This window comes from Peromyscus maniculatus, chromosome 22 (genome assembly GCF_049852395.1).
Source record: "Peromyscus maniculatus bairdii isolate BWxNUB_F1_BW_parent chromosome 22, HU_Pman_BW_mat_3.1, whole genome shotgun sequence".
NCBI lineage: Eukaryota > Metazoa > Chordata > Mammalia > Rodentia > Cricetidae > Peromyscus > Peromyscus maniculatus.
The window spans coordinates 56,081,641-56,209,042 of NC_134873.1; the positions used below are offsets into that span (position 1 = coordinate 56,081,641).

Consider the following 127,402-nt stretch of genomic DNA (forward strand, 5'->3'; position numbering starts at 1 on the left):
AGGAAAAGATAACCTTACAAATTCATGATTGACACAGGTACAGTACCACCAATAAAATCATCACCCTCCACTTCCCCACAGCACCCAACTCAGATGCTGCTGTGAGGCCCCGGAGCGTTACAATTATCATGTGCATTGCTTTTCTTGGTGTCTCTTTAGATAAAACAAAACGAACAGCAACAACACCACTTCTATTTTTCTCCTCCAGAAGAAACCAACATTGTATATGGGTTTCTGAGCCTTGCAGTTCACTGAGGTAGTACCCTTTTCCTATGTGCCCAACCAAGAACCCAAGGGCCATAAAGTTCTCTGGGACTCTACTCTTATTCAGTATGTGGATGACCCTTTCTTGTATCCTGCAGAGGAGGTGAACTGTAAGACTGATTTATCCCTCCACTTCCTTCGTTAGCTCAGAGAGGACCTAAGAGTGTCACACACAGGTTAATTTGTAAGGAAATGTTGGGGAATATTATTTTAAGGTGTGATACTTTTGTTCATGTTGCATTTGTCTAACTCTGTGAAGCTGTGTTACTGTGCCTGTCTAAAACACCTGATGGTCTAATAAAGAACTGGCCAATAGCAAGGCAGGAGAGAGGATAGGCAGGGCTGGCAGGCAGAAGGGGTATATAGAAGGATAGACCTAGATTGAAGAGGATCTAGGAGCCAGAGAAGAAGGACTCCAGGGCCCAGCCACCCAGCTACACAGCAAGCCACAGAGAAAGAGTGAGATTTACGGAAGTAAGAGAACAGGAAAAACCCAGAGGCAGAGGTGGATGGGATAAGTTAAGTTAAGGAAAGCTGGTTAGAAAGAAGCCAAGCTAAGGCTCGGCATTCATAAGTAATAATAAGCCTCTGTGTGTAAGTTTATTTGGGAGCTGGGTGGCGGGTCCCCCAAAAGAGTAAAAACCCCCAACAACAACAAGGAAAGGCAAGATTTATTCCGTAGAGGTAAACCCATCATTCTAGAAAAACCAGGCGCTGCAAATGTTCCTAGACAAACCAGAAAAAAAGACAATTATGAGGGTGCTTGGCTCCTCCTGACCTTTGCAGGCAACTTTTGGATCCCAACTTTTCAGAAATTTCTGTATTGTTAATTTGACTTAACCAAGTCCCTAGTAACCATTCTCCCGTGGATCCAAGCATGAATAGGTTTTCCGAGAGTCAGGATTAGCTCTCGATACTGTGTGTTTCCGGGGCCTACCTAAGTATCACAAACCTTTCAAGGTCGAAACCCTTACCTTCAAAAATACCCTCAGTGTCCTGTTCCAGCCTTTCTTGAAGTTCAGGGGCAAACCCTTTCCCTGGTCTAGAGACAGCAATTAAGTTTGCAGTCCGATTGGCTTTCAGGTCTGCTTTAAGCCGTGTGTCATAGAGGGTCTGTCGCTCACTAAAACCACACACCTTTGCCCCCCATTGTGGTGGTGCACAGCTTTCATTCTCAGCACCCAGGATGAACTCTCTGTGAGTTCAAGGCCAGCTTGGTCTCTACAGTGAGTTCCAGGCCAGACAGGGCAGCACAGTGAGACCTGTCTCAAACGAAACACCAGCCCCTGCCCCACTTCCATTTTCTTTCTCTCTCTTTTTCTTCCTTCCTTCCTTCCTTCCTTCCTTCCTTCCTTCCTTCCTTCCTTCCTTCCTTCCTTCCTTCCTTCCTTCCTTCCTTCCTTCCTTCTTTTCTTTTAATTTTTTGAGACAGGGTTTCTCTGTGTAACAGCTCTTGGCTATCCTGGAACTCGTTCTGTAGACCAGGTTGGCCTTGAACTCACAGAGATCTGCCTGCCTCTGCCTCTGCTGGGATTTTTTTTTTTTAAGGACTTTGCAATGTATCCCTGGCTGGCCTAGAACACATTGCTGTAGTCCAGGCTGGCCTTGAATTCTCTGCATCCCCTCTGCCGCTGGCTTTCTTCCGAAAGCTAGGATAGCAGGTGTGCACCGTTCCATCCAACGAACACCACTTTGCTCTTTGCCTCTTTTCTCGGCAGATGTTACTAACACAGTCACAGCTGCTCCTTCTTCTTTTTCCTATAGGTTTTCACTCTCTTAAAAAATGTTGATCATTAGAGGATCGGGGCCTTGGCTCTGCCCGAGAATGGCCGAGAAAGGGCCAGGCACGTGGAGGAACACGTGCGATAAATCTGAAACATGAACTCCACGTCCTCTCCCACGCCTGCACACAAACCCACGACAGAGTCAGACAAGCCACGGTGCTCTCCGCATCCAGTCCCCTAGGATTTGCCGTGGGGGTTGACAAAGGAGTGGGAAGGAAAGAGGGGGTTCCCTTGTTTCTGGCAGACCACTCCCCATTCTGTCAACCCCGCCGTTCACTCCTGCCCCCCCCGGGGGGGGGCTCCCAGGAACAATTTGGCTAGCACAAATTGACAGTGTATTCTCAGGCCACCCGAGTCAGTCTTTCACTCCCTCTGCCTCCTCCCCAGTTCTGCGGAACCCCAGTTACTCAGGGCAGCACACAGGGGCGGGCAACCTTCCCTTCCAGGGAGGAAGGGGGCGGCATGTAGCTCCCAGGGAAGATATCCACGGAGAAGCTGGATGTGATGGACGCCAGGAGCCTGGGCTCTGATAAACCCGAAGACCTTCCAGCCCTTATATCTGTTCTAATTTGAAGCAGTGAATTTCCCGACAGTGAAAGGCAGGGAGTGGGAAGACCTCTGGGAGAGGTAGGAAGCGATCAGTTTCGAGCTGGTCCGGCGAGTCTACTGAAAAGTTGGCCTTCACCTCGGAAATCTTCGGACTGGGCCACACCACTAACTAGTGATTTAAGTGCGGGTCTTGGGGGTGTTCCGTGTTGGCTGTGGTTTGAGTGACATCCTCAATTCCCCGTCTCACAGAGGACGAGGTGACGAAGCCAGCCATCTGGCCTGCAGAGTCTTGGCCCCTCCCTCCAAGCCCCGCCCCGAGTCCTTTGAACTTCTGGGCACCGCTCGCCTTGGAGTCAAGCTGAGCGCTCGCTGCAGCTCTGATCAGCCTTTAAGACCCCAAAAAGAAGTAGCAGTAAGTGGAAAAGCTGCTGGGATCGTCTTTAAGAACCCAGAGCAACAGAGTAAACCCAGCCACCCAGAGTAGGGAGTCCAGTGGAAAGAGGAGTCCCGCAGTTAAAACAAACATAAGCCTTCTCCAAGTCGGGGGCGTCCGAATAGCCTAGGGACGTGGCCCGCCCGGTTTGTCCCCAGCCCCGCGGGCGCGGCGCGGTGCATCAGGCCGGGATCCCCAGGAGCTTGGGGCTGGGGCTGTCCTGTCGGTCGCTCCTCGGATTTGTGACGTGCGGCAGGCAGCGGCGGTGACGGGGCCACCACACAAAGCCGGGCGGTCCGGGCGGAGGATCCCGGGCCGAGAGTCCCGACGGGAAGGGGAGGGAACGGGGAGCAAGGCGCCCCCGGGCGCCCGGGCTCCCCGCAGCATTAAAGTGAGCACCCAGACATCGGCGGGGGTCCGGCGGAGGGCGGTCCGCGATCGCCCGGCGCGCGCCTGGCTGCTGTGGCCTCGCTGGCCGCCGGCGCGCCCGGCCCGGCGGGCGATCGCCACGCCCACTCGGGGGTGGAGCCGCAGCCCCGGGTGGCTCCGCAGCTGGCGACGCCCCGGCTCCAGGCGGGGGCTGTGGCAGCAGCTGCAGCAGCGGCAGCGGCGGCAGCGGCAGGAGCTGCTGCAGCAGCGGCGGAGGCTGCTTCTGGACTCTTTGGGGTCGCGCAGTCGCAGCCCCAGTCCGGAGGCTCCGGGCGGTGCGTTGGGCGCTGCCGCCGCCGCCGCCGCCGCTGCTGTTGCGGACCACCAGGCGCCACCCGGACCCCCGCTGCCACCGGGGCCCCGGATGCCATCTGCACTCCGGGCGACCCTGCTGGCGAGTGTGCCCCAGCCTGGACGCCGTCCCCGGCCTGGTCTCCACTCCTCCGCCACACCTCCCATGACAGCTCCCGCACGAAGATGGCTGCGAAGGGCGCGCACGGCTCCCACCTGAAGGTGGAGAGCGAGATGGAGCGCTGCCGCGCTGAGGGCCACTGGGACCGCATGTTCGAGCTGGTCCGGCATCTGCAGACGTTGGGCATTTCCGGCGGCGGCAGTAGCAACCGGCGAAACAGCCCGGGCGGCAGGTTCATCTCTCTGGACACCGGTGAGTGAAGGAAGGGCAGGTTCGCCGGCCGCGAGTGCGCAAAAAAGCACCGCCTCCTCCAGGAAGCACGGCTCGACCCTGCGTCCCGAGCTGGCGCTGGGTGCTACCCTCCCGCAGCCGAGGCGGTTAGGAAAGTCTTTCTGCCCAAGAGAAAAATCACATGCAGATTGGGGGTTTGGAGAGAAGAAGAGAGGGAACTTGCGCCTCCTGCCCCTTAAGGTCATGTAGGTAACCCTACGGTGAAATGGAGGTTTCTGTGGGTATCAGAGGAGTGCATTGGACGGGGCTCTTGCCTCTCTGACTGCCTAAACTCCCTCAGGCTGAGTTTGTTCCTCCGTGTCTTCTCTTATTTCCCCTTCAGTAAAAGTAGAGAACCGAGCTCTGTCCCCCAGCAGACTTCGACCGAGGCTTGCTGGGCGCCTGGGTAGGTCGGAGAAGAGGCCGGCGAGCCTCAGTTTCTTCTCCAGTGGCGGACACTGGCCCCATCCAGCCCTGGCAGTGGCTTTGGCAGTAGGGCTGGTTTAGCTGGGCTGGGCTCTCGTGCTGGGGCGGGAAAGCGCCCTAATGGGGCGGAGAGAGAACCCCGCCCAGTCTCCAGCCCCAGATCCTGTTTCGGGTGGGTGCCTTGCTTCTGCCTTGAGAGCGGTTCAGAGCCCCCCTCCTCCCCGCGTGTACACACCCACTTTTTCCGAGAAAGAGGCAGAGTAAGGCTGGATATAAAGAGTTTCCCCAAACCACCCTGCCCAGGACGCCTCTGTGGGGAAGGTGGAATGATTATAATAACAGTAATAGCCTATGCCTTTGCTTGCTGTGTGTCAGACAAGTCCTCAGGACTTTAATCAGGCCATCACTCCTCACAGCTGTTCCTATTTGCTGAATATTATAGGTAAATAACTTCATCACCCAGCCAGTAAGTTGCGAAATCTGAACCCAGGATCCTGAGTACACCTTTTCATCTCTGCTCTTTCTCAAAGATGCGTAGAACAGAATGCCCACCCTTGCGGAGAGTCCGGAGTGGATAGGAGGCAGGACGGTGTGCAGTTACGCCGACCTTGCAGCGGTCCTGCCTGACGTTTGGAAAGGGGGTGCTGTGTGCAGGGATCCCGGGGTCTGAGCATGGCCTGGGGGGCTCCTGTCAGCTCTTCCCTCTTCCGGGCACAGCAGAAAAACTGTAGCAATCCCTTGTGGTGGGGCTGGTGAGGGTGGGACTGAGAACTGACGCCCACGGTGGTTGTTCTGGGTAAGTTGTGGGAATCTTGAGTGAGGTTGGCCCCACAGACCAAGGAAGCAGGGCCTCCTTCCATTCCCCCGGGAGTTGCTTTTCCTAAGTTGTTCTTTAAGAGATTCTAGGGAGGCTCAGCGCTTGGCTAACCAGTATCCCCGGGAGGAAAAGGCTAGAGCCAAAAAGGGAAGAGAAGAATGGATTCAAAGATGGACTTTAAAATCCGAGTCTGTAGTCCTAACCACCTGCGAGGCAAAGGCAGAGGGCACTTTCGAGTTTGAGGCCAGTCTGCTGAAATACAAACTGAAATACACAGTTTGAGGCTGTGTATTGGTGAAATTCTTTCTCAAAAAAAAAAAAAAAAAAAAAAAGCCCAAAACTAAGAGGATGGAGCAGAGTGGTGGAGTCCCTGGGTTTGATGCCCAGCACCAATGGTAACCATGAGCAACAGAAACTTTTAGGACTTTTTTTTTAACGTGCTTGCCCAATGTGAGGTGAAGGCAAGGTATACCACGTTTTCCAAATCTGACGGGACCACCTTCTACATAGGCACAGCATCAGTTAAATTCTTACTCGTAACCCCGTGAGGAAGTGAGGAGTTTTCTCCTCGTCTTTGATGTGGGGGACACTGAAGTGAAGAGGTCACGTCATGGGCACTTTGCTAGGGCCTGTGTTCCTTCATGCACGAGGCCTTGCCGGCAGGCTGGCACCAGTGGTCGAGTCGGGGCCCGAGGCTTGAGCTGTCTTTTACCTGAGAACTGACCAATTAAACGGGGAGACTGACCAGGGAAAAACAGGTGGCCTCTCCTGGGCTCTGTGGGTAATATTTCCCTCATTAAATCTAGATACGCTATCCCAATGTTCACACACACACACACACACACACACACACACACACACACACACACGCTTACACCAACAAGAGGAAGGAATCAGATAGCCAGAACATTTTCCACTCTCTTTCTCTGGATTCCTTAGTTACTCAAGAGAAAGGGAATTATTTTTTTGTGGATGTGATGGCACACGTCTTTATTTTCCTTCTCTCTCTCTCTCTCTCTCTCTCTCTCTCTCTCTCTCTCTCTCTCTCTTTTTAAAGATTATCTTTATTTCATGTGCATTGGTGTTTTGTCTGCATGCATGTCTGTGTGAGGGTGTCAGGTTCCCTGGAACTGGAGTTACAGACAGTTGCGAGCTGCCATGTGGGTGCTGGGAATTGAACCCGGGTCCTCTGGAAGAGCAGTCAGTGTGCTCTCATCCACTGAGCCGTCTCTCCAGCCCAGCACACATCTTTAATCTCAGCACTGGGAAGAGGGCAGAGGCAGAGGGATCTCTGTGAGTTTCGGGGCAGCCTGGGCTACATACTGAGACCCCCAACAAAAGAAAAAAAAGGATGTACATTTTTAATTTTGTGTATTTTAATTATGTGTGCATGCAAATGTGTTGGAGGCCCACCCAAAGAAGGTTTTGAATTGCCTAGAGCTAGAGTTATGGGGGTTTGCAAGCTGCCTGATGTGGGTCCTGGGAGCCAAGGTTGGGTTCCCTGCAACCACTGAGCAATCTCTCCAGCCTAGAAGATTATTAAAACCTCGCCTGTTGAGCCAGGCGATGGTGGCACACGCCTGTAATCCCAGCACTCGGGAGGCAGAGGCAGGTGGATCGTTGTGAGTTCGAGGCCAGCCTGATCTACAGAGTGAGTTCTTGGACAGCCAGGGCTACCCAGGGAAACCTTGTCTCAAAAAAACAAAAACCAACCAACCAACCAAACACCCCCTCACCTGTCCTGTCGGATTCTGAGTTGGTGACCGACCGATGGTGACATGATGTGGAGAAGGGCGGAAGGGACTAAGGGATGGGTGGCTGAACCATAGGTCCCCGTTTCACCGAGGTCCTGCTGTGTGAGAGCTTCCTGTAGAGACTTAGTGTGGCATCGTGGCATCAGAACCTAGATGCCAGGCGGGGAGGAGGGGGAGGAGCCGGCTCCTGGGCTGGTTGGCTGAAGCAGAGCAGCCGCAGGCCTTTTTCCTGTCTGAGGCGGCTGCTCCCACCACGGGGGAGGCAGTTGCTACCTCTGTGTGTGTTCTTCAAGCTCACATCCGGTGGTTGGTGAGCCTGGGAGAGGGAACCATGGAGCACCCACTGCCTGTGGCGATGAGGTCTGGTCATGTGAAAACAAAACCGTTGCAGTTATTTTGATTTGTTTTTAAACGACTTTTTTCCTTACTTTTCTTTATTTTATTTGAGGGGCAGGTGTGGAAGTCAGACCAACGTGCAGTTCTCTCCTCCACCCTTTAGGTTCTGGGGAACTAGCTCAGGTCCCCAGGCGTGGTGACAAGTTGGAGTTGCGCTGTCTTGCAGCCATCCAGTGTTTTAATTTTGTTAACACTTTGTTATGAAACATTTACAAAATACTTTCAGGAAAAAGAAGGAAGCTTATTCTATTACCAACCAGCTTCAGGGGTTATGAACTCATGAACACTCTTTTAAAATGTTAACACACAGCCGGGCAGTGGTGGCGCACGCCTTTAATCCCAGCACTCGGGAGGCAGAGCCAGGCAGATCTCTGTGGGTTTGAGGCCAGCCTGGTCTACAGAGTGAGTTCTAGGACAGCCAGGGCTACACAGAGAAACTCTGTCTCGAAAAAAAAAAAATAATAACAAAAAATTAACATACAGCTTAATTTGGTGCATGCACACGTGTATGTGTATTGTGTGTGCAGTGTGTGGGGGTGTGTTGTGTGTGTGCATGTGTGTGTGTGCATGCATGTGGGTGTGTGTCAGAGGACAGCTTGCAGGAGGCAGTCTTCTCCTCCCGCCATGTGGGTCCTGGGAACCAAACACAGCTTTTCAGGCTTGGTCACAAGCACCTCTACTTACCGAGTCCTCTCGATCCATGCTCCTGACGCACTGGCGTTCCTCAGCACATTGCTGTCCCACGCTTTGCTAACTAAGTATGCATTTGTGAGCTAAGAACCCGTTAAAATGTCACCAAGATACCGTTATCGTCTCTCAAAGCCCCCCAGCTTTTGGTTTTGGGTTTTAGCCGAATGACTTGTGTCTTCAAGTGGGAAGATGGTTTTAAACACAGCCGCCCTTTAAATGTCAAATCAGGTGTTCTCGCTCACCTTCCCCTCCGAGGCCGGGCGCGGAGGACCTCATCGCTGCCAGCCTTTGGGATGGAAGCCACAGAAACTCCTTTGCCAGTGGAGGAGAGAGAGGGCTGACTTGACCCACACTTCCTAGCGGCCAATGGGCGTGTGTGTTTTCCAACCGTGAGGGCCGGGAAGGAGGTAGGAGCTTCAAGGGAAGCGCTGGCACCTGCCCCTGAGAGCTCTAGGGGCCTGAGAAGAGAGTAGCTACCACAGGCGTTCAGGACAGGTCAGGGGAGGAGACGATGTGGCTGCCCAGGGAGGCCTGCTGGCCTCTGCTGAGGGCTTCCAGCATAGAGTGGAGTCGCCATGGGTCTGTCAGGAAGGCTTCTTCATAACCCTGACGGGAGAAGCCGGATCCTCTGACCCAGGCCTGAACAGGGAGCAGGTTTGGCCTTTGGAGGACAGGGGTGTGCTTATCCACCAAACTTGACGATGACAATTCAGGCCTGGGGATCCCCAGGTGCCCTTTAGTTTCGTAGCTTTATCAGTGAAGAACTTCAGGATAGGACGAAGGGGAGGAAGGAGGAGGAGAATTGAGCAAAGGAAATAAAAACGAATTCTGATACCTGCTGAGGGAGGGTCTGCTAAGCCAACAGATGAGGTAGAGGAGGGTGGAGATGAGTAGACAGCCAGAGGGGCTGGAGGTGTGGCTCTGGTGGACACCCCTTCAGTGTAACCCACCCCTAGCAGCACACACAATCACAAGGCCGACTCTGCCCGGGGCAGATAGAGTGAGAGCCGCTTACCGCTGCTGTGGGATTCACTGGCAGCTTCCCTCTTGATCATACATCGGAGACTGCGGACTCTTCTTTATGTTTAAACTATCAGAGGCCTGCAAGGTAGCTCGGGGGGGGGGGGGGGGGCTAAAGGTGCTTGTGGTCAAGCCTGACAGCCTGGGTCCTCTCCTGGTACCCACCCATGTGGTGAAAAGTGGGACTCAACAGACTCCTTACAGGTTGACCTCTGACCTCCACAAGCCAGACATGGCCAGTGGGCACCCCAGCCTCTGTGTGCCACCCCTCACGTATGTTAAGTAGATGTTTGTTCCTTTGTTTGTTTATCAAGATCTCTGCTCTGAGAGGCAGGAGAGACATTCTATATTTGTTTGTTTGTTTGTTTGTTTATCAAGATCTCTGCTCTGAGGGGCAGGAGAGACATTCTTGTTGGTCTGCGTTGTGTGGTTGGCTAGAACCCTAACGAATCGCTAGACTTCATGAACTACGTAGGACCTGTTATTTAACCTGCACAGACCTGTTATGTCTGTGCAGGTAAAATAAACTTAAACGATAAAAATGCCTGGCACTTAGCAGGCTCACGACAAATATTAGTGTCCCTGTCACAGTCCTGTTCCCTCAGAATTTAGAGCAGTGCTCATCCAACACTTTGGAGAGGGGAGAGATTTTGGTTAAGCCCCATCTGCTCTGATCTCCCCCCAACCCCCCCAAAAATGAGGCCCTGTGAAAACAAAAGAAAAAAATAGTTTTTCACCTTCTTTCTGATTTTTTTAAAAAATCATTCAATTCAGTCAATTCAACAGCGCTTTGTCTGGTTTCTACATGTGCACTCAAGTTTTGGCACACGTGGAGGGGTGTCACAAGCCGAGACCTGCGTTGGTGCATGCCACCCTGGGCAGCATGGCTTCAGAGGGCCCTCCCATTTGTGGAGAGGGACGCGTTCTGGGAGCAAAGGAAGTTTCTTTTGGCCTGAAAGGTATCTAGATGAGGGGCCAGGAGCTCTGGGAGGGCTAGGTGAACAGCAGAGGTGGCTGACACTGTGACAAGGTGGCCAGTGAGGCTTCAGGGGGTGGAGAGGCTCCTGGGGCTAAGGGGCGGGACCCTCTCACAGAAGGAGCCCAGGGAGGGACACGATTCCCTGGAGCTGGCTTGGAACCCCGCTGCAGGGCAGGGCAGAGCCCTGAGCCACAACGTGCATCCAAGCTAGACATCTGCCACTTTCCGGGCTGAGATTTGGAAGTGAAGCTCTCCTTTTTCAGCCCTGGGTTGATTTAAATTTTACTTTTGAGTAGGTAGAATATTCACATAGTTCAAACCTACCAAAGGTGTCACTGGAGTGGAAAGTCCCACTGCGACTCCAGCCTGTTCCCAAGGTTTTCTGACACAGGTGCTCGAGTGTGTGTGCGTGTGTGTGTATTTGTGTGTGCGTGTGCGTGTGTGTGTTCTGTCACTTGCACGGACAAACCCACAGTGGCTTATGACTGCCAGGCACACTGTCGTGCACACTGCTTTTTTTCTTCCTTCCTTTTTTTTTCTCTTGTGGGGTGGGGTCTCATAAAGCTGGCTTGGGACTCGCTCTTTAGACTAGGTTAGACTAGGCTAGCCTGGAACTTGCGGAGAGCTGATGCTGCTCTGTCACTACCAGGATCTGCTCACCCTACCTGCTTCCTTCCTTACAGGGTCTCACCATGTCACTCCGGCTGGTCTTGAGTTCACTATGTAGACCAGGGTGACCTCAAGCTCAGAGAGAGCTGCCCGCCTCTTCCTCGCTCTGCTTTAAGTTGACGTTCCTCCCACAGTTCCACATACAAAGCATCCTCAGCCTTTTTTTTTTTTCTTGTGGCTTTAGGGTGTCCCTTTTTATGGACGTACAGAATTTTAATTAGCCTCCCATTGATGGACATACAGCCTGTTTATTTATTTATTTTTTTGCTAGTGTAAATGCTGCTGAGTGAGGAATTAGGAATAGGTGGTTTTACATGTGCAAACGCATCTGTAGGATGTTGCCAGGCAGCCCCTTGTAGAAGTTTCTTCAGCTTATGCTCCGTTATCACCGGATGGTAGTTTGAAAGGAGTACTTTCATAGACAAGTCTTCAAAATGTTAATTTTTAAAATCTTGAGGTTGGTAGCAAAGGGTCTGATGGTGTCTCCCTGGGGCAAACCCCTCAAGGGACTGTGTGGCGGAGATTCAGGTCAGGGTGCTCCGTGCTTTAGAGAGGGAGACTGAGCAAAGGCGGTGATTCTCAGGGTGGAGCAGTGTGGCAGCTGAAAGCGTCTTGAAAAGGTGAGACGAGCGAGCGGCTGTTCCTAGAGACACTACAGAGTTGACATACCCCCCTGCATCTGCTGGCTTCCTCCCCCCAGAGCCAGGGGTCTGAGTCATCAGACAGGCATTTATTAGGCACTTCCATTGAATAGTTCCTCATCCGGGTGATGGGCAGGCAGTGAGCCGAGCCACCCGAGAGGCTGTTGGACTTTAAGCTTTGCACACCAGACATCTGGCTCCCCTGTGGGGAGTGTGTGTGTGTGTGTGTGTCCGTCCCTCTGTCACAGGTAGCAGGAATGTAGTGGTGACAAGATTGGGATTTCATTGTGGTCGGGGGAAGCACAATCATGTAGTCTAAAGCTACATACCAGGTAATGGGATATGCAAATGAGCTCTATATATGAGAGGACTCTTGAACATAAACATGCTGGACATGTTCAATGACCTGTCTTGTTACGCAAGAAACCGTACATGCCACATTCACTCTTTGCTCTGGCTGCTGGGTCATCCCAAGCCACACTAAAGTCACTAAAGATGGAGCAAATCAATTGCACTCAACCTCAGAAACTGGAGAGTGAAATGTGCTGTTAAGCCACACCCTACAGGTTCCCTCTTCCACAGTTTGGCTGGGTCCTTTTCTTTTTCAGATGAGTTCTTGCTCTGTTACCCAGGCTGGCTCAGCACTCCCTGCAGTTTATGGGAAATGCATCTTTTATTTCCCCGACCTGAGCCGTTCGTGTGCTGGGTAAGGGCAGTTAGCTGCCCAGGATGTCTATCTACCATGCATGTTCAAGGATTCAGGGATCCTTGCCCTGTCTTTCAGATGACTTTGCGAAATTGCTGCTAGCGGAGGCCCTTCTGGAGCAGTGTTTGAAGGATAACCATGACAAAATAAAAGACTCCATCCCTCTGCTGGAGAAGAATGAGAGCAGGCTAACTGAAGCCAAAGATCGTCTGAGCAGCGTCCTGAACAATGGGAAGCTGCCGGTGAGTTTCCGGGTTATCTTGCTCCTAAGGTCGGGGAGAGGCTGGGGTCTCTAGGCAGCAGGTGTGCTCAGGTGGATTCCTCTGTATCCAAGTTGCTCTGATGGGGAACAGTTGGGGAGGGTAGCCCCGGGGTGCCTTCTCCTGTTATCTTGACTGTCCACTATGATCTGGGTGGTCCTGGAAGCCCTGGCTAGCCCACTTTTGTGGAGATGAGTGAAAATTAACCACTGTGCTAACTCCTGCCACCCAGTGGGCTCGGGAATTGCAGCATTTCATGAAGGCTTCCCGGGGACCTTTTACAATGGAATGCTGTTAGCCCCACTTCTGTGACCTGGCAGAGGCAGTCACTTAGCCAATACGGCTCCACCTGCTGTGACAACTCAGGCTCTGATGCTCCCCGATACTTTTTGGTGCTGTCTCCCCAAAAAAACTAGAATAGAAATAAGATGACCAAGAGACTTGGACTGATGAAGGATGGCTTCTACAGGCTGCACTTGGAGAGTGAAATGCTTTCTCGTCTGTTCCTTTTTGTGGGGCGTCTTTTCGAGGGTACAGGGACATGAGGCAGAGAAGGAGAGGTGACTAGGATCTACTTAGCAGGGGAATCTTTACCCTAACCTGAGGAAGTCCTACAGGAATCCTTCTACTTGGCCAGGTCGTGCGATTCGGGTCGACAGACCAAGAGCACTTCAAATTCAGAGTCAGGGCAATTGATGTTTTAATGTTGTCAAGTGAAGACATTAGGGGAAAAAAAAATCACATTATAGCAGGAGAACTCTATGGTTACCCTTGCTTCATCAGAGACAACAAAGATCAGGATGGCTATACTTCATGGCACCCAGAGCAGCTTTTAAAACAGTGAACATTTCATTTTAGGAAAACTTCACTGTATTGCTGTCCCCCCACAACTTAGTGGATGCCAGCGCTGTAAGCTGTCCTTAGTCTGCAGGGGTCTACCCGCAGCCACGCGTGTTCATCGTGCCCTGAATGTGTCCTCCTGAGTCTCGAGGGCCTTCCTCCCATGTGCACCATCCCAATCGCTGCCCATGGCCTGTGTTTATCTTGCTCTTCTCTCAGGGGCCGTTCAAAGCTGGGTTCTAGACTTTGCCCTGTTAATGTCCTTAGCTTCCTGGGATGGGAAGCAAGGGGTGGGTGTTGCTATCTTTCCCTCAAGGAAGATGGGGCTGAGCAGAGAGGATGTGAGACCTCTCCAGGGAATGGCAAAGACACCCCACAGCTCAAAAGCACTGTGGGGTGGATCCCACCGGGGATGTGCCACCTGTGACCATGACTGAGGACGTGGGTGGCCTCTTTAGGGAAACAAATGACTTAAAAAAAAAATCAGCCTTTGAGCATTCACAGTAGTCAGACAGAACAGGATAGATGTGTAGGGGCACCTCAAAGGCATGTGTGAGGATTGTGGGAACTTAACAGAAGAGAGCTTCCTGGGAGCTGGGGAGGCTTCCAGGAGGAGGTGGGGCTGAGGGAACAGATGACAGTCTGGACAGGCATGGGAAAGGTTTTGAGTGAGGGAAGGCAATGAACGAATGGGAACTCTCCAAAATCAGAGAGATCAGCGGGAGTGGAGAATGTGGCTTCCGTAGGGCTTGGCTTTGCCTCACCCCATGTCTCTTGCTTGGCCTCTCTGAGGGAGGAGGATGAGAATGTGGAGGCTCACCCCGGGATCAAGATGCCTTGACCGACCTACCCACTTGCAGACCGGGAAATCACCCTCCTGCCAGCGGGAGAGGTTAGGGCGTGGGACCAGAACTCCATCTCCAGAGTGCCCTTGTGCCAAGGGCAACGGCCAGAGCCTGGGCTAAAAGGCCGGTTGTGCACAGGACTGTAGTAAGTCCTCTTAAGCTCTCTTCAGAGTAGACTAGACTCACATCTGAGGCTAGCGTTCAGAGTTCAAGACTGCGGCCCAGCCAGACCAGCTCAGCCTCTCCCAGTCAGCAGGACTGGCTGAATTGACAGTGAACACCTTCCCTGCTGGGGTGGCTTGGCCAGGGCCAAGCAGAGCAGCTGAGTCCCTAAGGAGGCCCGGAGAGTCCTCTGAGAGGGTGGAGATTTGCATATAAACAGCTCTACAGAGAGCAGGGTTTGGACTGGGTATTTGGGGCCTCCCAGGCTCTGCACTTAACCCTACTTAGGATAAGATGTGAATGGTGACCCAGCAGGCCTTCACCTCTTGTCCTCTGTCCCATGCAGTTAATGCAGCTGGTCCCCCTTCTAAAAGTTGTTCTGCAGGCTTAGACGTGCCAACTTCAGGGTCCTCGTGGGCTCTTTCTAAAGCCTTTCACCTAATTCTCTAATTTCACCCAACACACACACACACACACACACACACACATACACACACACACTCGCACTCACGTATGCACGCATGAATGCACGCATAAACTTTGGCTCACTTCCTGTCCTCAAGTATTCAGAATAAGTGCTGAATTCCTGAGGAGCCAGCCTAGATCGGAGCCTTGTGGGGGGCTCAAGAGAGAGAAGACAGGATCCAGTTCTGCAGCTGCCTGAAGTTAAGACACACACACACACACACACACACACACACACACACACACACACACACACGAAGCAATTGGGGACATGTCATAGCATGAAGAGCCACAGTGGAGGCAGTGGACTCAGTCAGGTGTGGAGGCAGTGGGACACAGGCATCATGGAAGACTTCCTGGAGGAGGAAGGAGAGTTCTGAGCGGGGGGTCTTGGGCTCAGTAGGGGAGGAGTAGGACAGACATGGTGGAAGCTTTGGAGCAGGAACCTGCTAACCTGTCTCTGTCCTTTCAGCCACAGTACATGTGCGAGGCCATGCTGATCCTGGGCAAGCTGCATTATGTGGAGGGCTCGTACCGGGACGCCATCAGCATGTACGCACGGGCCGGGATCGATGACATGTCCGTGGAGAACAAGCCCCTGTATCAGATGCGGCTGCTGGCAGAGGCGTTCGTCATCAAAGGTAGGTCGTGCACAGCTGTTTGCCCCCCCCCTCCGCCCCCCACCGCCCAGCTGCTCCACTCCGGTCTCAGGTGTCTAGAGCAGGCCGCAGCACAGGGCAGTGGGCACTGATGAGGGTGGGTCTGCAAGGTAGTGTCCAGATGGTAACCAGGCCACGGCTACCCACCGCTAGTCAGGGAACGGCAGCCGGGTGCTCCAGGGACTCTGAGGAGGACTCAGGTTCTCACCTGGGCCTTGTTGACAACTAGTTACCAAACTGGGCGCCCTCGGGCAGACCGCCTCTTCACCTTTCCTGGCTTCTGTTGACTTATTTGTAAAAGGAGGTTGCGAGACCAGCCCTCCCCGCGTTCCCGTGGCCAGATGAGTTGTATAACCAGGTCAAGAAAAACCTTAAAAGGCATGCCGGTGCTTGTCAGGGCAGCCCTATCTAGTGATCAGCACTTCGAGGATCTGTCACTCTCCAGGTGTGGGGCCCCTGCTGTGAGCAGAGAGGGGAAGAACAGAGGGGGGCTGCAGAGATCCAGAGATAAAGACTTCCTGTCCTGGAGGAGATCTCCACCCTCACAGGGCAAAGAACACTCTAGAAAAACACAGGGACACAGGATCAGTGAGAGGGATTTCACAAAGGGGACTGGTTCCCGGTTGTGTTGATATCACACACACACACACACACACACACACACACACACACACACACACACACACTCACTCACGTGGCACACTTTCTGCCCTGGGTCTTAGGGGTGGTGAAATCCTCTCCTCCCAGACTATTACTGAAATTCTGGGATGTTTGAACATCTCTCTATTCCAGTAAAATCAACCCTCAGAGAAAAGTCTAGAAAAGTCACCTGTACTCCTATTGGGATTTAGCTCTGGTAGAGTATGTGGTACCCTCTTCCTACGTGGGGAAATTGAGGCCTAGAGAGGAAATGCACCTTGCCCAAAGTTACCCAGATGGAGTGAGGCCCAGAACCTTCCGTCTGTGATGCTGGCATGGGAAAATGAGTGTTTGCTCCCTGTCCTGATACATTCCTCTGTGGGCTTTGGGTCCTCCTAGGAGTAACTGTAACATCTATGGATGACCTGGACTCTGGCTGGAGGGGCCTGAGGTCCCTGAGTCCTTTCCCTATTGGGTCCCCATCATCCTAGGAAGCGTACCGCATTGGTCTCCCTGGGCAGGTGGCCTGGAGAGCAAGTACCCACATGGTAAGGGCCAGTCTGGAAGGGCCTTCCTCCTCAGCTTGCTCCCCTCACTCTGTGCCTGTGGCACTGGCCGGTAGCGGGAAGTGAACAGTTTTTGGTGCTCAGGTCTTTGGGGGGGGTCTCTTGGGAACCACTTCAGCTGTGGGTGTCCTGAACTGAACATCCGCCCTTGGGGCTCTTCTCAGTCCTTTCTCCTATCAGCCTGGCTCAGTACATATTGCTCTCTGTGTCCTGCTCTCCACTCTCTCCAGCATGCCTCCAGCTTCTTGGGGGAACACAGTCCTGGTGGTCAGAGGTCCTGCCAGGGAGGTAAGGATCCGGCATTGCTCGCGTGGGCCGCTCAGCTGCAGACTGCTCTGGCTCCCCGTCCCTCGGTGACTGCATGTGCCCACCCCTGCCCCTGGCCTGACCGCTCTCCGCTTATCCCCCCCCCCCCTGTCCTGTAGCACTGACCGCACCTGCTGCTTGGCATGTTGGGGTTTGCCTGAGCCCCTGTGTGCTCCAGACCATGCAACAAGGTCATCAGTGTATTCATGTGTGACTTAACCGAACCTGTGGGGGGTCTGGGGGGGTCTCTTCACCCAGAGGGCACCAAAGGAGATGGGAAGGGCTGGTTGTTGGACTGACTTCATTTGAGGGCACCGGCAGTGACGGCAGGAGCCCCGAGCTCACTGGGTCATATACTAATAGCCATTACATCCTCCCTCCAAGTCAGTGTGACCTCACCTGAATCCGTACACCCCCGAGTCGTGTTCTCGTCTTCCCGTGCTTACACATGAGGAGCTGAGGTTGGAGCAGGTGGCTTCCGCCAGAGCACCCAGCCCAGGATTGGAACCTGGGCAGCCAGACCTCATAGATAGCCTCTGATGTCGCGCTCGGAATTCTAGGCGGAAAAGAGTCAGACCAAATCCTTGTGTTCTAAAGAGACAGGGTGATGGAAGGGAAGCCATTCCCCCACTACATCAGTTAGCCTCTATTGAGACCGGCATCCTCCATGCCCCGGAAGCCTGTCAGCTTTGGCTCTTTCTGATTCTGGGTGGTCTCTGAAGGAGCCAGCTTGACCCAGTTCCAGCACCTCCGGCTCTCAGACTAATGCTCTCTATCTCCTTTACCATTTTTGCATGCTCATGTTTGTGTGTGTTACGTGCATGCATGTGTGGATACGTGTGTGTGTGTGTGTGTGTGTGTGTGTGTGTGTGTGTGTGTGGGTCCTCGTGCCTGTGTGTCCATGCATGTATGTGGGGCTCTGGAGTTGATGTCAGGACTCATCCTCAATTGCTCTTCTGCCGTATTCACAGAGGCCAGGTCGGTCTCTCAGTTCAACTCAGAGCTTGCCCTGAGGATCCTGTCTCTGCCTCCTGAGATTGGGACTACAGGCAGGCTCACCCAGCATTTCTGTGGGTTCTGGAGGTCCAGACTTCGGTCTTTATGTTTGTACAGCAAGTCCTTTAACCACGGCGGAGTCATCTCCACAGCCCTAGACGGCAGCTTTCCGACGCTTTTGTTGGGGGGTCCCATGTGGTGCCACCCAGTGCACACCTGGCTAAGAGGGAGAGCTTTTGGGTTAGAGGGGAGCCTGAACTCGCCAGCCTGGGAGGGAGACTTGATGGGGCCAACTGTGAGCTGCTACTCTTCTTCTGGGGTTCGGGACAGGCTTCTGATCTCCCCATCCCGTCCTCAAAGCTGTGCAAGCACACCCAGCTCATCATCTTCCCCTTCAGAGCAGAGGGACTTGGTGGTGTGGCCCTCAGAGCATCTAGAAGGACCTGAGGTACACCTCCTTATCAGACCGGGGCTCTTGTTCCCAGGGAGGCAGAGATGATGACCCTAAACCTCGCCGGGGACCTTGAAAGAGGGCTGGCTGTAGTAGTCTTGGGTTTCTGTTGTTTAAAGAACAGCATGTCTATAGGATGGGGAATATATGACCATTCAGTTTCTCTAAGGGTAAAAAGAGGTATGGTCCATGTCAGGTTGGTTCAGAAACAACAGGGGACTGGCAGAGTGGCCCCCTTGTTTGGTGGCATTCCCAGTGGGTGAGGGCTTTTGTCAAGTAAGATGTCTTTGTCACTTTGCTCTTGCTGCAAAATGTGAAGAGACACCATGACCAGGGCAATTCTTTTTGTTTGTTTGTTTGTTTTTTCAAGACAGGGTTTCTCTTTGTAATATTGGTGCCTGTCCTGGATCTCACTCTGTAGACCAGGCTGGCCTCGAACTCACAGAGATCCACTTGGCTCTGCCTGTGGGACTAAAGGTGTGCACCACCGCTGCCCGACGACCAGGGCAATTCTTATAAAAGAAAGCGTTTAATTGGGGGGCTTGATTACAGTTGTCACCATGATCGGAAGCATGGCAGCAGGCAGGTGTGGTGCTGGAGAAGGAGCTGAAGGGAGACCAGCATGGGCATTTGAAACCTCCAAGTCCACCTCCAGTGACACACTTCCCCCAACAAGGCCACACCTCCTAATGCTAATCCTGTAAGAGTTCCTCCCCCTGGTGACTAGGCTTTCAGATGTGGGAGCCTAAGGGGGCCATTTCCATCCAAACCACCTCACCTGATGACCTAAGTTCAGTCCCTGGGACTCACGGGGTGAAAGGAGAGAACTTACTTCTGAACCTTGTCCTCTGATTCCCATGCTGTGTGCACCTAGACGAATAAATGTATAGAGAAGCCGAAAACAATACAAACATACATTTCCTCCACTAAAGTAGCAAGATACTTTGATGAAAAGACCTTCCATCTCTGAAATTCTGTCCTCTTTCTTTCTCCCGAGTCATTGTCCTTGCTGGTCATAGCCTTCTTTTCACTGTATGCATGAATCCCGACGTCGCGTTTGGATAGTTTAAGTGCCCCTGCGCAGGAGTTTCCTAGGTTATTCAGCCTATCGCCTCTCCTCCGCCAGGCTTACTTGGAACCTTTTGCCATGTGTTTACCCTTCTGTCAGTTCAGTGGGCTCCTTCGTCGGGGTCTGGCCTCTAGTGGTGTTTCTTGAGGTCTCTGGTCCACATCCCACTAACAGTATCACTTGCCAGCAGTCGATTAAGCAGGCCCCTGTTAGAGATGCCAAGGGTGAACAGCTGGGTCCGATCCCTTGTGGGAACGGTGGGCAGGTGTGACGGGGCTCCAAGGGAAGCAGCATTCTGTGAGGAGGAAAGTATTGTCAGAACTGGTGGCGTGAGCTCCCTGGTGCCACTCCGTGTCCTTAGCTTACTTAGGTGGTCTTAACATCAGTGGACTCTGCCAACTCTAGAGAGCAGGAATTAGAAACCCCCAGAGGAGGCGTGGCCGTGGATTCTGCGTGGCCATGATGTCTTGGCCACATCCGCCCCGGCCTATTTCATGAGAGGATCTGTCCTGATGCTCAGCTTTCTGGACGTTTAAGGGGACGGTTTATGAAGAATGGGGCTGTTGCTTCTGCTCCAGCGGCTTCCCTTCTAGTATGAGTGAGTGGAGAGGCCTTGTCTGCAACTTTGGGACTCTGTCTGGTTTTGTGACTCCCTAGAACTCTTGGTTGGCCTTTGGCAACTGGCACAGGATCCATGGATGAGGAAACCAAGCCACCGACTGTTTCTCAAAGTCCTTGGATCTGTTTCGGGCCGTGAGGGGACCGTCCTCAGCAGCAGGCTTCGGGGCTTCTCTCTGCCCTCAGCCCTGGTTGAATAGAGAAGCTATGGGCAGGGCCAGGGGCACATGCCCTGTTACCAGGCCCCATGGCCTCAAGCTCTCACCTACAGGTTGTAGGGGCTGCATTTCAACCCGTGGTGCCGAGGCTGTGTATCTGGAATTTCAGTTTTTCCGCTGAGAGATGGTAACATCCTCACGGCTCCTCCATTACTTTGGCTCAGCCAAGCCGACCGACCTTTCAGGGATTGTCGCCTCTGACACCATGTTTCTGGGGGCCAGTTTCTACACCACCAGCCTCAGGTTTATAGAGATAGAAATGCTAGAAGAATACTCAGAAAACGGAGGAGGAAGCCGGGGCGGTGGTGGCGCACGCCTTTAGTCCCAGCACTCAGGAGGCAGAGGCAGGCGGATCTCTGTGAGTTCAAGGCCAGCCTGGTCTACAGAGCGAGTTCCAGGAAAGGCTCCAAAGCTACACAGAGAAACCCTGTCTCGAAAAACAAAAACAAAAACAAAAAAAAAAAAAAAGGAGGAGGAACTGAGTGTGGAATGGTATCAGGCATACCTGGATCTGGGGCCTCACAGCGATGATGAAAGTCTCCAAGCTTACGGGTCTTTGCAGACCAGCACACTCTCAACCTTGGAGGGAAAAACGTGCCTGAGCAAGGTTCCCATCCATCTGGTTTGGTGATGCCTGACCTCGAGGCCGTTATGGTGAGCTACACCTAGAAAACTGGCATGGTCCAGGGGTGGGATTCCCTATCTGATCTTATGGCCTGTTTGATAGGGATGACCTCTCAGGAGGAGATCAGAGTGCTGGAACCAAAGTGGATAAAAGGCCAAGAGGGCAGGGCTCTGGAGCCCAGGCTGCAGTGACTCCTCTCCTCAGGCCACACCATGAGCAGCAGGAGCAGGATGTGAGCCCAGCTCTCTCAGACTGCAGCTTTGGGCTCATCCCATATGTTCAAGGAGTACCAGTTCAGTCGTGCCACTGTGGGAGAGGGAGGTGACAGGCACTATCTGATCGTAGAGCCTTTCCCAGTGAGCTAGGAAAGTGACCTGAGCCTGGAGCGAACCATTGCTGGCCAAGTGGAAGAATAAAGCCCCAGAAGTGGGGAGGACCATATCTTTTTTTTTTTTTTTTTTTGGTTTTTCGAGACAGGGTTTCTCTGTGTAGCTTTGCGCCTTTCCTGGAACTCGCTTTGGAGACCAGGCTGGCCTCGAACTCACAGAGATCCGCCTGCCTCTGCCTCCCAAGTGCTGGGATTAAAGGCGTGTGCCGCCGCCACCCTGCTGAGGACCCTATCTTAACTCAGTGGGTGAGTATAGGAGAGATGAGACGTATGAGTTGGGGGCCAGGGGTCCCCCTGAGAGGGCATTGGGAGCTGAGAGCTGGCAGAGAGGCTCAGGTATCTTGGTTGGTGTCCTAGAGTTTTGGCCCTGGGTTGTACCACCATAAAGTGTCCCATAGCCTGTTCCGTCTTCAAAGCTCAGGGTCCTAGACCTCTGTGGGCCCAGGGTCACAAGCTGCCCTCTTTTCTGTGGGTCTTAGCCCTGAGGTTTTGACCAGTGCCAAGATGCTTTAAGGCCTGTTCTCAACATCTTGGGCCTGCAGTAGTTTGGCACCAGAAGGCCACCGTCATTTAGCTCAGAGGGCCGTAGTGTTGCAGACAGCTTCCTTCTCCTCCTGCCTGCCCCTTCCATTTCTCTGGTACATTCATTGTGCTGATGACACAGAGACTCCTGTGTCTACAGACGTACACCTTGAGCTTCCTAATTTGGAGTCACTGTGGCTCCATCTGTGATGGAATTGGGGTGGGGGAGGGGTCCTTCAGCACCAGCGCTGCCCTGTGTTTTCAGCCAAGCTGGCTTCATTTCTCCTGTCTAGCCTGGAGCAGACCAGCTTGTGGGCTCTGAAGGAACGTGACCTTTGTTCACATCCAGTTAACTCGGAGGGAGGGAGGAGGAAAATGAACTATCTCTGATGGCCCTGGTGCCAGAGCCCTTTACCCGCGCCGGGTTTTAGGTGTGGCCATGGTGGTTTCTATTTGCTTTCTGCCAGTACAATCCTAGAATATTCTGGTCTCACCAAGGACTTCTTTACGGCTTATTAAGCTTTTTAAAAATAAAAGCACCCGCCGCTCCCGGGCCAGGATATAGTAGCATATCTGGTTTTTTGTTTTGCTGTATTTTGCCCTGGTATGGCAGGAATTAGGTGTTGGCTTTGGCTTCTGTCCCAAGGTGTAGGCTGTCTGGCTTGTGGGGAAGGGATGTACCCCGTGTGCTGCAGCCTGGGCCCCGGGCTGTAGGCCCCAGAGTGAGAGTCTGGCTTCCAGCTAGAGAGGAGGCATCTCGGGAGAAGGTTCGGTGTGTTCGCTCTCGGTTCAACCAAGCATGCACCAAACGCCCCCTGGGCTGACAGAACACAGACAGGGTAAAGGTGCCATCTTCTACTGTCTGTGGCCGTTAAGGCAAGATAGCCCCCACAGAAGGGAGGCCAGGGGCTGGGGAGGCAGAAGGGAGGTGGTTTTCCTGCATTGCATCCTGGCAGCCCCCACAGAAGCCACCTAAGGGAGGAGAGGTGTGCTTTGGCTCCTGGCGTGAGAGGGCGCAGCCTGTCACGGTAGGGATAGTATGGTGGAGCAGCCTGGTTCACGGCAGCAGGGCTTGCTTGCTCACACTGTAGCTGGACTAAAATTGGGGCTAGGCTAGAATCCTGAAGGCCCAGCCCTAGTGGTCTGTGTCTGGCAGCTAGACCCCCTTTTGTAAAGGTTCCACAACCTCCGGATGGCACCAACAGCTGTAGCTAAAAGTTTCCTCCGGTCCCGCCCAGCCCCACGGACCCCACAGCCACTTATAAAATAATCGCTCAGAAGCTTATATTAATTAAAACCGCTCAGCCATTAGCTCAGGCCTACCACTGACCAGCTCTTACACTTAAACTCAGCCCATTTCTGTTAATCTATATGTTGCCACATGTTCCGTGGCTTTACCTGTGTGTCATTACATGCTGCTCCTTGGGCAGCTCACTGACATCTCTCCCTGCCTTCTTCCTGTCTTTCTCTTTGAATTTCCCGCCTGCCTCTAAGCTGCCTTGCCATAGGCCAAAACTTTCTTTATCAACCAATCAGAGCAACAAATATTCACAGCATACAGAAAGACATTCCCTCATCAACCAGCTATTGAAAGTATTCAAACACATGAACCCATGGGGGGGACATTTCACATCCGATCCATAGCCCCTTTCCTCTGTTACGGAAGCCTTCCCTTGGAAGTAGTTAGGGGTGTGGGTGTAGATAGAGTTTAGGGAGTGCATTTGAGAAGTCAACATGCATCCTTGGACCTACCCTACCAGCAGGGTACACAGCTGTAATTCAGCCATCAGGCGCTCAAGTGATAGGTGAGAGAAGAGCCGGGGATTTGGAGAGCCTTGGTGGATGCCAAGGACAAGCCTGAGAGTCTGAATGTTAAAGCCAGAGGGCCGACATCTGGTCTCATTTCTAGTACTTGTACCCAAGGGGTGTTGGAATGAATCTGTTCTCCCTGAGTTAGGTCTTTCACCTGTGGGCCTGGAGAAAAGTGTGCTTACTAGGAGGATATTGTGAGCATCATAGCACAGCCCTTTATGATATTTCATTTGTTTACTTCACATGGCTTCCCTGTGAGCCAGGCTTTGTTGGTAATCCCATTTTCTTTGTTTGTTTGTTTGGATAAACTAGGATTCCGGTCTCTGTAAACATTTTGAGATATATCCTTCCAGTCTCTTTTCCTTACAGATTTATATGGACAAGTCCATAAGCTATGCATTGACATCTACTGTTAAGAGTTAAGGTTGCAAGGTACAGTGGTGTTTGCCTGCAATCCCAGCTGCCGGAGAGGCTACGGCAGGAGATTTGCAAATTTGGGCAACCCTGTCTGAAAATTATTTTTAAAATATTTTGTGAGAGGCTGGAGAGATGGCTCAGTGGTTGAGAGCACTTGCTGCTCCTGTGGAGAACCTTGAGTCTGTTCCAAGTACTCACATGGTGGCTCACGACCACCCGTAACTCCAGTGCCAGGGGACCTGATGGCCTCTTCTAGTGTCCACAGGCACCAGGCATGCACCTACTCTGTGCAGGCAAAGCATTCATATACAAAAAAATAAAAAGAAATAAATCCTTTAAAGAATGATGTTAAAGCTGGGAAGGCAGCTCTGTTGGTAGACTGCTTCCCTAGTGTATACAAAGGTTCGGGTTTGTTCCCCAGAGTGTGTTTCTTGTAAGGCAAGCTAGTGTTCAATTCCCCTTCCTAAACGGAGTTGAATCACATGCAGTTTCTTGTCCTATGAGCAACAGTTCTACTTTATTGGTCTTAAGCATGTTGAAAGTTATCTTACAAGGGCTGGAGGAAGATGGCTTAGTGGTTAAGAGCATTGACTGCTCTTCCAGAGGACCCAGGTTCAATTCCCAGCACCCACATGGTGGTTCTCAACTCCAGTCCCAGGGGATTCAATACCCTCTTCTGGTGTCCCTGGATACCAGGCACACACATGGTATACAGACATACATGCTGGCAAAATGCCCATACACATAAAATACAAATAAATATTTTAAAAAAAAAAAAAGAAAGGAAGAATCCTACAGAACTCAATATCCTCACTGAACATATCTGCTTGACTTCTTTTATTTCTTTTAAATATTTTTCATATAAAATTTCATATTTGTGAGCTCCTATAGAACCACATAAGTCTAGGCATGGTGGCACATGCTGTAGTCCCACACTTGCAAGATGGAGCCAGGAGGACCAGAAGTTTATGGTCACCCCTGAGGCTAGCCTGGGCTACCTGAGACCAAAAGACAATATAAAAATTATGTTAAAACATAAGCGCGCACACACACACACACACACACACACACACACACACACACACACACACACGGTAGTTTATATATTCAGTGGCTGAGTCATGCTTAGTTCATTCCCCAGTATCAGAGATACATAGGTTCATATATATCATAAAAATTCCAAGAGCTGAGCATGGTGTGCACGCTTGTAATGTGGCATTTGGGTTTTAGAGGCAAGAGGATCAGGGGCTTAAGGCCATCCTCAGCTGCATAGCAAGATCAAGTTTGGGGTACCGAGGCCCTGTCTCAAACAAACAATGAAAACACGAAGCATGCGAAAGAAGCATGCCTTTTCTCATTGGTCACACAGTGCTGTGCAATCAGTCTCCAGACCTCTTTTTCTTGTAAAACTGAAACTCTGTGTTCGTTAAACAATACTTCCTCTTTTCTCTCCTACCCCCAGTGACCATCCTTTACTTTTTTATTCTATGAATTTGAATTCACTTAGTTATAATCGCATAGTATTTATCTTGTTTGTTTCTCTCTGTGTAGCTGGAACTCACTCTTGTAGCCCAGGCTGGCCTCAAACTCCCAAGTGCTGGGATTAAAGGTGTGCACCACCACCGCCTGGAAGTTGCCCACTTTTGGATGTGATGTGATCTGTGACAACCATTGACCACCTGACCTTTAAGTTAAAGAAGAAATAGGGTTCCTTTTCTTCTGTCCCACCACTCAGGGTGCCCATGCTTGGTAAACCCAAGATTAAACATCTTCTGTACATGCTGTGGGTGCTCTTCCGCTGGCAGAGTGGGTGAATGGAAAGGGAGTCTCTTAGCAAAGGAGGCCTCCTTTGCTCTGCACTTCTGTATCCAGGGCTTCAAGGATCCCAGGGCGGGCCTTGTTGGAAGGCCTGCTGCAGGGATGTGATGAATCATCTCAGACTGAAGGAGCTACGACCAGCCTGGTGCTAAGACCAGGCTGGACCTGAAAAATAGAGAGCTCCCGAGTTCCTTTCCAAGGGGCCTTTCCCTTGGCTTGATGTTGTTAGCACAGAAAGTCCCCAGTGGGCACAGGAAGCAGTGCCAGGGAGCTGTTGGCTTCCTGCCCAGACCACAGGGTTGGTCCACAACCACCAGGAACCTTTGAGGTGGGCTCCAGAGCTGCGTGTCTCCACTGGGACCTGGTGCTGTGCTACCCTTGGCCACTTGTGCAGAAGGACTCACCAGGAGGAGAGGAGATCTCGCAGGGCTGGGGTAGGTTTCCAAACACTGTGGGCAGGAAATTGGCCTCCTTAGCGGTTAGATCCAAGGATTTCTGGCTCTGGGAACTTTATTGGTCTTAAGCATGTTGAAAGTTATCTTACAGGGGCTGGAGGAAGATGGCTTAGTGGTTAAGAGCACTGACTGCTCTTCCAGAGGACCCAGGTTCAATTCCCAGCAGCCACATGGTGGTTTTCAGCCATCTGGAACTCCAGTCCCAGGGGATTCAACACCCTCTTCTGGTGTCCCTGGATACCAGGCACACACATGGTATACAGACATACATGCTGGCAAAATGCCCATACACATAAAATACAAATAAATTTTTTAAAAAAAAGAAAGGAAGTATCCTACAGAACTCAGTATCCTCACTGAACATATCTGCTCGACTTCTTTTATTTCTTTTAAATATTTTTCATGTAAAATTTCATATTTGTGAGCTCATATAGATCGAAGTGTATAATTTGATGATTTGCACTATTGTGAATACCTACATAGCCAACACCCTAGAAATAGAACATCCCCTCCACCCTAGAAGGTTTCCTAGCACCCCCTCCCAGCTGACCCGCACCACTATCCCCCAGGTGACCACTAATATAGTGAATGCCGTATAAGTGAAATCATATCATATGCACTTTTTGATGGCTTGCTTCATTTGACTATTATAATTTATAAGAAACTAATCTGTGTATGTATGTGTCTGTTCATGAGTGTCTATGTTTGTATGCATGTGTATTTCATGGCTGCGCGTACGTGTTCTGTAGATGCAGGTGCATGCCAGAGGACAGTCTTTTTTTTTTTTTTTTCGAGACAGGGTTTCTCTGTGTAGCTTTGTGCCTTTTCTGGATCTCACTCTATAGACCAGGCTGGCCTGGAACTCACAAAGATCCACCTGGCTCTGCCTCCTAAGTGCTGGGATTAAAGGCGTGCACCACAACCGCCCGGCCAGAGGACAGTCTTAAGTCTTATTTCTTAGAGGCCCGTTTACCTTTCTCTGAGACAGGACAGCCTCAGGGATCTGTCACAGTTTGGTAGGGAGTTCTTCAAGATGTGTTTTTTAGATGGAGGGTGGAGCCAATCCCTGCTGGGCACTACACTCGCCTGCCTGCCTTTGCTCATCTGGGTTAGCTCATTTCCGGGGACTTTCTAAACAGCAGGCTTCGAGCTGTCACTGGGCTGGAAAGATCCATCAGAAATAGCGTGGTGACAAGCCAGGGTAAAGGGATATGAACAGGAGATGGATACTAAGGCTGGATGGAGAGCGGCGGCGGAGCTCCTGCCTGGAGTGTGCCCGTCTGGGTTCCAAGCCCTGAGCCACCCAAATGAAATCAAAAAACACCAAGTGGGAAATGCAGTTAACATTCGCTGCTGAGTCAGAGGGAGGGAAAATAAACACCCCGGAGAGGGGATGAGTTACTTTCCTCCCGGCTGAGACATGAGACAGATCCTTGAAGAGAGAGGGTATTAGTTACTTTCCTCCTGGCTGAGACAGATCCTTGACCAAAGCACCCCAGGGAAGGAAGAGTTTATTCCAGCTTCAGGTTTGAGTAGAAATTCGTGATGGCAAGGGCAGGCAGGCTTTGTTGGTCACGTGATACCCCAGTCTGTTCTGTAACACCAGCCCACAGAATGGTCCTGCCAACATTTGGGGTGGGTCTCCCTACCTCAATTTACCCAGTCCAGAAAATCCTTTTGACAGACATGCTCAGAGGCATGGATAGTATCATCAACTTGTCCATCAATACTAAACATCACAGAGGGTCTCACGGAGGAGGTAGTTTTGCTTTGAGCTTACTAGAAACAGTGGGCTTAGAATTCTTGGAGAGGCATGGTGGCAGCTTTGCTTGGAAGCAGGGTGGGGGTGGGAGGTGCGGAGGATGGGGGAGGATGCGATGGGGACAGATGTAGCACAGGGGGGAAGGTGGAGGCCCACACCAGTGTCTCAATTCACCTTTGGAAGAACCAGACCATGGCAGACTTGAGCCAGCAGCCTGACTGAGAAGCGTGCGGAAGGGAGTCCACTGTAGCTCATCTCTGGGCAGCCCAGGACTGCTGCCTTGGAGCAGATCCACTCTGTGTCTCTCGGAGTTGGCCGTGTCCTGTCCCCTGGTGTTAGTGTTCTGGGCTGGTCCTCTTCAGCAACTTTGTGCTTGTCCCACATTCTTGCAGGATGACAAGCAGCACACCTCGGGAGGGAGGTCTGGGCCAGCTCTGGAAGAGGTCATGGAGCCTGCCTCCTGCCTCTTTCGGTTCCTCCTCCCTGGCCCTGCAGAGTGGAGAGCTTTCTGCTGCTCTCCACAGTGAGTCACTTGGCAGACGCCACGTTGACACTCAGTGACCTGGGTAACTCTGTGTTGAGCAATGGCCTTCATATTCTGTGCCTACCTTGCCCTAGGCTGAGGCTCCTGGCCTTTGGACGTGGTCACACCCCAGCCTGGCAAGAGAGCAAGGTCACTGAATCTGTATGTGTTGATACTGGAGCCAAGAAAAACAATGCCAAGTCCTTTCCATGTATTTGCAGAGCACTTTGTACTCTGTCGGCCATGATTGGGCTTCTTTTTCCACCCAGACAGCCTGTGCTTGTCTGGTACCTACTGTGTGCCAGGTGGGGGACAGTGAACCCCATTAAGCTGGTGCTAGAGGGGCTGGAGAGATGGCTCAGAGGTTAAGAGCACTGGCTGCTCTTCCAGAGGACCCAGGTTCAATTCCCAGCACCCACATGGCAGCTCACAACAGTCTGTAACTCTAGTTCCAGGGGATCTGACACGTTCACACCAATGCACATAAAATAAATTTATTTATTTTTAAAGATTTATTATTATGTATACAGTATTCTGCCTGCATGTGTCCCTGCAGGCCAGAAGAGGGCACCAGATCTCATTACAAATGGTTGTGAGCCACCATGTGGTTGCTAGGAATTGAACTCAGGGCCTCTGGAAGAGCAGTCAGTGCTCTTAACTACTGAGCCATCTCTCCAGCCCAATAAATTAAATTTAAATAAATTATTTTTTTAAAAGCTGGTACTAGAAAGAGCCTACCAATCTATTTTGGAGAGCAATGAAAAATGAGTTAAGTGAGACCTGAGAAGTATAAGCCAGGACCGAGAGGAGAGAATAGTTGGTTTGTCTGGAAGAACCTCAGAGAGGAGGTGGCATTCAGTAGATCAGAAGGTGATCAGTAACTCCGTGGACTTGGTGAGGCGGTGAAATCCAGGCGGGGAGAACCACACGGGCAAGCCAGGATGGCATCCCCGGCAGGTGGGAGCAGGCAGTTGAGATGGGTGAAGCAGGTGGGGTAAGAAGACTCAGAAAGATGATCAGGATAGATCGTGGTGGGCCTGGGGTGAAGCAACCCTAGTTTAGACCTTCTCTGTAGCAGGAAGCACCCCTGGGGACTTTGGGAAGGTCCCTTTGGAAACAGTGTGCAGTTCTGGTTAGAGCGAAGCGAGACCTCAGGTAGAGCAGGCTGCTGAGGCCGCCCACTGGAGAGATGCAGCCTGGAGAAGGGGCAGGAGGACCAGCTGGTTGAGGCTTAGAGGACTGTGTTCTTTTTTTCTTTTCTTTTTTCTTTATTTTATTTTATTTTATTTTACAATACCATTCAGTTCTACACATCAGCCACGGGTTCCCCTATTCTCCCCCCTCCCACCCCCTCCCCTTACCCCCAGCCTACCCCCCATTCCCACCTCCTCCAGGACAAGTCCTCCCCCGAGGACTGCGATCAACCTGGTAGACTCAGTCCAGGCAGGTCCAGTCCCTTCCTCCCAGACTGAGCCAAGTGTCCCTGCATAAGCCCCAGGTTTCAAACAGCCAACTCATGCAATGAGCACAGGACTTGGTCCCACTGCCTAGTTGCCTCCCAAACTGATCAAGCCAATCAACTGTCTCACCTATTCAGAGGGCCTGATCCAGCTGGGGGCCCCTCAGCCTTTGGTTCATAGTTCATGTGTTTCCATTCGTTTGGCTATTTTTTTCAATAATTGAGTAAAACCTAAATTTATTATAAGCCACAGTTGTCCTAGGGACCTCCATGCTATATATATATAGCCTCCATGGTTCTATGGGTTGTGGTCTGATTGTTCTTTATTTTATATCTAGAATCCACTTATGAATGAGTACATACCATGACTGTCTTTCTGGGTTTGGGTTACCTCACTCATGATGATTTTTTTCTAGTTTCATCCATTTGCCTGCAAATTTCATGCTTTCATTGTTTTTCTCTGCTGAGTAGTACTCCATTGTGTATATGTACCACATTTTTTTCATCCATTCTTCCATTGACGGGCATCTAGGTTGTTTCCAGGTTCTGGATATTACAAATAGTGCTGTTATGAACATAGCTGAGCATGTATCTTTATGGTATGAATCAGCATTTCTTGGGTATATGCCCAAGAGTGGGATGGCTGGGTCTTGAGGTAGTTTGATTCCTAATTTTCTGAGAAACCGCCATACTGATTTCCACAGTGGTTGTACAAGTTTACATTCCCACCAACAGTGGAGGAGTGTTCCCTTTGCTCCACATCCTCTCCAACATTGACTGTCATTGGTGTTTTTGATCGTAGCCATTCTGACAGGTGTAAGGTGGTATCTGAGTCGTTTTGATTTGCATTTCTCTGATGATTAAGGATGTTGAGCATTTCTTTAAATGTCTTTCAGCCATTTGTGATTGTTTTGTGAATTCTCTATTTAGTTCTTTAGCCCATTTTTTAATTGGACTGTTCAGTATTTTGATGTCTAGTTTCTTGAGTTCTTTATATACTGTGGAGATCAATCCTCTTTCAGATGTGGGGTTAGTGAAGATCTTTTCCCATTCTGCAGGGCTGTCTTTTTGTCTTATTGACTGTGTCTTTTGCCCTGCAAAAGCTTCTCAGTTTTGAGAGGTCCCATTTATTAATTGTTGTGCTCAGGGCCTGTGCTGTTGGTGTTTTATTTAGGAAATGGTCTCCGGTGCCAATGCGTTCAAGAGTGCTTCCTACTTTCTTTTCTGTTAAGTTTAGTGTAACTGGATTTATGTTCAGGTCTTTGATCCACTTAGACTTGAGTTTTGTGCATGGTGACAGATATGGATCTATTTGTAATCTTTTACATATTGAGATCCAGTTATGCCAGCACCATTTGTTGAAGATACTTTCTTTTTTGACTGTGTTCTTAACCCTTTCTGTGAATAAATTATCAGTGTCTGTCACACACAAGGCAATGTGAGGTGCAAAGGTGGGGGACACAGTGGTTCTGCCTATGGGGAAACCCTAGTCCCAAGGGGCAACGTTCTCTAGTCAGGTCTCTGTTAGCTGCAAGCCACAGAAATAGTTCAATAAACTGACTGACAAAGCAAAGTAAGAAGGAAAAAGAATGTAAGTGGGTGGGTAGGTGGATGTTGGCTCCGACGTGGACATTTCTAGGAGGTGGAGCTGAGATGGTAGCGTCCTGGCAGTCCAACACTGTATTTTGGAATCTGCACTTTTCCTATCATTATTCTTTTTTTTTTTTTTTTTTTTTTTTTTTTTTTTTTTTTTTTTTGGTTTTTCGAGACAGGGTTTCTCTGCGTAGCTTTGCGCCTTTCCTGGAGCTCACTTGGTAGCCCAGGCTGGCCTCGAACTCACAGAGATCCGCCTGGCTCTGCCTCCCGAGTGCTGGGATTAAAGGCGTGCGCCACCACCGCCCGGCTTCCTATCATTATTCTATGTGGACTTTCTCTCTCCCCAAACCCCAATATGTTTAATAATACTTTTCCTCCTTTGTCTTTTGCAGATTGGTTTAGTAACTTTTGTCTGGCCCTTGGAGCTATATGCTTATTAATTGAAGGACATTTTTAGCTGCGGTAAAGAGAATGACATGGCATAAAATTAATCATTTTAATGTATGCATTTGAATAGTGTCATTTAAATTTACTCTGTGTGGATATTATTTTGTTTGTTTGGTCTGTTTTTGTTTTGTTTTGTTTTGTTTTTTTGTTTTTGTTTTCTTGATATGAGGTCCTAGTAAGTTGTCTCAGGTAGCCGTCAAACTCATGATCCCCCTGTCTCAGCCTCCCAAGTGCTAACATCATAAGCATGTGTCACCAAGTCTGGCTAGATATTAAAAGTTTTTTTTATAGATTAATTTTTTTTATGATTTTATGTGTATGGATGTTTGCCTGCATGTATGTCTGTGTACTATGTGCATGCCTGGTGCCCACTGAGGTAAGAAGAGGGCATTGGCTCCCCTGGGACTGGAGTTACAGAAGCTTGTGAGATGCCATACAGGTGCTGGGAATCGAACCTCGGGCTTTTGGAAGAGCAGCAAATGCTCTTAACTGCCGAGCCAACTCTCCAGCCCTGGAACACTTTTTAAGGCAGATTTTCTCTAGCATTTCCAGGTGAGCCTCTGGCACCAGCTTAACAATGCCGGTGAAATGAGTAGCACTCATGAGACCATTTCTGTTGGCCCGTATTGGGCCATGATGCTACCCTTAGCTTGTCACCATGCTGAGACAATGGCCGTGGTCAGAGGAAAAGCCGGATGCTGCTGCCGAAAGACAAGGCCAGAGCAGCAGGTGTCCACTGCAAGCAGATAGCTGGTCACACAGATAACTCCCCGGAGGTGAACGGTCGGCTCCTGGGGCTGACCTTGTTTGTATTGCAGGGCTGGGCAGGGCTGGCACAGTGGACCCCGCCATGTGGGGCCCCGGTGCCTTCTCTGGGCTGTTGCTTGCTCCCTCCCGGCTGCTGCTAACACCACTGTTGCTTCAGCTTCTCCCCTCCCCTCCGTGGACCTCAGTCTCCCACTGCTGCTCCATACCATGCATCCCCTCAGATGCGCCTACCCTGTGCCCCTGGGAAGGGCCTGGAGTACGGGGCCCAAGCAGGGCAGGTCTGAGGCTCTCTGTTTCTCCCTGCAGGCCTCTCCCTGGAACGTCTGCCCAACTCCATCGCCTCCCACATCCGCCTGACTGAGCGGGAGGAGGAAGTGGTCGCCTGTTTTGAGAGGGCCTCCTGGGTGGCTCAGGTCTTCCTGCAGGAGCTGGAGAAGGTGAGCTGGGGATGGGGTACTGTGCAAATAGCTGCTCCCTCTTGAGCACAAACCTCCTTGGTCCTCCTGGATGTTAGAAGAAGGCGCCTCCTCTCCAGACTCTCTCCTTTGGTTGGAGAACCCATTACGGTACAGCGGTTCTGTTAGGAACTCTACCACAGGAGGAGACCTTTAATAAATAAGTGGGTCCGTGTCACACTCAAGGGAGCAGGAACCCCAGGGTGAGCTGAAGGTGCAGGGTCAGATGTGACAACGCCTGTTTGTATCTATTCACTTGATCACCCCCGACAACAGCCCTGGGTCAAAGGTGTCACGCCTCTGCGGCCCTGTAGTAAATGAAGTTTAGTGAGATCAAACCACTGGTCTCCTGGACATAACACAGGATCAGGCTGATTTTTCCATCCTTCATCCTTCCCTGCTTTCCGGCACCTCGGGAGAGCTCTGCTGAGCTTCCAGGGAAGAGGGGCTGTGGTCCCCATTCTCCAAGCCTTTCAGAGGTGGACAGAGGCAGCCAGCAGGATTTGAACAAGTTCCCAGGGCCACAGCCCACCCTCCCGGGGCGGGCCTGTCTTAACGGTACACAGGGCATCAACCCCCAGTGTGCCTCTCGGAGGAGCTCAGCTCCTCCCCGCAAGGAGGACCTATTGTTACGTCATGCAGTGCTCTGAGGGGTTTATATACATTCTGTCACTTAACCCTCTCCATGGGGGGGATGAAACAGGTGCTGCTACGATGCCCACTTTACAGATAAAGAGGGTCAAAATTAGAGAGACGTTATACAGCCTCCCGAGTTCGTGCAGCCAATGAGTAGTGTTGGCAGGAACGCCAGGGCATAATCTCTAACACCTGTGTACGTCTCTGTGGCGCACAAGTAGAAATTATGCTTTGTAGATATTTAGTCGAGGCGAGATGGAAGGTTCTATTTTGCTTGTTTATTTTTTTTGGTTTTGGTTTGGTTCCCCTCACCCCTTTGAGACAGGGTTTCTCTGTGCAGCCCTGGCTGTCCTGGAACTCACTCTGTAGACCAGGCTGGCCTCGAACTCACAGAGATCCACCTGCCTGTGCCTCCCTAGTGCTGGGATTAAAGGCGGGCCCCACCACTGTCTGGCAGGTGGAAGGTTCTTTAGCAGAGTGAGTTAGAATTAGTTTGCAAAGGAAGGGGTAAATGGGAGCTGAGAGCCATAATAGTCCAGACATCCTTTGCTGTGTAAATCGGCTGCCACCTGTTCTCATCATGGGTCCTTCCACCTTGGGCCATCAAGTCATTAATCAAGGGATTTTTTTTTAACCTCGTTGCTTTTGACTTTTGGGTCTGGAATCTTCTTTGCTATGAGGGCCACCCTAATATTATATGATGTTAGCAGCTCACACCTCGAAGTGCAGCATCCAGATGTTCTCTGAGGGCCAAATCGCCCCGGCCCTGGAGCCTCTGGCTTGATTGGCTATCAAGAAAAGAGGAGGAGATTACAATCAGCACCCATTTTCTGACAGAGGCTGCTTAGAGATTTGGTTGAGTTGACTCTCCCCAAGGTCCTTCGGGTCATTGGTGGACAGTTATGTCAGGAGCTCTTTACATTTCTCCTTTTCATAGAAGTCTGCTCCGAGCCACGTGCTTTTCAGATGTAATCTTTTACACCTGATGTCCTGTCCGGCCGCCTCTGAACTCTTAGATGACCACTGTACCTTTACTCTTCCTCCTCAGACCTCAAACAACAGCACATCGAGGCACCTAAAAGGCAGTCCCTCAGTTGACTATGAGCTCACTTATTTCTTGGAAGCCGCCCTCCAGAGTGCATATGTGAAGAACCTGAAGAAAGGGTAGGTGGCTGTTGGCCCAGGAAGCCCTGGATGCGCCTCTCTGGGCCTGGGCTTTCCACACCGGCCTCACTCTGTTTTGGCTGGGCCTGTGCGTGCATATGTGTGCGTGCGTGCGTGCGTGCATGCACACTCTTCTAGAGAATTTCATAGAGCTGGCTCGCTTGGGTCGTGCCCATGTCAGATGGAGTGTTCAGAGGACCACGTTGTAGGAGCAATTGAAGCAATAAAGCCTGGGTGCACACAGGAGGAGCCCAGGCAGGCGTGGAGGGAGAGCCAGGAGCGCTTCTCTTCAGAGGGACCAGTGGCAGCCCAAGGCCTCAGAGCTGGTGCTGAAGGGCACGGGGCCCACCAGCCAGCACTGGCCTGGCGGTGCTCACTGGGAAGTTATAGGCAAAGCCATTTCCTTTTCCTTCGCCTGGTTCTTGCCCGCTTCAGTTTTCAGTGGTCCATGAGGCAGGAAAGATGGTGAAAGTAAAACCTCTCATCCTTTTGGGGAGCCATCGTCAGAGGGAGCAGGAAGCTTGCGTTCCTGTGCATTACCTTGGGGCCCCAGAATGTCAGTCTTCGTCATCTGTTTCTATGATCAGTGAGGTGGTGGCGGCGTTCTATGCCAAGCCGGGGAGTGGTGGCTTCTGGTGTGCGGTGGGTGATCCTTGTAAGGGAGGGAGCGATGGCATCGGAGGGTGCCCTGCAAGCAGGCATGTCTCAGAGGTGGCCCTGCAGGCTGCCATCCAGGCGGAGCTGGGGGTTCCTGGCTGCCTCCACAGCAGAGGTTTGGGGCTCCCTCGGCTCCTTCCTTTGCCCCATCACAGTCCCCTCTGGACACTGTGGATTGGGGCTGGAGGATGTCACTGGGAGCAGCCTGTCCCCATGGAAGAGGGGCATGTCGTGTGTCTCCCCTCCCCTCACTCATCCTCACAGCCAGCCAGTCGATGGGGTTAGGAAGATACTACTTCCTTCTCAAGGTGGCCAAGGGTCAGATCCGGGTCCCATGGCTTCCTTCTTAGAGTCCCTGTGTCATTTTTGGCATGATATGTGACTTCATTCTTCTTATTTAACCTGCATTTGAGTAGATAATTCCTGCACATCACAGGGCATCTGTTTAGTTAGAAAACCAAACACTACGTTTCCTCTACTTCTCAACACAGACCACATCTGTGATGTGGGGTTTTCTCCACCCACAACAAGTTCAATAGGGGGTGCCCCTTGCAATTCAGATCGATCTTGACATTAACCAGCAGGCTCAGAGCTGTAAGACTCTCCATCCATCACTCCAGATGCTGCTCGAGAAGAGCAGGTACCAGGTTACCCACTTGGCAGCAAACCGCAGCTTCCATGACCTGTTCTCGGGTTCGGTGATTTGCTAGACCAGTCCGCAGACCTAAGGAGTGGTTCATCTCCTAGATTACCTCTCACACAGTGAGGAGGAGGTGCACTTGCCGGCCTCGGCGGCTCCAAGCCGCCTCAACGAGCCACCCTCCGTGTGTCCTGCAGCCTGAGAGCTCCCAAGACCCAGAGCCTTTGGATGTTCTGTGACGCCAGCATCCTGACAGGTGCTCCCTTATGGTTGATACCCACAATGCTTTGCGGCAGGCATAGCCCTTTCCCGCTATTTCACAAGCAAGAGAAACAGGTTTGGAGAGCTTGGGAACTTGCCCGTGGTCACTCACACGGGCTCTGGCAGCAGAGTGTGGATTCACTCCCAAGGGTGGTGGCTCTAGGGTTCTGCTTCCTGCCCTGGTGCCCTGCCAGGCATGAGGACTGTACGGAGGTAGACTGTTTCCACCTGGGACCCCTTTAATCCTGCTCAGGAACTGGTGCAGTATCCCTGTCTCATGGATAGGGGGAGGGGGGAGGGGGCTATAGGTCTTCCCAAGGCCCAGGCCGCATGCTTGCCTACGTGTATCGCAGCTGCTTCTACCTCATGGAGCCAAAGCTCCAAAATCCGGGAAAGGATTCTACTGCTTTTGTTCCAGGCCCTGAAGACAGAGTTCAGAGGCATCCCACATCCTGAAAGTGGTATAGCTCTGACTGTACAGGGATGTTCAGTTGAACAGGGATACCCTTGGATAGAAACACTGACCCCCTGCTGTGCCAGAGGCCCAGGGCACTGGGAGCACCATACACCAAGTGATACCTACAAACAAGGGTTTCAGATCCAACAAGGTCTAGAGAACTTTACAGCCTTTGCCTCCTCCCAGAGGTTTACCACCTGCTCTGTTTGGTCTCGTGTCAAGAGTCTGTGTCTTTCAACCCATTGTTTCCTAAGCTTATGTGGCCAGAACCCTTTCCCAAAGATTGGCTGTCCCTGATTCCTGTGAGTCTCTACCTGGGGCCTAGCTAAAGCCTGCTCTTCCCAGCTGCAGGCCATGGTCGTTGGGTGTCTGTGTCCACCTAGCCCTGGGTTGACTGGAGGAGTAGTGAACTCAGCCATCTTCCCCTCCACCCCAACAGGAGGCGACTTCAGGAGAACTCAAGGCGGCCAGGAACACAAGGGCCTCAGCTACAAGCAGCATGTCCTTTAGCATTTTGTTGTTTTTAGAAGGGGGAAAATAAATCTATTCCTGTATGTGTAGATGGACTTTTCTGTCCCACTAGCCACTCCCTAAGTAACCACACAGAGACTTATTCAATGCGAGAAATCCACAGAGTCTGCTTAAAAGGTGAAGGAATTTATTGGGGGGGGGGGGGGACTCACTACAGCACGGGAAATTTATCATAGGGTCCTGGAAAGCTGAGGTACAGTCCAACACTGTTCTGCCGCGGAGATGGTCCACACCATCCCAGCCCATGAGTGAGAAAAGAGAGGGGCCTATGTGGTCTCAGGTCTTAAGGGTAGCTCCGAGCCACACCCCAGGGGCAGGCACTTCAAGGTCATAGGTAGGTAGGACAGTTACCTGCTACATCTCTAGGGGCGGTGTTACAAAGTCATAGCCAGAACAGCTGTCTGCTACACTTATTGTTAATTATAAATGATTGGCCGATAGCTTAGGCTTGTCTCTAGCCAGCTCTTACAACTTAAATTAACCCATTTCTGTTAACCCATATGCTACCCCAGGCTCATTCCCCTCGTCCATGAACTTCCCGTGTTATTTCTTCCATGCCTGCCTCTTGACTCTCCTGACTTCCTGACTCCGCCCTTCCTTCTTCCCAGTGCTCTCTCTGCCCCAAAAATCCTGCCTAGCCATCGGCCAATCAGCTTTTTGTTAATAACGACAGCAACACATCTTCACGGTGTACAGAAGGATTATTCCACTGCATATATGTGTTAGCAAACACATACAATAGACCTCAAAATATCCCCAGTGATTATCCAGAGCCGGGGCCACAGGTTTTCTCTGCCAGCGAGAGGCTGAAGATTGAGCTGGTCACCAGTTTTGACCAATCATGCCTGTTTAATGGCTTCCATAAAAACCACCACCCTTGGGAGCCAATCCACAAGCTTCTGCCAGAGCTTGTGTGGCCATGAGCATATCCCCTCTCCAAACCTGTTTCCCTGGCTTGTGAAATATCGGGGAGGACCATGTCTGCCTCACAGCATTGTGGGTATTAAACCACAAATGAACACCTGCCAGAATTCAGGGGTCAGAACTGCTACAACCATGAAAACCAGGAACATTGTCAGCTGTTTTTAGTAATTTTTTTTTCATTCAGTTAATGATTAAAGAGGCTGTTGGCCTAGGTATAAATTTTACACCCTTTTCTTATTTTAGTCTCTTGAGTACAAGGCCAGGCAGCGTTGGTATCCCCGTTTAACCACAGACATGTGGATCTGAAAGTCCCGAAAGCCCAGGCAGCTCACTGCTCTGGGTGGGGCTGCCCAGACCACCTGTGGCTATGGAGGGCCCCAGAGTACACACAGAGGCACCGGGGAGCCCAGCTGTCTCCACCCACCGTCACATGTTTTGATTTTTTTGGGTCCTTTTTCAGTTGCGGATCATTCGTTTCAGAGACAGTGGTGTAGCGATCTGGTTCCTGTTTTGACTGTCTAGAGACTATAGCTTGGGGCTGCATTGTCCTGGCCTTGCTGTGTCCGGGGACGCCATCTGACCCCCCCCCCCAGGAGCCTCTCCAGTTGCTAGTTAGAAGTTCTCATGGGCAAGAAAAGATAATGGCACCTTCAGATCCCTGCCTCGGAGCTTCAAGGGAAGGTCGGGGTCATTTGTCATAAGGGGCTGCCAGCCCCTTATGAAGCCCCGTGGGAACCTGCAGAGCAGATTGGCTGTCGCCGTTTCTGTGAAAAGCTGTCATTATGTCAGCCACACTCATTCGTTCATTCGTGAATTGTCTCTGCACAGACCTTAGAGCAAACTTCTATTTACCTTTATCTTTATCTTTTTTTTTGGGGGGGGGGGGGGCGCGTTTCAAGACAGAGTCTCACTACGTAGCCCTGGTTGTCCTGGAACTCCCTCTGTAGATCAGGCTAGCCTTGAACTCACAGAGAGCCTCCTGCCTCTGCTTCCTGAGAGTACCACTCCACTGGGCTTTTATTTACCATCTACACCTTATAGAAAACTTTCTGACCCCTGCTGCAGAATTTAAGAGCCTCCAGGGTCCTGCAAGACATAAGGAAAGAGAGGATGTTCTTATGCATGCAGGGCTAGTGGAATAAAATCTGTAGGGCAGGGACAGTTCTAATTTCAATATTCTCTTTCCAACATTCATTCAGTGAATAATCCTTATAATAATCTGTGCCACTTAACTCCATTCGGAATTCCCACCGGACACGTGTTAGGTACTTTGCTTGCATATCTTAGTCCTCCCATACAGCTCTCTGAGATCATAGTTAGCATCTCTGCTTCTCATCTGGGAAACTGAGGCAGAGAACAAACGTCACTGTGTCTCGGCTGGAGCCGAGATGACACAGGTGAGGTCCGTCTGATTGGTGTTTGGAGCTGGCATTCCCTTTTGAACTCTGTGAGGATGATCTTGAACGCCCGATCTTTCCACTTCCACATTCCGAGTGCTGGCCTTCGCGGGTGTGGGCCACGCAGCCAGTTTATGTGCTGCTGGGATCGAACCCACAGCACCGCGCGTGCTGAATGAGGTCTGTACCACCCGAGCTGCGTCCACAGCCCACAGCGGGCACTCTTAAAGGCAGGCTGCATAGCGGGCGAAGTCCTCTCACTGAACTCACCCCACCCTCCGAGTGCCCGCGGCTTCGCCGTGGTTTCCCAGAGCCTGGTCATGCTCGGCTGATGCTGCCGCTGGGCGTCTGATGGGAAAAGGCAGTGGGCCCTAGAGAAAGTCATGAGGGGACTGGAAATCCAGGGCTGTGGTTTCCTTTAGTCTGTCTCTACTCCCCAACTCTTTGTCCTCCGATTATCATCCAGTGCGAGGGAAGGAATAGATTTAATCTGGCTGGGGAGGTGCTGGTGTCACCCCACACACCCACACACCCACACCATGATGCCCTGCTCCTCTCCCCCTCCACATTTTCAGCAGGTGTAGAGAGGTCAGCCAGGAGGGAAGGAGAGAGAGAGCTGCTGGTTATCAGGCATCTGGTAGGTGCCAGCCCTGGATCATGTGCCTGGTAGATACACCTCTGAAGAAGGTCACGTGCCCTACTTCACTCCTGAGGGACAGGAGTCATTGGCTCAACCACACCCCCCAAGACTCAAGGACAGGTCTGAGTGCCCTTCAGCCCCCCCCCCCCCCCCCCCCCCCCCCCCCCCCCCGCTTTCCCAGGTTGGAGGTGCGGAGAGGCATTCTGGCCGTCCGGGGACTGTATAAAAGGCTGTGCCCTGGTTTGGTAATCAGGGCCCCTGAGTGGATCTTCGGGGAACTCACTTGGTTCCTTTTGCCCCTCTGTGACTCGGTCACATGATCAGAGGGTGGCTCTGGCTGCAGGCCCCCCCTCCTCTGTACCACACCCAAGCTGCCTGTTTGTTCCCGTCCGCATCCTGCACACCCAAGCTGGAAAATTGTGAGTGAGAGTGTGTGCGAGGGACCCCCGGCGGGGGGAAGCATTGCCTTGCCAAGGCTCCCTGGAAAAGGACAAGTCAGTTCAGATGTTTTTCTGTCCCATGTAACTCTGCTCCCCTCTCCTCATCACTAACCCCCCCCCCCCCAAGCACGCATTTCAGTCCCAGAAGCCAAGACCCGGCTCCACCCTAGCCACAGCACAGAAAGAGGAATGGAAATTAATCATCACATCTTGCCAAGTAAACAGCTCAAGCGTTTAACGTCTGAGTGTGGGTAGAAGTCCACGGGACATGTGGCAGTTACTCTGAATTACAGACATATTTAAAGCAGGCCTTGCAGGCTCTGGGCCCACCTGGGTCACAGATTATTTCTCAGAACCCTTTCTCATGATCCTGTGAAGGAGGAACAGATACAGTCCCCATGTCACCAAGGAAAAGAGGAAGAAAGGGTCTTGTCGGAAGGCCTAGGCCATTGGGTGGCAAAGCCTTGGAAGCAGGCATATCCCGAGTTCGTTCAACCCCTCCACCTACGGCTTGGCTCATTCCAAATCCTGACCCAGCATAGCCTGCCCACCATAGGTCTGCATCAGCGACCTTTGGAATTACATGTCGTTGTCGTCCTTTGGTCACAGTTGTATCCTCGTTTGGGAATCGCCGGCTCTAATTTTGTTCTTCAACAGATGTATTAGTCTCCTTAGCCCAAAATGTCTCTGCCTTAACACCGTTTTGTGTTTTTGGTTTGCGTTAGTTTTGGAGACCGTCTGGGCCATGGTAGGTTTTTCATCAACATCCCTATCTCTGGCCTTTTACCCATTAGATACCAGAAACACCCCCACCAAGAATGACAACCAAAAGTATGTCCACAGGCATTCCCTGGAGCGCTGGGGTGGGAGGACAGGCAGCCCCAGGCTGAGAACCATTTTCTTAGCTTAAAGTGCAGAGTTCTATGGTAGCGGGGGTTACATTACAGTGGGTTAAATTACAGCCCTGCACGTCTCAGTTTGTGGGGTCTTTGAAAAGTAAGAGACAACCTTGTCAGTGTGCAAGAGGGTTCCAGACCAGTGAGGAACAGGACTGAGGTCATGAGACAGCCCAGAGACCAGCCAAAGAGCCCCCAGTACCGCTGTGTGTAACGAGTCTTTCTCTGTCCTGCCAGCCAGCTCCCAAATAATGACACCGAGACTTATTATTTATGAAAGCTTGGCCTTTAGCTTAGGATTGTCTCAGTTAACCCAGTTATATTAATCTATGTTCTGCCATGTGCTATTACCTCTCTTTCATCTTGTACCTCTTGTTTCCTCCCTGTGTCTGGCTGGTGACTCTGCCTTTTTTTCTTCCCAGAGTCCTCTCTGTCCCCAGAAGTCCTGCCTAACCTCTTCCTGCCTGGCTATTGGCCATTCAGCTCTTTATTAAACCAATCAGCGCCTTAGCAGAGACACATCTTCACAGTGTAAACAGATATTCCTGCAACAGCTGTGGTTGGACCTGTGGGCAGTTTAGGCAGCGCCACAGAGGTCAGGGGGTGGGCTGCTGCCTGGGATGGGGTGGCTGCGGTGTGTGGGGCCAGCTGTGGTGCTGCTCTGTGTTTGAGGTTGGTTCTTTTAGGGGAGCCCGGCTGTCCTGGAGGAGGAGCCTCTGCTGAGAATGGGGTGGGGCCAGACCAAGCAGTGTCTACCGGCCCCACAAAACACCCACCTCAGCAGAGTCTACCCCTGCCCAGCCAAGGACTTGATATTATTCCTGAGACTGATCTTGTCCACTGCACACAGTGGGTGTCATTCACTTGATCCCCACAGTTTCTTATTCCGAGCCTCCAGAAGCCTAGGCCTCTTTCATTCTGGCTAAGTCTGAGACCCGTGACTAGTTAGTTACTCATGTGTCTGAGTGACATTCACTTTTCCAGGGGCCTTGCCCTGTTTATTTGGCAGCTAATTCCGCCAAGTGACTCCTGACCTTTGTGTTATGGTGATATTGCTCCTAACTAACTGAAGCTAAATTCGAAAGCCCTAACCTAAAAAGGCCCTGAGAACAGGATGGGGGCCAGGAAGCTGGGGCCCTTCACTTCCCCGCCTCAGCCACTAGAGGGCAGGCGTGGATTCCAGTTGGAGCCTGGCCTCAGGCAGTTCTGTGGCAGCTGAGCCCACCCTGGAGGAGGCACCTTTCTGAACGCTGGAGGAGGGCACGGATGGCCAGCTGGACCCAGAATTCTGCCTGTAAAGGAGGCTCAGGAAGGAGCTTGGGTCTGCATGGAGCAGCTTCAGGGGTGAGGCAGCAGAGGACGGTGAGGTGGGCAAGGTAGTGCACTGTGAGTCAAGACAGCTGGTGTCCCTTCCGGTCAGTGCTCTGACCACGACAGGACTGAGGGCCCCGGGCACCTGCCAAGAACGGGAACTGGAGCCAACTCTGCCCCTTCACGCATCGTAGGCAAAGGGCCATTTCTCTTTGGGTTGGTATTTCCTCTTCCTCCTGCCTAGAGCTGGCAGAATCCATTTCTCTGCTCAGGGATGGGGTGAGTTTGAGCCAGGGGGGGGCTGTGTGCTTTTTGCTTAGTCGTTAAAACAATGCATTAGAAAGAATAAGGCATGTGTACCTAACACTGCAACCCCAACCAAGAGAGAAAGGAGTGTTTCCCAAGGGAAACCTTACTCCCGCCCCTGGCTAGGTGGCTCCTTTAGTCCTGTAATCAATCAATCAATCCCCTTCCCCCAGTAGTCAATCAATCAATCCCCTTCCCCCAATTTGCCTTACCTTGTCTGCCAGGTGCTAATCTGAAGCAAGGTATCACTTTAGATTATTGGCAGTAATGTCTCGTTCTCAGCAGCCATGTGCATACATGTATCTGCAGGGCCCGGCGGCGGCGGAGGGGGACAGGGTTGTGATCAGGTTTCAGGGACCTGAAAGGCTCAACACCAAAGCCTGTGTGTGTCCCCAGCATTCTGCGTTGGTTGCTGTACTCTGCGGGCACCAGACCTCTCTCAAGGCACATCGCTTCTTTGTTGTCGGTGCCCACTTCCCCAGCTCATTGGAAAGAAAGCTCACTGCCTGGGAGAACTTCACGCCCGACACCTTCTGTCTTCCCATGCCCAGCCTGACTCGGAAGGTGGAAATTGTTGGTCTTTGAGGGCAGATGACTTGGGTCTTTGCGGAAATGAACAGCTTGGGTAACCGTTGACCTTCACCTGACCTTGTCCTCAGTGGCTGGGGTCTGCCCCCTTGTCATGCTCTTCTGGATGCTTGCCCAGAAAATCTCTCATGTATAGGGCCAACCCTCAAATGGGGACTTATGTTGTATGTACCAGTACCTTCTCAAAAGAAGTCCTAATTTATCATTTTATTTCAAATCAACACCCTCATCCATGAAGTACCTACTGTGTGTGGAACCCTTTTGACGATTCCCAGGGAATCAGGAACGGTTAGTTTAACTGACGGCAGATGCCTTATATGCAAGGCCATAGGGGAGCTGTTCATTCACTCAGTCTCTCTTCGTCTATACCACAGTGACTTACTGGCTGCCCGCTGCAAACAGGGCAGCCGACCAGGTATTTAGCATTTCAGAAGGCACTTGGGGATGACACAGTGAACTGAGTCCCAGGAGTCCTGGAGCTCAAAGGCCAGAGAGGAAAGATGTGAGTATATAGGTGGGAAGGGAGATGTTGTCTTCCTCCAGGGTCTCAGAGCTGAAAGTGCTGTGTCAGCCGATGGCTTTGGTTCCCATAGAAGGGGTTAGGGTGGAGTCTTTTATTACATTCGTTATATTTGATGGCGTTGGGATGGATTACAGGGCCGCTTACATGCTTAGCAAGTGCTCTACCACCGAGTTACAGCCTATGTCGCAATGGTAATTTATTCTCCTTTTTTAAAAACAATAATAAAGTAATTAATTGGAGACAGAGTTTTCTCTGTGTAGACTTGGCTTGCCTGGCACTCACTCTGTAGACCAGGCTGGCCTCGAACTCACAGAGATTCGCCTGCCTCTGCCTCCCAAATGCTGGGATTAAAGGCGTGCGCCACCACTGGTCCCAATGGTCATCTCTTAAGGACATTGAATCCCACGTTCTGTTTAGACTGGCGTGATGTAGTCTTGTGAGAAATTGTGAAGCCTGAACACGGTCAAGGGCTTTGGAAAATGAGTACCGCTGAGGGCTGAGGGGGCAGAGGGGGCAGAGGGGCAGAGGGGCTTGCTGGTCTACGCCTTCCACCTGGAGTCCTCTGTAAGCTGAGCTGTTCTTCACACCCCTCTGCTCCGCCTCTTGGCCAATTGGACTTGACTTTAGTTGGAATAAATGGCTTCCTGGCTTCTCCCTGTGTAGCCCGTTCCTGGGCCAAGGTTTATTTGAGACACTGTTTGGATATTGTTAAAAGTGGGCAGCTTGGCTCAGAAAGGTCAGCGGGAGAGATCAGAACAAAGAGATCTTTCAAGCTGGTTTTCTCACGGGGCAGCCAGAAACGGCCGAGGAAAGCCCCAGCTCCACCTGGCGCAGGCAGCCGCAGGTTAGGCTCGGACTGCTCGGGCTGTGGCCACCTGGGCCATTTGAGAACCCCCATTTAGGCATTTCTTAGAGGGGCAAGCTGAGACAGGGGGCGTTCTCGGCACACATGGCTGAGCCAGGCAACCTAGGCTAGGAGCCCAGCTCTCCCTGTGTGGTCGTGGCCACTGCAACCTCTCGTGTGGATTGTTTCTTTAAGGGCAGTCAAGAAAAATTGAGATTTACTGAAAACATGCCTGAGGGTGATGATTTACTCTGCAAAGGAATTCCTGGGAGCCTATTCAGATGCCCAGATCCCTTATAGATCTGAAAATTATTTAAAACAAGCAAACAGAAAGCTTTGGAATACAGGATCGTGTTAGAATGCAGTACTAGTTCCTCGTGTGTGTACTGGGGTGGTCAGTGCCTGGACATCGGGGTCCCCTCCCCGGCCTCCAGGAATGGCCTCTCTGCTGCTCTGGGGATGTGAAGATTCTTTGGAGTGACAGGGAGGACAGTCCCTCCTGCGGCAGAGGAAGAAGAGGCATGAGACACTCTTGGCTCCAGCCTCGTGGCAGTTCGGCCAGGCTGCCAGGGAGGAGGCTGGCAGGTCGCCCGTAGAGTGGAAAATCACCCACGGTCCCAGGAGTGGCCTGTCTCCTCTGGGCCACAGGGCTCCAGACGGCCCCGGGGACCAGCCTGCCTCAGCCTGTGGACTCAACTGTCAGGATGGTTGTCTCCTCTTTCCTGGGAGCCCCCATATCTGTCTTTATCTTCCCTCTTTGTGGTGGGCCTGGGCCATCTACTGGGAATCTGTTCTTCCTGCTGGGGGTGGGGGGGGCTGGTAGAACTTGACTGTGGGACTAGGGCCTGTCCCTCAAGTCCTTCTGCCTTCTGTTAGAGATTATTATTACTCTAGATTATTATTACTCTTGAGCTCCCTGTAAAGTCTAGTGAAAGTTACAATGTCAGTGACAAAGCCTTTAGAATCCCAGTTAGGAGAAAAGAGAAGAATTCGGAATGACCCCTCTCCCGCAGGCGGTGGTGTGTTTGGGTGTGCCTTATCACCTTCCCAAGAGCTCTGTGGAGAAATGAGGACTCCTCCCATAGCCAGGGAGACATACTGAGACCACCTCGTCTTCCCAGGAATGTGGTGTTTCCATTTCCGGTTGCCTCTTCTGAAACCTGGCTTCTCTGAGGCAGTTCTCTGGAGGACCCTGGGGCCATCTGAGTCAGTGTTCTCCAACATGAGTGCCCTCCTGGTCTGATCAAAGCCAGATTCCCACCTGAGTTCCCATTACAGATTGGAATGCGGCCTCCGAACTTATATATATATATTTTTTAAATATAACATCTTTACTAATTGTCTGAGGATTTCATACATGCATACTGTATCTTTTGGTCTTACTCACCTCCTCCTCCCTCAACTCCTCCTGGATCCACGTCCTCCCTATCCTGCTCCACACTTCATGTCCTTCTTATTCTTTCTTTTATAAGCCACTGAGTCCAGTTGGTATTGAATATATACTCCTGGTGTGGAGCCTAACCAGGGCAGAGCCACACCCTTAAAGACAACTGACTCTCCCTCAGAAACCATCCCCTGTCAATAACTCCTCAGCTAGGTAGGGATGGGGGCGCACAGGCTCCTCCCCGGTCCAGGATAGAATGTTGACTGGTTTGATCTGCCAGCCGGCAACCACAGCCGCTATGAGATCATGAGTGCAGAAGTCCTGTGGTTTCTAGAAAATACTGCTTCGGTCTGGTCCTCCCTGACCTCTGGCTCTTTCCGTGTCCTCTTCAGCGATGGCTTCTGAGTTTTCTTATGGAGTAGGGTGGGGCGGAATGGCAATAAGACTTGCATTTCTTTCTTTCCCTTTTAAATTTCTTTAGATTCATTTATTTTTACGTGCATTTTAAGTGTCTTGCTTGCATGCATGTATACTCTATGTTAACCTATGGAGGTCTGAAGAAGGGTCAGATAACCCTGGAACTGGAGTTATGGATGGTTGTGAGCCACCTGGGGTGCTGGGAACCGAACCCGGGTCCTCTGCTAGAACAGAAAGTGTGTTTAACCACTGAGCCGTCTCTCCAGACCCTTCTGACAAGTTCTTGGGACGCTGAAGTTCCTGGGATATTGGTGCTGCTGGTCCAGGGACTGACTGTGCCTTGCAAAGCTCTGGTGTGAGTCATCATTTCCTAGCATGTAGGCTGAGTACCTTTAGTGATAAGCAGAGTGGAATTAAGTAGTACACACACTAGCTTGAAAAATTACTTCTGTGCTTAAAAATACTTCTGCACTTACTATATTTTGGGGGGAAAAACCCACAAAAACAAAAACCAACTAGAATAACAAAGCCATGATTTCAAGTATTTTTTTTTAATTAAAGTGAGATATCTACTAAGTAAAAAGAGGATATAAGCAAAAGTAATACTATAATAATTACTATATTAATATTTATAATAATATTACATTAATAATAATATAATAATGATGGACCAGTAGTAAAATTTGAGAATGTAGCATGCCAACAGGTGTCTGGAGACACTGAGCTGAGCATAAGCCCATATTTTGCAGATGAGACCGTGGGCCACAGAGGTAAGGCTTGCTTCCCTGACACAGGAGAGGGATCAGGAGGCTGAGGTTCCCCACCTGCTTTCAGTCCGTTTCTTCTCTGAACTGGGCAGGTCCGGGGAAGTCCCGACTGACCTTCACTCCAGGTGTCTACATTCTCGGGCTTACAAACAAAGCTCTGCATTTATAACCCTGGGAGCTGGTAGCTTCCAGAGCTTCCCCGGAGGCCAAGGACTTGATCTGCACAATCTTGTCCTATGTAGTTCCCAGGCTGCAAAGCCCCTGGAGACCTGGGAGCTGGGGGCGGGGGGTGGGGGGGTGGGGTGGGGCAGCAGCGGGTTTCCTGGTTACCAGCTGCAGCCTGCAGTCCCGGGCCTTGAGGGTCCTGGAGTGATGGCTCTGGCTTTCCACTCCACTGATTGAAGGTGTTCAAAGGAAACCCGAGCAGACAGGCCACGCGGTTGGTGCTGGGTTAGGAGGGGGTCTGTGGAGCTCGGTGAGCCACCATGATCCCACTTTTGTTGTCCTCTTCCAGGAACATCGTGAAGGGCATGAGGGAGCTCCGGGAGATTCTGAGGACTGTGGAAACCAAAGCGACGCAGAACTTCAAAGTGGTAATGGGACTGACTGGAGGCTGTGGCTGGTTTATGCAGAGGTCGATTTGGGTGGGAGACAGCACAAGCCCTAGCAAGAGGTCCCTGACCTAGAGATGTCACACACACACACACACACACACACACACACACACACACACACACACACACACACGCCTGTGCTCACCCTCCTCTGCTCTCCGCAGACATTGTTAATTGATCCCAGAGTGCTTTCCCACCAGCACACCCTGTTCATCTCATCTTCTTCATCAGGGCACTGAAGATGACTCCTAGCGTTAGAGCAGAGTTGAAATCTACTGCCATCCCTTGCACGAGCAGAACCATCCTAATGATGGGTGACATTGCTCATTACTTCACGACCTTAATAAAGGCCATTGCCTCTCCTTTCGTGTCCCAACTCAGGTCTGTGTTCTCAGACCTTTGCTCCCCCCAAATCAGAGCCACGGCCGTGTCTCTCACTAGAATTTTGGGTCTCTAGAAGGCGTCTGGTTGGGAGCCTCCTGTACCTGTGGCCTCCTGCCTTCTCCCACCTGGAAGGGACTTCAGTGTCCTCACTTGTAGAGCCGGAAGGAGAAAAGAAAAGAAATGGGGTAGAGCTATGCAAGGCCATCGGGGGAGGGGCGATGAGCTTCGATGCCAGAGGGACGGTGAGGGACTTGGGGATGGAATCTCGGGGCCCAGCACAGCGTGCAGTGGGCAGATCTGCTGGTTGGGAACCGGGGTCACATAGGCAGGATGAAGAAGTGAGACCCCAGCCTGATGACGACGAGTGTCTCCATCTCTGTCAGGTGGCGGCCAAGCACCTGGCAGGGGTTCTGCTGCATTCCCTGAGTGAGGAATGCTACTGGAGTCCATTGTCCCACCCTCTGCCTGAGTTCATGAGCAAGGAGGAGAATTCCTTCATCACCCAGAGCCTCCGGAAACCCCACCTCTATGAGGGAGACAAGTGAGTGCCGCCTGCCCCCTCCGGTCCCTGCTGCTGGCTCTTCACTGCACCCTGCTTTCCCAGCCTCCACCCTGCCCAGTGCCAGGCAGACATCTTAGAGACTAAGCAAAGATGGTCTCTGGTGGGGTTGGGGGAGAATTCTTCATGGCTCCCGGAAGCCATGCATTTGGCTCCCGGAAGCCACGCATTTGGAAGATGCCTGTCTTCCCAGCCCAGCCCTCTGATGTGCCGGTTGATGGTGGAGTCTGTCGTCCCCAGCAGGGCCTCTTGCTCTCTCCCCACACCTCGCCTCAGCCTGGGCATGGATGGGCCGTTTCTTCTGCAGGATGGCTGCAGCCTTTCAGGTTCAGAACTCTGGGGCTGGCTAAGAGCAGCACATGGTGTTCGGTGCCTGTGAATTATGCAGGAGAAGGGTCACCTTACCAGGCTGATGTTGACTCGGGGCACAAGGACTGCTTGGGGGGCGGGGGGCAGAGGTGCTGTCGGTGTGGGCTGGGCTGCAGCCAGGAATACTGCTGTGTTTTCCAGCCTCTACTGCCCGAAGGACAACATAGAGGAGGCGCTCTTACTGCTGCTCATCAGTGAGTCCATGGTAAGTGAGCCCCAGGTACCGCTGACCCCAGGGGTGTGTGTGTGTGTGTGTGTGTGGAGAGTGTTGGGATAGATGCAGGGTATCCATGGCCTAGTCAATCTCTGCCTCCCAGGGATGCCCTGAAGGTGTGAGCTTCTTGGCCCTGCTTCCTCCCTTTCCTTCCTCCCTCTCCTCTCTCCTCTCTCCTCTCTCCTCTCTCCTCTCTCCTCTCTCCTCTCTCCTCTCTCCTCTCTCCTCTCTCCTCTCTCCTCTCTCCTCTCTCCTCTCTCCTCTCTCCTCTCTCCTCTCTCCTCTCTCCTCTCTCCTCTCTCTCTCTCTCTCTCTCTCTCTCTCTCTCTCTCTCACTCTCACTCTGCACGTCTGGCTCATCCACCTTGCGTTTGGCCACGCTAGCTAGCTATGCTGGGCTATGATGAGAGAGACCCAATGTCCCAGGTGGGTAGGGACTGAGTGCATGTGAAATCCCCTTCTGGGATTACAAAAATCGATGATCACAAACAAGTCATCGGTGTGCGTTGAGCGGCTAGGTGCTGTGACTGATGTAAGAGACCAGATGTAAGGCGCTGAAGGAGTATGCATTTTGGAGGCACAAGACCTGGATTGGGGCTCCAGCGCTGTACTCATTATTAGCTGAGGGCCGGGGACAAAGCATTCAATCCGTCTGTGTCCCAGTTTCCTCTTCCTAAGATGGTGGTAACTCAGAGGTAAGTTTGGATAGAATTCATCTTCTTGCGACAACTATTGATTATCTGTCTTGTGCCTGGTCCTGTTCTAGAAGCCAGACATGTGGCGGCAAGCACAATGGAGCCAGGTCCCTGACCTCACGGCGCTCGTATTTTGGTCAGGGGTGGTGGTCATGAAGTAGTGAATGATTCTGGTATCCAGGCTATCTGTGTTTGCATACTATGGAGAAATAAGGCAGTGGAGACCCATCTCCCGTACCCTGGGCAGATGCGTTTGTGAGAGTATGCATGCATACGTGCCCATGGTGACCACAGTAGTAGGCACTGTCTTCAGAGTACTGTGGAGGCTCCTGGAAGGAGAGCATGGTGTGGTCAGACAGCCCTGGAGGTGTGAGATGAAGGATGGGCCTCTTGCACCAAGGAAAGCTCAAGAAGGGAGGAATGTGGATTGTAGAAGTCAGGAATAAGGGGGTATGTCCATACAGCTGGGTCCAAGTCCTTCAGCTCTGGAGTCCACCGGTGCTGCAGAGCTGGGACAGCCAGCCGAGAAACAGGTCTCTTAGATGTTGCATCTGAGAAGTAGAGGTTAAGAAAGCAAGACACGTTAGCCGGGCAGTGGTGGCGCACGCCTTTAATCCCAGCACTCGGGAGGCAGAGCCAGGTGGATCTCTGTGAGTTCGAGGCCAGCCTGGACTACCAAGTGAGTCCCAGGAAAGGCGCAAAGCTACACAGAGAAACCCTGTCTCGAAAAACCAAAAAAAAAAAAAAAAAGTGAGACACGTTAGCCGGGCGGCGGTGGAGGCGGCGGCGGCGGCGGCGGCGGCGGCGGCGGCGGCGGCGGCGGCGGCGGCGGCGGCGCACACCTTTAATCCCAGGCAGATCTTTGTGAGTTCGAGGCCAGCATGGGCTACAGAGTGAGTTTCAGGAAAGGCACAAAACTACACAGAGAAACCCTGTCCCGAAAAAAACAAAAACAAAACAAAACAAAAAACAACAACAACAAAAGAAATCAAGACACCCTGAGCTGGGCCATTCAGTGATCACCAAAGAGTGTTCCTTTGGGTATCGGTGTGGATAGTGCCAGGGCTTGTCCAGGGCACTTGGGTGGGTTACCTGTGGCTGCACAGGTCTTCTGGTAAGCAGACATGAGGAGGAAGACTGGTCTGCAGGGCAGGGAGACTGCCCTTCCTCAGTCAGGCCAGGCCAGGCCGTTCTAGATCTGGACATTGCTGTGTAAAGGGCATTTGGAACGGGGGTACCAGCTGAGCAGGCATTGTTGTTAAAGCCATGCTGAGTGCATGTTTGTGCAGTGGGTAAGGGTTGCTTCGGGGTGGAGCCAGATTTGGAGACGGAAGTACAGAGTGTCAGATTTGTTCTTTGGGGAACTGGAAATGGTTCCTTCCTCTGAGCACAGACTGAATCTCAGTTTTGAGTTTTAAAGTCTTGCTGTAGAACTCTTGGAGCCCCTCCATCTGGCCATGGCATCACCTATACCCTCCTGTGAGACTGTACCACCCATCTCTGGAGACGTGGGCAAATGTCAGCCTTGTGTGCCAAGGGTACAGTGTAACTTACATGTAGACCTTTCTCTGCTAGGGGCCAAGGAGGCTGCCTCACTGGGTAAACATTATGCTGAATCGTATGAAATTACCTATTTTCAATTATTTATGGCTTACAAAAACAAGTATCGGCACTGGGGATGCCGCTCTGGGGGAGAGCGCTTGTCTAGTATGTACAAAGCCCTGGGTTGTCCCCAACACAACGTGAAATCTCCCTTTTGTCTATAATCTCAGCGCTCGCTCAGAAGGTGGGTTCAAAAGGGGCAGGGGGCATCAGAAGTTCAAGGTCACTCTCAGATTTAAAAAATAAAAAAAATAAATAAAAAGGTTTGGGAGCAGTGTGGGCTACCTGAGAACCTGTCTCCAAAAGAAGGAGGGTAAAGGAATGTTGACAGTTTCATTTAGGTCAGATTGATGCGAGTGTGTCCCCATTTTACAGAAGAGGAAATAAGGGAAGGGTCCCAGTGTGTGTATATGTATCTTGGTCAAGGTCATATCACAGTCAGCTTTGTGTTCATGACATGAGCCACGCTGATCTAACTAGTCTAACTAGTCTAACTAGTCTCTACAAGCACAAGACCCAGACCCCAGGCTCCCAGATCTCAGTCATGGTTCTGCCCCTGTTCCTTAGTCTGTCATCCATAAATGTGCCAATGAGGTAATTTTGGAAATAAAATCCGTGTCATCTTGGGAAAGTCTGTTAACAGGGCGGGGCCAGGGTCGCTGTTGTCTGTCTCCTCAGAAGAGAGTGTGGCGGTTGACTTGGCCAACTTGACGCAATCTAGGGTCACCTGGGAGGGGAATCTCCATGAGACAATGTGCAGATGGGATTGGCCTGTGGGACTGTTTGTGGGGCACTGTCTTGATTATATTAGTGGAGGTGGGAAGACCCGCTCATCGTGGGGTGACGTCATTTCCTGGGCAGGGATTCAGGACTGTGAGAATGGAGGAACTGAGCGCTGACAGACATGCATGTGTTCCCTAGTCTCTGTTCCTGGCTGTGTATGTGATGGGACCAGTTCCCTCATGCTCCCGGGGCTATACATTCCCTGCTGTGATGAACTGGAACCTGGAACTGGGAGCTAAAATAAGCCCTCGGCTGCTGTGTGTGTGTGTGTGTGTGTGTGTGTGTGTGTGTGTGTGTATGATAAAGTCTCACTATATAGCCCTGTCTGCCCTGGAACTCACTATGTAGACCAGGCTGGTCTTGAACTCACAGACATCTGCCTCTGCCTCTCAAGTACTAGGATAAAAGCCTGCGCCACCACACCCCACTAGCCCTTGCTCTTCTCTCTTTAGTTGCTCTTGTCACATACTCCCCACCCCACCCCCAACCCCAGCCCACCCCCAATGGCTTCTTCTGGCTCAGAGCGGGGACCAGAACTCAGGTGGCTCTCCTTTAAGGTTGTCGACACCACTGGCCCAGATACCTTAAGCTGCCCTGAGTCTCAAAGCAGAGAATGGCCTGTTACCAGACTGTGGCCCACACCCGGAGCCTCTGGGTTTCCCTGAACGTAGACCTTTCTCCAAGCAGCTCTTCCTCTTTGCCTTGAGCGTAGCCTGCTGACTTGTCCAGGAGACGCAGAGCTCCACGCTGGCTAGTCAAGTACAGCCCTGGGAAACGCCTTGTTAGCATGCTAGGTAAAGAGGCTGCGTGGTTTGGCTTGCATGGTTGCTAGGAGGAGGCGCCTGCTCGGATTGGCTGGTTTCTGCCCTCTTGCCCACAGCAACCCAATCAGACATTTGGAAATGAGGGAAATGGGGAGGTGATTCCTCAGGCAGCAGGAAGTAACACTGACACACTGCCCAGGCTTGAGCTTCTAAGACCTAAGACACGCCTCCTCCAACAAGGCCACACCCACTCCAACAAGGCCACACCTCCTAATAGTGCCCCACCCCATGGGCCTATGGGGCCATTTTTATTCAAACCACCACAGCTGGCTTGGAACTCACTATGGAGACCAAGACAGGCATTGAGCTCACAGAAATCCGCCTGTCTCTGCCTCCTATGTTCTGGGATTAAAAGCATGCACTAGCATGCCCAGCACATTATTTTTTTTAATTAATTAACTTATTTTATTTTTGTATATGTGGGCATGTACACATCATAGCATGATTACGGAGGTCGGAGGACAACTTGTGAAAGTCATTTCTCTCTTTCCACCATGTGGGTCCTGGGAATCAACATCAGTCAATATTGCAGGGCGGTAGTGGCGCACGCCTTTAATCCCAGCACTTGGGAGGCAGAGGCAGGCGGACCTCTGTGAGTTCGAGGCCAGCCTGGTCTACAGAGCTCGTTCCAGGACAGCCAGGGATGTTACCCAGAGAAACCCTGCCTCTTGCTGACTCCTCCAGCTGCACTGGTGATTAGCCAGAAGATGAACTGAACTGTGAGTTCTATCAGCTCCTGCTCTGACCCCTCAGTTCATCCTAAGGTTCCATGAACTTTTAGCACGGCCTCTGTGCGCCTGAGGGATTTTTCCCATCTCTGCTGCTGGCTCGTTTTAGCTGCGGATGGCAGGCTTGCAGAGAAACCTCCAGAGCGGCCGCTGGCAGCCTCGGCTGTGACTTTGCAGCCTCTCCTGCAGTGCCAGCCCACGGTCACGGTCACCATCGCTCCTCACCTCCAGGATGTCCAGAGCAGCCATCCGGCAGAGGGTATCTGTGGGTTTCTGAATGCTGTAGCCCACTTTTACGTGCATGGGGTCCACGTGCGTGTCTGGTGCCAGGATATGGCTTTTGTTATGTGCTAACCTGTGTGGTCAGATGATGGAGCCATGTCTTCCAAGAGATAAACAGAAATCCACCAGCGTTTTCCCAGTAACATAGGGATTTGATTTATAACTGGTTAAGATTTGTGTTTTGGACCTACTTTTTTTATCTTTCGGGCTAAAAGAGCATGTCAAATTACACTCACTCATATCTATACATCTATCAGTCTACCCACACTCATCCGCGCATGCATCTGTTTGCCCACCCACCTGTCTGTCCATCCACTCACCCGCCACCTTTCCAACAATCGATTCCTGTACTCAACACTGTTTATCACTTAATCTTATTGAGCGGCTTCGCTGTGCTGGACCGTGCTCGGCCCCGTCCATAAAATAATGGAACAGTCCGAAGTGCTGATCTCTAGTGCACTCCCACGTAGTGCAGAGTGCAGAAGCCAGCTAAATCCTTGATCCCTTTTTTGTTGAGCTGGAAAAGAATGCATTGCTTGGTGCGGCCTCTCAGAACTGGAAAGGTACAGAGGCCTGATATGGAGCAAGTGTCGGAGGCTGGGGGTGTCGCTGGGACGGGGTCCCTGCACCTTAACAAACTAGTTCCGTGATGTACTCAGTAGCAGGCACCTAGCTAGGTGGACCTTGTACTTGTCACTCATAGCAGAGCTAGAGTCTTCTCTCTCTCAACCTGTTTTCTCATCCGTAAGATGGAGTTAATAAGGTCTCCGTGGAAGGAGTCTGGGTGGATTAAATAAGGAAATGAACACAAAGCTGTCTCTTCGGTGTGTTCAATGCATGTTTTTGTCCTGGGGGCAGGGAAGGCTTGATTCTGACTTAGTTGCCTTTGGAAACGCGTAGGTTCTAATCGAGTTGGGAGGCTGAGGTTGTTAGTCCGTCGTCTTAAAGGAAAGGGCTTCCTAGGCGTGCTTCCATTTGGGACTCAGCGCAGAGACACACGGCGTCCTAGCTTTTGGCCCTCCCTCTGCTCTGACTCAAGGCCTTGCTCTGCAGAGGCTGCCAGCTCAGAGCCCGTGGTTCAGTACCCGTGACAGGAAGACTGTGACATCTGCCACAGGAACTGTGTCGCTGGGTAGATGAAGCCTGTCACAGAGCACAGAAACTCTTGGCTCTCTGGACCGGCAGCTCAAGAGCTGGTGGTAATCATGTCTGCCAGTGGGGGACACCAGCCGGAGCCGCACATGATGGTGTCCTCCAGAGAGGGGGAGCATCAGTGGGCACAGCTGCTCCCTAGTCCTTCTTTCTGGGGTGACTATTGGGGTGTCAGCAGGCCCTGAGGCTCTCTTGCTTGATGGAGAAGCTGACTCTGTGAAATCTCTGAGCAGGGCTTTGGGCATCTTGCTTTAGGACCCTGTTCTTTGCAAAGAGACAGCACCCGAGACTTCACTGGGGAGACCCTGTCTGCATTTTGCTTTGGTTCCTTCTTCCGAAAAACCAGCCCTGATAGTATTGAGACTACTGGACATGTTCCCAGAGGAACCTGGAATCAGGGAAGGAGCCAGGGTGAAACCAGGATGTCTGGATTTCAGTGAGGTCTCTGCCCTCTGTGTGTATTAGTCCGTTTACTGGTCTCCCTCAGTCTTATGTAAAATAGGATGAACGTTGGCAAGAGGGCGTGGGAATGATCAGATGCCACCTAGAAAGTGTTCTGTCCCCATCCCGTTGCCCCCCCCCAAACCCCCGGCTTAGATGGTCCAGGTCTATCTAGGTCCAGGATTAAGGGGAGGACAGGGCTCTTCAGAGCTGATCTGTATCCAGCAGAGATTGAGGACTGTCAGGATAATTGATCTGGTATGCAGGAAAGCCACAGGGCCTGGACTGGCTCTGGATGTCCATCCCCAGGGGCTCAGAGCCCTCCCAGGGAAGGTTATACTTGTTTCACTGATGTTGGGATTCATAAGCCAGATAAGTTGATGGATGTGAGAATTCCCTTCCAGAGAAGGCAATGCAAGGCCTGCACCTAGGGAGGGCGTCTCAACAAGAGTTGGGCCTGCCCGAGGAAAAGAGGATTCCTGTTTTTGTCCAAAGAGCAGTGGAGGTTCCTGGTGAGGTGTGGAGCTGTGAGATGATTGGTGTGTGGCTGGTTATCCTGGACAGGTTATCCCGGGAGAATGACCAGAAGGAGAAAGGTGAGGAATAGGGACACCTCTGGGGGTCCTGCCTGGGGATCAAATGCTCCGCTGAACTAAGGGTAGAGCATATCCCATAGCAGGAGCCAGGGGCTGGTGTGGGAGTCACAGCAGTGAGTAGTAGGCAGGGTGGGCCGGGGAAAAAACCCAGGGAGAATATCCACTTTTATCCCAAGAACGGCACAGGGGACGGTGGGGGACCGTGAGGGATGGCGGGGGACGGTGGGGGACAGCGGGTGACAGTGGGGGACACAGACGGCAGCTCAGTAGCTGTATTTACTCTGGCAAGTGCATTCACATTGCTGCGCCGGGTCTGGAAGTCCTCACTGGGTCTGAAATTTTCCCGGTGAAAGGACCCGAGGCCGTGTATGTCATAGGGAAGGGAAAGAGTGCGGTCGGTCGGGACTAAGTGGATGGGCTGCTTATGAAGCCTGTGGGCCTAAGGGCAGTGAGCCCAGGAATGGGGAAGGCTGGGGCGCCCCGGGGAACGACTGTAAGCCTAGTGGTGGTGCCCCGTGCCTCTGAGGTTTCTTCTGGCTCCTGAGCCACACGTGGATTCATGCTCCTTTGTGGCTTACTAGCCAGCCCTAGGACTTCCTTTTTTTCCAGTTTCCCTACCTAAACCCGTTACCATGGTTACATACACAGGCACTGCCCAGCAACCAACACTAACCCAGCTTTTTTTTTTTTTTTTTTTTTTTTTGTAGCCCTGCCCCCAAAGCCATGGTAACAGCTGGGCAGACTTCTACTTCTGGCTGTCCTGTGGGAACCATGGTCCCCTCTTGTACAAAAAGCACTAAGGACCCACAAGAGCATGTCCTCACTGCTGTCTGTCCGCTAAGGGGCCAGGTCCTCTGGAGGACTTACTCTGTCTTACGTTCCACCTGCTCTAATAACACCCAGTTCTGAAAATCCACCCCTCCTCCCCACCAGACACACCCAGAGGCCTGTCCACTTAGAGGACAAGGTCTAGGGTAGACAAAGAGGGAGTCTCTGTGTCAGCCCAGAGTCGTCTGCCTGGGGTATTGCTCTCCCCACAAAGGTGGATTTCCGAAGCTCTGTGTTCAAGGAGCTCAGTTGAGAAATGGCATGCCCTGCCGCGGGGAGTGACGAGCCAGCCGGGGCTGCCAGGGCCCTCCCTGGTGTGTGCCTGGGATGCAGAGAAAAGCAGCCACCTGAGCTGGGAGTTGCCAGCAGGCTGACACAGAGAACCGCCAAGCAAGCGACCAAACTCAGCTGAGCCTTGAAGACAGGAAAACAGCTGGGAGTGTTGTGTGGCTGGTGAGAAGTCAGTTAGGAGTGTAAGTGTCACCCTGAGGGATTAGTGACAGCATACGCCTCACGACCCCACCCCCCAACATGGCTTCTGTGCAGGGTGGACTCCTCAGTCCTCGGATGTGTCCAGCAAGGGTCCCTCTTCCTCAGGAAAAGCCACCCTTACGGAACACCTGGCCTCGCTCTCCCTTCCCTCCTGAATTCTTCCTCCTACCCCAAAGTCTAGACTCCGGTATGCATGCACAGATGCGTCCCGGAGCCCCCTTCCCGAATTGCTGTACTTCATGCCGTCTTCCCCTTCCTGCTGCCTGGGGGAGGAGCCCACTCACCCACGGTCCCCACTGGGTGCCGGGAGCTGAGAGCGGCTGGAGGTGGAGGCCTGGAGAGGCATCTTGGAGGGATGGGAGGCAGGCTGCGTTCCCACGTGGCTGTGTGGGCGGGTCTCTCCGGGAGGCAGAGGGATCTCTTGGCGCTTTCTCTTCCTTAACCGTTTGCAGTTCCTGGCTCGGTGTATCAGGTTGGCTCTAGCATTGATCTTTCTGAGGATTTCCTGCCGTTCCTGGCATCGTCTCCCAGGCATCCCCTCCTCGGCCATCTGTGTTTTGTGAGGAGGAGGAAGAGGAGGAGGAACACTGATCACAATCATGGCCGAAGAGGCACGTGCCCAGATCCATGGCCATCAGTCTATCTCCCTGCCTCAGATGCCCCTCGGGGCATTAGCTCTTTGGGGCTAGGAGGCCCGTTAGCTTCTAGGGGCCTCCAAGGGAACACATTTCAACCCAGGGCCTTCAAGTAAGGGCATTTCTGTCTCCTCAGCCACCAGCTCATGGGAGCTCCTTGCCTTCAGGAGGGAGGGTGCCTCTGTGCAGGAGGAGGCCGTGAGGAGGGCTGGAGGACAGGATGGGGCCTGGGCTCTGGTGAGATACTGAGGTTTCAGGGCCGACAGCTCCTTCTGTGTTCTATCTAGCAGGCCGGTCCTTGGTGGACAGCCTGTGGGGAGCAGAGCAGGTTCAGGCAGGGAGGGTGACGTTAGACAAGGACCTCTTTGGCAGAAGGAGAGGGTCGGAGAGGGGACGCTGGGAGTTATCGGCAAGGGTGTGGGGCCAGAGCTCAGCTTTGCCAAGCGCAGGCCACCAGAGTGTATGAGAGTCCTTCCAGGCCCCGGGCTGTCCCCTGCTCTGCAACTGTTGTGACTGATCAGTTACTCTGAGATCTTGGAAGAAGGAAGAGTGAACATTAATGAGAGAGGGCATTAATGATAATGTGTTTGGAGCGAAGCGGGAGTCCTGAATGTCACCAGGTGATAAAGTCAGATGAAACGCTTGTAGCCTTAGCACTGTCCTTGAAACGTCTCTGTAGGTTCGAAGTCTTGCCGAGTGCCATAATGAACACGAGGACCTTGAGCCTTAGGATGGCACCCCCACACTCATCTGGACCAAGGCTTTTCTGTCTTTGGAGAGAGCTTTGTGGGTTTGGGGGAGGTCGTTTCTGAGAGAGTGGTCAGTCACCTGGCTGTGGCAGCAGTGACACGTGACAGGGGGTGGCTTTGCAATATGGGGCCTGTGATGCTAGGTCCTTACCTGGTATCCCCACCGTCTTTTCCAAACCACCTCCCACCCACAGGCAACTCGGGACGTGGTACTGAGTCGGTCACCAGAGCAGGAGAAGGACCGGAAAGTGAGCCTGCAGAATGCCTCAGCCATCTATGACCTCCTGAGCATCACACTGGGCAGGCGCGGCCAGTACGTCATGCTCTCTGAGGTAGGGTCAGCCGCCCAACCTCCCTCACTTCCGGGGAGTTAGGTCATTCATAAAGGGAAGCACACAAGGTGACCATCTGTCTTGGCTCGCTTGCCGCTTTCGTCTCGGTATGGCCTGCCTCTTCCTAGCGTTGTGACCTTGGCAAGCCACCCTAGCCTCGGTCACCGATTCATTGTCTATGGGGTGGGGGTTATTAGAGATCTCCCCTCAGGGTGGTGAGGAAGACTAGGTAAGTGACAATCTGAGAGCCCCACCATGTCCTGTGATAATAAACACTAGTTGTTATTTTTATTGGGTGGTGTCCTTTCAAAAACATGGTCGCAAATCGAATGTCATTTGCATGTCAGAGTGACCCTATGAGATCGTTCCTGTATTATGGAGGCAGGGACCAAGGCTGTAGAGATGTGAAGCATTGCGCAGCCAGCATGCCACGACAGGGACTGGATTACCCCTGTGTTTCCAACAGGAAGGAAGCTGCCCTGCAGCTCTCTGAAGGCAGTGGCTTAGGTAGTGGGGCCAGTGCTGACCGACCACTTCTTCCTCCCCAGTGCCTAGAGCGAGCCATGAAGTGTGCATTTGGAGAATTTCACCTCTGGTACCAAGTGGCCCTCTCCATGGTAGCTTGTGGGAAGGTAAGGCCCAGGGCTGTTGGCGGGGTGGGGGTTAAAATCTGGATTCTGAGGGGCCTCCGGTCCCTCCCAGGGGTTTCCCAGGGCTGGAGAGATGTGTGTTGACTGGGAACTGACCCAGTATTAATATGACTGTGAACGTGGATGGGGAAGGCCCTATATGATACGTGCTGGTGATGGTGAGTGTGCCCACATGCAGGTATGAGCTTGGATGCTTCTCTCTTCCTATGGTCCACCACAAGCGTATCACAGCATCTCTGCTGGTGTGGCTCTAGGAGAGAGGAACACTACTCCTGCCCCCAAGTAGGCCTGCCTGTGAGTTGGGAACCCTGCCCAGGAGGGAGAGCTAGCTGTAAGGTGGCGGGGCGCAGCAGCCACCCACATGGCAATCTGGAGGGGAGGCTATGTGACGGATGTAGTGAGAGGTACCTGGGTGGGGTCAGCAGAAGAGGCCAGCGATGCCCAGAGCACGTGGCAGGCACCGGGGCAGGCATTCGCCCTCCATCTGCCCGGCCCCTACTTCGGCATCCCTGATTTTTTCTCTCCGATCAGAACTGCACTTATGTAAGCCTCTATTTTAAGCAGCGACATGAAAGGAAAACCTTTCCGGAGCCGGGGGCCGAGGGAGCTGGGGCGAAGGATGCTATGAATGCAGGAAATAAGGTGGTATGAGCTCGCAGATGGTTCCAGGAGCTGTAAATACCCACGGCCCTTTCATGGGGCTGAGGGAATCCCTCGCCCCCTGGCCCATCTGTGCCACATTCCATTTCTAGCCCCGCAGCCGTCTCCGAGGAGGGCCCTCCCCGTGTGCCAGTGCCGCCTCCACAGATGGAGGAGTGCCAGGCAGCCCTGGGTCTCTGCAGTAAGACAGACCAGGGCCTGGCAGGGAGGGGGAGGAGCCACCAGGTGCTGCAGTCTTGTTAGACTGCAGCGAGAGGCCGCCGAGCGCCGCCAAAGTCAGCGGGGAGTCTCCTTGAGCATCCTTTGCTGGGCCTCCGACTTTGCCGCCACCTCCCAGAGCGTCTTGAAGTCACAGCGTGACCTACTGGCTCTGCCCGGCAGGGTGTTGGCGGATCTCAAGGAGAATTCAGAACACAGACAGGGGCTGGCCTTACAGGATTAGAGGCACTCCCAGGCACCTGGCAGGACCACATAAGTAGAGAGTAGATGGGGGGGGGGAGGGCGTGGGGGGGGAGTGTGAACCAAGGGGAGGGCCAGAAAGATGAACCCAGAGTAGGTGCGTAGGACTTGAAGGCACCAGCCTGTTCCTGCCTAGGTAGTCACAGTAGGCTGGGGAGGTGTGGCTGGAGCTTATGCCGATCCTCTGCATACAGCAGCGTTGAGTATCGTCTTCCTGCCTCCCCCAAACAGGAAACACCTTTAGCCTTAGAATAGCAGTGATGGAGATAGCCTAGAGCAGGGCACTCACTGTTCTGTGGATTTTTTTTTTTTTTTTAAAAAAGCTATCGCCTTTAAAACACAAAACAAAACAAAACCCACAAACTATCCATGGAAGTTAGCTTTAATTTTGAGGGAGTTCCTGGAGAATCCAGCCTCAGGAAAAGACACCACAATTGTCTGGGGACTTGAGGGGTCTCCCACCCCCCTTATGGAGAAGCTGGATGCTAAGAGGTCCAGACAGCTTAGCATCCCGCCTCTGGGAAGCCATTCCCTGCTCTGGCTCCTTGGTGATCCCGCAAGGTGGGCGTCCGGAGTTGGAGTGGTCAGTGAATTTCTTATATGTGAGGCTCCACCCGACATGCACTCGGTGCACTGTGAGATTGTTCTGTAAGGAAGGCATTCTCCAACCGCCCCCTGGGAATCCTGCCTGCCAAAACCATTGGCCTGACTGCCCTGGGCAGGCCTCAGGGGAGGGGCCAGAGCTCGCCTTTGCCAAACCCAAGGTGGGAGCCCAGGTTCTGCACCTTCCAGAAGGTGAGGCCGGGTAGATATAAATACGCCTGGTGTCTCGCCCCACGGGGATAACGGATGAGTTCTGTGGCATGATTTAGGTCGCTCCCTCTCTCTCGGTCTCCACGCGGCGGTTGCATTGGCTGCGTTGCTAGGTAACCAGCATGACAAGGGGGAAAAAAAGAAGCCGGCTGCTCCTACTGCTGGGTCCTCAGACGGCTCCTTAAATAGCAGTGTTTTTTGGTCTGCGTGGGGGTGGGGTGGGAAGGGGTGGGTGGATTGGGGAGGGTCAGGACCAGAGAAGCTGGTGTTTCCAGAATGCGCAAAGGTCAGGCGCCTAAGGAAAGCTGAGGAGAAGCCTGAGGCTTGCTGGGGTGTGTGGGTCGAGGGACGGTGGTGAGGGACTTAGCGTGGCATTCCCAGGAGAGGGGCCCTGAGGAGGTGGGGCGGGCAGCCCTCTTGCTGCCTTCTGGACTGGGTCCTCCCGGGAGGCCCGTCACTTTCTGGCCCTTTCTTGTGCTCCCCCTGTCCTCTTGTGTTGTTCGAATGATGGGGGATTTGGGCGTTTGTCTCCCTAGCTGCCCTGCTTTCTGTGACCTCCCTAGAGGTCTCCTCGGGCTCCACCACCCCAGCCTGGTACTGTGAGCCCAGTACAGGCCCTGGATGAAGAGACCTACAATTAGCCTCATTGGTCTATTTTCTGTTACTTATAATAAAACAACCAAGGCGGAGGAATTTATAATGAAAAGAAGCTTATTTGCCTCATAGTTTTGGAGCTCCAGGCCAGGGTGCCAACACTGGCTGGGTTCTGGTGAGGACCTCAAGGTGGATGACGTCACAGGAGTATGTGCAAGTGGAGAAATTGTAGAGCCAGACAGGAAGCCAGGTGGGAAAGAGCAGGCCGTGTTCACTTTATACCAGTCCCTTGCAAGAACTAATTATGAGGAAGATGTCCAGTCCTTTTAGGGCACACACAGTGACCTAACCAGGTCCCACTGGACCCTCTCATGTGCTAACCACTCTGAGGTTCAAGCTCCAGCACATGGATTCTTGGAGAACACACTCAAAATATATGCATATCGCAGCCCAGTCAGAGCCCAAGGAAATCTGTAAGACTGGGGGGGAAGGAAGTTCTTCCATAGATGGTGGGGACGGGAGAGGTGAGCTGGGGGCGGGGGACCCACACACTCCAGTCATAGCCTACTGCAGGCAGATGAGCCTGCCCGAACCCTCTTTTCCTTAGTGGCACCCCCAGAGTTGCTAGGGGGTGAAGAAGAAGGCTAGGTTAAAGTGAGGAGTTCAGCCCACAGTGGGACCCAGGACTGGTAATGGTCCTAATCACACACATACACCTGAGGGTCACAGGTAGGAGCTTCCATGACAGGAAAGTAACTGTTGAGTTAGTTACCCTCAGAAAGTGCTGGGTTCAGAAAGCAGAAGTTTCCAGAGTACACACACACACACACACACACACACACACACACACACACACACACACACTCACAAACACCCCTCCATCTCTCCAGGAAACCAGCTTCCTCTGGCCAAGGTCATCACCACAGAGGCCACACAGGGTAGTGTTTAAGAGTTGGGCCCAGGCTGTGTTCAAACCCTTGCTTAGTCATTTACGGGCTATGTGGCTCTGACCCAGCCTCCCTCTCCTCTCAGCTGTAAGGCTGTCTGTCTGGTAGGAATGTTATGACAATCCAACACTCTCACAGAGGAGTTAGCAAACTTTCCGTAAAGGGTCGGGCAGTAGTCAGGTTCGACTGACTATTAATAGTCAGTCTCTCTCAGCCATTCCACCAAGGTGGTATCGTGCAGCAGCCACAGATAGTCTATGAACGAACAGGCATGACTGAGTTCCAGTGGGACCCTATTTACAAAAACAGGCAGTAGGCTAGATCAGCCCACAGGTTCTTTCGGCAGCCCCCCACTTAGAAAAAAAAAATGCCTGGCACATGGTAAGATCTGGGGTATTATCTGTCATTCCTCTTGGTATAGGTGACGTACCTCTCTGGGCCTGGATGCCCTTCCCTTCTGGCCCTTCTCTGCCTATCCTCAGCAAATCCTGGTTGCGTCCTGGAGCCCTGTGGGGCCTCCACTTCCTGTCTGGAGGGTCTCTCTGCCCCCCCATCTCCTCACCTTCCTCCCACCTCCTCACCTGTCCAGTCCCGTCACAGCAATCTTCTCTGCGTACAGGCTTAGAGGGGCCCTGTCTGTTTCTCAGATCTCTGTGGTTCTGATCCGGATTCTTTTTGGAAAGTTTCTGTTTGTTATCCTGTTAACTGTTCTCATGTCTCCAGAGGGTGAGGTTCATCATGGTCTCCATTCTCCAAACAAACTCAGAGGGGGCCTCGCTAGGCTCCCGCTGGGCTCCCCTCCTGGTTCCTAGAAGGAAAGGGGTACAGAGCAAGCACTGTGGGGAGAACCACCCCCGAGGGCATAGGGCACGCCAGAGTTTGGGGAGCTAGCGTGGTCAGTGATTGTGTTCTCTACCCTTGCTTCTGCAGTCGGCCTACGGCGTGTCCCTGCTGCGAGAGTGCATGAAGTTGCAGCCCTCGGATCCCACGGTGCCCCTGATGGCTGCCAAGGTCTGCATCGGGTCCCTGCACTGGGTGAGTGAGCTGCGGGGGCGGGGGGGGGGGGGGGGGCTCCAGCAAGTGGGAACGAGGTGGGGGGGGCGGGTGTGAGTAGAAGAAAGGGTCCCACTTGTGGGTAGGGACGGGGGGGGGGGGGGGAGAGTCTCTGAGGACCCCCTAACTTTGGTCTTGACAGCATAGCCCTTTGAAATGTGATCCCCAGAGGGTCAGACCGATGGAAAGGGGGGTTGGCAAGTCCTCAGAGTTACCTAGACCAGCCCATTGGAAAAGAGGCTGTGGATGAGTTCATAGTTAACAGAGGAGGGGAGGGGTTGATCTCAACCCTAGCCCGAGAAGAAACAAAGATGGCTTCCTCGCTATCCCTTCTTGGTTTTTATTGCACCCCTAGGCCTCTTTCCTGGTCCTACCGTCTGCTCCCCACTCTCTACGGGGGCAGCTTTTAGGAGACTGTAGCTCCAAGGGTACTTCTCAGCTGATGGTCTTTGCTGGAGGGTCATGAAGGTGCCCCCAAAAGATCAGTGAGGAAACAGAGCCTGGAGCCCCGAGCCCCCGGCTTTTGATGAGCTCAGACCCAGGGCCCTGGACCCTAGGGAGTACAACACTAACGTTATCTCTCACCGGTAACTCTATCCAGATCATCTCACTGTCTTCGGCCCCAGCCAGCTTCCCGATGTGAGGGAGAGGCCTTTTTCTATGCTCTGAGTGACACAGAACAAGTTCCTCATCCCTCTCCCTTGTCATCTTATACCCCACACATGCTTCCCAAGAGGCCCCCATCCCTTCCTCTGCATTCTAGATCCAAAGTCAGCACCCACTCTTTTGTAGGTGGCATGCAGCTGCAGGCTGCAGGCTGCCGAGTCCCGGGCCAAACCCTCGCAGCAAAGAGGGCTGGAGGTGCAAAGGGCGGTTACCCAACCCCCGGTCAGACTTCCTCTTAGTCCAGGACTCCTGAGAGGAAACCTTGGGCTCATCCCTTCGTGGCAGCCCAAAATACCCATGTCTCTGGGAGCAGGGCTGGGGAGGGCATATGTGCTCCCCCAAGCTGCCAGCTCCAAGGAGCTGTGAGTCCACCCAGCCAATGGCGCCCTTGCCAGGAAGCCCTAAATTTAGGTCTTCCCACCATGGAGGAGCTGTTTCCCTCCGCAGCATGATTACAGTGATTATGTGCATTCAGATTACATGGTAATAAAATTAGGATCAAATCAGTCCAAATTGAAATCAGATGAGTTAGGAGCAAAGGAATCAATGACAACATAAATAGAAAAGCCCAGAAGGAAACTTCAACAGGCAGACTTGTCATCAGAAAAGGGAGAGAGGCAGTCTGTTACCAGGGGGTCAGGGTTGGGTGGGTGGGGTGTCAGGACACAGGTCGGAGCAAGACTCTGCAGGTGAGTAGGGATGAGGGCAAGCTGCTGGAGACTCAGAGGCCTCCCCTGCGCCCCCACCCCTCGTCTTTCCCTAAAATTAGTTTTCCTTTGTTTTTATTTCAAGTGACAGTGTTCCTCCCCGCCCCCCCATTGTATGTCTGTGCACCATGCGTGTGTAATGCCCACAAAGGCCAGAAGAGGGCGTCGGATCTCCTGGGACTGGAGTTACAGAGGGTTGTGAGCCAGGATGTAGGCTCTGGGAATCTAATGGAGACCCGCTAGAAGCGCGGCCAGGGCTCTGACCCGCTGAGCCGCCTTGCCAGCCCCGCTCTTGGACCTCTTAGGGTCCGGTTTGTCTCCCTTGGGCGTGGACTGAGCTGAGGTATGAACTGGGGTGTGATCCTCTGCGCTTCTCCAGGACAGAGCTGTGTCTTCTCCTGAGGCCAGTGGGGGATGCCGGTCAGTGCCCGTGCCCCTTCCCTCCAGGAACTCTGTCCTTCACTAGGAACTTTGCCTAGTATGGGCTTTGTGTCCGGTTAAGGGCCTTCTCCTCATCTTTTGCCATGCACTCTGGCCACAAGGCAAATTTGGGGTGGAGATAGAAAAGAAGATGTAGATATTGTCTCGGATCCCTCCAAACCCAGTTATTTAAAACTGATTTAATTTAAAAAGTTGGAGCCCCTTTAGGAGGTGCAGAGGACCACACAGACAGCGGAAGAGGTGGAAGCAGGCGTAGGTAAGCTCCTGTGCAAAGGCCTGTACTATCTCTCACAGGTTTCATACCCCCGAGGGAGCCGCATGGGTGCAGGAAAGAGCGTAGGCTGTGGAGAACAGATAGGGTTCCAGCCCTTCAGTCTACCTTACTCACTAGCTTGTGTGACTTGGAGCGAGTGACTCGCTCTCTCTGTGCCTCAGTTTCCTTGTCTATAATCTGGGGACTGGCATGCCCACTAGTAGGGTGGCTGTGAGCCTTAGGAGGTGGTGTGTGTGTCTGCATGGCACTTTGCAGGCATATGACAAATGGTGGCCATTCTTCTTCTTAGCACCTTCAAAATAGTAATCACTTAGAAAGGATATGCCTTTGCTTTCGACTTCCAGGCCCGGGAAGATGGATTGTTCACGGAGCAGGGAAGGACACCCGCTCTTTTGGCACCATCTTGCAGAAGTTAGAAAGTGCCCATTACACCCTGAGGAAAAAAATAAGAGCAGATTTTCCACCAAGTAGCTCCAGGTCCTACAGGAAGGGGCTCAGGAGAAGCTGGAGGTCTTTAAACAGAGCCCTGCAGTCTCAGAATGGAATTCTCCCCAGTCCCTGGGAAGAGAGAAAGCGGGTGGAGAGTGTGGGGCGGGATCCTCTTTGCTCAGTGCAGGTGAAGGAGGCTGCCCGGAGACGGAAGGCAGCCCCGAGCCTCAGCCAGTGTGCCAGCTCAGCCGAGTCCGCTGCACGGGGGACCAAATTAGGAAAGCCTCGGAGACCAAGGCACTTGGGAAGGCACAGAGTGTTTCCGTACTTACAAAGAGCAAGACCGAACCACCGAAGGGGCACGCTATGCGGTGCGTCGTTCTTTCCGAGTATCGGGGTTGAGGAAACTGAGGAAGTGCTGAGGGCAGCTATGAAGCCCCCAGAACTGCCTGGGGTCACAGTTCTACATTTGCTGAATGGCTGACCGTGGGGTGCGGATGTCATACAAGCTCCCTGTGCCTCATAGTCTCCTGCCATGGTGCTATGACGTGGCTGTCGGGCCCCAGGCCGTTCAGAAACACAGAGGCAGGGAGGACCTTCCCTAGGTGGCCATGGCAAGGTCACCTGGCTGCTCCGAATTTGGGCGTTAGAGTCAGTGTCATAGTGGGCTGGGGAGGAGACCACACTGGGAACCCCTCATCGAGATGTATTTTGATGAGAAAGAGGGCCTCATGCCACACTCTTGAGCTGGTGGCAGAGACAGCATCGTCCGGGAGGCCACAGGAGGAAGTGTCTGGAGTCTGGACCTGAGGTCCCCAGCAGGAGGAGGCTGGCAAGGGTTACTTGGTAGACATGGTGTCGGGCAGCTGGGAGATGGAAACAGTGTTTTCAGATCATGTGTCAAAGACTCAGTGGGCTGTGGAGTAGAACACTTGGAAGAGGTTGGAACATACTCTGACTTGCTGTCCTCCATGGAATGGGTGAGTGTATAGTGGGTGGTCTTTGGTGGCAAATGTGTCCTCGGCCTCAGGTGGGGGGTTGGAGAGCGTATGTACCTGCGCAGCAGACTGGGCAGTTCTGCCGGGTGCCTGCTTGTCCTGTGTCATTGAGGCTTTTCTGGGATGAACCGCCAGGCCCGGAGACAAAAGGCAGGCTGTATTAGCGTCCTTTTTTTTTTTTTTTTTGGATTCCGAAGGTCCTTTAATGCCGCTTGCAAATTTTTCAGTGCAATGATGTGTGGTTAATATATACGTATACACACATATATGTGTAGTAATTGTGGCCTCTGTATGTATTACATGTACTCACGGCTATTCATCTTTGACAATTAGGCAAGCACACTAATTAGAGCATTCACATCACACCAGTCCTCCCAGCAGCTCTCTGAAGGTGACACTGTTGTCCCCATCTTACAGAAGGAGGAACTGAGGCCCGCAAGTTAACCTCAAAGGAGTGGAGCCCAAGCAGTGTACTCAGCACTGTCCTCATCCCCGAGCTGCCCCTGCCTCTGTGAAGAGAACTGACCTGGGAGTCAGGAGCTGTTTTGGAGCCTAATTGGGCTCCTGGCCCTTCAGAGCCGAATTCTAAGGCTTTCAGATTGCCCCACCTGCTTTAGACGAAGAGAGACTGTGTACCTAGGAAAATGTTTTGTTTTCATTCGGTTTTCACTCTGGCCATGACAGCATTCTCCCCATTTGCTAGCCAAGGCACCCATGTTTATTAATACCATGTGTAATTATTGTATTGTACACTAACTTACTTGGAATTAATACTATTTTTCCTATATAATTACTGCAATAAATCCACATGCAGAAGGGCCGCTTTGTGGGTGGCAACAGATCTCAAAATAATGTTGGCTCTGTAGGGAACATGGTACATTCAGGAGTCTCGTTCTTTGCACTGTGGGTGCTCCGTTCCTTCAGGTTTGGGGGACGGGTGGGGGTGTTGTTTGTTTTGTTTTCTTTTCTTTTTTTTTTTTTTTTTTTGCACATGGCTCATCATGGCTGTGTCCAAACTGGGGACTCAGTCCATTCAGTTCTCTGTGCCCTCTGTCTCAAGCAATTCTGCCACCCGCCGGGGAGAGGCTTTACCTGGGCACCCTCCTCAGCTGTGACCAGCAGTCAGAGGGAACCAGCTTACGTCAGGATATGAGTAGGGTCGGGCACTGCTGGAAGCCAACGTGGAGTGTGACTCTCGCCTCCACTGGACCGCCTGTGTGGTTCCCTAGCTGGACGGGATACCTGTGCCAGGAACACGGTTGTCTGTCTGGCGGTGTGGAAGCGGGGTGGGAGTGGGAGGGAGATGCTGGAGGAAGCTGCCCTGGGAGCTGACATGTACTGGGTGAGACATAGACATCTTGCTGTGCATGTGGGAAAGAGTTGGTAGAGACACCTGAGAATGGATACAGCCTTAGCCTCAGCCCTGCGCCCCAGCCAGCCTCCTGGCGAGGGGTGCCACAAAGTGTTCATAAATCCCCGCTCATGTGCCTTCTCCTTGGGTCCCATGTTGAGGGTGATGTGTGCTCACATGGCCCGTGCCAGCTGGGCCTTTTCCAACTGGACCAGTCCCTCTGCTCCCAGGACGAAAACAGCCCAAGGCCTTTTTCCCTTCAATGTTCAAGCTCACTGGCTTCCTGCTCAGGAAGGGAGGGAGCGAGCTCCAGACTGGCCTGTGTGGCAGCCTGCCTACTCTGCAGGGCCGGCCATGTTCAACAAGGCACATGTTCCCAAGGCCCAGCCAGCCCTGGCTCCCCTCTGTCTGCTGAGCGGGTCCTCCCTACAGAGACCATGTGAGGAGGGAGCCACACATTCTGGCCTGTTTTGAGTTTATACTCTCAGCACATCAGGCTTTGGGAGCTGGCTCTCCCAGGCAGGGAGTGTCTGTCTGTCTGTCTGTCTGTCTGTCTCTCTTTGGAAGAGCTGGCACCTGTGACCTTGAGTACTGGCTCCTTGGAGGGGCACAGCTCCAGGGAGGTACTTCCTGGTGTAGCAAACATCTGGCCCTTCTGCTCAGCAGTTGTGTGGCCTGGAGAAGTCACGTTGCCCACAGCTCCAGCGTCAGGAATTGTTCTGTTTATACTTGGGGCTGACACTGTCCCAGGTCGGTGACTCTGCTCCCTGTCCTGCTCAGGACAGCAAAAGGCCACCCCAGTGACCGCTACCCTTTCCTCTTTGCAGCTGGAAGAGGCGGAACACTTTGCCATGGTGGTGATCAGCCTTGGAGAAGAAGCAGGAGAGTTCCTGCCTAAAGCCTACCTGGCCCTGGGTCTCACCTACAGCCTGCAGGCCACTGATGGTGAGTGCCAGGTCCCAGGAGAACAGGCCTATGGACGAGGCCTCGGGATTCCCAGCTGCCTCCAAGGGGTCTCGTTCCACTAGTGGTCCCTCCTCACTACTGTCCACTGACAGGAGCACTCCTCTGGGACATGTGCATGCACACACACACACACACACACACACACACACACACACACACACACGCACACGCACACCCCTCAGTTCCAAGAGTTGCTCTTGGAACTACCTACCTACCCAGCAATGGGCCATTCCTTTTCATGGGCCCAGGTCTGTCACCATGTAGGTCCCGCCCAGCCCACACTGCCCTCTGTGGTCCTCCGGGTACCTCCTGCCTGTAGTGCCATCAGCCTTCTACCCCACTGCGGCTTCCTTCCAGTCCTCACGGGCCTTCACCCTCAGCTCTGCGGCAATCCTCTGGGGCCTTTGAAGTCCCTTCTCAGACATTACCCAGTCCCAAACACCTAGGGGAGTTTCATATGGCTCTCATCCTCCCTGCCCCAGGCCTGCTATTTCGTTCTCAGCCCTTCTAGTTCAGCCCAGTGCCTCCCCCTTGGACGGGCAGACACCTGCTTTTGTGTCCTTCAAGTCTAGAAGAGAGGGAGCAATGACCCCCACCAGGCTTTGCCCATGTCCCCTAGTGCCAGCCCCTGTGTGTAGGCTCCAGGGACCCTTGAAGCCGTAACAGGACCGTCTGGTATCGGCTGTCTTCTGCTCCTCACACCCAGAGGCATGGCATCTTCAGGCACTGTCCCTTAGTCACGGCAGTCTTCTGTGTCTTGAACCCTGTTACCCGGACCTTAGGGTTTGCAAACCGGGCCCTGCTAGGCTCCTTCCTGCTAAGTTCCTGTGCCCTGGGGGTGGACTAGGGAGATGCTTGCACTTCTTTAGTGACCCCCTGATCCGTCGTGTCTCCTGCAGCCACCCTGAAGTCCAAGCAAGATGAGCTGCACCGCAAGGCCCTGCAGACACTTGAGCGGTGAGGAGACGCCCGCCTAACCTTTTGCTTCCTCACGCGCAGAGCGGTAAAATGGAGGGCCCCACAGGGAGGTGTCACCCTCTGAGATGGGTGTCTCCGCCTTCCCTTTTATGGATAAGGAAACCATAGGCCAGTTGGTCACCCGGCAGGCAGGCAGGCAGGTGTGGGTTACTGTGTCAGGTGACCTCGCCCTCAGCACTGGGCACTGGGGTGCCCTGTGTTCAGCTCGGAGCTGGGTCACTACAGCTGCCGGGCCCAGCCCCTGCTCCCGGGGCTCTCGGGCTTCCACTGGTACCGCGATACTGGACAGAAAGCAGGAAAAGCAGCCTGTACATCATTGGATCTCAACATGTAGGCCATGACCCCTCTGGGGGTCGCACACCAGACGTCCCACATAGCAGATATTTCCATTACGATTCATAACAGTAGCAAAATTACAGTTATGCAGGAGCACTGAAATCTTTTTATGGTTGGGGGGTCGGCGCACCATGAGGATCTGTAGTAAAGGGTCTCCGCGTCAGGAAGGTTGAGAACCACTGCTCCATGGTGTCCTGCAGGGAGCAGGGCCTCGGGAGTGCTCTCGGTGTCCTCTAGCCTGACCACACCAGAGCTGCAGGAACTTCCCACCCCCAGCTTCTCAGAGAGCTCCTGAAGTCAGGGAGGGAGGAAGGCAAGAAGCTCCTTCATCCGGTCCCGCCTTGCTCCTCCCTACCCCGGTCTGACCCACCGTGTCCCCCACACTGAAGTGGCAGAGGGTTGTCACTGGGGAGGGCCTGGCTCGGACTCCTTGCACCCATGTGATTGGAGCATATGACACCCCAGCCTCCCTCTGGGTCAGGTTGTTCCCTAACCAAAAAAGCAAGATATTCCAGCCCTGGGACTCCCCCACCTCCCCTTGCCAGTGTTGCGTTCCTGGGACGTCTTGCTCAGATGGGCAGTTCAGAGGCCCTGCGTCCTCCTCGGGGCAGTATGAGTGTCCTTTAGGAGGAAAGCCGTAGTCAGACTAGCCGATGTCCACAGAGAAACAGCCAGGCTGCCTGCCGTTCACAGATGTGACGCTCTCCTCCCCCATCCCTGCCGTTCCTCTGAGATCTGCCACCTTGGAGATCCCCTACCTCAGCTTGTGCCAGCCCTCCATGAGCCACTGTCCTCTACCATGAGCTGCCTGGGGACCTCTGCCCGGGCCATGCCCTGCCATCTGGGGGGGGGGGCTGGCACGATCTCCCACCATATTGCCCACCGCACCCGGCACAAGATGGGCGCGCCGCGCCGCTGACCGTAACTGATTTTCGGCTCTCTCTCCCCTGCAGAGCCCAGGCACTGGCGCCCGATGACCCCCAGATTATCTTCTACGTCGCCCTGCAGCTTGCCCTCGTCCGACAGGTGTGTTCCCAATCCTCAGGTCTGTGGGGCTTCTCACCTCCTCTGTGTGACTGTCTGTCCGTCCGTCCCTCAGCACCCTTGCCTTTCATGGGAGCATCTTTGTGTGAGGGGTCCAGTGAGGATTCGGTCAGTGTGGTTACACCTCGGCCCGCTTATGATGGGCACACAGAAAGGGTTGTTCAGTGCCCTGGCTTTCCTTAGAATACGGCAGTCTCCTGAGGAAGGGGTAAGTGACCACAGCATCATTTGTTCGTGTCCTGCCCCCCACCCTGGACATGGGCAAAGCGTGATTGGCACGTGGGGCTACTTCTGGATGGGTTTCTGTGTGACCCCCAAAGCTTTCTCCTGACCCCAAAGACACCACTGCAGGCTCCTGACTTTGGGGGTTCCCTTTGCCCTACCAAAACCATCACCACCCTGGCCACCAGCAGCAGCTCTCCAGGTAGAACCACCTTTGCCCGCTTGTGATCTGGGAGGTCAGTGTTACTCCCCTAAACCATGCCTTTCAGAGTCTCCTTTGATCTCATGCACCCTGAAGCTCTCTGGGTGTCTCTGGTGGCCTTGACTCAGTGCCTGCTGGTTCTGACTGGGGACTGTAGGTGGCCTGAGGCCAGGCTCTGGAGAAGCCTCATAGGCTCTGTCTACAGCCTGGCACGGTGGTGCACTCCTGCAATCCTGATACTTAGGAGGCTAAGGCAGAATTCTTGAGTCTGAGGCTAGCCTAGGCTACAGACCGAGCTCGAGGTCAGCCTGGGATGCACTGCAAGACGATGTCTCAAGAAACTGACCAAAAGAGAAGAAAAGAAATCCCCATTCGTACACGGACAAGAGAGGGTAGCCCTGGAGTGGCCGCCGCTTCATTTCCTCTACAACATCCCGTGCAGGGACAACACGACCTCATTTCACGCCTTGACCCCAAGCTCACCCTGCCCCAGCTGAGAGGCGCCTGGCCCATTTGGAGACAGGGCCCCCGGGGTACCTGGACCCCTGCCAGGAGGCTGGTCTGATGATCACCCCGACCTTGGAGCAGCTGGCCAGCTGTTTCCTCTGACTCAGGAGCAGTGGGGCTCGTCTTCCTCCCTCCTCACCCTCCCCTGGAGCCCACACGTTCGGGGGTTCGTGACTTCCCCCTGCCCGGCAGTCCCACCACCACCAAAAGCCCTTCCTCCTGCCTTCCGCCTGGACGCTTAGCAGTGCTTGTCCAGCCTGACTTGTCGGTCTGAATGCGCCATCTCCATCGTCTCCATCCCCTCCGAGTCCTTCTGTCTCAGCTGCTTTCTACCCAGCGGTCCCCCACGTCACTGCTCCCGCTTTCTCTCCTCCTCTCCCTTCCTCTCACACCACCTCCTCCCCTGTGACTCATTCATCCCTCCGCCACCTCCGCGATTTATCCACGATCCTGACTCCCAGGCCCTGCTCACTGAATGCCTCTCCTCTAGGAACATCACTCAGCTTCTGGGAACCGACGGAAAGTTACCTGAGACCGCTCTATTTTTAGCCCCCTGTAAAGGAACCTGGTGCTTTTCTTTTTTTTTTTTTTTTTGCCAATTACGTTAATGATAAACCTTCCGTGATGCATTTTTTAATCTCTTCAACTATTCACCCGTCTTTGATGAATGGCGCCCATCTTCCAAAAAACGATGTTTGTTAGGCCAGTGGGTTCTTGTGGACACCACATCTAGAGAGTCCCAGAAGGTTGAGGACCTTGAGTGGACTCCTAAGGTAGTATCCTCTCCTGCTTGGATATCTGTGACTTTCTGCCTAGAGCATGGCTGGCTGCCCTGAGCTGTGATATCTGGGGTTCGGATACCCCTCCCAGGATAATGGGGTCTGTTTTGGTGAGTCACGGGGCAAGACCAGCCTTGGAGAGTCAACATATGCTAAGGCGGTAGCCACACTGATCTTATTAGCTGCTTCTTCACACTCTCCTTGACCTACGCACAATTCTGGACTTGGCACTTAGTGGCCAGGAGGAGACCGCGTGCTGGGCCTGGCACGCTGGGAATGCAAAACACCGTAGGGAACACGAGAGGTTGGTGTCTCAGGTTTGCTAAGGAGCAAGACTCTTAGAGGCTGTACGCACTGGTCAGTGGTAGAACACGTACTTAGTGTATGAAAGGTCCTGGGTATAGTCTCTGGCATTGCATTAAAAAAATTTATTTTTGGACTAAAGAGTCCTGATGTGGACAGAGTCACCAAAACAAATGCAGCTGCCTTGAGCACATGCCCTTGAACTAGGAGGAAGAATCCTACAGTTTTTGTTGCGGGGTCTCGGGAAGCTTAAGTGGGGAAGAGAGGCTTTGGGAACGCCACTGAGCTGGGTCTCTGCAGGATGTGTCTCATACCTGAGCCTTGGAGCAACCACAGGGGCCTGACCACTATAGAGGACATGCAGACCAGAGAGGTGTGTCTACCTGGCCCTAGGTACCAGCAGAGCAGTGGAGGAGCTGGGGGGCACTTTTGGCTCTGTGAGGGTGTGAATAGGAGGGGTATCTCTCCATCAGTGTCCTGTTCCTGTAAGGTGTTTACCCCACTGTGGCGTGCGTGGAGAGAGTAACAGAAGAACCTGTGCGCTTGTCCAAACAGGCCATCCTAGCCCTCCTCTCCCATGCCTGTGTCTCTCCCGGTCCCCTCTGGTTGTGCAGTCACAGTCTCCGCACACACGAGAGGCAGGTGGCTGAGAGGAAGGCAGGGGGATGGATGGGCATTTCCACAGAAGCAGGGCCTTGCCATGAGGGTGCCATTTACTGAGGCAGCAGGGAGAACACGCCTCATGCATTCGGGGCAACTGAGCCGAGTGAATGCCCGAAGTCTGAGGGTGGAGATGATGGGCTGGGCATTACCGTACTGCACTCTGAACCTGCAGCTTAAGGAGAGTCGGCCTACATTAGTAGTTCTCAACCTGTGGGTCACGCCCCCCCATCACATTTTATATCCTGCATATCAGGTATTTTACATCACGATTCATAACAGTAGCAAACTTACAGTTATGAAGTAGCAACAAAGATGATTTTATGGTTGGGGCAGGGGGGGGGTCACCACAACATGAGGAACTGTATTAAAGGGTCACAGCGTTAGGAAGGTTGAGAGCCGCCAGCCTACACTGAGCTCCTCACTCACCCAGTGTGGCATTAGCAGGCTGTGTGGGTCTAGCCTGTGCTCACCAGCTGAAACACCAACCTCTCAGGATAGGGATGCTTGAGCAGACAGGGTTAGAAGGTCAGTGAGCGTGTCCACCTGTACATACCAGTTTAATCCACCTCAGGTAAGCCATGAGCCTGATGTGTAGGACATGGAATTCTGAGGCGCAGGGGCTCCCAGGCTGCTGTGGATATCGCTCTGTATAAATAAAGTGCTGATTGGCCAGTAGCCAGGCAGGAAGTGTAGGAGGGACAAGCAGAGAAGAGAATTCTGGGAGGTGGAAGGCTGAGTCAGGAGCCGCTGCCAGCCGCTGCCATGAGTACCAACATGTAAGATACTGGTAAGCCACGAGCCATGTGGCAAGGTATAGATTTATGGAAATGGCTTAATTTAAGATATAAGAACAGATAGCTAGAAGCCTGAGCCATTAGGCCAAACAGTTTAAATACTATAAGCGTCTGTGTGTTTAGTTTATAAGTGGGCTGCGGGACTGCCGGGGCTTGGCAGGAGCCGGAGAGAAAACTCTCCAGCTCCACCATATCCCTGATGTGTAGGACATGGAATTTCGAGAGGCAGGGACACCCAGGCACAAGAGACCCAGACCTTTCAAATTCACAAGTACGGTGTTGCTCTCTCTAACACCCCAATAGTCCCCCAAGAGCATGCTCTTTGGATTCAAATAGCGGGGCTCAGGGGGCTGGGAACAAGAGGCTGTCTTGCGTGCCTTTGCTGGAGGAGGAGGAGGTAGTGGGGGATGCAGGACCACCTGGCAGGTCACACTGGACAGTGAAGGAGTTGCTGCGGTCACCAGGACGACCCAGCCTCCTTTGAAGGAGCGTGTTAACACTGGTGACGACCATAATTTCTTTCACTCTTTAATACTTGTGGAAACTCCCCAGCCTCTGCCAGGCGCTCGCAGGCCAGGCCATGTGAGGAGAGTTGGCTGAGCTTACTGACCTATGTGGCTGAGCAGGGGGTGGGTGGAGAGGTACTCAGATAGGATGGAGAGCAGCATCCAGGGTGACCTATGAATTCATCCCGAACCCTGTTGTACCCCATACAACTTCTTCAACAGAGGAGACCATCTGATTTTTACCCCAGGCCCAGCGAGGAGCAAGGGTTTGGCAAGATCACAGGGCCGGGGTGGATGGGTCGTCTTCCTTGCCTGTCTGCAGGATTCTCAGAGCAGTGGGAGCCTGCCCCCTTCCCACCCCCAACCCCCAAACCCCACACTCAGCCCCGGGAAGGGAAGGGAGGCAAACCCAAGCTGTAAACACTGGGGCTCTGTGTGGCAGCAGGTCTGCCGCACCTGAAGGAAAGGCTTTGCTTTCCTCTGGAACCACCCGTGGTAGGTAGCTGCTCAGACCTCTACCACTGGCCGCATCCTCCTTATCTAAGCTGACTAGAGAACCACACTGACTTATTAAGTTGAAAAAACACAAAGTACAAAAGCCAAGCCTCACCTCTAGCTGGGCCCCACACGCCCACGTTGGAGGACACACCCTCCTTTTTGCCATCCCTCCCTGCTGCCTTTGGCCATGCCCACACCCCACCACCACCTCCCCAGAGCTCCCCTTTTCCCCTGCCTTCCCCCTGGGTGGGACTCTGACCCGTTGGCAAGGCTCTGGGGAAGGGGTTTCCACACGTGGCAGGCAGCCTGTCCAGGCCCCCAACTCCTCCCCTTCAAAATGCTCGCCTTTGTCTCCCCAAACCCTTGCCAGGCTGCCTGGTGGGAAATGTTTGATGAACACCCTGGTTGCCGCTGGCCCAGGCTCCCTCGAGTTGAGCTGAGCCGTGAGCTGGACTCTGAGTCGTGGGTAAGGGTCCCTGAACTGACGGGCTCTCTTGGCAGATCTCCAGCGCCATGGAGCATCTTCAGGAGGCCCTGACGGTGTGCCGAGATGATGCCAACGCCCTCCACTTGCTAGTACTGCTCTTCTCTGCCCAGAAGCATTACCAGCACGCCCTGGATGTCATCAACATGGCCATCACCGAGTACCCTGAGAATTTCAAGTGAGTCTCCTGGGGTCACTGCTGGGTGGAGGGCTGGCTTGGTTATTGCACAGTTGCCTGGGCACACCTCAGTTTGGCACATTTTAGCCAGTACACAGAGAATAAGTGTCCATTGCTTAGACACTTCCTGGGTAGAGGGACAAGGTGGTATGGGAATGACAAGGGGCCGTGGCAGTATGCACAGAGGATGCTTGGTAGGGATTAATAGCCCATAGTGCTCCTGGGCCCCCCCCCCCATAGAGGCTGTGGGCCCAGAGGGGAGAACTGCTGGACTACATGTGTGCAAAGTTTCCCACCCAGCCCTCCAGTCCAGAGGGCACCACTTGGTAAGGCATGAGACTTAATCATGGCCCTGACACAGCTCGCCAAGGATGAAACTCTAAAACTAACTGGGAGGACAGAGGAGCCATCCTTTACTGGAAGCTGGGGAAGTCATCATCTTCCTCCAGGGTGGCCCTGCCCCTGCCTGTTTACTGCACCAATCACATGCCCTGCGGGTTCCTAGCGCAGGGCTCACACTGCACTGGGACAGGGCAGCAGCCGCAGGTGGAGCAGGAGTCGGTCTCCTTCCCCTACCCACCACAGAGGACCTATTGCCATCAGACCAGGACATCAGGGCTAGCCAGGGCAAAAGCCACATCATGGCTCTGTGAAGGGATCTAGGAGGAGGTCATGATTTGATGACCCCTGCTTCTCCTTGCCCTGACTGTCTGCTGGATGAAGTCTAAACCACCCCAGCTTGGTGGATCCTATCTGGTCCTCCCATACACACCCCACTGTCCTGCCCCAGTGGATCCCAGCTGTTCATACGTAGCCAGGTATAAGTCAAGTGTGTGTCCGCTTTGGTAATCCATCCGTGTACTGAGGAATAGCCCTGATTCTGAGCCTTGCTCCAGCCTTGGAGAAGTGATAATTCACTTTATAAGACACACCATTCAGGAATTATAAAACACAGATAAGTCAGGTGTGGAGAGTAGGAATCCCAAGAATAATGCAGCAGTACCAGGTGGTAGTGTTTTTATTTTATTTATTTTTAATTAAAAAAAAAATACATTTATATGGGGTGGTACACACATGCAATGGCACCTGTGTGGACAGCTTGAGGTAGTCAGTTCTCACCTTCTATCATGTGAGTCCCGGGGGATAGAACTCGTGTCTGCAGGCTTGGCGGTGAGTGCCTTCACCCACTCAGACATCTTCCCAGCCTTATGATTTTTATACATAAAGAGGAAAGAGGAGGCCTGTCCTCTTCGCAGTGATACCTTGCTTTTTCCAAGCGCCATCCTTACCTGCCTGGCAGGTCCTGACTCGCCGCTGCGGGCACGTGTGCCATCATGTGTGTTCTCTACACGCTTGCACATCTCTGTGTGTGCCTGTGCGTGCATGTGTATCTACTCTATCAGTTGGGCTAAGTGGGAAAAAGAAATGCTCAAAGAAACCAAAGCTTAGAACCCTAGGGTAGGAAGAGAAGGAGCTCCCTGCCCACTGCCAGGGCTGAAGAGAAAAGGTACCACAAGGGCCATTGTGCTAAATGTTGTTCTAGCCCCAACTCCCTTCCAAATGAGCTCTTCCATGGAAACCCAAATGTGAAAGAGGGAGGAGCAGGGCCACTCCCTCCCACCCCTGGGTCCCCCACTTTGCTCCTCAGCATCTCTTCACGGCTTCACAGCTCTGTCCTAGCCCCGAGCACCTCCCTGACCTGCTGTGGAAGGCTAATGCCCTTGCTGAAAGTCTAATTGAACCCCAAGCCATGGGAGGTGTACTGGGGTATTATGAGATCTATTCCTTTGCTTCCCTGGACCACCCCAGGAAGATGCTTCCTCCCAGTGGCTGTCTTCCCATCTTCCTGTTCCCAGGGGCTTCCTCCCCATCTTCCTGCTCTGAGGATGGTTGGGCAGCCCTCTCCCTCCCATGTGATGTGAGTGAGCCCCACTGCTCTACGAGGCTGCACTCTCCACACCCTCCTTTCACCTCACCTAGGTGTGCCCTGTTCCCCTGAGTGTCCTTACAGGTGGACAGAGAGGTTTTGAGCTCACACCACATCTATCCTCACCCCTTCAAGAGGAGCCCCATGGGTGTACATGAATGAGAACTTTTCCTACCTGCAGGCAAGGAGATAGCTTTCAGCGGGTTCTTAGATGGGCCAAGACCCCAGAGAGGTAGTGGGGTGTAGACTGTGCTGTTTGCCATCGCGCAGCCTAACTGTGTCCACTCCCTGGTGCTTTCTTCCAACCCCTGTGTACATGTTTGTGTGGAGCTGCCTGGAAAATAGTCTCTGCTTCTGCAGGCAGAGCCTTAAGGGGGCAGCCTATGCCATAGGAACTGCTCACCCCCAGAGACATCACACTGCATCGAGGGACCCTGCACGTTCTTATTCCTTGTCCTACAGAGTGGTCTGCAGGGTAGCGGGGAATGAGTGTATTCTACCCCGAAGAGAAGTCCGCCCCCCCCCCCCACTCAGTCTGCTCAGTTAGGAAGGGTCAGATGAGGTAGAGAAGTCATTCTTTATCATGAGCCCATCAGTTCCCAGACTCGGGAGCTCTGCTTTGATCTGATCTGGCCCTAGAAGGCTACAAAACTAACCGGAAGAGGAATTCATGGGATTCAGGCCACGGGAGTGTGAGAAAATAAATCTTTCTTATAGAAAAAAAAAAATTATACACATACATCCCCAGTTCTATTGAGTGACCATGTCCCTTTGCAAATAAGTCAATACTATTCCCCACAGATGAAACCCTGGAGTACAAAAACCCATGGATTAGCAGGAAATGTCATTGAGTCCATTACGGGTCAGGGATCACTGGAAAATGTCATTGCTCTTCGATTGACTGTGCGTCCTGCTCCTCCAGCTGCTCTCTGAGCTCGGAACAAGCCATGTGTGGCTCCAGCTGTTGCTAGCAGTTAATTAAACAGCCAGTCCAGTAAATATCACTCAGCAAAACAACAGACCGCACCTCCTTGGCCTGACCTCATTGTCCCGAACGAAGTCTATTCTTAGGGGATACTTACAGGCCCATGATGTAGGCTGTCTCCCACCGAGCAGCGTGCAGCCATTATCCTGGTGGCCAGGCCTTCTGGAGGCTTAGCCTTTCTGCAAAGTCATCAGTGCCACAGACTCAAGAACTGTCCCCCAGGGGATGAAAGCCAGCAGGTCCGTGTAGGGGTACCCGCATTGCCGCTGCTTGGGAGTGGACCCCCATCTTATGAGTTTATCCCAGTGGGAGAGCCAGCTAGGCCGCTGCCCTGGAATTACTTCTGTTACCTACCCATGCCAACCACAGCAACTTGTACCTCCTTTAAAAAAAAACAAAAAACCTGCCCCGCCTCCTCTGCGTCTGAAGTGTACTGTGAAACACAGACTGAGGAAGGTCACGGGCTGATGGACAGCTGTCTCTAAGGTCAGCGTGTGGAGGGGATGCCACAAGCGGTCTCATTGACACCTGGAACTGAATGTGTGCAGTGAGCCAGGAGCTGAAGGAAGGGGAGACAGAGGAGGCTGGGCCAAGTAGTGACGCAGCCCTGGGGACCAAGGCAAAGCTTTGTGGAGAGGTCACTGTTCCCCCACGGGCACCGGGCACCAGGTAGGCACACAGAGCAGAACCCAGCTTTTGTGGAGTCCGTTGTAGAGAGATCGCTGATCCCACACAAGCACCATCGAGGCATGCGAAGCAGAACCCAGCTTTTGATGGAGTCCATTGTAGGGATCGCTGTTCTGGCACAGGCTCGAGGCACCATCTAGGCCCACAAAGCAGAACCCAGTCTTCACAGAGTCCAGCTTCTGAAAACCCTTCTGACTCAGAGATTAGGAAACAAAATGGAGGGGACCTTGAGTTCCATGCTGTAGGATGGATGGCCTTTGGGTAGTGTGGCTCAGGCTTGAAAAGGGAGAAACGTGATGAGGCAGAGACGATGCCTCCTTGGGGACAGTGTGAACCTGGTATGATGGGAACCAGATACCCCTAGCAGCTTCCTGAAATCCCCTGGGCTTCCGACTAAGCCCGAGAGACATGTGCCAGCTGGCCAGGAGGCCCAAGGCCAGAAGACCACAGGCTTCCTGTGGGGAATGTGAGAATTTGGATCAGGTCCAGAGTTGTCTTTGCTGGTCCTTCCTTCTCATGGAAGAGGCAGCTGGGGAGCCTGACCAGGAGGGACAGGGATACGGGGCGGAGAGGAATGGACCGCTGAAGAGCATGCTTCCTTGAAGCCATGAGCCCTGTCAGGCGATGGTTTTAGGTAACACATTCCTTCAGCTTTAGTCAGGCCCTTGTAGTGAAGGTCACCATAGAAACCAAACAAAGTTCCTAGGCTGATGATGGGAGCTTTCCAATAACGAAGCTGTCAGTCATGTCCCCTGCCCAGCCCTGGCAGCCTGCCAGGCTGACTTTGAGGGCCCAGGGCATACCAAAAGTGACTCGGGAGTAAATGTGTTCTCTCCCCTGCTCCACAGTGGGCAGGGCCACCCACCCTTATCCGCCAGAATAGCCACTCCTGAGAGCCCCTGCTGGCCCAGCCCCTAGTCCCAGGAGACTTGGGAAGACCTGAGGGAAGGTGTGTTGGAGCCCCAGAGGCACTTGCCAGGGTAGGAACCATATAGCCCTCTCTACAAGCTCCTGCTCGCCCCAGATAAACAAATGCAGTACGCAGCCATCTGCCCCGGGAAACCAGGGCTGTTTTGGAAAATGTTTGAGGTGAAATAACTAGGTATTAACTGGGGCCAGACTGTAGCTAGAGCCAGTCGAGGCTGAAGTTGAACCTCCAGGGCATTTCTCTGAGCCACCTGGCCCCCTTCACCCATTTTTCAGGTTGTGTGTGACATATTTCTGGAGGTGCAATCCTCCAAGCAGAAGGGATCCAGAGTCCTGGGACTCCTGTTAGCATTTCTGCCTTAAACCCAGTGTGTTTATTTGATTGTTCTTATTAAGGACTTGTGGCACATCAAAAGGGATGCTTAAAATACCAACACTCACGGAGGGGGGTTGGAATCAAAGGTATTAACGCACACATAGTTTATCACTTTGCTGGGTTCATTAAACATGCTTGGCTGCCGCCGTGCGTGCGTGGGGACGGCAGCCAGGACTCGCTGGCCATGTGGCCGAGGAAGTGCTAAGCCAGGCATAATCACAGCACCGTGGGATCCTTCTCAAAGGTCAGCTCCTCCTTGGCTGAGCTGACTTGACATTCGGCCTTTCTCCTCCTCGCCTATCCCGTGAGCACCTCTGGTCTCACCCTGTGTGACTTGAGAGGCCTCTGCCCGCCAAAAGCAGGGCTGGCCTGCCTCTTTAATGGGAAAGCTGTATAGACCAGAACCTGCCCTTGTCCTGCCTAAGGTCTCCTCAGTCTACCTGGAACGGCAAAGCCCTGTGTTCTGTGCTTTCTGTCCAAGCCTGGCGAGGCTATTGGGAGTTTGTCTGGAGGTGGCCTGTGGGGGAAGGAAGTTGAGGTTGGGAGACTGGGCTGGTGGAGTCAGCCAGCAGTCGGCACTGCACACGGATGGGAATGGCCCTTTCAGAGCACGGTGTGCCATGTCCACGGGCTGGGGCTCCTCAGTGGTGGAGCAGAAACTCGGAAGGACAGGAGCTACTCCAGGAAGCTGAGACTTTGGGGCCGCTGCTTTTTAAAGAGTCGGATCGAGTTCAGTTCATTAAGAGGTGCAGGATCATTGTGAGCCTTCAAGGATTAGGGAACAGGGGTCACAGTAATCCTCCGCACCAGGGAAAAATCATTAGCTTTGGGGTTAAGGACTGCTAAAAAGGATCCCTTGAGTGTTAAAGATTAGTCTGGGGAAAAGTAATAAAACCGGGACTAGGGATGGCCCCTCCTCCTTCCAGGGAGGCCATTCTTGTTAGAGTCCCTGTACACATCACTTCATCAAAGAGCATGTGGGTGTGTAATCCGTCCTTTGCCCCTGTGCCTTTCCCAGAGCAGTGGAATTTAGAGGATCTAGGGAGCCCTGCACTGCTTAGCATGACCCTGGCATCCTAAACAAGGTCTGGGCCTCCCTGCAAGAGCCAGGTGATTACAGGCTGAAGCAGGACACCAGGACTGGGTGGTGCTGTGGGTGGGGAGTCCACCTCCCCCCCCCCATCTCTGTGCCCTTCCTGTCTTCCTGTCATGAGATGGGGGCCCCTGTGCTTCCTCCAGACCTATATTCCTGCCTTTCGACCCTCCTGGCTACCCTCCTGACCTCTCTGGCATCCAAACCCCCTGGTCCCCGGAGACTCCCCGTTCTTAGAGTTTTTGAATTTCAGACAAACTACCCCCCTGAAGACTTGCCGCTGATCTTTCCTCTTTGGGTTATTTGAGTTTGAAATTCCCTCTGTGGCAGAGACTGTGGCCTCTCCTCTGTCTACGGCCCCAGTGGAGGGTGGAGGATGGGGGCAGGCCGGACGACGCTCAGACATCTCAGGAGACCCTCCGACTGGCAGGACAGGGGACTCGGGGGGCGGGAGGAAGTGAAGGGAGGAAACATGGAGGACTGGAGCATCTCACAGCCCTGCTCCTGCCTAGTTGTTCTGGGTGGACTTTTTACTGGTGGTGTCTTTAGTAAAATGAGATCTCCCGTAGCCCAGGCTGGCTTTGGACTACTGATCCTCCTGCCTCTACCTCCTGAGTGGTTGGATTATAGGCATGCACCACCACTCACCATGATTTGACCTTCTAACTCTCACATGAAGAAGTTAATGGCAAGGTTAGATAATATATCAAGCAAGATTAAAGACCCGGTGAGGGGCAGAGCAGGGATTAGAACCTATGCCAGCGATAGCTAGGTACTATGACATGCTAGAAACCCGTTGGGGCCTCACCATTCTCCCTGCTCCCCTCCCAGCAGCCCTAGGAGTGATAGGAACTGTTGCTGTTTCTCTTTTACCCGAGAGGACACCGATGAGGCTCTGACTCCGTGTCTTACCTCAGGCTCCATGGCTAGGGGCAGGGATACGGAGTCATCAGAGTCAGCTTTCTGCGTCTTAGCTGGGGAAGCCAGGGAACCCTCCACGTGGGTTCCGTGCCGTGTGCAGGCTCTGGCCTGAGGAGTTAGACTTTACAGAGGTATGGCCACCTCGCTCAAGAGAATAGCCTGCTTTTCCACTCAATTATATGTTTTCTGTAAAAATAGAAGTCTTCATTAAAACAGCGAGCGCAGCAGGCCCAGCTAGAATTACTAATTACTGTCCTTTAAAGAGCTAATGTTCCCTTCCTTACACTTGCCACACCTGCTGACACCCTTCAAGGAGCCAGGGAGAGCAAGAAAAGCCTCCCAAGATCTCAAGAGCTCAGCGGGGACCAGTGGGGCCCGGGAGAATGGAACGTTCTGGAAGCTTCCCTGAAGCCTTGCTTCCTTCAAATTGCTCGGGCCCTGGGGACATCCACAGCTTTCTAGGCCTTGAGGAATCCTTCCGACTCAACTACTTTCTTCTGTGCTTTGGCACAGGTTTGTTGGGTATGAAGGAAAAACTCCGGAAGATGAGAGCTTGGCCCCAGCCTAAGCAAACCCAGGCCTGGCAGGAAGACCAGGTCTCGGGGCAGCTGCTAATGGTTCTCAAGGGGAACCGTGCGCAGGCCCTGGACAGCTTAGGTCATGCAGTCACTGCCTCGCAGCTGCATAGGATCATCGGAGAGGCTGAGGTACACGTAGAGAACCCAAAATGAGCCGGAAAGGATGAAGTATCCCCGGATCCCATTTGGCAGGAAGTGAGCCATGGCCAGGGTGACTCCCTTACCTCATCACAGTACACAAGGTGAACAGTTAAGATGTGTGTAAGGGAGCCCAAGCCTGGGACATGCTCAAGAGAGCGGAGCTAGACAGTGAGCTTCTAGAAGTCTGCATTCTAGCTCCCTGCTAGGACCAGACATTTGCAAAAGGGTTATCCCAACTGAGGAGGATGCTTTCCCATTCATCTCAGAGGCTAGAGAACTTCCTGAACAGGCCAGGAAGCGAAGGCACTTCCCAGAGCCTTCAGAGGCCTAGAAAGTCTTCTGAGTTTCATACGGTTTCAGCTTCAAAGCAGGGGCCTGCCCTGAACATCAGGCAGGATGAGCTGTGGACAGCTGTGTGCCTCCCTGGGGCTTCTCAGCTGCTGCTGCCAGCTCATCAGGGCTCAGCCTCAGGGGGAGTGTGTGAGTAGGTGATTTCCCTCCTGTTTGACAGGTATGGAACCTGTGGCATGCTCAACAGAGGTGGGACTTTGGTTCAAGTTTCTGTCTCCCAGGCCGGTATTGACGGTGCAGTTTAAAGACAATAATGTGATCAAAGATGACCATCCCTCTCCTGGAGTAGCTTTTGTTGGGGTGTCCGGTAGATTCTGGTATTCCAGTCTTATAGACATGTTTCAGTTATACATTTTTACCTTTGACCCAAGAGAGGAAGACCCCACCAACACACCCAGTCAGAAAGAGTCAGACACCCACACAGCACACCTAGAAGCCACACAGAACACCTAGAACCCACACGGCACATCTAGACCCACACATCTAGAACCCACACAGCACACCTAGAACCCACACAGCACACCTAGAACCCACACCTCTAGAATCCACCCGGCGCACCTAGAACCCACACGGCGCACCTAGAACATGTGGCTCCTCCTCAGAGCCTGTCCCATGAGGTCAGACCCTGTTAGTGAGCAGCTTGGAATGGAATTGGCAACCGGTGTGTTGCCTGCCTGATGTTGTGTGTCTTTCCCACACTGCCACTCTAAGAACTCAAGTGACCAGACGCCCATGCTGAGCACACACTGCATTATGCTAAGTACCCACCCAGGAACTGGGGAAGCGAGGCACACTGCCACTGAGGGACGTGAGCCAGCTGATGAAACTCCTTGGCCAGGTGGACCCAAACAGATGGGAACACAAAGATAAACGATGACCTTCCCACCTACCCCAGCACTGGCCACACACTTGTTCCTGGAATATCCGGCTAAAAATACTTCATATGAGCTTACCTTCATTAAAACTTTTAAGCAAGAGAGACACGACGTGTAATTAAGTGCCAACTGAACACACAGCCACCCAGGGGCTTCTTGAAAGAGGACCTGAGCCTTGGAATTTTTTCCTAAAGTCTTATCATTACTTACTCAAAAATACCTACAAGCATATGATGGGCCTGAAGATGAGGGAGAGCCGAGCTTGTTCAATCTGCCCTACCTGTCCCCCAGAAACTCCCCTGGGAGCACAGGGATCTGATGAGGCCATGACCGTAACTCCAGCCACAACTCACAACGGCATTGCCAAGGGCTCTGTCTTAATAGCTGGGCAGGGAACAAATGTGTGCGTTTTCTGGGCCAGATACAAGAAGAATTGGAATCTTAGAAGAATTGGATCCAAGTTTTTTACAGACCTGAGTTTGTGGATCGCTGAGTTAGAGACAGGCCAACACTTCCAGACATTGTGAAGGCTTACCCTGGAAAGGGGTGTATCCAGCCTATGGTGATTTGAAAGAAAAGGCCCCCCAAGGGAGTGGCACCATTAGGGGGCGTGGCCTTGTCGGAGTGGGTGTGGTCTTGTAGGAAGTGTGTCACTGTGGAGGCGGACTTTGAGGTCTGATATATGCTCAAGATACCACCCAGAGTCTGAGTTCACTTCCTGTTGTCCTGGGGTCAAGATGTGGATCTAAACCAATCTTCCCTTAGGTAGCCAGAGCAGCAGAGTTCTAGACCAGTTACCAGGGCTCCAATACCTTGTCTGCCTATACACTGCCACGCCCCCAGCCACCATGACCCACCATGATGACAATGGACTAAACCTCTGAACTGTAAGCAGCCGCCTCAGTTCAATATTTTCCTTTGCAAGAGTTGCCATGGTCATGGTGTCTCTTCACAGCAGTAGAAACCCTGACTGAGCCACAGCCCCGTGGAGATACTGAAAAAGCTGGAGGGTGACATCTGTGCAGGATTTGGCCAGATGTGACAGGGGGAAGGGTGAGCCCCGGCGGCGGAGGTCACAGTGTGAAACAAAGCAGAAAAAGGTGTCAAGGAGTTGCTGACCTCAGTGTCCTCAGGCCAAGGTCACAGGGGAAGAGGAGGAATGTGAGCTGGAGCCCAAAGTGGAAGGCCATGTGTGCTGATGGTGTGGACATCAGGCAGGACAAGTTCTGTCAAAAGAGCCCTCTGGCAGCGTTCAACTACCCGCCCAGGAAGACTCCTCGGGAGCTAATCTGGAGCCTCGGGACCCTCAGCCTGAGGCTCACACCCAAGGGTGATGGTTGGAGCTCTTGCCCAACCCGGAGAGGATGTGGTTGGGTTGAGGAATTCCACTCCAGGTCACTCCTGCAAGTGGAATGTCAGGCACTAGGAGGACACGGCCTGTGTCGACAGAGGCTGCCCATCCAGCTCAGCTTTCTCTATCCCCGGCACATGGTACCTCTGGCCTCTTCCAGAGACCCATCCTAGCTCTGACACCGGGACTTTGGTGTGATTCAGTGGCGGCCGTGGCAAGGGGGATCTGGCCAAGAAGGCTGTCCTGTGGAGAGTCCCGGAAAGCTGGAAGCTGGTCAGCCCTGGTAACGGGTCTAGAACTCGGCGGCTCTGGCTACCTAAGGGAAGATTGGTTTAGACCGACGCCCACCCCCAACACCATTGCTCTAAGTTGTCTTCCTGTCCAGCCCGAGGTCCGTCGCTCTCCCACGCTCCTCCTCCCTGCCCACCCTCCCACACTCCTGCTGCCCCCCACCCACTCTGTCATCAGACACCAGCTCCAGAGAGACCCCCCCCCTTCCCTGTTCCTTCCCTTGCACTGGAGTCAGATCCACGCACCCAGCATTTGAGACTCTGGGCAGCTTGACATTTATAGGACTCTAATTGTTGCCTTAAGGCAGAAACTGTCTCTTCTGCTTCGTACCCCGGAAGCAGAGGCACCTCCCGACCGTGGCATCTTGAGCTCTGCGGGGATCTGGAAAGGATGGGTGGTGGCAGCGTCCGTTGTCCCCTGAAGCTCCCCCCCGCTCAGGACTGGGCCCTGTTCTGCCCAGTTTCTGCCCTCAGGACCTCACAGGCAGGGCATGGGTCATGAGCTCGTGTTCAAGAAAGGTTGCGGAAGGGTTGGGGGAAGCGGAGTTTAAAGTCTAGGTTGAGCTGGGCATGGCGGCGCATGGTGGTGCATGGTGGTGCATGGTGGTGCATGGCGGTGCATGCCTGTAATCCCAGAGGCCAGCGGTTCATCCACGACTTCAAGACCAGCCTAGTCTACATTGAGAGTTCCAGATGTGACAGAACTCCATGGCAAGAGCCTATCTCAAGAGCCAAACCAAACAAACAAACAAACAAAAAGACCCCAAGAAATTGATAAGGTGCTTTTGTAACATGCAAGAGGCTCAGGGTGAATCCCTAACACCACACAGAACAGGGTATTGACGTAAAAACCAAAGCTCTCAAAGGGAAGAAGAGAGTTTATTCTGGAGCCATTCTGGGTGACCACGGTCCCAGGAACACAGATTTAGGTTACCCTGAATTCCATGTTCCAATGTGTGAGCCATTTGTAAAGGTTTTCTAGTTTTACAGAACAGAGGACGTCATAAATTGGGGCAAGTTTAAAATGCACTGGGGGTGCATCAGAGAGGCAGGGACATCGAGATGGGGGGAGCTTTTCTAGAGGCCCAGGGTCCCGTCTGATGGCGCTCTCAGCTTTGGGATCGGTAGAAGCTAGTTGCTTGCTAAGCCGATAGATTCTAGAAAGTTCTTTATCTACTGTCACATGATGTTAGTTCCCAACAAAGATGAGGGCAAGGAATGGCTGTTCTGGAGGGCCAGAACTTAGCCAAAGGTAAGGAAGCCTCTGGACTTGCAACATTCCGGGCTCCACAGACCTGAAATTCTAATCAGCCGATCAGCCTCTGCAGACAGATTCCCTTCAGAAGTTTTTGTTCATAAGGGCATTATAGTACCCATCTGTAATCCTGTAATCACAGCAGTTGGTAGGTAGAGATGGGAGGATCAAGGTCATTCTCTGCTACAGAGTGAGTTCTAGGCGATCCTAGGCTACATGAGAGCCTACCAAAAATAAGGTAAGCCCAGGTTGTGTGAAATGGAGAGATGAGGCCGTGGTAGGGAGAGGGTAGATGCTATCTGCAGCAGCAGAAAAGGCATTTTTGAGGGAGAGTGGGAACAAATATGTGCCCAGAGCCCAGACCCCTCTTCTGAAATGCACATGAGGGTAAATTCCACCATCTTATTATTCTATATGAAGTCATAGTCGAAAAGAGGTAAAAAGCCCAGGGGGAGAACATGAAGGCCCAGGTCTGTGCAGAGAAAAGTAGGGCTGGTTCCCCCTGGGTCAGGCCGCAGCCCGGGCACCTCAGGTGGGGCTCCCAGCACAGCTCAGCTTTCCTGGAGCTGGCATGTGTGGCCACGTGGGCCACGCTTCAGCACGGGCCGTGACCAAGTCTGTGGTCATGCTGAGTCTCTCGGCAGCGGTGGCAGTGGATGAAGGGCCTCACTGCTTGCTGGCCACTCTGGGAGCTGGGCCACAGCCTTGTGTGGGTCTCGGTGGCTCAGCCACTGTGCAAAGGCTACCCCGGCAGCTGCTGCATAATAATAGTATTGCCAATGTGCTGATCTCAAAAACCCCAAAACACTGTGATACTTCCATGCTGCCTGGCCCCCTCTTCCAGCACAGGTGGCCCTCCTTAACGAGGAAAGGCTAGCACTTGACACCACAGGGCATCCCAGCCCTTCCTAGTCCTTGGTGAACAAGAGTGCTAATGATCTCGGTTAAATGCTTTGGCCTTTGGTGATGTGTTCAGGGTAGTGATTCAGAGCTTCTTTCTGACTGCAGGAGTGTGGCCCAGACATACATGCAAGGCAAAACACCCATACACGTAAGATAAAAGGCTGCTTTCTAAGTGTGGCTCTTACTGAGGTGCCTTCCTGTGCCTAGTTGGGCACCGAAGTATAAATCCTGGCCATGTGTTGGTAGTATTCCAGATGTTGCTTAGCTGAGCTTGTGAAAGGGCAGAGTACACCAGGCAGGCCTGGGAGTCCCGGCTGAGAGACATACTGTCTGATCAAGGGCAGATGGCAGGGTCAGCAGGGCAGACACCGGCAAACGCTGAACGGTATCTCATTGTTTGGCTATGAAGAAGGGAAGAAACTGAGGCATGGAGAGAAAGTCTGATGGGCATGTCAGAGGCTGTGCCTTCTGTGGGCTGGGGAGGTGAGCATGTGGGGTTCCCTCCCCCAACCCCAACCTTGGAGGGAAGCCAGGACCTGCTGACTGTGGCTATCCTTCCCTATAGCCTGATGTTCACCAAGGTGAAGCTGGAGCAGGTACTCAAAGGCCCAGAAGAAGCCCTCGTGACCTGCAGGCAAATGCTGAGGCTGTGGCAGACTCTCTACAACTTCTCTCAGCTGGGGTAAGTGGCTGGCATTGCCCCTTGGGTTGTCCCCGGGTAGAGGGCAGAGTTGACAGGGGGTAGCTGCCAGGCTAACAGTTGTCTCAAAGGCCACAGTCCCTGCAGAATGTGGTGGTTGGTTTGGATGGAGATGTGGAACTCGGTGTCTAGGGATGTTTAGATTCATGGCTCAGTTTTCATCCCTTGACAGTCTCCTATACCACACACGAAGACCTGGTTAGAAGACAGAGCTCAGGGTGGTGGAAAAGTCATCCTTGAGCTCCTGAGTCAGGTCCTGGGCTTCTTCCTTTTTGTGATCCATCAGCCACTTACGTCTTCTGCATTAGCAGAGACTGAGACTTGAGCCTTTGTCTAATTTACCAGTCACTTGCCTGGGAAGTGACAATACTGGGAAGCGAACCCTGAATCCCAGACCATGGAGCATATGCACAGGCACTCTGGGAACCTAGAAGGCCTCAGTTCTCCTTAGAGGAAGGAACCTCTCTCCTAGTGAAATCAGAGGAGACCCAAGGAAATAGGATGGGGTAAAAAAAACTCAGAGTCAGCCCTCCCTTTGCAGGCTACCAGGCCTGGAAGATTCGAAAGCAGGCCAGAACTATGGGTAGAAACTTTCAGAAAGCTGTGGGTGATGGATTTTTCACACAAGGAGTAGAAACACTCCCCAGCGATGGGCCCTGTAAGCCCAAGGACCATTCTCTGATCTGGATGGATTTGCGTTCAAATGTCTTTTGCTGGAGCAGGTTCCCAGCCTGGCTCGGTTTCCACAGGAGTTGCCCTGGAGCTAGCTGCTCCTTATCTGGCTGGCGGGTAGGCTGTACATGGGGCCAGTCTAGACAAGGCCCCACAGAGTGGTAGCTTTGACTCAGCAGCAGGCTGTGGGGCTGCCAGGTGTTCTCACAGGGGCAGGGACAGTTGAGCTTACCCTGATGTTCCAAGTCACCACACACATATTCCATTCTGTCCTGCGAGGCTGGTAGAGCTCATAGTGCAGACTACCTCTTCAGGAAACCACCACAACTCTCTCACCCCAGCACACAGAAGAACTCAGCCAGGTCACTGCTTGGGCCCACAAGTCTGGATCCAGTCCCTCCTGGCTGCCTCAGGAGACAGGAAGGGTTTTTCTTTGAAACCTAGAGCCAGAAACCACTGCTTGTAAAATCTAATTTTGGGCAATCATAAACTAAGACCAAAATCCATAGCGGGAGGGTCTGACCGACCTACCATGAACCTAGCCAGTCGGCACCCCTATATTCTGCTCAAACCACACTGCTAGCCCGATGTTCTCATCATCCCTAGTCCCTGCTTCACGGAGCTCCAGCCACCCAGCCGCCACTCTGCCCTGTCCATAACAGTCTTGGTGACTTGCTTAGTTCGGCCCATCCCCCACCTGGTACAGGGTCCTTCAGAGTAACATGTGGCAATGTTACCCTTAAACTGTGCAGCACAGTCTCCCAAGAGGGGCTGTTCCAGTGCCTGGGCGGAGGATCTCTCCTGGGAAAAGAGAAAAGCTTTGAGGGCACCTGCATGGAAGTGAGCCCTAACCTAGGCTCCTCTGCAGGTGTGGGTCAGTAGCCTTGAAGATGCACAGCATGCTCCGTTTCAAAAGGGAAGGACCATGGGAAAAGTCAGGTAGGCGAGAAAGAGTAGGACCTCATTGACTCCCCACTCAGGTGCTTCTGGAATTAGGGGGGGGAAAAAGTCTTGGTCACTGCTCTATTGCTATGAAGGGACACCATGACCAAGGCAACCTTCTAAGAGAAAAAGCATTTAGTTGGGGGCTTGCTTACAGTTTCAGAGGCTTAGTCTATTATCATCTTAGCATGGGAGCATGCGTGCAGGCAGGCATGGTGCTGGAGCAGTAGCTGAGAGCTACATCCTGACCTGCAAGCAGAGAAAGAGAGAGAGGCAGAAACAGACAGACTGACTGACTTACTGGGCTTGAAACCTCAAAGCCCTCCCCCAGTGACACATTCCAACAAAGCCACGCCTCCTAATCCTTCTAATTCTTTCAAATAGTGCCCCTCCCTGGTGACTAGCGTTCAATTATAAGAGCCCAAGGGGGGCCATTCTTATTCAGACCACCACAGTGGGGAAGGAAAGGAACCATCCCTGATCTGCTCTGTTTGGAGAGATGGTTTTCTTTGAAGTCCACTTAAGATGGCTGAGCATCTACAAACCAAGTCACGGCCAGTGTAAACTCGAGTTAGGAAAACAAAGATGCCCTGGACTGTGACACCATCATCTATGGAGCCAACATCTTCGTGTACCTCCAACGGGAAGACACCCCCTGGCACCTTTCCTGTGGTGGCTCTCCTGAGTTTCCCCAACCCATGCCAAGTGCCATGGCTTCCTCGGCCATGGGAAGGGGCTGCCCTGGAGTGTGCAACAGCTGCTGCCTTTTTGAGCAAAGGTTCCTTCCTGGCCCCTCCCACCTCCCACTCTGAGAAAATGAAAGCCCCTCCCCCCAGTGGGGTGGGAGATGCAGGGACTTAGAGAGATGGATGGAAAACAAAATGAGACCCCCACATTTGCTTGTCTGCCACTCGTCCTCCCTAATCCGAGCTCCTTTGGGGCTGCCTGCCAGTCTGGGGGTTCCACTGTAGAGTGTGGCCACTGGCCCTTCACCCAGACTGTCCTTAGATGGGAGCCAGCCAACAAACAGTCCCTGTGCCTGGAGGTAGAGGCCTCACCTTCAAAGAGGGCATGGATGCTGTGGTGTTTCTATGTCCGCCCATGCTGGTCTGTCTGTCTGTCTGTCTGTCCTGTTTGTCTCTATCCTTTCCAGCCATTCTGGATTTGCTCTCTTTCTTGAGCTTGGACTCTTAGCCTGCTGAAATGGGGTTCCCTCATGCTCCCTGCTGGCCCTGAGGGTGCCGGTCCTCTGCATCATGGAGTCCTGCTCTCCTTTGCCTTCCAGAGGCCTGGAGAGGGATGGCAGCTTCGAAGGCCTCGCGGTGAAGAAACAGAATGGCATTCACCTGACTCTGCCGGACGCCCATGACGCAGATTCCGGTAAGATCGGGATTGAGCTTGGCTCTGGGTGGGGCCGGCAATTGGCCCACAGAGGGGTGGTGGCCACCCTTTGGGGGCAGCAGAAGGAGGTCCGTACCTCCTAAGCAGAGCGAAGCGGGAGGAGAATGGGACAGAAAGCTGGCCTGGGCAGAGACTGCTGCCCCTCAGAGCAAAGCCGTTGGCCAGTGTCTGCCCAGGGTCTGACCCCGGGGTCGAACAGAAAGGAAGGGGCTGAGTTCGTTCCCGCTCGAAACTCAAGGCTGACTCTTAAAATTATTTGTATTTTATGTGCATTGGTGTCTTGCCTGCACGTATGTCTGTGTGTGGGTGTTGGATCCCCTGGAACCGGAGTTACAGACAACTGTGAATCACCATGTGGTGCTGGGAACTGAACCCAGGTTCTCAATAAGAGCAGTCAGGGCCCTTAACCATTGAGCCATCTCTCCAGCCCCTCAAACTGGACTCTTTACTGGAAAACTTATCCCAAAACCCAGGGCTCATAAAATTCAAATAAGATGAGGAATTATAAATGTACATCTTTAAACCGAGGACGTGCTTCAAGTAGAAACCTTCCTCGAGGACACGAGAGAAATTAGCCGCAGGATGGAAGTGTGGGTGGGGTTGGACTTGGAAAAACTGCTCTTATTCCCTCTCCCCCTACCCACCCACTTTGGTGACGTGGGCTAAGCCATGCTTTGTTGTTAGAGATGGAGTGGATTTCACTAGCCAAACCCAGCACTTGACTCCAGAGACACACTGTGAGGCTGCTTGGCTGCTCGGGAAACCACCTTCTCCAAGGAAGGGCATGCTGTGTGTGTGTGTGTGTGTGTGTGTGTGTGTGTGGTGGGGAGGGGGGACCTCTTGTAATTAAAGAGAGAAGAATTGCGTCCAGTTGTCAGGGCTCCCCATGTTCTTGTCTCATAAACTGGCCGCCTGTGGTTTGTCCTGAGGCCTCCTGAGTTTATTGGAGCGGTTATTGTCTCTGAGAAAGAGAAAGCGTTCGTGGTTCACCTGCATGGGAATTTCAAATGTCAACAGCTTATGTATCCTGAGCAGGGCCCACACGGCCCATAACCCCAGCAAGAGAGGTTCTCTGAGGGCATAGGTTACCTGTGAGCTATTGTCCAAGGATCTTTTGCTTCCCAGCTTCAAATGTGTGGGGTCTCAACATCTGTGAAACCGTGTGTACTGTGAAAACAGAAAGTCAAAATCACAAAAGAAAGGAAAAAATCACCCCTCCATTCACCACCTAAGGAAGGGGATTCCTTCCACACACACTCATATTTAGTTGTTGTAATGTGCTTGTGCTTTTCTCCATTCACCTGAATAATGTGACTACCTTTACGTATCAGTGCCGCACAAGCATGTCTTCAGGGCCTTGTGTGACTACACTTTCACTTCCTTTTAATCAGCTCCTATTGTTGAACATTTGGGTAATTTTCTCTTTCCCGTATTAAAGGCAGGAGTCAAATGAGCATCTTTGCTAATGTTTATGATTATTTTCCCTGGGGATAAATCCTCAGTGGAATTTTTGCCAAATTACCCCTTAAAAAGCACACCTGCCCCTCTGTGGAGAGGGGTGGACAGCAGACCCTCCGAGGGTCCGTGAGCTGGTTTCTTGGCAGCTGCCCGGGATGCCCTGACTGCCGTGTAGTGCTGGGCATTGACTGCTCTAGGCAGTCAATGTGGTACCCTGCAAGGGTACCTCTAGGCAGGGGCATGTGGTACCCTGACTTTGCTCAGCCCTATGCCTTCTTGCTCTGCAGGCTCTCGGCGGGCATCATCTATCGCAGCCTCGAGGCTGGAGGAGGCCATGTCGGAGCTGACCATAACAACCTCAGTCCTAAAGCAGGGCCCCATGCAGCTGTGGACCACACTGGAACAGATCTGGCTCCAGGCTGGTGAGTGTCCCCTGATCCATGCTCATCTGTATGGCTGAAGCCACCAGACAGACGCCCAGACCCTGTCCTTGAGGATGAGGGTGGGGAGGTAGAGATTTCTGAAGAAGCTTACATAGACTTATACTCTTGAGTTCTGTAGTTCTATTTCCAAACTCACTTTCTCTCCTCCCTCCCCTCTTCAAGTCCCCCCATCCTAGCCTCAGAGAATGTTTGCACTCAGAACTCCGATACTGGGATCTTGTCTTGGTGCCCCAGGAGAGGCATGTTCCAGAAGAACAAGACCACTTACTTCCCTTTCCCTGAGGTTTCTGCTTGTCCTGGCTGGCTGGCTGGCTGGCTGGGGGTTCTCTTCTTTGCCCAGTGGGGAGAATGCCTGCCTCCCTAACCTGAGAGGTTCGTGGTGGCAATAATATGAGAGGTTTGAGGTCAGGCGAGGCTGCTAGGATAAATAGTCCAGAGGGCGAATGACATGGAGATGGCTGTCCAGGTGACATACCTTTTGATCCCCAGCCAGCACTGTTCCTACAGGCAAATGAGTGCTAGCAGGATAGGTTTCCGGAAGCCCTGGCTGGAGTTGCCCAGATTAGAGTCCCGTGCGTGCGTGCTGGCTGACAACCGGCTAGCCCTGGTCTGAAATGACTCACAGGCAAAAGTACTTTCTATGTCACGTAGTGGGTGCTCCGCAGCTAGCACGTGGCTTCTGGAGCCGCCTTTGGGGTTCATGGTGGGCCAGAGGCCGTGAGGCACCCCCCAGACTGTGTGCTTGGCTCAGAAATGCCAAGAAGTGACTCGCTGGAAAGTGTCTGGCAACTTAACCTGCCCTTGGTGTGGTGGATTACAAGAGGAAAGAAAAATCAAGAAGAGGAGTGAACAGTAGAATTAAATGTCTCCGGCAGAGTCGAGGAAGAGGAGAGGAGATCTGAACCTACACCTGGCCACCCTGCCTTTGTTCTGAAACTGCCAAAGCCTGGGGCCCTGGGGCCCTGTTCCCCTGGCTGGTCTCACCCTCCCTCCTGTTCTCACTGGAGTGGGCTATGATCCCCAAGGAGGGGGACGGAAGAGAAAGCAATAGGAAGTAGATAACCAGTCCCCTGGATAGGCGGTGCTGGCAAGAGTTAGAATGCTCATTAAGGAGAACCCAAGGCTACTCCCCGTGGCCTCTTTCCACATATGGACACATTAGTATGCATCCTGTCGTGGACTCTGGATATGGAGGGGATTCACAGGAAGCCTAGACAATCACGGTAGTAATGATGCAAATCGTGCCCCACTTCGCATCTCAGGATCCCTTAGGATGCTGGGAGCAGCGGGTGGGAGCTGCAGAGTAAAGGGAATGGTGAAGGAGTGTAAAGGCGTGAAAGACTGTGATGCTTCTGCTCCCTTCAGGGAGCTGCGGAGAGGCAGGTGTAACAGAGCCCACGCTGGAGCTCACCGTGGTCGTGGGAACTTCAAGGGCTGCACCCGCGAGCCCCTGCCGGTAGCTCTCCAGGCCTTTTGTTTTCCTGAAGTGTCTTGGATTTGCACTTGGGATGTGTCTGAATGCACCTTGGGTTTCTCAGACGCATCGCCTTATGCTGGGGTAGTGGCGTGCGCCAGCAGTAACTCCAAGGAAAGGGGGAGGCTTTTCGAAACCTGGAGCAAAATTTGGGCGTGACACCGTAAACATCCACCCTTCAGTAAGCCACACGTTAGCCTTTCTGCTTTGGACATTATCCTGGATGTCACTGCACAGAGAAATCTGAGAGCAGCCTCTGGACACAGGGAAGAGCATAAGTCACAGCGGACAAATCGGGCGTGGTCGCAGATCCGAAACTGTCTCATACAAGGGAGAAGCCTGTTTCACCCATACGGAAACGACAGCCTCGGGTGACACTCTGCCATCTCTAGGGCATTGCTCACGTCCCTGTAGTTCACAGTGGCTCCTTGCAACCCTCACATTCTGAGGCAGAAGATAAACATGGAGGGGGAAGTACCCTCCCTCTTCCCAAAAGGACAGACCATAGAATGTGCATGCATCCCCTCATCTCATGATTCATTGGCTGGGGCTCCATTCTCTGACTGTCCCCAGCTGCAAAGGACTCTGGCATTATTCTGCATGTCCCTATGCCTCACTATACATCATGAGATCTGTCCTTCTGGAAGCAGGAAATAGACGGATGTACAGCTCCCATGGCCGAGAAGGGAGAGAGAGAATGTGTCCTAGGTCCCTCATCACGAGCATGTTGGGACCCATTTGCATCCTCTGTCCCTGGGCCGCCATGTTTACCAGCATGTACTGAGTACCTGTTGGAGGCAAAGCTGACAGGACCAGGTCACCAAGGCCACACCTCATCCCCAAACTGCCCTACCTGACCCAGGCTAAGCATATAAAGGTCAGCATCCCCCCCTCAACCCAACCCCACCCCTGCACACACTAATGCTAATAGATCCCGTGAATGTACAGAGAAGAAAAACGACCCTTTATCACTTCTGAACCAGCTCATCCCGAGTTTGGTTTGGGATAAACCGCTGCCGAGTCTGGTCAGTAAGTTCCACCGTGAAACCACTCTAGCTGGGAAAGTTATGCTTTCTCTCCCACACTTACGCTCTCCTTCCACTCCCTCAAGCCCCCCAGCTTTGAGGAGGATTTGCTCTGAGGCTAGCTGTCAGGGGGAGGTCTTGCTTCCTGGGCAGTGGGTCTGTGAGAATGGGGATGCTGCTACCAGACCCATGTGTGTGTTCCGGAATCTTCAGTGTGGAGAGGTCCTTTCCATAACACACACACATACATACACCCCTTCTTCTCACTCCTGGTGGCATCTCTGTCATCATATGGTGTACCAGAGAGAAGGGGTGTGGACAGTGGACACAGAGACTCCCCTGCCCTGGAGGCCCAAGGACTCCTGGACAGCTCTAGGCTCTCTCTGCATTTGCAGGAAGCTGACCTGGTCTCCAGTCCCAGTCACTCATGTTACCTGAGAGCTTTAGGGGCCTCACCCTGCAAGTGGAAGCCACCCCGGGTGTGTGTGTGTGTGTGTGTCTGAATTGAAGTTTGCTAGAAGGTCACACGGAGCTCCGAGGAGGGACCCTGCCTTTCAGGGCAGAGCCAGGCTGACAGCATGTTGTAGAAAAGGGCCGCACAAGCCCCCTGGCTTTAGCCTGCCCTCCCCTCATCCTTCTTCGCCCTTGCCGTCATTCTTCATTCTGTCTTCCCTGGCTCCTACCCTGCTTGCCCCCCCTCTCTCCAACCCCCCCCCCCCCCAGTGTGGACGAGTGAGGTCCTGGGCCCTGACTGCACGCACCTCAACCATGCTCTCTGGGACTCAGTGCTGGAGGGCCATGCTCTTCTGTGGAGTCTCCGTGACCCTCTGACCTTTCTCTACCCACATCCCTATGCTCTCTACCTTTATTCTGAGCATCCATATCTCCTGAGGGCCTGCTTCACGGGGGAGCCATGCTTACCTCCTGTGAGATGGATAAAAATGTCCTCACTGTGGAGGTCAAGGCCAGGCAGGGGAGATTGCTTTTTAGAGCAGTGGTTCTCAACCTTCCTGATGCTGCGACCCTTTAATACAGTCCGTCATGTTGTGGTGACCCCCAACCATACAATGATTTCATTGCTACTTCATAACTGTGATTTTGCTACTGTTATGAACGTGATGAAATGTCTGATATGCGACCCCTGTGAAAGGGTCATTGGACCCGCCGGGGTCATGGCCCACGGGTTGAGAAGCACTGTTTTAGAGCTGTGTCTGGTTCTTTCCTGCCCCAGGCCCTGCACGTCTCCCTCCTTTTTCTGAGGTCTTGGCAGGTTCTCACCTGGGAAGGCCCCGAGATCCTGGAAGGGCCCCCTGCTTCTCAGCGTAGGAACAGCCTGGGGACAAGACCCCCCCCCCCCGACACACACACACCCGCTTGTTGCACAAGAGTGTGGAAATGGGCCTTAGAGAGAGAACTTAGCCCCCAGCCTGGGGCCTGGAGCCCTGGTTTTGGCAGGAGGGGCAGGGCTGTGGGAACCAGCCCTGGGTGCAGGGTTAGACCAGGATGTCTCGGAGAAGAACAATAAAAGGGCCGCTTGCAAAGCTCCGGGGAGCAGATGTTTTCCATTTGTACCCTGTGGAGGGTAGCGAGGGAACCGGGAGCCAAGAGGAAGAGAACCAGAACCAGACTGAAGAGGAGGCAGAGCCCGCGGCAGGGAGGATAATGAGACCCGAGCAAAGAAGAGAGGAAGAAAGAAAGAGAGCTGGGGGAGGGATGAGCTCTGGCACTCAGGGAAGAACAAAGGTTTGCTAGCTGCCCTCGATAAGGCTAAGCTCGGAGCAATGAGCACTAACCCAGCCCTGGCCGGGGGAGCACACGGGTGTGGGCATGGTGAGCCTGACAGCCAGGAGGAAGAGGATCCAGGCAGTGGTGGGCACCATGCCACCAGGCTCCTGCTGCAGTCTCGGCTGGCTGGCCGGCTGGCTAAGAGCACCATGTTTGGTAAAACAGCAAGCAGTTTCGGAGGAGGGCACCTGCCCAGAGGACGGAGGGTAGGAAGACATGGTCCATCGAAGCCCCCGGAACCTGTGCGGCTGGTTTCAAGTCCGAGGCCTTGCCAAGGAGGCTGGACCTGTGTGTGAGGGGCTGTTCACAGCGCGGCCAGAGCCCTCAGGAGACCTGCCTCTCTGACTCGTCGCCTGGCTTCCTGCCTAAGTGATAGAGAGACCCTTCGGAGAGCAGAGTGGCCCACTTACTTCTCGGGGAGTGGTCCTTGGTGTGTGGCTTCTCGCCTGGGTCCAGGGCCTCAGAACGCCCCCGGGGCCCCCCAGCACTAATTGAAATCTGTTGATATGAGGAGTACCCAAGGCTGGGACTAGGGATAGTCTCCTGGGGGCCTTGGAGGCACAGGGCAGCAAGTTGTAAACAGCTTAATGAGCCATGGCGGAGCCAAGTGGGCCCAGTGAAATCTTAGTGAAATCTAGGCGTTAAGAGTATGACCCTGGATCCTCAGGGCTCCTATCCACAGAGAAATCCCCCACAGGTGCTGGTGTGTGTGTGTGTGTGTGTGTGTGTGTGTGTGTGTGTGTGCGCGCGCGCGCGCATCCGCCCTGCACCAAGCCTCACCCGGCACCTCTCTCTCCACTGTCCCCTGGGGGTTCCGCCACAGTGGAGCCTGCCTGCAGGTTGGCCTCTCCCTTCTCTCTCTCTACCTGCTCAAATGTGAGCCACACCTCCCCGGCCACACCACAGTGGCACCGCCCTGGCCCGCCCTGGCCCTGTAACACCCCGAAATGTGTCCTGTCATGTCACTGTCCTGGACCCCTCAAGTGTTCTGGTGGCTCAGTTGCCACTACCACGTCTTTCCCTACGGGTGGACTGGACGTGCAGTCGGTGTTCAGTATACTTGCGTAGTCTATACTCGGTTAGGAATACAGCCTGTGCAAAGGCCCCGGGAACAGCTTGGCTGGAGAGCAGGAAAGGGGAGCCGATAGGGAGACAGCCCGATGGATCGCTGACCACTGGCCAGCCCCGCCCTGGGAGGTCCTGGCTCCAAGCCCCCATCTCCTGGTGTCACTCTGCCTCTAAGGAGAGGAGCCTTGGATGTCTACCTGTCCCTGTAACCACAGCATGAGAGTTTGCCTCCTCTGATTATCCCAGCTTCTTACCACATTAGAAGAAAAAAAAAAGTGTTCCAAACGCTCTCCGTCATATTTTGGGATGAGGCAAGCTGATTGGATTACACAGTGAACTTTAGGTGGCCTTCCTGCCTAGGAACCCCTACTGATGTCTACTACGGTTCTTAGGCTGCCTTCCTGGCGGGCAGAAGGGACGCCCGAGTCAGGTCTGCCCACCTCTCCCTGGGAGTTCCCACTGGGGACGCACGCCTGTGACCTGCCCCACCCGAGACGTGCTCTGAACTGGTGTGACCTCAGCATTCAGCCCTGCGCTGGGAAAAGCTCTTGGCTGAGCCGCAAGCCAGACTCCCCTGGCCTCCCGCGCTCCCCATCTGCGTTGCCATCCTCCTGTGACTTCCGTATGGGCACCAGCTCCGGGAGGGGGCAGCCGAGCCCCAGCCCCAGCCCGGGGAGCTGCTCGGAGAGAAAGGCAGAGTGGGCCAGCGAGCCGCGGCGGCGGCGGCGGCGGCCGCGTTGCTAAAAGCGTCGGTGGTGGGCGGCGAATGCCTGTGCCGTGCGGGGCTGAAATGCGCAGTTCTGTGGGCTGCCTGGAGATGGGAGAATCGGCACCTCTTCCCCTAGATCTGCATGAGGAGCTAGCGGATGCTGCCTGCTGGCCGCAAGGGGTGCGTGTGCGTGTGCGCGCGTGTATGTGTGTGTGCACGCGTGTGCGTGTGCGTGTGTGTGTGTGTGTGTGTGTGTGTGTGTGTGTGTGTGTGACAGAGTTGGAGACAGGCTCGGGGGGAGGGGAGGCCAGTCCAGCCTTTGGCCTTTCTAAGAGGGGCTGCGCCACCGCCACCTCAGCTTAACTGTTTATAGTGAAGATCCTAATTGCGTGCCTCCCTCCAAGACTACCTGTAAGGGAAGCTGGGGCTTGCCCCCAGTTGGCCTCCTTAAGTACGGGTGGTAGCATGTCACTGTGCCACTTGGTTTGAGCCTTGTGTGCCTCCTCAGAGGCCCCAGATCTCGCTGCCCCCATCCTTCACAGGACTTGGTACCCTCCAGGCCTCCGAGCACACTCCCACCTCATCCTGAGCATGCCAGGGCCTAGCAAGTCCCTCGGCCAATCTGCTTGGACGGAGAGGCCTCCCCTCCGGGAGAGTCACCAGGTCTGTCCCCATCCTGTCATCCGCCCACAGAAGCAGTGGGCAAAGGCAGTGGACAGACACCGAAGCGTGTCAAAGACACGCAATCAGACATTCAACCCCGGGCCACGCTATTCCCCGCTTCCGGGTGGGTCTAAAGTCAGACGGCCTGGCACCAACCCTGCCTCGATCAGTTTCTCTCTCTATGCCGCTGTGGGTTTCTAAAGTGGGGTGGTGAAAGCGCTTTCTCCAGGGTCTGTGTGGCACTGGCCGAGGCAGCTCGTACCCAGCATGGTGACTGACAGAGTAGGCACTTAGAACCTGGTACTCAGTGGCTTCCTTATTCTTCCCAGCAAGGTAGCCTTGTGCTATGCCTTTCTTGGCTCAGGGATGTGGGCTGGGGCCACTGCCTCTGACTTACCCACCCACCCCTCACACTTCCCTCGGCCCCTCTGTCTTCACAGCTGAGCTGTTCATGGAGCAGAGACACCTCAAGGAAGCGGGTTTCTGCATCCAGGAGGCTGCTGGCCTCTTCCCCACCTCCCACTCAGTGCTCTACATGCGAGGCCGGCTGGCTGAGGTGAAGGGCAACTTGGAAGAGGCCAAGCAGCTGTACAAAGAAGCGCTCACCGTGAACCCGGACGGCGTGCGCATCATGCACAGCCTGGTGAGTCCCCCTCCCCTCCCACCACCTCCTTTCCCATCTCTTCGCCCTTCACACCAGCACCTTGCTTGCCGCCGCCACTGCCGGCATCTCTAGGCTTCCTGCAAGCTCTGCTGTGAGGGGCGTCTGTATGTGTCTTACAGGGGTGAGCTGTTTCCCGCCCACCAGAGTCTACATTGATGGGAAAAAAATCCAGAAGGGTTGGTTGGCATTTTTTTGTGTGTGTGTGGCTTCCATATTGCTGTGAAATTCTAAATGTGTGATCTATACCCCAAGATTCCATGGCCACTTGTTAGAGCCTTATCCTGGGAGCTACCCCAGACTTGAGGCATTTCCCAACATGCCTTGTATGAGGGTCCTCAGACTCTTCCCCAGACATTGGGCTGCCTCTTCCATTCATTCCATGGGAGCTCTGTGTCCTTGGAGGACTCAGGGTTCTCAAGGGTGAGCCATGTCAGGTCTGGCATGAGTGGACACTGAGAATGGCCCCGGGGTTGTAAGAGTCTACCAGACGCTAGTTCTAGAACATGGATTCAGGACTTGGGTACCAAGGGCACAGTGATACATCCACACCCATGGGTGGAGAGGTTCGGTAGCTGAGAAGAGCTTGTCCTGTCCCAGCTACCTTCCGCCTTGGGTGATCATGGGTAGGTGAGTCACCACCTCTGAACCTTAATTTTGCTTATCCATCCGGTGAAGGGTCTAGGGTCCAGGAAACATCACTGTGTTTTTCTTACTCTGGTAGAGTAAGACTCTACAGATGACCTTTGCCCCCTGCTCTCCGTAGCTGCTTCCGGAGAACGGAGATCAGGACAGATGGAGTGGTATGAAGTAAGCCCACCTGCTGAGGCACAGGTGGTCTCTGAAGGACCATTTCGGAGCCCACAGTGAGCGAGGTCCTGTTGAGGTCTGGGTTCCAATGGGATGCCCCCTCACCTTGAGAGTGGCTGTTGCAGTGTCCCTGACATCTGGCACGTGGAGATCACAAGGATGGGAATAGGGTGAGGTCAGAGGGTTTCCAATGCCAGAGGGGAACTTAGCCCCGACAAGAGGCCATAGGAGTTGGTTTTCAAACTGGGTTTAAAGAGTGTGGGTGTATACTCAGAAATCACTTGGGAGAATGGAGGAAAGGCTGGACCAAAGCATCTTTATATCCTTTCTAACCCCAGCAGTCCCTGAAAACAGAGCCAAGCCTGTTTTCCTGCCCAGCCCTCGTCCTGCCGCCATGGTTTCTCCTTCGGCCGTTTGCATTTTGAGCCCCAGATAAAGAAATCACAGGCCACAGCGTCACACAGCCCTGTTCCTTCCCATGGCTCCCTCCCGTCCTGTGGTCAGCCCCGCTAGCTAGAGTTCGTTTTCCTACAAGGCACATCCCCTTTCCTCCTGCATTTCAGATATCAGCTTTGCCTCACTAGGGGTCATGTCCAGAAAACCTCATTATTGAGGAGGGCTGGGCTGGCGTGATTCGCGAATGCCAGTCTGCAGTCTCAGCCCCAGAGCCCAACAACATCCACTAACAAGCACCGTTTTGAAGCAACAGCGTACCATTTTTCATTTATGCTTATTATTGTTTGTAGCTATTTTCTTGAAATGGAAGCGGTTGCCAACCATGGGTTTCCATGGTAACCGAATAGCTGTCCAGAGTCGCTCCCTGCAGATGTTACTGAAGTGGTCCCTTTTTTCTCCTCCTGGGGTGCCTTGCTGATTTAATGAAACTGGAGCGAGTCGGAGCCAGGTCGCCCACTCTCGGTTACCAGTGAGCAGAGGGGCAGTCGGCTCCTGCGTGGGCAGCCCATCCCCTTTCCACAGGCTTTGTTCCTGCCAGCCCTCCCACACATATGCATAAAGAATAGCAAACTGCGAGCCTGGAGAAGATTTACTAAGCATATTTTCCTAAAGACGTGTGAATGCTTTTAGCATGTTGATCTCGAGTGTTCCCCTCATCCAAAATGCCTTCCTTGTTCTGGCCTGCGACTCAGGACATCTGGGCAGGCGCTCATCCTGGCTCTGGCCTTGGTTTACTTGGGTGACTTAAGAAGAGACTTCCCTGTTCCCAATGCCCCCTTTTGTAAATGGATAATAATTGTCCCCAGACTATAGTGGTTTTCTAATCAAATGAGATTGTGCCCATGAAAGTCTGCAGTGAAGTGGGAAAGGAAGAAAGACAGCGTACAGACCACTCTTCCCCAGCCCCCTTCACTGACAGACATTAGTAATCAATCATATCACTGCTTTCCACCGAGCATCTGTGGAGCCTGGGCTCTTTTTAAATGTGATATAACACAATGGAAAATAGTTCTAGTGGGTTGTCAGCTTGCTGTTTCTACCGAGAATTCCTTGTGACAGTATCCGTAGAGAATGAAAGAGACATCATTTCGTGTATTCTGGAATAGATACAGCCTTAGAGAATTACCCAAAGAACATAGAGGGGTGGGTACTGGCTCCCCACCATGAAGCCATTGCCAAGGCAGGTCCTAGGGAAGACAGTCTAGCTATTCCAACACCACTGAACCTTTACATAAACTCAGCCCGTAGTAGGTGCAGACAGGAGGGCTGTCTTTCCCTGTGGTGTTTCAGCCACGTACAAGCCTGGGCTGGAAAATTCTTCTGAAGTCCTGGGGAAGTCCCCCTTCCCTGGGGTCTGGAAAGAAGGGGGTGGGGATATTCCTAGGGTACTGTGTAGGGGGCCAGGCTTGACCCCACTGTCACAGGGTGGGGCTGGCAAGCACCAGGAGAGGAATGCTCACTGGGCGCAGAAGCCTGCACAGCTAAGATACTCTGTAGCTCTGTTCCGCCATCATCACCCTCCCTGGAGGCCATGGGGGAGCTCTTCCTGGTTCTGACTTCACCCTCCACACAAGTTAGGATTCTGCACCAGACCAGGCGAGAAGGCATTGCCTTCCTTGGTAGTTCCGTGTCAGGAAAAAGAGAAAAAACAGAAACACCCTACTGTGCCCACAGCAGAGTCCAGAGCAGTGATCCATGGTTACCCATGCCACATTCAGGGGTTCCCAAATGGAAATCAGACCACAGGGGCAGGTCGAAGGAGTGTCTGCCAGGCAGTCTCCACCTTCCTGCCCCTCCGGAAGCCCTCAGCTGGAGCACTGGACTCAGTGTGTTTGCAGAAGGATCTACGTGAGAAGCCTGACGTTGCCCGCCCCACAGAGCGTGAGTAGAGAAGCAGGGCCTTTGCCAGTGTCCTCAGAGGAGGACTGATCTTCAGGGAGGCCAGGAGGGACCCCGGGCTCTCAGCAGCTCTGGACACCTCCAACAAAAATGGAACACAGGAGCCTGGACAATGGCCAACGGACTGGCCATGTCAGTGAGGGCCCTCCCGGGGGGTGTTCCTATGTTGACACCTTAACGGGTCATCGGTCATTCACGAGGTTTTAGAGAGGTGGCCAGACACAGGAGGAGGGCCTCGAATCTCTAGGGACAGCAGGTTTGGGGAAGACAAATGGGAAGTCAATGGTGGGCAGAGGCTCATGAGTGAGCTCGGCTGTACACGTCCTATGGTGCCGTTCTGGGGCCTGTAAGGACATAGTGTTGACCTCTGTAACCGACCTTTGTCCCTCTGGTAGAGATGGAAGCGGGCTTTGTGAATGTCTTTGCTTTGGGGCAAATGGGCAGAAGGCAGAGGTTTTCCTGCGTCGGCTCCTCTTTAGCGGCCGTTGGCTCAAAACAGCCTTTTTGCCAAGGTGGCCTGTGTAGGGACAGCACATTCTGCAGCGCTTCAGCTCCACTAAAGACTCAGCTCGCCTCGGGAGGCCCCACTCCCTCCGCCCTCGGCTTGCCCAAGGAGTTCAAGGTGCCCCTCTGCTCCTGGGACAACTTGAGGCCCTCGGCCCTGAGTGGGTGTTCATGGGCATGCAAGGGCTTTGTGGGTAGCACCCGCCTTGCTTTCCCAGGGGTGGACCCCAGAGACACAGCTTCCTGCTCACTTGGGGATTAGCTGCAGGCTCTCCCAGAACCTCTCCGCCTTGGGCACCGCAGTCGCGGTGGGAAACTCTTCTATACCAGCTTTGGCTCACAGTCTAATGCCCAGAGATGCAGCTTGTGCAGCCATCTCTTCTTCCACATGCCCTGGGAAGGCAGGGAGGTAGCGCTGTTCCCAGCTCTCTCCTCCTTGATAGCAGGGGGACTTACTAGTCTCCCTCATTGATCCACTCCTTACGGCACGCAGCAGCCACACGAGGGGGATCAGAAATGGCCGTGACCCCAGAGACATCTTTGCACGTCTTCCACAACTCTTGACGCCTCCCATCTACGGCACCGAGGACTGGTTTCTGAGGCCAGAGAGGTGGACTCTGCTTATAAAGGCCTGTGTGGCATCCCCACCCAGCCATCCCAGTCCTGGAGGAATGGTACTAGATTCTAGGGGTAACAAACCAGAAATGGCCAGCCTTGCCCACCCACAACTTAGAGCTGAGGCATTATGTCGCTTGCTGGGTTAGATTTTTTTTCTTCCTTATGTTACGGGGAATAATGATTTTGGTACTTGTGACTTCAAAGCATGTTTTAGGGCTCAGATGAGCTGAAAGCTATGCAGAGTCGGAATGGGTCCCACAGTGGCAAGCAGCCTGAGCTCTAGCCATACCTTTATGTGGACTCCTGTTGGACCATATCGTATCAATGTGGGGTAAGGGTCTTTGGTACAAATTGCTTTGTAGTTCCAGGGAAAACTGACGATCGGTAGGGAGCTGAGGAGGAAGTGGAAGGCTAAGACAGAGAGGTCAGAACTCCCTTTGGGACTGCTTCTGGCACTGGTTAGCTAGAATCCGTTTTAAGACCGCAGTTTAGGAGCTGGCTCGGGGAGAGCTGGCCCGAGGTTGAACCTGGCTTTCAAGTCCACCTGACCTGCACTTGTGGTCCACTTTGCCTTTCTCACTGTTTAACCTTGGCCAAGGTTCCTTCACCTTTTCAGAGGTTCAGTGTTCCTGTCTGTAAAATGGGCATGGTTGTGCCTAGCACACAGGGCTGCTGTTAGAATGACGATACCTAATTGTGTAAGGTCAGGGGCTAGTGGCTGAGGTCATCTCTGCCTTGGTCACTATGAAGTGGAGCTCCCGGGCCGTGTTCAACTGCCCCTGGTTAAGCCAAGCTTGGAGGCGTGTTGCACCAAGTCCCCCAGAGAAAGGTGGCCAGGGCACAGGTATTCAGGGCTCAGGCCCTCCGTGTGTCATTGATGGGACCGAATGAACTGAGTGCAAGGCCACACTGACCTTAGCTAAGGCGAGGAGTGGCGGCTGCCTCCCCAGAGGATCCAGGCGGAGGGAAGAAGGGGATTTTCGTCTTGCAGCCTCTTCGGTTGGCTGAGCTGAGGTAGCTGGAGAGGCGCTGTGGTTGACTGGCTTTGGGGAGGCTCTCTCTGCTGGCCCTGCCGGCCCTGCGCTCTGGGCTGTCACCCTGCCAGGCTGGTGCACCATCTGTTTGCTGGCGTTCCAGAGGAAGAGTGTCCTGAGAAGCTGAGAAGTAAAGCTGGGAGCCCTGCCGTTTGGGGGGGCGTTCTCTAGGGAGGGACAGAGCAATGGCACCCAGAGCAGCCGGACCTCAGGGCCCCCAGACCCATCTGCCTCTGCTGCATGCACCCTGGGTCACAGGGGCCAAAGCGCTGTGCGGCCGGAGCTGAGCCGCAGTGCGTGGCTTGAGAAGTACAGGCAACTGGGTGAGTGGGAAGACCAGAAATCTTGTCGTTTGTGGAGAATGGGGGTCGGGGGAGCCATCGATTGACGCTTCCGCTGCCCGCTGGCAGGCAAGTTCAGTCGGTAGGACCATCTTGGCCATCCGCCCCCCAGCTGAGGTGGTTTCTTCGTGAGTTCCTCTCCACTTCTCTCCCTGGAGGCATGCTCCTGGTGGCAAACAGAAGCGGAGGTAGGGAAGAGGTCTGGGTGCTCCCTAGGTGGTAGTGCCAGGCACTGCCATCCCCACATCGGACAGGCCAGGGTTTAGAATCTCCTCCCCACCCCCAACCCGCCCAGCCCGGCTTGCCTGGCTGGGCACAGGTTCAGATCAGGATGACAGTTGGACACAGTTGACTTGATTTAGCTCCAGAATCCATTTTATCAACAGAGGAATGGGAAAGACGGTCTGGAGGTGGCCACAGGGTGCAACCCCCCTAATTAACCCTCTTGTCCAATAAGCCACCCTTTCCTCAAATGGCTGTTGGTCACCCCACTAAAGCTCAGCCTCCTACTCGACCCCTGAGGACTTAAGAGGATGAGTCAAGGCCAGCCTTGGCCGGAGGTGGGCCTGGCTTTCGAAAGCTTCTGCTTCCTGGTCCTCTGTGAGCCACAGCATCACAAGAGGTGACCTGCCTCTGGGCAGTGCTTTTGGCCTCTTAGCCCAGAGGCTCCTTGGAAGACAGATAACCCCAGCCAGTCAGAGGAGCCAGCTGGGTCTCTAGACCATTGCACTGCACCCCGGAGACCCACAAGAGAAAGAAAAGGCCATGAGTTTGGTAACACAAGGTCGGCAGCCACCAGCTACCCTAGACGACGACTCCTAGGCTGGGCTCCCTGTGAATCTGGGTACCTTCTCAGCAAGAGCCTCTTCAAGAGACCTGGGGTTAGCATATCCGCTGGGCACTGCGTGGAACTGGAAAGAGTTGCATCCTTGGCTTCCAACAGGGAAGCAGAACTGGCCTGTGACTCCAGCGACCATGTTCTGGAAGGGATGTGGGATTTGAAGGGTATGTCCCCGGTCTGGCTGGACAGGTTGACGGTGACACACCTGATCAGACCTGGAGCACTGGCCTGGAAGCATGCAGCCTCCCCAAACGCGCCTGAAGAGGAGACTTCCTGTGCAATGGCTCACGGGGGGGGGGGGGGGGGGGCCTCCAGGGACCTGCTGTCTCCTGCAGCCTCCCAGCTGATTCCCAGCTTCCCAGCTGGAAAGGCTGTTACAGAATCCCAGGAATGTGCCTGGAGCTCAAAAGGAAAATTCCCAAAATAGCTTCTATAAATACTTTAGGGCAGGGGTGGGGAGGAACACTCAGCTTGGCCCACAGCTGGCCTAGAACTAAGGCCTGCTTCCCAGGGTAGGTGATAGCCACAAAAGACTATCGGTAAAGCCGCACCCAACCTGCCTGGCCTGGACTCTAGGAAACACCACGGGCACTGGATCAGTGGGGTGCGACAGAGAGAGTGTTGAGCATAAGAAAAGGCTAGCAAGACCCTCTCTACAGCAAACTGTAGCCTCAATTCTACCCTGTAGCTCCACAGAAAGCCTGGCTCCTAACAGGGACATGCCCGCGTCCCCCTCGGTCTCCAGACTGACTTGAGCAGACCTCAGCAAGGCACAGGCCCCTCAGACTGCCTGCTTTGGGGGCTCGCGGAGGCCTGAAGTCCAGCCCAGGGAGCCCTCGAGGCAGAGCCAGGTGTCCTTGGCTCTGCGTCCAGGTCCCTCCCACCTGGCTTCTGTCCAGCTGCTGCCCTGCCTAAAGCAGAGAGGCTGGCAGGCAAATGGCACCGTCCCTCTCCTCCTGGAGTACAAGCCAGAGGAGACGCACGAGAGCCCCACAGTAACCTAATGTGATTTGGAGGTGGTGTCTCTTGAGGCTTGCTCTCCTCAGGAAAGGCTTCCTGGGAGAGGAGAGCCCTGAAACGTGGATACGGGCAGGTACCCGCCCTGAGAGCTGGGGAAAGAGGGCCTAGAGACAGGAACTTCTGGAGGCTTTGAAGGCAGGCCTGTCCCCCGGTGATGGCTGTTTCTGGCCCAAGTATGCCTTACAGCTACAGTATTCCATGCTCACAGATGACTTGTCCATGGCTACCAAATCCCTGTGACTCGGCAGTCCAGTCATGGCACCCCAGCGAAGAAGGGTCAGCAGCCAAGGGCCTCTTCACAGGACTCGATCCCTCAGCCGATGGGGGACAGGCAGGGAGGGAGAGGGGACTTAATGGGGACATGCGGATGGAACTGAGACGCCAGTTCTGTGTTCCCACCATCTCCCTGGAGACCTGTTCTCGCAGCCCGCGAAGTGCCCGCCCGCCCGCCCGGAGGGTGCCGATGGCCCCTGGGGTAGCGCCAGGCTGGGGACAGCAGGTGAGACCTTGCATCTTCCCGTGGTTGGGTCCCACCCAGCTGTCGGGCAGCAAACAGTGACGAGTTGCTACCAAACACACAAGCTGCTGGTGTCAGGGGCAGGTGGCCACGGATCCTGTTACAGGCCCTGGGCCTCCAGGCCTTAGCCTGACCCCGGCCTGGCCTGGTGTCTTCTTTCAGGCTCTAAGGTCAGCATGTTGGGGCAGGGGGCCATGAGCCAGATCCACGGCGCAGGCCTCCCTCACGGAGGATCCTGGCGTCTCCCAGACATGGACAGTGCTGGCCTCTTCCCCGCCCCACACCCCCGTCTCCTCCTGGAGAATGTTGTGTGCTAGCTGCCTACCGGGTGTCTGGATTCTCCAACTCCATCCTTCCGGAATCTCAATGGCCCTGTGAGGAAGGACTGTCCCATCTCCAGGGTTCAGATAGGGGAAAGGGTGATGCCTGTTTGCTGGGGTCAGAGTACATGTCAGTGACAGAGCTGGGATTCAACCCAGCCAGGCCTTCTGGCTGCCGAGCCCTGGGCTTTGTCCTCTACTGAGACACACGTATTCAGCCTGAAGACACATCTGGCTCCTTCCCAAACACCGTTCCTTTCCTTTCCTTCCTTCCTTCCTTCCTTCCTTCCTTCCTTCCTTCCTTCCTTCCTTCCTTCCTTCCTTCCTTCCTTCCTTTCTCTTCCTTCCTCCCTCCCTCCCTTCCTTCCTTTCTTCCTTTCTTGCTTTCTTTCTTTCTCTCTCTTTCTTTCTCTTCCTTCCTTCCTTCCTTTCTTTTTTTTTCCTTTGTCATCCTGGGATTGACTTTAAGGCCTCCCACATACTAGGCAAGTGGTGTACCACTCAGCTACACCCCCAGTTCTCTATTTTGATATGACCTCACTCTGCTGCCCAGGCAGGCCTTTGAACTTGTTATCCTCCTGCCTCAGCCTCCCAAATGGCAGGCTTGCACCCCCAGGCTCAGCTGGAGATCCATGGGATTCCCAGCTCCACTGGGACTCTTTTTGCCAGTAAAACTTGCGGTATAAGAAAGTGCCAGAAAGCAAGCTCAGAACACCCCCTCTGGTAGGCCCTGCTGGCCCCCTCCGGCCTCTGTCACTCCCTGCGGCCAGCACTCACAGGCTCCAGACCTCCCCTTTTCGGGTACCTCATTTTAGTGTCTGCCAGCTATCAGCTAGAACCTTCCTTTCCTCCACCCTATGGGCCCTGTTCCACTGCGAGCTACTCAAGGTCCTGCCCTGGGCCATGTGGGCAGGACAGTGTGCCCTGGGGCACCGCTGGCCAGACAGACACTGCCCCTGGTTCCGGCAACCCTGAGTCAGCATGCTGTGCGCGTCTGGTCAGCTCCAGGGCCCTTCTGAGGTTATGCCCTGCCCCCACCCACTCTTCTACAGCCTTCGGCGGAGATTGCTGAGCTGAGTAGTTCCTTGGGTGTGTCCAAGCTTAGGGTCACAGGGGGGTGCCATCCGGGAAATCAGTTCTGCCTCCCTACTTTCTGGCCCCGGGACCTGCAGCCCGCACCTCTGGAGACAGCTTTTCCTGAGTACCACCTTTCTTGCCTAATTGGTCATGTTCCAAGCTCTCCTAGGACTTTATGAAGTCAGCCATGTACATCTTTCCTGGTGCGTCTCCATAGAAACCAAAGGCCTAACTCTAGGGAGCTTAGGGAGGAGGAAAATAATCCAGCTAAAAATGTACATGGCCGTCAGTGGGCGGGCTGCAGAGAGGGGGCTCCTAGCACAAAGACGGCTCCCCGCACCCACCCTGGTCCCCTGCCTACCCAGGAAGTTGGAGTTGGAGGTTTACCTCCACTCTCTGGAACAAGAAAAGGGCCCGCCTCTCAGCATCTTGGGATGCCTTCAGAGCTTGACAAAGGGATCCGTGGAGTGGTCCGTAGCAGCCTCTCTGGAACCCGAGGTCTTCCTGTCCCCCGCCACCACATCCCTTGTCCCCAGTGTGTGGGGGGAGGGGGAGGGGAGGACTTCAAGGCTGCCAGCTCCACCTCCCACCTGCTTTGTGACTGTGCCTGCTGGCACACTCCCTCTAGTTCTCTGGTAACCGTCATTGGAGCCCAACGGCAGGACCACGCTTCCTGCCTCCTGACCTGGACACCCAGGGTCTTTCATCCCGGAGCCCCATCTAACTCTGACCCTGACCCTCTCCCTCCCCCGCCCCTCACCTGCCAGCATGGACTCTGCCCGGTGCTTGGCTCCCAGGACCCAGCCGTCGTCCCCAGGATGCGGATGCAGGCAGAGACGCTTCCCCCCTTTGTCACAGACTAGATGTGCCTTGTGCTCTCAGCGCCCCTGGGGTGAGGGACCGCTCCCTGCTGCAGGCAGCGTGCTCCTGGCTGGATTTCTTGGACAGCTTTGTAGCCGCCGCCGCCGGCTCATTTCAGCCGCGTCATCCTAAGCAGCCATGCTGTGATATTTTTTCATTAACTTTTCCCCCATTTATTGCAGAGTGAACTGAGGGCCCAGAATTCCCCCCATGGAGCCACTCACAATCAGGCCTAGACTTGAAGGCCTGTCTCTTGAAGATAAAAGGAACCCAGTTCCTGCAGAGCCTGAAACAGGGCTTGGTCGAGGACAGATAGGTTTTGCATGAATAAAGGGCATGATCATTTGTCTGTGGCCAAGCCAGACCTAGGGCCTCTCTGGCTGGTGGCCAGAAGTCTGCTGCGCTCACCCTGGTTGCTAGGCTCCCCCTGCCCCAGGTCTAAGTTAACCCTGCACTGTGCTTCTTTTCCAGGGTCTGATGCTGAGTCAATTGGGCCACAAGAGCCTGGCCCAGAAGGTGCTGCGGGATGCTGTGGAGAGACAGAGCACCTGCCATGAAGCCTGGCAGAGCCTGGGTGAGGTGCTGCAGGACCAAGGCCAGAACGAGGCTGCCGTCGACTGCTTTCTCACTGCCCTGGAGCTGGAGGCCAGCAGCCCTGTGCTCCCCTTCTCCATCATCCCCAGAGAGCTATGAGCCTCCGCAGCAGCTGCGGGCTGTCCCGCGCACGCAGCAGACACAAGCAGGGGCCAGGGGAGGACCCCTGCACTCAGGTGTGGGGCCTCAGGGAATAGATGACTAGTGAACATTTCCACGGGCTGTGAAGCCAGTTCTGCACCCCACCCCCTGCAGGGCCAGCTAGGCCTGAGATCCCCTCTGAAGCTGGGTGGACAAGATTTGCATCCAAAGCAAATGCCTTGCTCCCGGGAGGCTGGCATTGTAATGTTGCTGAGCAGGAGGGGGGCCCTTTAGATAAAAGGTGTGTTTGGACCCAAGCTCCACCCTCAGCTTCCCCGATTTCCTGGTTTGGGATGAACCAATCTTGAGTTGGCGGGCCTGTAGAAATGAACCTGCCAGCTGCTCTCTGGCCGGGCCAGGCTTTTCCTGGCCTTACTTGGTGCCTTTGGGAGACAAACTGGCTTCAATCTAAGTGACTCTACCGAGCTGTGGCGGGCTCGAGAACTCCCCAGTCTCAGGGCAGGGCACACTTGAAGACTGTTCTTGGGCCCAGCCCAGGACAGCCACCGCGTGAGGTCCCAGACACAGGAGGTTCCTCTCAGACTGAATTAGCACTGCTGATGCCCGGCGTGGCCTCCATGGGGAGGTTTCCTGAGAGCTTTCTCTGTGCCATTAAGTGCCTTTGGGGCTCATGACAGGCCAGGCCTCCTAAACACAGCCCCTAAGTCTTCCATTGTTACCCACTCCCGTCTCCCTGGAAACATGCCCCAGCCAGTAAGCTCCATGGACCTTCCTTACACCCTCTAGGATGGGCCTTGGGGTATAAAACAGGGTTCTGACCTAGCCGTTTCTAGTACCTTGAGTACACATTCCTTCAAGGCTTTCCCTATGGTGCAGGTCCCGCTCGGGTGAGTGATGTCAAAGGGACGATTTATAGGACTCGTCCCAATACACATCATCACCCACAGCCCAGTCTTCACCTGGGGCTTTGTTGAGTGACCCAAAGCCCCAGCTTGGCCCTGTAGGCTCCCCTGCCCAGATCCCCACAGAGCTCTGCTTGGATGGGTGGAGGAGCCCATGTGCTTTGCTTGCCAGGGTCCAGGCCGCTGGGCAGATGTCCCTGGCTAGCTTGTCAACCTGCCACTCTGCTTCTGGAACATTCCCTTGGGAGACCATCCCCCAAGGCCTGGCAGAGAGTTCCTTTCCGTCTGTCCCACACTCTCGTATCTCCCTCAGGTTCACCTTGCTCTCATTTTAAAATGTATAGAAAGGGGCTGAGAGATGCCTGGTTTACCATGGCCGGCCACAGCTTCCTTGGATGGAGAAGATCAGTGGAGCCTGGCTCCATGCTGTACTGCCTTAGCACTGCACGTCCCCTCACGGCCCCAGGCCACAGCCCCGGGCCAGAGGGAGGACATTCAATCCTTGGTTTCTTGGTTGAAGGGTCTCTATGTGTGTGTGTGTGTGTGTTTGTGTGTGTATAAATATAGATATATATGCTAGAGATCTATATTTTTATGGAATTCTGTTAGAAAAAGAGTGAAAACTAAGCAGATACTATTGGTACATCTTGAAGAGATGGTCAGTCTTGGCAGTGGGAGAAACACCAAATGCCTTCTGACTAAGTGTTCCCTCTCTGGAGGCCATGGGGGACAGGGCCCAGTACCTGACAGTGACCTTGGAAATTGAATAAAAGACCCTTGACGGGGAAACAGGACTGTCTGAAGCAGTGTGTTCATTTATCTGGTGTGCACACAGTGGAGAGGAGAAGCCCTGAAGGCTGGCGTTGGACAGGGAGCGTGATGGGGAGGAGGAGGAGGAAGAGGAGGAGGAGGAGGAGGAGGAGGAGGAGGAGGAGGAGGAGGAGAACAGGGCCAGCCTCCGAGAAGGTCTGGACCTCCAAGAGGAAAGCTTTGTCGGGTGAGCAGGGAGACTGGGGTCAGGGCCAATGCCTGGGAGTGCGAGGAGGAGGCAGAGGGAGCTGGGCAAGCGCTGGTCCTGGCCTGTGGCCTATCCTTCAAACAAGCCTGCCCACTGGGGTAACCTCTAGGGCTGGGGGTGATTGGGCCACATCCAGGTGGACCTGTCTGCTGAGAAGCCCATAACAATGCATCTGAAGTAATTATACCCCAGTAATTATATAATGATACAAATGTAAGCTGTTACAAAACATGCACCAAATATCTTCACAGAATGATGTAAGTTCCCAGGGAAGCTCTATTTTATCATCACCCCAAGGGATTGCCTCTTGCACCCCCAGCACGGCAGCCCTTACCCACCCCCATACTTTGAGGACGGCCATTATGTGACTTCCCCCAGAGGCCTCTGCCGCCCCAGGCTCCCACTGCAGCCAGCCTCCATCCCTACCCTTGCCCATGTCACATGGCATTGGCAGCCTAGGGAGGAAGGGCTTTTGGGGGAGCCCAACTGTTTTTGGATCTTCTTCCCCATTCAGTAATGGTGGTATTGCACATTGAACCCGGGGCCTTAAGAATGGCAAACATGCCCAGCCCCCTCCCCACCTTCTTTCAAAGGCAGCATCTCATGTAGCCTGTGCTGGCCTGGAATCGGGATGCAGCCAAGATGACCTTGAATTCTGGATCCTCTTCTCTCCCAAGTGCTAGGAATACAGGCGTGCACCACTGCCCAGCTCTGAGGACCAGCTTCCTTGGCTCTCAACCCTCCCTCAGGCAGCTCGACTGACAGCCGACATCGTATTACTTGTACACGCCTCAGCCCTCAATGGTCTGCCCTTCGAGGCTGCCGTAGACACAATGATGGTGTCTGCCGGTCTAGGAGAAGGGAACAGAGGGAAGCGGGGAGGCTCAGCCTTCTTTCTATCTGAGAAAGTGTTGCCATGCTGACCTAGAACTAGTCCAGTGTTGGAAGGTCAGGCCGTGGAGACTCACTGAGTGCGGGCATTTCCAGACACACGCCCCCCACCCCATCCCTACCCACATTCCCGTCCACAGACCCTGTGCTCACAAGCCCTCGTTAGAGAACAGGAAAGCCGGCTTCCTATTTAAACCCGTGGAGCATTCGTAAGGGCTTAAGTCTGGGGACAAGACTTGAGGCTGCCTCGTGCCCCTTCACTCTGACCCTCTCTCTAACCCACCTTCTGCTTTCTAAGGCATACCCCAACCTGACACACACACACACACACACACACACACACACACACACACACACACACACGTGGGTGTCTCAATTAACAGTGTTAATCTGTGGACCCGAATATGAATGGAATTTCAGATGTCACCACTCCAACTCTTTTGGGGTACCAGAGTGCTTTGTTGTACAAGCACCCTGACCGGGCGTTCAAATATCATCACCATGCAAATACTTCTCGGCCTTGAGAAACAAGCCTCCCATTTGCCCACCCCACCTGCGGACTCTCCCGCCCCCTTCCCGGAGCGGCCTCGAGGCCAGCCCCAGAGTGCTGAGCTGGGGATCTTGGGGCTCGAGGAAGGTGCCTGGAGAGTTCCTGCTGTGCCCTGCCAGGGGTCCTCTGGAACTGTCACCAAGTGCTTTCAGATGCAAAGAAGACAGGTCCCCTGAAGGTAATAATACAACAGGCTAGAGTTGCTCCCGGGAGCCCTAGGTCAGGTACGTGGAAACAGACCTGGCAGGAAAGCGGCCTTGACCTTCATCCGTACCCTGATGAGGCAGAACGGTGACAACTGTGGTTACCAGCCGAGCTGGAACCCCTCTCTGTCCCCCCCCCCCCCCCCGTTGGGTGGCCTTGAGCACGTTGCTGAAGCTCTGTACCTGTTTTCTCATCTACAACTAATCGCGGACTGGCGCCTGCTTTGTGGATTTGTGGTTACGTAAGAACGGCTTCGAGGACTCGGCCGCCACCACACTGGCCCGCAGCCCCCCTGTCCCCCGCCCTACTCCTACAGCACGACGCCACCCAGCACTCTGGTCTTGGGCAACAGGGTCCACTTGGTCCCACTTGTTGCATGGGTCGCTCGGCATCCTACGGACTGGCTCCCCTTGGGGACCGGCATTGCCCCGATCCAGTCAGTTGTGACAGAAGCCACAGGCCTCAGGACACAAAAGATAGCAGCTTATGTGACTAGAACCCCTGCTGAGATGATGCTCTACCGGCTAGTCCTTCCTAAGGCCGGGCCGCCTCCGTTTGATGGGTAGAGCATGGATCCCTCTGGAGGGGCAGGCAGGAGAGCACAGCCACCTTCGCCTTTGTCCTCGTCACCTGTGGAGCGTGGTGGGTCCCTCTCCTCCTAGGTCTTCTCTTGGATGAAGGTGATGGAGACAAACCTAACACACATCCATGCCCAGCACCTAGCCACTTAGATGACGTTGGACTCACAGTCAACTGCCCATCACCCCTGTGGTAGTCCACGGCCCTGTAGGGGGAGGCTGTGTCCCAAAGAAAGAGGCTGTCATGTCTTACCCACCCTTGTCCTGAGAATACAGGCTTTGTGTTCCATTCTCTCTAAAGACACAAACAGCTCAGGGGCTCTGGGGACAGAGACACAAGCAATCTCTCACTGCCACGGTAGAAGGAAAATGGGCTCCTGGACACTGGCACCATGGGAGTCTTTGACAGGGTCCTGGGAAGGCCGCACCAGTCCAGGGGCCTTGAGCACCTAGAAGGGCCCCTGCCGCCGCCATCACTATCAGTATCTCCAGACTGTCTAGCAAGGAGACAGGACAGAGCTCCACGGTGCCCATCACCCAGCCCCTCTGAAGCTAGAGCGGTGTAGTTCCTTAAGCAAAGGTTACCCAAGGGGCTATGGATTCCCCAAATACTCATGGTGCTCAGAAGTGGAGGATAAATAGACTGCGGGAACTGTGTGTCAGGCTGTGGGACTCCAGAACCCTGATGTCCAGCTGACTGGATGGAACGTTGCGGATCCATGTGCTGGTCCACAGGCTGGCAGGTGGACTGGGCGTACACACGCACAGGGGAACCTATCCAGGTATGGATCGTCATCATCATCCTGTTCTCCATCACTTGACCTTTCCCTCTCTCAAATACGTCTTTAGGCTTTGGCAAGCTGTCATTCATCATCTTCAAAACCACTCTTTGGTTTTGAACCATTTGAGGTAAATATGTGTAGCGACCACGCCCCTTTACTCTTTCGCAGTTTGGGGCGTCTTTCAAACCAAAGTTTGCTGTCTTCCCTTTGACCTGATGCTCTCAGCCGGTCCTCTCTCCGTCCTCCCACTTTGCCTGGTGGCCAGCATCCCAGAATCCCTTTGCTGTCCTCTCTCTGGTCTTTCAATCAATGCGGTTCCTCCTCCTCTCTACCTCCTCTGGCCATTGCCTTCCCCAGAGGTGGCAGCAGGTCTGACCTCAGCATAACCAGGAGACAAGGAGGGAAGCGGCTGGCAGTGGCTGAAGAAGCTGAGGAGCAGCGGAAGCCGTGGTGGAGAGGACAGCAGAGAAGAGCTGCCTCTGGGACAGGGGGATGGAAGCAGAGTGGGGAGCACATGGATCTCTACACTTGGGTCTGGAGATGGCTGCCTGCTTTCAAGGGCAACAGGATGGCCGGAGCTCAGGCTCCATTCCAACCCCGTGCCTCTCCAGTTCCAGCAGCTGAACTGACTTCTTAGGATCCTTACAGTGATGCATGAGCTGGGACTTCCTGAGTGTCTGTTCCTAATTGGCTGCTGATCACCCCTTTGTAGTCCACAAACTTGCGGGAGTTGGGGGAGGTTGGGGGGGGACTCTGTCCCCAAGAAAAAGATCATCACGTCTTACCCACTATTACTTAGCATGTGACAGATACTAAGATTATGGGGCCTGTGCATTCTCTCTCTCTCTCTCTCTCTCTCTCTCTCTCTCTCTCTCTCTCTCTCTCCTTCTTTCCATATTAAAAATATTAATCTAGGGCCTTGCACATGATAGACAAGTGCTCTACCACTGAGCTACCTTCAACCCCTCTTATATTTATTTTGTGACAAGGTTTTAACTAAGTTTCCTAGGCTAGTCTTGAACTTGTAATCATCCTGCCTCAGCCTCCAGAGTAGCTGAGACTATAGGCCTGTGCCTCGAGACCCAAATTGGTTAAATATATATATATATTTTATAAAGTTACACATCCTAGTCTATAAACTACGTTAGAAATGTGCACCATCACCATTAGGATCTTCATCCATGAGACTCTGGGACACTTGGGACACCTGACAGTTGTCAGAACCTTAATGTTTATGTTCACCCAAGTTGTTCTCAGTATACTATTAAAACCCTGGAATAATGTGGTCACTGGAGGACCTGTCTGGAGCCGCAAGCATAGTTCCCCCACCCCCCACCCAGTTCCTGTAAGGAGAAAGTGGAGCAGGCAGGCCCTGAATCCAAGCTTGGAACCTTCCCCTTGGGCTTGGTGGACTCCACATATGCTTGGCTAAAACCGAAGGGTCTGGGGACCTCAGGCAGGAGTCAGGCCCCTGCTTGTCTTAGCAGGAACTACCAACACCCGCCAGCTAATGTGCCGGGCACATTCTGAACACTTTCTGTGCTGTGCCTTCCTATTCCCTAGCCCTTAGCCAGATGTCAAAATGAATCCATCTTGTCCTCAATAGCTCGGAATAACCTCCTCCAGCAGGACCCTGTAGCAGGAATCTTAAAAGTACTTATTAATAAAATCAAACCCGAGGCCAGTTATCGGGGTCAATGCTGGTAGATCAAAGAGACAGAACAAGCCACAGCTATCTCACCTTGCCAGTTCTTCAGCTGATCCTGTTTCCTCGGAGTGGAAGGTCCTGTGTCCTCATCCCAATAGCTCTCAGCTGAACTGCTGCTTAAAAGCCTGAATGCTTAATCAGCCACATGCTTAACCAGCCAAATGCCTCTAGTTTCTGGTCCTCAAGCCTTATATACCTTTCTGCTTTCTACCATCACTCCCTAGGATTAAAGGCTTGCTTCCTGGGATTAAAGGCATGATGAGTCACCATGCCTGGCTGTTTCCAATGTGGCCTTGAACTCACAGAGATCCCAGATGGATTTCTGCCTCTGGAATGCTAGAATTAAAGGCGTGTGCTATCACTGCCTAACTAGTGGCTTTTCTGTTCTCTGACCCCAGATAAGTTTATTAAGGTACACAATATTTTGGGGAACACAATACCACCACAGGACCCTGTTCCTTAAAGCTGTAGACTTAAAGCTACCTGTGTTTCAGTTCAGATGTTGGTGGCTGGCACTGTGCCACCTGCCATGATGATAATGGACTGAGCCTCTGAAACTGTAAGGCAGCCCCCACTTAAATGTTTTTTTTTTTTTTTTTTTTTTTTTTTTTTTTTTTTTTTGGTTTTTTGAGACAGGGTTTCTCTAGGTAGCTTTGCACCTTTCCTGGAACTCACTTGGTAGCCCAGGCTGGCCTCGAACTCACAGAGATCCACCTGCCTCTGCCTCCCAAGTGCTGGGATTAAAGGTGTGCGCCATCACCGTCCGGCTAAATGCATTCTTTTATAAGTGCTGCATTGGTCATGGCATCTCTTCACAGCAATAGAAGAGCAGCTGAGACATTATCCAATGGGATGGTTGGTGTTGTCAAAATCTAGAATCACTAGAGAAATGGATCTCTGAGCATGCCTGTGGAGGATTATCTTGTGTTAATTGATAAGAACAGACCCGTGTTGATTGGTGTTTGGACCTGGGCTACACAAACAGTGGGCACAAGCTGAGCATGAGCATGCATAGATTAACCAGTTGTCTCTGCTTGTCTAGGGGCCCTATTGCTGTGAAGAGACACCATGACCACGGCAACTCTTATAAAGGAAAACATTTCATTGGGACTGGCTTACAGTTCAGAGGTTTAATCCATTATTGTCATGGCAGGAAGCTTGGCAGCATGCAGGCAGACGTGGTGCTGGAGAAGGAGCTGAGAGTTCTACATCGGATCCTTAGGTAGCAGGAAGAGAAAGTGACACTGGCCCTGGCTTGAGCATCTGAAACCTCAAAGCCTGCCCTCCCCGACACTTCCTCCAACAAGGCCACACCTCCTATTGTACCGATCCCTGTGGACCCATGGGGGCCATTTTTATCCAAACCATCACACTGCTCCTGACTGTGGATGTGACTAGATGCTTCAAGCCGCCGCCTTGAGTTGGCCGAGTTGAACTGTACTTGAACTGTGAGCCAAAATAAGCCCCTTTGTTCCTGAAGTTGCCCTTTTTCTGGGTATTTTATTACAACCACAGAAACATAAAACACCCTCCCACCAACACACATCCCCCAGCAGTAGGATCTGTAAAGACACCCGGGGGATTCTAATACGCAGCCGCAGTTAGGAACCCCTCATTCAAGCCAAACACTGCTTAAAGGGGAGAATAAAGCTAGAGGATCACATGTTCCAATTTCAAAATTGCTACAAAGCTATGGAAATCAAAACAGCCAGTTACTGGCATAGAGACAGATATACAGGCTAGCAGAGAAGAGTTAACAGTCTACCCAGAAATAAACCCCAACATATATGGCCAAATAACTTGACGAGGTTACTAAGACCATTCAAAAAGGAAAGGATAGGTGTTCCAACAAAACAGGCCTGGGAAAACTGGATATCCGTATGCAAATGGATGGGGGTGGATGCCTAAAACCATACACAAAATTAAGTAAAAAGAGATCAAAACCTAAATGTAAGACCTGAAATATTAAAGTCTTAGAAGAAAACACAGCCGGGAGCCTGAGAACACATTCTGAAGACTTCCTGGTTGTGGTAACAAAGGCACAGGCAACAGGAAAAAAAGAGACTATTTTATGAATATTTAAAAACCTTACGTAGAAGACATTATCAACAGCGTTAAAAAGCTCCTCAGAGCAGGAGAAAATATTTGCAAACTGTATTGTTTCTGTTAAAATACTACAATCTGCCAGGCAGTGGTGGTGCACGCCTGTAATTCCAACACTCAGGAGGCAGAGGCAGCGTTAATCCCACTGATTGAGAATAAGACCTCTACCACAATTTAAAAGACAAATTTGATGCAAGCTTTAATTCCATACTGGCCAGGTGGATGGGCTCTGGCCAGATCCATACCCAGGTTCCCGGGAAATGGCTCAGAATCAAGTATGGCGAGGGCTTAAGAAGGGAAACCCATAATTCATTGCATTTCCCATCAGGTCCAATCAGGGGCAAGCATACATCCTGACATATTTCCTGCTTCCCACATGTGATCAAGCACATCCAGCACAGATGAGTCAAACAAACTTGTTTAGGGCAGTGAAAACATGTGACTTGTTATTTTACATAAACAACAGCCTCCAGCATTTCAGGAACTGTCTGTCCTTGGGCAAGGGGCTTGCAGATCAGAAGCATTTTTATTTCATGGATCTCTAAGGCGTAGTAATGAAAACTTAAAATGTAACTTTGGCTTTCACAGCAGGAGGATCTCTGTGAGTTCAAGACCAGCCACAGACTGGTCCACAGTGCCAGTTCCAGGAAAGCCAAGGCAATACAGAGAAACCCTGTCTGGAAAAACAAGACAAAGCAAAGCAAACAAAAAAAAAGATACTACAATCCAGGGCCTGAGGATACAGGTGAGTGGTCAACCTCCTGCCTGGGATGCATAAGGCCCAGAGCCAGACTATCAAGGAATTCTAAAACACAGTTATACCCCCAAACACACAGCTTGCTTTAAAAACAGGCAGAGGATTTCTCCAGAGTTCTCCACAAAATTTACTAATGGCCAGTAAGTCTAAGAAAAGATGCCCAACATCACTAATGATTCAAGGGAATGCAAATCACAGCTATATGGTACCACCTCACACCCATTAAGATGGCTACTACCAAGACAGAAACCATTTTGGTGAAGATATGGCAAAATGTAACCCCTTATGCACTCTTGGGAACATGAAACTGTTCCTTCACTGTGGAAAACAGTATGGTGGTTCCTCAAAAGATTAAAAATTGGACAACTGTGATCCTCAGTTCTACTGAGATTCCCTCAAAGAATTGAAAGTTGAGTCCCAGAGAGAGAGAGATCTATACATTTGTGTACATAGCAGCATTGTTCACAAAAGCTAAACCATGGAAGCAATCCACACAGCCATTGACAAATGACTGGGTAAGCTAAGCATAGCTCGTGTGTGTGTGTGTGTGTGTGTGTGTGTGTGTGTGTGTGTGTGTGTGTGTGTAAATGACATCTAGCCCGTTTCAGATTAGGCTGGCCACAGGGCTGGTCACTCAGGCAGCCTGTGGTCCTTAGCCTCAGTGTTCACGCCCGCCATATAGCCATCGAGGGGGAAGGAGTTATTATGCCTGTGGGTCCAGAGCGCAGAGACAGGACAGGGATGAGAAAGCGAGAAAAGGGCCAGGCTGGCTGTCCCCTTCGGTGCCGTGACTTTTGACGTCCTCTGCTTAATGAAGAGGACACCTCACATGGACTTGGCATGAGACATCTGCAGCCAAGAAGACACATTCCCTTCGGCTGGAGCCAAACTCACAGAGAAGCTGGGGGGGGTGGGGGGGTGGGGAGGAGAAAGCTGCTCAGAGGAACCAGGGCAGAGACCTAGGGGAGCTAATGGAGGAGGGGAGGCAGGATTGCCCCCTTCAGACACTAAAGGAAGACCCTCAGGATTGAAGATGGGTTAAGATGGGGTGGGGACCAGTCCAGGGAGGTCTGCAGTCCCTTAGATTTGTAGTGCTCTGTGGAGAGCTTCCTCTCAGACATGGCATTTGATGATCGGGGTGTTCCTAGCTGCTAAGTGTCAGTATTCCAGTCTCATAGCCAAGCTCAATGTGTCAAGTCCCCTCCCAACCCCCCTAGACAGAGTTTCACTGAGTAGTCCTGGCTGTCCTGGAACTCACTCTGTAGACCAGGTTAGCTTTGAACCTTATACGATATCTACCTGCCTTTGCCCCGAGTGTTTTTGTTGTTTTCTGTTTTTCATCAAGCTCAATGTCAAACCAGGTCTATCCCCTCTTTCCTCATCTTGGAATTATCCTGCAGGAACTTTGGCCCATTCAGAGAATAAAGCTTGAGATTCCGGGCCGGTGGTGGCACATGCCTTTGATTCCAGCACTCAGGAGGCAGAGGCAGGCAGAGCTCTGAGTTCAAGGCCAGCCTGGTCTACAGAGTGAGTTCCAGGACAGCCAGGACTACACAGAGAAACCCTGTCTTGGAAAAACAACAACAACAACAACAACAACAAAAAAAAAACCTTGAGACTCTCTGCTGTGGATGACTGATTGCTAAATAAAATGCTGACTGGCCAAAAGCCAGGCAGGAAGTATAGGTGGGACAAAGAGAGAGGAGAATTCTGGGAAGTGGAAGGCTGAGGGGATGAGACGCCAGCCTGTCGTCCAGGGAGCAGCATGTAAAGGCAGCAGGTAAAGCCACAGAACACATGGCGACATATAGATGAACAGAAATGGGCTGAGTTTAAGTGTGAGAGCTGGTCAGTGGCAGGCCTGAGCTAATGGCCGAGCAGTTTAATTAATCTGAGCTGCTGAATGATTATGTTATAAGTGGTTGTGGGGTCCGTGGGGCTGAGCAGGACTGGAGAAAACTCCAGCTACAACTGTGCCATGTCACTCTGTTCTGATCAAAACAGGCAAGAAACTCTGACGTCCCGCGTGCCCAGGATGGGTTCTCAGGTGGGAGGGGAGTTTCTTCCCCCAAACTGAAGACAGGAATAGTACGTGTTATAAAGGCTTCTAAATTCAGAGAGGGGCCCGGGGGCCTTTTTCACTCAAAAGGATTTTTTTACTTTTATTAATTTCTAAAGTGTTTGCCAAACTCTGGGCTGATCTTCCTCCCTGAGCCCTACTGTCTTTCACAGGACCCCGCTGCTGATCCTCCTGGACCTGGGAAAGGACTTTCTGGTGTACGAGGCTCACAGTCCTGCCCTCTCACAGCT

The 127,402-nt window shown here is 53.1% G+C and overlaps 1 protein-coding gene across 3 annotated transcripts; it reads left to right on the forward strand.

Moving 5' to 3' along the window:
* The first annotated feature begins 3,321 nt into the window (after positions 1 to 3,321).
* Positions 3,322 to 117,295, forward strand: Ttc7a (tetratricopeptide repeat domain 7A). Of its 3 annotated transcripts, none has more exons than XM_076559192.1 (21): positions 3,322 to 3,421; positions 3,788 to 4,123; positions 12,318 to 12,481; positions 15,284 to 15,452; positions 33,232 to 33,362; positions 35,065 to 35,180; positions 48,678 to 48,756; positions 49,545 to 49,702; positions 50,231 to 50,294; positions 60,305 to 60,442; positions 60,991 to 61,074; positions 65,496 to 65,600; positions 71,312 to 71,429; positions 72,350 to 72,407; positions 73,718 to 73,790; positions 78,784 to 78,944; positions 92,170 to 92,286; positions 95,204 to 95,298; positions 97,065 to 97,199; positions 104,385 to 104,587; positions 115,375 to 117,295. In XM_076559192.1, exons 2-21 carry the CDS (start codon positions 3,937 to 3,939, stop codon positions 115,594 to 115,596), a joined length of 2,577 nt encoding a protein of 858 aa, XP_076415307.1. In that variant the 5' UTR covers positions 3,322 to 3,421; positions 3,788 to 3,936; the 3' UTR covers positions 115,597 to 117,295. The 3 variants fall into 3 exon arrangements, with proteins under 3 accessions (XP_076415307.1, XP_006986550.1, XP_076415308.1); XM_076559193.1 differs by lacking the exon at positions 3,322 to 3,421 and adding an exon at positions 16,906 to 16,963 and having other exon boundaries at positions 3,602 to 4,123; XM_006986488.4 differs by lacking the exon at positions 3,322 to 3,421 and having other exon boundaries at positions 3,512 to 4,123.
* The last annotated feature ends 10,107 nt before the right edge of the window (positions 117,296 to 127,402 follow it).

Bases quoted from the DNA above. Each gene is read 5' to 3' on its own strand.
- Ttc7a (XM_076559192.1), top strand. From the start codon at position 3,937: ATGGCTGCGAAGGGCGCGCACGGCTCCCACCTGAAGGTGGAGAGCGAG. The intron at 78,945-92,169 runs GTGAGTCTCCTG...CCTTCCCTATAG, and splicing joins GAGTACCCTGAGAATTTCAA to CCTGATGTTCACCAAGGTGA. The intron at 104,588-115,374 runs GTGAGTCCCCCT...CTTCTTTTCCAG, and splicing joins TGCGCATCATGCACAGCCTG to GGTCTGATGCTGAGTCAATT.